At 40.6% G+C, this 144,179-nt stretch overlaps 2 protein-coding genes, 1 long non-coding RNA gene and 1 pseudogene across 7 annotated transcripts in view; 1 reads left to right on the forward strand and 3 right to left on the reverse strand.

Annotated features, from left to right (window-relative positions):
* Positions 1-10,052: 10,052 nt before the first annotated feature.
* Dse (dermatan sulfate epimerase) lies at positions 10,053-66,946 on the reverse strand. 4 transcript variants are annotated; one of them, NM_172508.3, is made up of 6 exons: positions 65,744-65,899; positions 42,356-42,824; positions 21,400-21,653; positions 18,633-18,872; positions 14,573-14,780; positions 10,053-12,638 (listed from the first exon to the last, which is right to left on the reverse strand). In NM_172508.3, exons 2-6 carry the CDS (start codon positions 42,769-42,771, stop codon positions 10,880-10,882), a joined length of 2,877 nt encoding a protein of 958 aa, NP_766096.1. In that variant the 5' UTR covers positions 42,772-42,824; positions 65,744-65,899; the 3' UTR covers positions 10,053-10,879. The 4 variants fall into 4 exon arrangements, with proteins under 4 accessions (NP_766096.1, XP_006512715.1, XP_006512714.1 ...); XM_006512652.3 differs by having other exon boundaries at positions 10,054-12,638; positions 42,360-42,824; positions 65,744-65,827; XM_006512651.4 differs by lacking the exon at positions 65,744-65,899 and adding an exon at positions 66,864-66,946 and having other exon boundaries at positions 10,156-12,638.
* On the reverse strand, positions 72,273-72,925 carry Gm18346 (predicted gene, 18346; annotated as a pseudogene).
* Gm26564 overlaps positions 88,878-144,179 on the reverse strand; it is a 67,211-nt gene continuing 11,909 nt past the window's right edge. Inside the window, exons 2-5 of one of the 2 annotated variants that reach the window (XR_871568.2) lie at positions 92,071-92,237; positions 89,983-90,067; positions 89,571-89,738; positions 88,878-89,055 (exon numbers count right to left, since the gene is read on the reverse strand). This is a non-coding gene — a long non-coding RNA (predicted gene, 26564). The remainder of the gene's footprint in view (positions 89,056-89,570; positions 89,739-89,982; positions 90,068-92,070; positions 92,238-144,179) is intronic. The other variant, XR_380238.3, reaches the window with a different exon arrangement.
* Positions 140,854-143,549, forward strand: Tspyl1 (testis-specific protein, Y-encoded-like 1). The gene has a single exon (NM_009433.3). The coding sequence runs from the start codon at positions 140,945-140,947 to the stop codon at positions 142,082-142,084; it is 1,140 nt and encodes a 379-aa protein (NP_033459.1). The 5' UTR covers positions 140,854-140,944; the 3' UTR covers positions 142,085-143,549.

The raw sequence follows: 144,179 nt of genomic DNA on the forward strand, positions 1-144,179 counted from the left end.
AATGACGTGAATTTATTCTTCGGTCAGGAAGATATATTCCTTAGAGAGTGTGGTATGGTGTTTAAATAGAAAGGCAAAAGAAAAGACCTTCTGGAAGCTCCTAAATCGGAACCAAGTGTGGTGAACGACAGAGACTGAAAGGTGGTAGAGATACTGCAAAATGTTCCCTCTTCACAAAAACTTATTTCTTATATCCTATTATTCTTATTCCTTTGGAAAAAAATGAAGGCGCCCAAGGTGTTTCAAATTTTTATTAAGAAAATGATCCCTGTCCTCCTGGTTTGCACCGGTTTCCTTTGGGTCCAAACTCGGAAGCCAGTCTCACAGCCTCCAGAGGAGGCTCCACTCCCAGGTGCTCTACCACAACCAGGACCCCAGGAGCTTGGTCACACCAGGATCTCAGGGTCTCAGAGGCAGTTTGACTCCCAGGAACTCTGACATACCCAGAATCTCTGGATCACAAGATTCTGGAATCACAGGATCACAGAGACAGCTGGGCTTTGAGGAGTTCTGACTCAACCAGGATTACAGGAAGGACAGGCTCCAGTCAGATATCGTAAAGGCAGGGGGGCACGAGAGATAACCAGGTGGCTGGAGCTAAGCATAAGAAGCAACAGAAGCCAAGGTTACTTGGTATCATCAGAACCTAATTCTCCCACCATAGCAAGTCTTGGAGACACCATCACACCAGAAAAGCAAGACTTGGATCTAAAGTCAGGTCTCATGAGGATGACAGAGGACTTTAAGAAGGACATAAATAACTCCCTTAAAGAAATACAAGAGAACACATGTAAACAGCTAGAAGCCCTTAAAGAGGAAACACAAAAATCCCTTAAAGAATTACAGGAAAAGACAATCAAACAGGCAAAGGAAATGAACAAAATCATCCAAGATCTAAAAATGGAAATAGAAACAATAAAGAAATCATGTAGGGAGTTAACCCTGGAGTTAGAAACCCTAGGAAAGAAATCAGTAGCCATAGATACCTGCATCACAAACATAATACAAGAGATAGAAGAGAGAATCTCAGGGGCAGAAGATACCTTAGAAAACATTGACACAGCAGTCAAAGAAAATGCAAAATGCAAAAAGCTCCTAACCCAAAACATCCAGGAAATCCAGAACACAATGAGAAGACCAAACTTAAGGATAATAGGTATAGAAGAGAATGAAGATTCTCAACTTAAAGGGAGAGTAAATATCTTCAACAAAACTATAGAGGGAAACTTCCCTAATGTAAAGAAGATCCTGGGCAGATGACATACAGACCCAAGGAGAGCACAAATGCCAGCCCAGACTACTATACCTAGCAAAACTCTGAATTACCATCGACGGAGAAACCAACATATTCCACAACAAAATCAAATTTACACAATATCTTTCCTCAAATCCAGCCCTACAAAGGATAATAAACAGAAAACACCAACACAAGGAGGGAAACTACACCCTAGAAAAAGCAAGAAAGTAATCTTTCAACAAACCCAAAAGAAGATAGACATATAAACATAATTCCACCTCTAACAACAAAAATAATAGGGAGTAACAATGACTTTTCCTTAATATCTCTTAACATCAAAAGACTCAATTCCCCAATAAAAAGACACAGACTAACAGACTGGATACGTAAACAGGACCCAGCATTTTCCTGCTTACAGGAAACACACCTCAGTGACAAAGACAGACACTACCTCAATCCAGCAAAGAAAAGAAAAGAAAGAAAAGTAAAGAAGAGAAAAGAAAAGAAAAGAAAGAGAGAAAGAAAGAAAGAAAGAAAGAAAGAAAGAAAGAAAGAAAGAAAGAAAGAAAGGAAGGAAGGAAGGAAGAAAAGAAAGAAAGCAAGCAAACAAGTAAACAAGCCAACAACCCAGGACCAGATAGGTTTAGTGGAGATTTCTACAGACCTTTAAAGAAGATCAAATAACAATTCTCTTCAAACTATTCCACCAAATAGAAATAGAAGGTACACTACCCAGTTCATTCTATGAAGCCACAATTACGCTTATACCTAAACCACATAGAGACCAAACAAAGAAAGAGAACTTGAGACCAATCTCCCTTATGAACATTGATGTGAAAACACTCAATAAAAATCTTGCCAACCTCAGGTTATTGTTGCTTCCACAGTCTGGGCCAATTGGCAGAGTCTCGTGGTTTCTTCTGGACCAAGCTGCCATTGCTGATTCCTCAATGGTGTTTTCAAGTGAATTGAGCTACCAGTGTTGATTAATGTGAACTGAACTGCAGATTTCCTTACAACATAGATTGGAATCGTCACCAAAGAACTATTTCTAAACAAGTCCACATTTGCCTTTGCCTTACAACCTTTCGTTCCACAACCTCTGGTGGATGGTGGGCTAGAAAGGAGGTTAAAGTATTTAAGAACCTTTATTAAAATAGGTTTTGAAAAAAATCTTGCCAACCTAATTCATGAACACATCAAAAGATTCATTCATTATGATCATTCATTACAATCAAGTAGGTTTCATCCCAGGGATGCAGGGATTGTTCAATATAGGGAAATCCATCAATGTAATCAACTATATAAACAAACAAAGAAAAAAATCCAGTAGATATTGAAAATTTGACAAAACTCAGCATCCCTTTGCATTAAAAGTCTTGGAAAGATCAGGAATTCAAGTCCCATACCTAAACATAGTAAAAGCAATATACAGCAAAACAGTACAGCAAACTGAATGGAGAGAAACTTGAAGCAATCTCACTAAAATCAGGGACCAGACAAGGCTGCCTACTGTCTTTATCTATTCAACATAGTACTTGAAGTCCTAGCCAGGGCAATTATACAACAAAAGGAGATCAAAGAGATACAAATTGGAAAGGAAGAAGTCAAAATATCACTATTTGCAGATGATATGATACTATAATTAAGGGACCTCAAAAATTCCACCAGAGCATTTCTAAACCTGATAAACAACTTAAGCATAGTGGCTGAATATAAAATAGACTCAAACAAATCAGTAGTCTTCCTCCACTCAAAGGATAAACAGGCTGAGAAAGAAATTAGGGAAACAGTACCCTTCACAATAGTCACAAGCAATATAAAATATCTTGGTGTGACTCTAACTAAGCAAGTTAAAGATTTGTATGACAAGAACTTCAAATTTCTGAAGGAAGAAATCGAAGTAAATATAAAAAGATGGACACATCTCACATGCTCATGAATTGGCAGGATTAATATAGTAATTGCCGAAAGCAATGTGCTGATTCAATGAAATCTCCATCAAAATTTCAACTCAATTCTTCATAGAGTTAGAAAGAGCAATTTGCAAGTTCATTTGAGATAACAAAAATCCCAGGATAGCAAAAACTATTCTCAACAATAAAATAACTTCTGGTGGAATAACCATTCCTGATCTCAAGCTGTATTACAGAGCAATTGTGATAAAAAACTGCATGGTATTGGTACAGAAACAGGCAGGAAGATCCATGGAATAGAATTGAAAACCCAGAAATGAACCCATACACATATGGTCACTTGATCTTTGACAAGGGAGCTAAAACCATTCAGTGGAAAAAAAAAAGACAGCATTTTCAACCAATGGTGCTGGCTCAACAGGCAGTTAGCATGTAGAATAATGCAAACTGATCCATTCTTATGTCCTTGTACAAAGCTCAAGTCTAAGTAGACCAAGGAATTTCACATAAAACTAGAGACACTGAAACTTATAGAGGAAAAAGTGGGGAAGAGCCTCGAGCACATGAGCACAGGGGAAAATTTATTGAACAGAACAGCAATGACTTATGCTGTAAGATGGAGAATTGACAAATGGGACCTCATAAAATTGCAAAGCTTCTGTAAGGCAAAGGACACTGTCAATAAGACAAAACAGCAACCAAGAGATTGGGGGAAGATATTTATAATCCTAAATCCGGTAGGGGGCTAATATCCAATACATATAAAGAACTCAAGAAGTTGGACTCCAGAAAACCAAATAACCCCATTTTAAAAAATTGGGTACAGTGCTAAACAAAGAATTCTCAACTGAGGAATACCGAATGGCTGAGAAGCACCTGAAAAAATGTTCAACATCTTTAATCATCTGAGAAATGCAAATCAAAACAACCTTGAGATTCCACCTCACACCAGTCAGAATGGCTAACATAAACAACTCATGTGACAGCAGATGCTGGCAAGGATGTGGAGAAAGAGGAACACTCCTCCATTGCTGGTGGGACTGCAAGCTGGTTCAACCACTCTAGAAATCAGGTTGGCGGTTCCTCAGAAAACTGGACATAGTCCTACTGGAAGATCCAGCAATACCACTCCTGGGCATATACCCAGAAGATGCTCCAACTTGTAAAAGGACATATGCTCCACTATGTTCATAGCAGCCTTATTTATAATATCCAGAAACTGGAAAGAACCCAGATGTCCTTCAACAGAGGAATGGATACAGAAAATGTGCTACATTTAACAATGGAGTACTACTCAGCTATTAAAAACAACGAATTTATGAAATTCTTAGGCAAATGGATGTATCTGGAGGATATCATTCTGAGTGAGGTAACCCAGTCACAAAAGAACACACATGATATGCACTCACTGAAAAGTGGATATTAGCCCAGAAGCTCAGAATACCCAAGATACAATTTGCAAAACACATGAAACTCAAGAAGACAGAAGACCAAAGTGTTAATACTTCGTTCCTTCTTAGAATGGGGAACAAAATACCCATGGAAGGAGTTACAGAGACAAAGTTCAGAGCAGAGCCTGAAGGCATAACCATCCAGAAACTGCCTTGCCTGTGGATCCATCCCACAAACAACCACCAAACCCAGACACTATTGCAGATGCCAACAAGAGCTTGCTGACAGGAGACTGATATAGCTGTCTCCTGAGTGGCTCTGCCAGTGTCTGACTAATACAGAAGTGGATGCTCACAATCATCCATTAGACGGAGCACAGGGTCCCAAAATAAGGATCTAGAGAAAGTACCCAAGGAGCTGAAGGGGTTTGTAGGCCCCTAGGAGGAACAATAATATGAACTAACCAGTAACTGTAGAGCTCCCTGGGACTAAACCACCAAGCAAAGAAAACACATGGAGAGACTCATGGCTCTAGCTGCATATGTAGCAGAAGATGGCCCAGTCAGTCATCAATGGGACGAGAGGCCCTTGGTCTTGTTAAGATTCTATGCCCCAGTATAGGGGAATGCCTGGGCCAGGAAGCAGGAGTGGGTGGGTTGGGGAGAGGGAGGAGTGGGGAGTGGATGGGCATTTTCAGAGGCAAAACTAGGAAAGTAGATAACATTTGAAATGTAAATAAAGAAAATATCTAATAAAAAATGTTAAAAAAAAAAAAGTCCTCATGGTATGTGGCATCAGGATCTCAGATTTCTCAGTGACTGTGGGTCAAATTGACAGATACAGTTTATAATTTGTTTATAATTTGTTTACTCGATAGAATCATATTAAATTCAGCAAAATTCAGACTAAGATGTCAGACCATATTAAAGCCACTCCAAGTTTTCAAAACAGGAGGTTGTGTGAAATCATCCTCCATATATAATTTTCATACCATAAAAATTCTATGCTCTCTCAGTTATGGGCCTATATCAGTTATGCTGAGACATCAAAAAGGTGAGGAGCCCTTGCTACCAAGTAAAGTCCAAATTTAGATTTAAAGATTAATCTGACATCTTCTCTCTTACCTGGTGTTGTAGAATGCTAACCTCTGAGCACAACAGCTATCATCTGCAATACAACAGCTGTGGCTACTACCAAGAGACTCCTGGCTTAAACCTCATTTTACGTACACTTCCAATTCTTTGGGCCTATATCTCACTCAGCCCTATATCTCACAATCCAAATCATCCATTATTCTATGAGGGTGTGTCTCTTCTTCCCATCCTCCCTTTATCCATTCTGCACCAGTCACCTTAAGTCTGTAACTATAGCCATGCTAATTTTGCTTTATAATTTTGAATATGTGTATTTAACTTAAAAATGACTGTGAGTCTGTGTATGAGTATGCATGTATGCTGTGGCACACTTATGGTAGAGAACATTTTAGAGTCAGTTTTCTCCTTCCATCATTATGCAGGTTCCAGGAACAGAACTCAGTCTCTAGTCTTGTATAGTAAGCACCTTTACCCACTAAGCCCTCTTGCTGTCCCACTAAGCCCTCTTGCTGTCACAATAAGCCCTCTTGCTGTCCTTGAATTGACTTTTAAAGTTACAATGTTCATTCATTTAAACTTTATTAAAACTTGGAGAAATCTCAGATTCCTTTTTTTGTGTGGCTTACAAACTAATAGGAATTTCTCACCTCTAAGCCCTGCACATGTTCAAGGCCTACCTGGGTTACAGGATGTGTTCAAAGCCAGCCACTTAGTAAAATTCTGTATATAAAAGCTCTAGGGATCTATCTCAGAGGTGCAAGGTATGTCTACCATGCACTAGGCCCTAGTTTCAAGCCCTACTACTGAAAAAATGTTTTCTTTGAATGCCAGAAATTCATAATGTAAAAATTTCTTTAAAAAGTCTTATTGTCTGGTGTACAAAATACTGTGTTAAAAAGATTCTCTCTAGAAGTCTTGAACTGTTACACTTAAAAGCTATGACTTAACTCTTTGTGAAAGAATAAGTCCCACTTAGGAGGGAGAAAAAAGCAATCACAAGGGGGGAGAGAGGGAGGGAGAGACCTGGGTGGAAAAGGGGAAAGGGAGGGGAAGAGGGGAACATGATCTGGTATTAGGTGGGAGAAAAAGACTGAAGCCCTGAGAACCAGCAGAAAGAATGGGAACAGGCAACCTCAGGAGGTAGGACGTTGGGGGTGATCCTTGGAGGTGAGAGGCTCTTAGGACTCAAAGGGGGGGACCTTAGATGAAATGCCCTACAGTGCAGAGAGGGAATTGTAACGCCTACTTCCAGTAGGGCATCAAATGAGTGAAGGGGTTGCCATCCCACAGTTAAAACTCTGACCTATAATTGTTCCTGTCTGAAAGAACTGCAGGGACGAAAAAAGAGAACCTAAGGAAAAGGAGGTCCAGTGACAGGCCCAAAGTGGGATACAGCTCATGGGGGAGGCCCCAAGACCTGACACTGTTACTAAGGCTATGGAGTGTTCACAAAAAAGGGCCTATCATGACTGCCCTCCAAAAGACCCAACAAGCAGCTCAAAGAGTCAGATGCAGATATTTACACCCAACCAATGGACAGAAGCAGCTGTGGTTGAATTAGGGAAAAGCTGGAAGAAGATGAGGAGGAGGGAAACCCTGTAGGAGGGCCAGCCGTCTCAATTCACCTGGACCCCTGAGATCTCTCAAACACCGAACCACCAACCAGGCAGCAGACAGCAGCTGATATGAGGTCCCCAACACATATACAACAGAGGACTGCTGGGTTTGGGTTCAGTCAGGGAAGATGCACCTAACCCTCAAGAGAATAAAGGTCCCAGGGAGTGGAGAGGTCTGGTGGGGTGGATGGTGGTGGGGTGCAGGCATCCTCCTGGAGTCAGGGGGTGGGGAGAAGAAATGGGATGGGGAACAGTCAGAGGGTGGACCAGGAGGAGGATAAAATCTGGAATGTAAAAGAAAAAAAGATTAAATAAAAATTTAAAAAAAGAATCAATAAGTCTAGGTAATACATTTTAATAATTAAATCTGATCTAGAATGAATTCTATAAGCCACGTGTATGTTGTGTGTGTCATGTGTGTGGTGTGTGTGACACATGCTCATACAAATGAATTCAGAGGCCAACAACTGACATCAGGTGTCTTGTTCTATTGCCTTCCACTTCAGTTTTGATACACCGTCTTTTCATTGAACCTGGAGCTCACCCTTTTGTCTAGACTAGGTCTGGCTGGCAAACTCCAGCAATTCACCCATCCCTACCTCCTCTGTGCATTTATTGTTTGTTTTCTCCATTATTTATTCACTTTACATACCAATTGCAGTACCTCCTTTTCTCCCATCCCCCCTTCACTTAGCCCCTCCCCCATCCCCTTCTCCTCTGATAACAACTTGCCATGGCATATCAAGTCCCTCTCAGGTACCAACTTGCCATGGCATATCAAGTCCCTGAAGGACTTGGTACATTCTCTCCCACTGAGGCCAGAAAAGGTGGCCCAGTAAGGGGATCAGAATCCACAGGCAGGCAACAGAGTCAGGGACAGCCCCTGCTCTAGATTAGAGACTCACATGAAGACCAAGCTGTATTATCTGCTGCATATGTGTGAGGGCTGCTAGTTTTTAAGAGCACTAGAGATTCAAACTCATGTCTTTATGTTCACACACACTTTACCCACCAGGCTATCTCTATAGCCCACCTTTCTGACTTCTAAAAATTTATTTTTCCTATGAGATATTCTCTCTTTACATATTCCTGGCTGTGCTGGAACTTACTATATATATAGTTGGCCTTGAACTCACAAAGATCCACCTGTCTCTACCCCCCAAGCATTGTTATTAAAGGTGTTCAACACTAGAGCTAGTGACTTAAACAATTTCAAGAATTATATCCAAAGAATGTTTTCATAGCATCACTATGAAGGCTTAAAAAACTAATCAGCCGAAAATCCAAACTATGTTGCTTTCACCACACAGCCTCTAACTGTCTGTGCTAACGAGGCTCATATTTCCTTAGAGGCTGGGACTCAAAAGTCCTGCTTAGTACTGAACAACAGCTCATAGATTAGCCACAAACTTGAAACATTCCTTTCACTGTGCGCTGCACTGAGACAGAGTCCATATTGACTGCTCAGTTTCAAGGGAGACTTGCTTGGTTTAATTAAAGATACAAAGAGTTCCTTAGTTTGTCCTAAGTATACCCCATCCTTGATAAAAAACATATCTCATTAAGAAAAAATCTGATGTATTTTAGCATGATCTTTTACTTGGTTGCTTAAAATCATCCAAGAAATTTCTTTAAAAAACAAAACAAAGAATTCCACTATTCACTAGAAGTGGGAAACCCTTAACATATTTTTTTTAAAATTACTTCAAAAAAGGAGGTCATGTTCTGGTTAAAGAGGATCATGCAATGATGATTAATGCATTATCTAGCCTGAACCTAATTGGTTGCTAATTTAAAAGGAAAGCTAGATTTGGCTCACACTTGGACTTTCCATCTTTGCTATAAACCATGCTCATGTTTTGGAGTTGAGGTCAGGTTTTCTTCCTTTGTAACCTCAAAGAGCAAACTTCCCCCAACTCCTTAAAAAAAATATCCCTTCCACACAATTCATCTTTCTGAATGAGAAAGAAGAGAAGAGATGGCTGTTGAATGAGGTTAAGTAAACGGAGAAGCTGTCACATAAAGCAAGTTTAAATCTCAGTAAGAGCAACCGTGCAGGACAAACGGAAGCATTATTCTTTGGAAAACATCATTATTTAAACAGTGTGTAATGAAATCCTCCCTGGAGACAGCCCCTGTGAGGGACAAGCTACTTGCTCAGAAGTCAGCTTCTAGGCTTCGAGCATAAGAACGGTAGCTCTGCCCAAAGTCAGACGTAAGTTTTCCTTGTGCAAAATATTCAAATTAGAACCATGAGATGGTACTCACAGGGCTTTCTCAGGGTTTGAATCTTTGATGCCTACTGCTGTTTCTCCGAACATAAAGGCCTAGGCAGAGGCAAGACTGCTACTATGCTTAGCTCCATAAATCAGTGAGCGTGCCCTTATTCCAAAAATGTATGCTCAATCCATTTCCATTTTCAAGGGAGAAATTTATCAGCCTCAACTACACTCTATGTAAGATGATTTATGCTTTCAGTCCAAGTATAACATTTTCTTCTGCGCAAGCAGAAACTGTGGGCTGCATTTCCAGCATTCTCTGCTGCTGTTAGCCCCTGAGGACATGATTGCACCTAATTACAGAAATCTTTTACTTAGGCTAACCAGACTTTGGTTTCTGTGTTAACTGAAATATGCTTAGACGAGAAAAATACAAAGAGTGAAATTATGTTTTTCAAAAAATCAAGTAAGTTTAGTGAATGCATAGTAAAATGAAGTTCTCTCTTAGAAGATTCTGGAAAATAGAAATGCACTTTGAATATAATGGAACACAGAAGAAGCACACCAGAGCAGGAGAGATCATAATTATGATTGGTTTATTTAGCAAAATAAACTTGAAGAAACTTTTCTAATTAAAAACATCAGAATCACACCAAAACTTTAGTTCCATGTTCTTTGGTATTGAGTTTCAAGATATAAAATAGTTTATTTCAAAAACTTTACCCTTTGGGTCTATAAACATTTTACATAAAAGAGGAAGAGAATATGAAATTACCTGTTATTGTATTATTTATCGAAAAGCCACAAATACCATTCCTGCACTGACAAACAGCATCAAACAGATGTTCATTCTTACATGTTTTCCATTTTAAAAAATTTCAGTTCCTTTATGATCTTCTGCTATCATTTTATCACGTAATTTCATGAAGTTTCCAGGTCTTATAATCACAGTTCCCATTATTTATATTTTAACAGCCTGTATTGCTTGGAATTATGTGCCTCCATATGTTCCATAATACAGAATCTGGAAGCTTCTAACAGAATTAAATTAATGATAATAAAGTCCAATTCATTTTTTTTCTTTATAGTAACAGAAAGCTGATGTAAAAAAAAAAAAAAAAGAAAGAAAAAGCCAGGTATTTTTGACTCTTCTAATAGATACTGGTCAGCCAGCAAAGCCAAACATTTCCAGAAACACAAGGGGGCAGCCAAAGCCATTCTTACACCCTAGGTACATCCTTTGTGTGTCTAGCTCAGGGCTTTCCATACCCCCACTTTTTGTGTGTGAAAACAACTTCTCTTAAATTTGCTCAAGTAAATCTGGACGAGACATTATAACCAATTAGGAAATACATGCATACATTTCCTGACCTCTCGTGATCCTGAGAGGCTCATGGCCTTGGCGTTAGCACTGAGACTGGGAACAGGAGGAATACAACCACAGTAAGACACAGCTATCTATTAGGAGGACCGCATAAAGACACCTTTGGCCATGGAGGCTCTGAGCCCTCTGGAAATAAGTCAGTTGCATTGCCAGCATGACAAAGAAGATGGCAATGTTGAGGATCAAGAAGAGTCTGGTGTAGGAGGCTGACAGTGAAGGTGCTCTGTTGTGACTTGTCACCATCCGCACCTGTCCAAAGCCACCTTTCACGGAACCCTCGTTTTTATGCTTCTCATATGTGACATCAGCAAAATCCAAAAGGTCTTTCATTTCTTCATCTTCGTCTATGGGCTGTTCTCTCTGAGCTAAAACCTGAGCTTTCTGTCGAATCTTCTTCTCATTAACTTCAATCTGTGCGAAAATATCAGGAACCGCATCCACAAACTTGTAATGCTTACCCGCCTTTCGGCTTTTCTTCGACTTGCCTCGCTGCTGCCGCTGTTGCTGGGATATAGCAAAAATTCTGTCAATGGCTTCCTCTGTCTGTCTCTTATCTGAAAACCTCAGTAGGCGCTCGGCAGTCTTTCTAAAGCTAGCTGTGTTCTGGACTCGAGATAGGATCTGCTTCTCAAGCAGCTGGAACACGGGCTTAAAATGCTGCAGATTCTGCTCCACGATAGCAGCATAATCTTTCACTTCAGGGACAGCGGTGCTTTTGATGGCTGAACTCTGGTCAAACAGAATTTTCTGATGATCTGCAATGACCTGTGCGAAAGCAGAATGCCCTGTGTTCTCACCTGTCCACAGGTAAGTTGCATAGGCGTGTTCACTGGTAGCTATGAACACATCCAGCCGCTGAGGGTCTCCATGGATGCTGAAGCTCTGGACATCCACAGATGGCCCTATGAAGAGGTAAGCTGCCCTGGTGATAGGGCTTCGAAGATGCATGGTGACATTCACATAATTTGTCCCGTTGTAGGGATAACCCCGAGGATACATCACTGAGGCAAAGTTTGCTTTTTCACTATAACCGGTATCATCCATCCAGTACATTTTATAGAGACCGTCTCGCTGCCGGATGAGAGCCCCATGGACCCCATCTACTACTGTCTCCTCAAAAGGGACATCCACATTGTGGAAGAAACTTGCTGCTGTCTCCAGCGGGCTCTCCTCTCCCAGGTGGATCTGGTCTACAAGAAGGAGAAGCTGTGGGTGGAGGAGGATGAGATTCCGTTGAATGTGCTTCAGGTTGAGCATGGGGTTATATGCTCCTACGCCTTCTCCTCGGATAAAAACAACCCCATCCTTTTCATCTGCTGCAATCACTCTCCCCTGACAGCTGGCTGCCAGGTCATGCTTATACTTTGACCATTTTGATGAACAGTCTTCTGTGACCTGACCCTCCCAGGGAGAAAAGCAACTCTTAGACACAGCTGGAGAAAACATTAGAACGTTGTTAAAGTAGGTGTACTTTGGCCCATACAGGGCCTCAGTAATGAACGGCACACCATTGGGGGCGAAAGTGAAAGAGTTTTGGTCAGGGTGCTCATGTCCTGCATTAAAATTTCTCCACCCTTTGATCCAGTCTTTATATTTGTTTCTATGAACAATGTCATATATTGCACGCCCTCCAAGTTTTCCTGACTTGAAGGAAAGGAATGACCTGTTGATTTCTGCAGGTAGTGCACTTCCATAAGTCACAACACCCCAGTCCTCAAAATAATGCAATGTTGGGGTACCAAAATCTGGAGGTGGAACTGGTTTCAAGCTGGCATCATACCTGAAGGGAATAAATTTTTACAAATTAAATGGTTTCCTGATGAAAGTAAAAAGAACTCACTAGAGCTATGGTGCCACATGGTAATATAGTTGCAATACACAATCTACAGATGCTACCCAGGGCAGGGCAGAATATCTGGGGCATGTCACAAAACACTCTCAGATCAGCATACACCAGGCCGAGCACTGGAAACTTCATGGAAACACCCTGTGTAACCCGTGTTACTGGGCTGAAAATGAAAACAATTTCTGCCACTAACTTCTACTTGGATATTCTTTACTAGGCAACTTCAGAGTTGCCATCCAGATTGCTGGGGCTCTTAGATTTAAACATTTCATCACAATTCTAGTCAACAGGTTCCTACTCTAGAGAAGCCCGTATTAGGCTCTGGATCTGAACACCCAGCTGGACTTGCACCAAAGAGCTGTTCTCCAGGAGCTGAGGATCCGTCTGAAATTTGTTCCTATGTTAGACATTTCCCCTCTAAAACTATTAAAACATGGTAGAACTTCACCGAGGAGACACACTGTACTGTGAATAGCATGCCAAAAAAATATAAATGGGTCAAACTGTAAGAAATAAACATTGGCACATTTAAAACTGTGGCCTGCTAAGCCCAGAACCAAAGGTTTTGCTTTGTTTTAACTTGTGGTCAGAAATGGCTTATTTTTATTTATGCTCAATGTTCATTAATAGAACTTGATATTTAACACAAAATGCTACGGCAATGAAGAACACAGATGACTATTTTTGATAAGCTAGGACAACTGCCTTGAAAAGGTCTCATGACGAGGAAGAGGACTTTTTCCTAGTGAGCCAATTACCCAGAGTTCAATTGGTCTTACTGGTGTTTGGTTTTCTCCACTTACAGAGTCTCATTGTCAGAAATCAGAAATCTTCTTTGTACTGAAGACTAGTATAGTAGTTGTTTAATTAATGTAATATAACAAATATTCATAAAACTAAATGACCATCTTCTCAGCTTTCGATAGGTTTGAAAATTCTCACAAAAGCACATTTTAAACTTCAGATGTAGCATTAATCTAACTCCTACAGCTAGCTCTCTAGAACTCTCTTACTTGCTTATTTATGCATAAATGAAATGCATTTATGTAATCACTTGCATTCCCTCTGAAAGAAGCAAAGGAATACTTACATATAATGCCTTAAATTCTTCAGTGAAAGGAGTTTTACAATGCTGGTTAAAGGATAGACAGTTACTCTATAATATTTTCCTCCTTATTTAAACTCCAGGGAGAATGCGTGTGGAAATAAAAGTCAAGAAATTTCTGAAAATGCTAATTTGGGGGTTGAATACGATGTGAATTCAATCTTTTCAAAACTCAACAATTAACAGTCATTTGACTTTAATTTACTTCATGCCAACATACTTGGCAATACTTAAAAAAAAATGGGACCCAAGTTTGTTTTAGGCTTAAAAGATTACAACAAAAAGAATTACATGGTCTTTTTATTATCAAAGTGAACCTGTCAGATACTGTGAACACATTGAACAGCTGTGAAACTTGGGAAAAGCTATGCCTTTAGAGGATTATAATGCTCCATTTACCAAGACAAAATAAAATATTTTACTACTTTTTTGGGGGAGGGGGGTAATCATCAGATTAATCCAGCCAAAACTGTGAGTCTCTTCTTTAAACAATGTAAGAAATGAATGATATAAAATCAAAACAAAGCAGGTTCATTTATGAAATAGTCCAAGCTTAGAATATCTCTAGTATAAGAAATGCAGATGGTAATTAGATCATCAACACTGTTTCTAACGGAGGCTTAGACATTCTTAAGAATTGAATTAAAAGTGTATCTACTTAGGTGCTATGGAGAAAGGTTTTTGTTTGTTTTGTAGAAGAGCACAGTGGGTAGTATAAACCTGGATACCAATTCATTGGAAAGCCAGCTCAACAATGTCATACCAGAGAAATTCGGTGTGTAGCGTGCACCAGCGCTGCCCTTTCGATGGTGTCCCTGGACCTTCCACTACACGGTTCCTTCTGATTTGGTCAGCCAGCCAGTTTCCACTCCCGTTACGCATGACAAATTTATCCAGGAACACTAATTGACTTTCTGGGCCATAAAACCAGTTGTAATTTGAATCTGCAATGGCTACAGTTCTCTGAAACCCTGTGGGCGGAAAAAGTTTGAAAGATTGAATTTAAAACTGTATATTACTAGAATAGTCCAAACAATGATCACCACGTCTATTTTAAAATTACAATAAATAGTTTATCTTAGATAAAAGTAAACAAATCTGTGACATTCGTGGCCTGTGCCATACCAGATTTACTATAATCGCCTTGAAAGCTGGTATCTGTTGTTGGTAACAGTTGTGGCACACACTGGCTCCCTTCCTCACTCTCAATGCCCATGCTATGAATGATTAAGCTTGTATCTAGGACAGACACCATCAGATGTAGTCCTGAAGCTGTAATGAGCACTAGGATTTTCTGCATCTCAACTCGACTTCTAGGCCAAGCTAAGAATGTAGGGTGCTCAGGCCCACAACACCAAGAGGAAGCTTAACTCTCAGGTGCTCTAACATGCCCAGGATTACAGGTGAGGAGGCCACAACATCTTCCCCAACACCTGGAGTAACTGGCATCCCCAGGATCCAGGATCCCCCCCCCCTGCCCCCCATCCAGCCAGTGGCACGGGTTCCTTCTGGTCTGAACCTGCACTTTGAGCTGCTCTGCTCCTACAAGACCTAGAGAGAGCCCAGCTCCCAACTGCTCTGAACTGCCCAGGATCACAAGATCACAGAGGAAGCTCCACTCCCAAGAGATTAGACAAACCCAGGAGCACTGGAGCTCTGACACACTAAAGATCACAGCTGAGGCCACAACATCTTTCTCAACACCCACCGGAACTGGGACCCCCTCAGGAACCAGGGAAACACAAATCCCCACCCAGCCAGAGGCACAGGTTCCTTCCAGCTTGTACCTGTGCCCAGAGCAAACCCAGGGCTCTGACTCCCCACCCACTTCTGCAACACCCAGAGAGAGCTCGACTCCCAGGACCTCTGACACAACAGGATCTCAGGAGCTTGGTCACACCAGGATTTCAGGGCCCCAGAGGCAGCTTGATGCCCCGAAGCTCTGACACACCCAGAATCTCAGGATCCCAGGATCCCAAAATCACACGATCAGAGAGACAACTGAACTCTGAGTTCTGACACAACCAGGAGCACAAGTGGGACAGGTTCCAGTCAGAGAACAGTGAGGGCAAGTAGCACTAGAGATAACCAGATGGTGAAAGGCAAGCACAAGAATATAAGCAACAGAAACCAAGGTTACTTGGCATCATCAGAACCCAGTTCTCCCACTACAGCAAACCCTAGATAGCCATATTCCACCAGAAAAGCAAGTCACTAAACCCAGACACTATTGCAGATGCCAAGAAGTGCTTGCTGACAGGAGCCCGATATAGCTATCTCCCTGAGAGGCTCTGCCAGAGCCTGACAAATACAGAGATGGATGCTGGAAGCCAATCACTGGACTGAACATGGGGTCCCAATAGAGGAGTTAGAGAAAGGACTGAAGGAGTTGAAGGGGTCTGCAACCCCATAGGAGGAACAACAATATCAACTAACCAGACTCCCCAGAGCTCCCAGGGACTAAACTACCAACCAAGAGTACACATGAAGGAACCCATGGCTCCAGCCACATAGGTAGCAGAGGTTGGCCTTTGTTAGGCATCAATGGGAGGAGAGGTCCTTGGTCCTGTGAAGGCTCAATGCCCCAGTGTAGGGGAATGCCAGGGCAGGGAGGTGGGAGTGGGTGGGTGGGTGGAGGAGCACCCTCATAGAAGCAGAGGAAGAAGGGGATGGGATAGGAGGTTTCTGGAGGGCAAACTGGGAAAGGGGATAGCATTTGAAGTGTAAATAAAGAAAATATCCAATTTTTAAAAAGAAGAATGTAGGGTGCTTCAGTTTGGCTTCCAATAGAGTAAAACTGAATTTGCTTATCAGGGTGAAGACAAAAACTGAATTCCCAGGAAAGCCTCTGTTAATACATACTGCCAGAATACATACTTCCTTTAGGAAGTAAAAAAAGGCAAGAATCAGAGTCAGGTATCATTACTGGAGTTAGGGAAGAAAACCATCTTAGATGTCAGGTCACTTTCCCTTTGTTTTAGATGGGATCTCTTGCTGCTAACCACTGTGGATTCCAGGCTACATAGCCTACAACTTTCATTTCCCTAGACAAGTGTTGAAATAACAGATCCTGATACTGAGTCTGGCTTTGTATAGGTTCCAGAAATTCAATTCAAACCCAGGTTCCTGTACCTGCATGACAAGCATTGTACCTGTGCCAATTCTTGGCTGCTGCATTAATTTATGGATAACTAATCTAATAAGGGGAGAGCCTGTCTAGTCTACATACATATATACAGAGCACAAAGATTTAAATATTGTATTCTTTGTTTTATTCTAGAATCACTGTCTTTAGTTTTATTTCTTGTTGCTGAAGAAAAGGAATATAATGGAGAAAAGGCTTATGAGGATCACAATTTCTGGTTACAACCTATTATTGTGGAAAAGTCAAGGCAGCAAGAACTCAAAGCAGCATGTCACATTGCATTCGTAGTCAGAAGCAGAGAGCAGTGAATTGATGCATGTATACTAATGGTCAGCTACATTTCTCCATTCATGTAGTCCAGAAGCCCTTTCCTAGGGAATGGTGTCACTCACAGTGAGCAGATGATTTAATCATGACAATTACCACAGACATGTTCACACATCATCCTAATCTAGATAATCCTTCTTTGAGACTCAATGTTGTATCAAGCTGATAAAACTGTTATGGATTAAATATGAAATGTTCACCATAGGCTCATATGTTTGAACACCCAGTCCATAGCTGGTATCAGTGTTTGGAGAAGTTATGGAAGTTTTAGGAGTCTTGCTGGAAGAAGTATGATACTGGGGGACAGGCTTTGAGACTTTATAGCCTGGCCAAGCTTTCTGCTCTCTCTTTCTCTGGTTCCTATATATAGACATGATGTGTTCAGCCAACTTCCCCCTCCTGTTGTCAAGTCATCCTATCCTGTTGCCATGTCTTTTCTGTCATGATGGATTGATCCCTCTGGAATTATTATAAGCTAAAATACCTTCTTCTTTTCTAAGTAGCTTTTTGTCAGTGTATTTTATCAGAACAGAAAAGAAACTAGGATATCAGAATTATAAAAAATTGTATTTCCCAAGGGAAGAAAATTTACCCTGATGAAAATTTACTTCCTAAATTTTCTGATCTTAGTCTTGCTTTAGAAAGGAGAATTATAAAGATGTCTTAGAAATGAGTAAGTTAGCAAATCATATAAATAATTATACACATTTTTAGATATACAACGAGATAGGAGATTATCACTAAAGTTTCATAGCATTTTGTTTTGTTCTCTATATTCTGTAACATATATTACAATATTTAATTATATATAGTGGTATTTTGTGGTTATATTACTTTTTTCTTTCTAGGATTAAACCAGGGTCTTATGTTTAGCGAGCATTCTACCACTGGCTTACTAAAACACTCAAAGAAAACACTAAGCTTCAAATGCTATATATATTTTTTTCTACTATTTATTTCAAATCTTTACAGTTTGAATGAAAAAGCTTAAAACCCAAATCTACAATAGTCTTAAGCACAGATCTCAGAAAAAGAAGGGAAGTGCAATCATTAATGCCTATATCTTGTTTAGCTTCATGAAAACAAGTTTATGGCTATCAAGTTTAAATACATAATGGAAGTGCTATGGCAGGAGAGAAATGACACTTGATCCATTATATTCCAAATAAAATACTGAAACTGCAAAGCTTCATTTGTGCTCCCAAAATTTTAATGTCTTAAAATTTTCTTGGATGAAAAAGAAACTTGCATCTCAGTAGACAAGCCTCCCCACCCTATCCCCAAGCTCATTTCTTTGTCAACTCTAGCTCATATTCATAGTCAGAAATGATGTTTTCCTTTTTCACTATACCTGGCAAGATGGTCCTATACATAAAGGCAAAGTGTTGCTTAAGCCATGGATGGCCAAAGTGGTTGATGTCAAAGTGCCTCTGAACAAGAAACATGTACTGGAACAGGGATCTAGTGGTATAGCTGCCGTATGCAACTCCTTCATAGAGAGAGCCATCTGTCACCTCTCGCAGCAAGACCAGAGACTTCTCCATGATGCTTAGAACTTGCTTGGTCCATAAATAGGCCTCCTGAAGGTACCCTGAAAGATGAAAATAATGACTAAAGGCTAAAACAGAACATGACTAAAAATATGTGTACATGTTTTACACAAAACTCTACAGTGAACCTGAACAGAGTATATGATTACAAATCACACATTTTTTTAATGCTCTTGTCAACATGATAAATAACACCCTTTCCTACTTTGTCCATGATGTGTAGGTTAAGAAGTTTTAAAACATTTACTATTACATTATTAAATACTATTTGATATGTATATTAAATATTTACTATTAGATATTAAGATTAATAAATATTAAGTATTTACTATGAAATATTAAGTATTACTAGCAAGTAGGCCATTTACTAGTTAAATAAACCCTTCAGTGAGAACCAAGTAATTATTCAATTTTTAATAAACTAAAGTCTCTCTCTCTCTCTCTTTCACACACACACACACACACACACACACACACACACACACACACACACACACACACACTGCATTACAACTTGCATGGAAATTTGGTATATGCTTTCCTAAAAGTTCTTAAATATGGTTTTTGGGTTTTTGTTTTCTGGTTTTTGTGTTTTGGTTTGATTGATTGATTGATTGATTGATTGATTGATTGGAAGGTCATCACTTTTCCAAACTTCTGACATAATAACCCACAAAAATACTTTCCTTAGCCTGTCCCATCACAGGAGACAACTCTGATTTTTCTGTGCTTTCAGATTTCACAGAATGATGAGGTAGAAATTTAATAGTGACATGAATCAGCTAGGAAATCTAAGTTTGTCAAGGGCGAGCCTTGTGACTGTGAGTAGGTTTTCCTTCACAGGATCACATTGTTTAATTTTTCCACTGAAGATTATGTTCACAAAATCCTTAGATAGAGAAATGTGAGCTTTCCAGAACTCTCCCACTTAAGTAACAGTAACCCCTCTTGTTACAGTCTATACAGCACTGAACAGATTTAATCCTTTCAACAAGCTGTTTTACCCCTTATTGTTCCCACACTACAGAAAAGTTGGCTTATTCCAGGCCTTGAGTCCATGACTCAAAATGAGCAGAATTCTAATCTGAACCTAAGGTTTGAAGCCTTGCTTGTTTTGGTGGCTCATTTTAGACACTCACAGTAACAGGAAAAGGATGAGCTTTCTGCCTTCTAATATGGTGGAGACTGTTACTTACCTTATAAGCATGTGTGCCCTGCCTCTGCTGATCACATTACCACAGGACTGCTAGGCAATGGGCTAGCTTGCCAGGTCAGCAGTGACTCCAGGTCCCAGCATACACCATGTCCCTCAGGCCCGAAGGATCATCCTGCCCTCATACTTTGCTGTACAGAGGTAGCCAGTGCTATCTGGTTCTTGCTACGACACAGCTCCAGCCTTTCCAGCAGTTCTCCTTACCTACAGTCACTTTTCTTCCTGTGTTTTCCATTTCCAGCCAGAGTGATGTGGCTGGCATCTACAGCCTGGCTATCACTCCACTGATACCACACTACCTGGCTTTCTCTCTATGTTCTTTCACTAGCTATCACTCCAATGTCTACCAACACACTCTGCAGTCTGGAAAACCATCAGTATAATATTCAAGCTGTCAATTGAAGCTTTTCTTTTGAGACTTGATTACAAGTGATGGCTGGCAGACACAACAGGGAGAAAGCTAGATATGGCAAGGTCTTGCTGGATAATCAATAAAGTGTTAATTCTTTCACATTTTCTCCTTCTTTCTCTCCTTTCTTCCTTTTGGGACTGAGCACAGGGGCTTGCACATGCTAGAAAGACCTTACCACGAACCTACATTCCCAGCCATATAAAATGCTTACAGGCAATATAAGGCTTCAGTTATTCTCCATGTTCCAATGATATATTTAGTATTCTAATATTTAATATCTAATATTCCAAGGATATATTTAATATTCCAATGATATATTTAATATTCTAATACTAGGAAGACTCTACTACTAACCCACATTCCCAGCAAAATAAAATGCTTATGGAAAAAATAAGGCTTCAGTGACATACTAATAAAAAGTAACGACGCAAACAACAAAAACTGCTTCCAACTCTGACCTGTGTTCTGAAGGTTTGTGTGTGTGTGTGTGTGTGTGTGTGTGTGTGTGTGTTTGAGTGGAGGCAGTTGTATTTGGTTCACCCACCTGCATGCTAGGAATATACACTTTCAAATTTAAAACCTACTAAGCTTTTAAAAACTTCCATTTTTTTTTTTTTAGGTTGACAGTCTTCCACTGTCAGAATTCTCCCGAAAAATTAGTGCTTATCACTGATCCTGTGCTGCAGGGTTTTGGTCTGGGACAGTTATTAGCCAGATTTAGGAAAACTGCAGGCTAATAGAACTAGCTGGCATTTTAAAAGTTACATGTCCTTAGTTACCTCAAAGATGCCCTGAATGCAATTTCATCTGTAGACTTAATTTGGACTCAAGTATTAACATGTACCTAAGGACAGTGAGAAACAATGCTTGTGTTTCTCCCATGGCAGCTATGACTGACAGTGGCTTGGGCAATGCTCTGACTGTGTTAGGATAACATACACACCTTGGTTCATCAGAATGAGACTTCCAGTGAGTAAGGCCATGCAGTTGGTGGGCTGGTGGTTGTGCAAGTACTGGAACCCCCATCCTCTTCTATAGGAAGTTTCATACATATAGCCCGAGGCATTGGCAATCACTTCCAGGAATGTCTCCTGCTGTGTCTTGCTCAGGTAGTTGTATAAGAAGTCATATGCAGTGGCGAAACCCACCAGGGAGTGGGCAAGTGGAACTTCATCCCAAGGCGCATCTTTCACCAACCTGCAACAAAAAAATAACCCAGAACTGAGTGCAGGCCTCACACCTTTCACCACTCTTTACAAAGCATGCAAATGAATACGGAATCCAAGAGGTCTAAGCACACATAATAGACATTAGGCTCCAGCACCAAGTTGGCCTCATGTGAGGACTATAGAGTTAACAGTGCTCTCTCTCAGGCTTCTGGTTACATTAAGACTCCTAAGACTTATATTTTACTTTATATTTTCCCTCCCTTCCTTCCTTCCTTCCTTCCTTCCTTCCTTCCTTCCTTCCTTCCTTCCTTCCTTCCTTCCTTATTGGTTTTTCAAGACAGGGTTTTTCTGTAGTCCTGGCTGTTCTGGAACTCCCTGTAGATCAGCCTGGCCTAGAACTCAGAGATCTACCTGTCTCTGCCTCCTGAGTACTGGGATTAAAGGTGTGCATCACAATGACCTGGCTAGATTTTCCATTCTCTATGAGAGGTATAAGAAACTATTCAGATGCATAAGGAATAGAGCATGTAATGGCAAGGCAACTTGGTGCTCACCCTTCTTTTTTAAGGCTGTTCTTAAGGCTGCCTTGAGAAAACAACTCAACAAGCATATTGGATATCAGTTCCAATATGGGTGTCAGCTGGTCGGCATGAAGGTGTGGTAGTCTACAACACCATAGTCTAGACAGAAGTACAAGGTCAACCATGAAAAGAAGAGAGACTCAAACATTGATGAGACTGACTGGGCAATGAGAAGTGCTCTTGATGAGGCCTTACCTGCTCACCCTATCAGAATTTTAATGCTCCTCCAAAATGAAGTTCTATCCCCGTTGCTTTTCTGATTACAGTGTGTGAGTGTGTGTGTGTGTGTGTGCACACATGTGCGTTGGATCCCCAACCACATCTCTGTGTGGTACAGATGACTCTCAGTAAATAGGAACTGATGAATTTCGATGATGATGATGTGGTTACAAAGCCAGGAATTTGGCAGGATCTTTGCATGTATAATAATCTCACCATTCCAGTTAGCTGTCCTGGTACTACAACCTGGTACTAAAAAGACAAAGATTGATGAATTTCTTATTCATTTGGTCACATTAAAAAATGTTGCCTTGCTGGGAAGTGGTGGCTCATACCTTTAATCCCAACACTCAGAAGGCAGAAGCAGGCAGATCTCTGTGAGTTTAAGGCCAGCCTGGTCCACACAGTTCCAGGATATCCAGGCCTATACAAAGAAACCCTTTTTTGAAAAGCCATATATATATATATGTATATATATATATATAGATAGAGAGAGAGAGAGAGAGAGAGAGAGAAAGAATATGCCAATCTGCAGCTTGTCAGCATTGCACTGCTTGTAAACATTCCCTGATTCTAGAAACAAAACACAAGACTCTGCTATTGTCAGAGATTGGCAACAGGTTTTTTTACTGTCCCATAGTGACTGGTGAGCTGCCCAGATCCTTGTCATTGCACCATGTTATGATATATCTATAAATAATAGCAATGTGTACACCTAGCCACAATGGCCCCGATATCAGTATCTTCCTATCACCTGTCACACCTGTGTAAGCAATTATTTTATTGTTACAAATATTACACAAGATAAAATTCCTGACTTTTGTAAAATATTACAACAACAATTTCTTTTAAATTGTCTAGGTCCTGGACATTTAGTTTGCTCCTTTCGAGCAGTTTCTGACTCAACAAAACACGGCAATAGATAAAGAATTTATCTATTAATCTTTTTCAAAGCTATCCTGCAATAGCTGCATGTCTAGAAGTTTACCTATATCAATAGTTCTCAACCTGTAGGACAAGACCCCCCTCAACAGGGGTCACATAGAAGATATCCTGCATATCAGATATTTATATTATGATTCATAACAGTAGCGAAATTACAGCTATGGAGTTGCAAAAAAATAATTTTATGGTTGCAGGTCACCACAGCATGAGGAACTGCATTAAAGGGCTGCAGCATTAGCAAGGTGGAAAGTCAGTGATGTAAATCTTTCTCCTATACAATCTTGTCTGACCTCAGCTACTTTTATGGTCACAAAAACTAAAAGACGTTTGCTCTTGTTGGGGGGGAGTAACCATGAGTGGGGTAGTGAGCCAGATATAAAGTGAATAAGTAAAATAAATAAATTAATTTAAAAAAATTTTTTTTTAAAGAAAGTTTGCTCTTAGCCCATGGATGAAGCAGGGAAAAGCTCTAACTCAAAGTGGCCAGAGCAGTGGTTTGAATTTATTGAGAAGTCTAACTGGGGAATCATTAAGAAAATAATGATTTTCTTTCACTTTAGAATATATTTATATGTATATACATTAACTGATCTTCTGGGCTGAGTCAAAGCCTATTATCTGAATACAGGTGTTCAGGTGGAGTTGATTGCCTCTTCCCGCAAAGCACATATGTTACAATTTCCAGCTTTGCCCTCTTTATACTACAGGGAAAATTAAAGACCTTTTGAAGGAATGCAGACTCCTTCTAGATTTCAAAGTTTTCCCCTATCAATAAATGCCATTACAGGGATCGGGACACTTTAGTAGCCTGCTACAAAAAGCAGCCAGTTGGTGCTGGGTGCAAGCACATAACACTCTCCTGATGAAATTGGAGGAACACAGAAGATTCACTTTCATATTGTATAGCTAACCAAGTCAGTCTGAAAACAAAGGACAACAAACACTCAAAATAATGACAACATGATACTGTACTCACGGAAAAAAAAACGCCTGTGTAAGGGTAACATAGCAAACAGAATTGGGTATAAAAGAGAATTAAAAGCTCATTGCCATAGTCTGTGGATTTCATACTGCCACTAAATTTTATGGAAGCTTTTTTTTTTTAAGTATAGAAACAAGGAAGAATATCCATAAATATGTGAGCAAATTACTGAAATACTTTTCAAATACTTCACACATCTGTAAAGGCATCATATTTTTCCTTTAAAAAAAAAAGAAAAAGAAAGCATACATATAAGATTTAAGAATATAAAAACCAGGCTGGGCAATGGTGGCGCATGCCTTTAATCCCAGCACTTGGGAGGCAGAGGCAGGCAGATTTCTGAGTTCGAGGCCACCCTGGTCTACAGAGTGAGTTCCAGGACAGCCAGGGCTATACAGAGAAACCCTGTCTCCAAAACCCAAAACAACAAAAACAAAACAAAACAAAACAAAACAAAACAAAACAAAACAAAAAACAGAAACAAAATAAAAAACAGACACCACTAAATAGGTGTGGTGTTACAGGCCTTTAATCCCAGCATTCAGGGGCAAAGGCAAGAGAATCTCTCGGAGTTCAAGGTCATCCTGCTCTATACACTGAGATTCAGACCAGCCCAGGGGGACATTGTGAAACCTTGTCTCAGAAAAAACCAAACCAACCAACCAACCAACCAACCAAGAAAACAAACAAACAAAAAAAAGAACTCACAGAACCCATTTTAAAAAGCTAGGCATGAGGGTCTCTGAATTCCAGCAAACCAGCCCCCACTACTACAAAACACACACACACACACACACACACACACACACACACACACACACACACAGAGAGAGAGAGAGAGAGAGAGAGAGAGAGAGAGAGAGAATATAAAACAAGCACCCTCCTTTATAAATTACTTTTGCTTTACATTTTTCCTAAAAGTCTTTATTACTATCACAGGAGCTCAGTGGCAGGCAGCTTTCCTGGCATGTGTGAGAAATAAAGAAAGAATATCTTTAAAAACTCTGCAAGAAGATCTACATGACTGGCCAAATGTCTGGTTTGTAATTAATGGCTAAGTGTATGATGAAAAATTAAGTAATATTTCTTTTAAACACTGTTATCAACCTTAGAAGAAAAAAATTGTAGAAAACTGAAATATAGAACATCAAATAGTCCTGTTGTCAATATTAAAACATCGACAATATTAAAATATGTCCAGCTTTATTAAAATATGCAAGCACAATGACACATTAAAATTATAATACATCCATAAAATATGAGCTATACTGCAATTAAAATGGGTTAAGAATTGTTTTAATGATGACATACCTATGTAAGATTGTGAGAGAAGATGTATTTATTATCTTTGGAGTTTCTGTAAGCACCATACACAGAGAGAACGGCAAAGATGGTTTCTCCCTCAGAGCCTACAGAAGGAAGCTGTCATGTCATACACCCTGTGCTCATACTTCTGGCCTCTTCTGTTGCTCTCAGCAGTTTATCTACACTGAGGTACTTAGTTACAGCAGCAATGACACATCACTTAAAGAGTACATTGTTACAGCTCCTGAGAGCCTGCTCTATTTTTTCTTCCTGTTGCTGTGTAACATTTGCTTATTTGCACTTGCTTTAACATGTGACCCACTAACATGGAAAAAGAAAACACATAGAACAACCCGAGGCAATAATTTGATTACAGCAAAAAATGTAATCAAATTGATAAATCTTTTCCTTCTTATAAAAATACTATATTGGTTATATTTTTGTTGTGATAAAAATATCCAACAAAAAGCAACTTAGGGTAGAAAGGGTTTATTTGACACAGTTCTAGGTTGTAGCCCATCACCGTGGGGAAGTCAAGGCAAGATCTTGAAGCACTTAGCTATATTACCTGCAAAGTCAAGAGCAAAGAGAAATAAATCCGCTCATACTACTTTGTATTTAGCTTCCTTTCCACACTTACAGAGTCCAGGACCCAAACCTAGGGAATGGTGCCACCCACAAGGGATGGGTTTTCTTAGCTCAATTAAAGCAATCAAGATAACTGCAAAGAGAAACCCACGGATCAATTCAATCTCTTATCAAGACTCCTTTCCCAGGTGGTTCTAGACTGTGCAATACTAACCACCACACATACTAGAGCCAAAGTGAAGTATCCCTTACAGGACAAGGATGCAGGCAGTAGAATCTTACCTCCTCAGGAATAGCATACTTATGTGATAGTCCTTCTTTAGAAGGCTTTATTGAAAACTTTCTTTTACAATATGATTTTTAATGGTTTTCCTAAAGTGGTATACAAAACTTCATAAAATCTAGGCAACTTTTAAAAACAGTGAATGGACTGTGGCTGATTTTATTCTGAGCACCAATAGAAAATAATATGCTTAAAATGTATTGGAAACCTGAACTGTGCTTATTAGTCACAGATTTGTACTGCTTCTTAGTATAAAAAAAAAAAAAGATACTTTTCAGCATATTTTGGGAAGAAGCACTCTAAACACTAGAATTACAGAATGAGGAGACCGCTCAGAGAGTGGTGCAGCCCCTTACTGGAGAAGGATAGTAAAGCCAGACTCTCTGAAAAGGAATTGACTGTTTATCAAAATATTAAGCACAGTTTTCAAACTACAGATTGTTAAATGAGCATTTAAATTATGACCAGCATATTTTAATGGAACCTAATAAAATAAAATGGAGTAAAATGGAAAACAGTAAGATTAAAAAACATACTTATCTTAATTACTTTTCTTTTCTTTTTTTTTTTTTTAAAGATTTATTTATTTATTATATGTAAGTACACTGTAGCTGTCTTCAGACACTCCAGAAGAGGGCGTCAGATCTCATCACGGATGACTGTGAGCCACCATGTGGTTGCTGGGATCTGAACTCCGGACCTTCGGAAGAGCAGTCGGGTGCTCTTACCCACTGAGCCATCTCACCAGCCCCTTAATTACTTTTCTACTGTTGTGAAGAGACCCCATGACCAAAGTAACTTATAAAAGAAAGCACTTAATTGGGACTTGCTTACAGTTCCAAAGGGTGAGTCTATGACTATCATGGAAGAAACATGACAAAATGCAATCAGACAATCAGGCATGGCACTGAAACAGTAGCTGAGAACTCACATCCTGATTTGCATGCAGGAGGCAGAGAGAGACTGGGCTTTTAAACCTCAAAGCCCTTTCTCACTGACATACCCTCTCCAACAAGGCCACACCCCCTAATCCTTCATAAAATAGTTCCACAAGGTGTGGACCAATTATTCAGACATATGAGCCCTATGGGGCCATTCTCACCCAACCCATAACATTCCACACCCTGTCCTCGATACACTTGTAGCCATATCATAATGCAAATACATACAATCTAACTTCAAAAATGTCTATAGCCAAATATATGAGCCTATGGGAGCATTCTCATGCATGCCACCACAATTATTTACATTTAAGGGCCATTTTCTATACACACATACACACATATATTTCATGAAAGATTACATAGATGTTGTGTTATGATGAAAATTTTGCTTTTTACTGTAAGTCATATTTCAGAAAGTCTGAAGGTCGCTGTCTTAAAGGAAAAATTGATATCCTGTAAGTAGCTATGTCCTTCAGGCACTGAGTTCCCTACTAGAACCTGCCCCTTGGAAGATGCTGAAGTTGAAGCTGCCCTGACTCTCCAGCAGAGTGTCTGAAGCAAATTGAGGGCCCACCATGAGATCACTAGAAAGGAGCCCAAGAAACCAGAGAAGTTCAGAATGTCCAAAGCAGAGAAGATAAGGTGCTGAGAGGTGATCCCAGTCAACTTAAGAAGGAAAGATACAATTTATCACTTGTGCCAATATCAAATAAAGAGGACATCCCCTGTTTCCAAACAATTTTGTTTATTTGTCTGTTTGTTTTCTTAGAAGCCCTTTCCATTCAAAATAGATACTGAAATGATGTTTGCCCCATCACCTTATTCCAATAATGTTTATTTTAAGTCCTGGGACATAATTTCAAAAAGTATATCTATCAATCTGTCTGTCTGTCTGTCTGTCTGTCTATCTATCTATCTATCTACCTACCTACCTATCTATCAACCATCACTGAAAATATCATAGGAAAAGGACTAGCAAGAATTTTCCCTTGTGAATCATAAAAAAGTATTTTTGGATTATGCTATTTCATATTGACAAAACAAACTTAAAGTGATAGGAAATTATGAATCAAATTTGTAAACTATCTTCAAAACAGATTTAAAAACATTTCCCAAGTTTTAAATCTAAAGATACCTAATATTTAGATCTAGTAGCACTGAGAATAAAAATTAACCTCCTTGTTAAATGAAATCACATTCTCTCTTCTTTTCTGACCATGTGGCATGCCATCAAACTGGGTTCTCCACATCAATCGTCAACCAAGGTAAATCCTTCATAAACATCACATAGTTTTTAAAGATTTAACCAGTACAAGGCTCTGGGTCAGTCTATAGCAATGAAACAAAACAAAACAACAACAACCACAACCACAACCACAACCACAAAATACTTTAACAGGACTGGAGTTAATATATGATATGCTCTTAGCTATACGTGTTGGTTTTATATATTCTCCTCTCTCCCTTTCTCTGGATTTTTTCTTGTACATTCACAGCTGGGGAATCCTGAATTTACTAACATATGCTCACCACAATACTCCAAGCTCAAATCTCTGCCTACAGCTCATCAAGAATCCATCTGATTTCCCTGATTCCATGCTCCCTGTAGGTGGAGACGGCATGATGTCTTCTTTTCCTTCAGCTACAGAAAAGGATCTGAGGGTGCCCATGTGGCTTCACTGCCTGACCTTTCTTCTCATTCTTCCAGCTGTGACTTACTACAAAACCACCCTAATTAAATCTGACCTTTGAACTTTCCTTCTAAACATTGTTTCATCATCTACAGAAAGCATGCATATTGCATTTAAAGGTATATTTCCTCATTTCATAATTTCTTCTGGTGAGAACTGTATGTATGCATGCATGCATGTATGTATGTATGTATGTATGTATGTATGTATGCAGGAACATCCCCCCAACACACACAAATAATTGGAATATACACATTAGCAAATATGAAGTAGTGAAAGCAAAGCCTGAGAACTGTGACTGGGGCGATGTCTCTAGGGTGTGCAGGCACATTAAAGCTCACCATATTCAACAGTGTTAAGTATTGTAAGCTCAGTGGTGTGGTCTATCCTAACTCCAGGCCCAGATACAGCTGTCAATTCTCAGTTGAAATTATCATCTCTTTCCTACAACAGGCTCTAAGCTGGATGAACTTACAAAGGCCTCATCCTGGCTTGCCTCTGTCACCTGCTCCTATAAGTGAGCAGAGACCCTAAAAACACAAATTGCTACATGAGAAAACACTAGCTATTTTTATTTCAGAATGCAAGATAGCCCATACATCTGTGAGATCAGAACTGAATCAATGAAGCTGCAGCGCCTAGTGGAGGTACTCACTGAACCTCCATGGGTTTATAACCAGCAACATTTAGATTGTGAGAAGATATGCAGGACAGTCCAAGTTCTTCCACAAAGTGGAAAGAAAAGAAAGGGGCACAGAACAAACTGCAGGGGGAGACTTAGTTTAAAATGAGCAAAGATTGGGTGAGTGTAGCTCAGGGGTAGAAGGCTTCTCTGCATAACCTAAGGTTATGTACGCCTCCAGCGTGTACCCCCAACACATACACCTCAGAGAAGGAACAGACTAAAGCCGGATGTGGTGGCACACACCTACAATGCTGGTGCTTAGTGGCTAAGGCAGAAGAATCACTTCAGAAGTTCAAGATGTAACCAGAAAACAGTGAGACACCTCATGCCCCCAAACAAAGCAAAGACTCTGTATAATGTCTAGACTCTTGTTGAATTGGGTGGAAGCATGATAAGATATGACTGCCCCCCACCCTCTGTGTGTGTGTGTGAGTGTGTCTGTCTGTCTCTGATAGACTAGTTGTGATTGGGATTCCCAGTTTTTGACTTATAGCCACCATAAACATTGCTAACTTGATGATCTTTACTTTACAGTGAAAAGGTCACATGCACACATATCCGACCATGTTGCTGCTCCGTTAAACCCTTCATTGGCCTCAAAGAGCTCTTGAGAAAAAACTCCAAGACTCAAAACCTCACAGCTAGCCTCTCCTTTCTATAGTACATTTTCAGTTCCTTAAAGGCACTCTGCTTTCTTGCACTGTCAGCCAGCTGTGCGTCAGCTACTTTTGCCTGGGACAGTCCAACATGGCTCTCCTTCCACCTCTTGGATGAGTCACGATTTTGTTCTTGTTCCAGCTAGAAAGTCTTCCCCCATGCTTCAGGCCCCAGCCAAACACCTCTTGGGTCTTCCCATTGTGCTTTAAGTTGGCTGACGATATTGTCATCTCCATTAATATTGTTCATTAGTTTTTAATCTTCTATGAAAAGCAAACCACCCTAGGCATAACAGATGGATAACTCGTGCTTACATTTCTTGATGTCTGATACTTAGCAAACTGCTTTAAACTGAGTATATCGATGATTAACTTACATGACATAATTAAATGTCTTACTACAAATGAAATTGTCTGTGTTGAAAAAAAAAAGGAAACATAAAAGGAAACCCACAGTCTCTGGGGCCCTCCACACACAGCCATAGTGCCTGGGCCTTCCACATTGATCCACATTCCTTAGGGCTCTCCACATAGACCCAGGGGCTTTCCACACAGACCCATACTCTCTATGTAATTCCAGCATGAACATCTTTCACTGGCTGGTCAGCCTTCACCCACGGCAACTGTTTACTCTCCTTCAGACTGCTGGATAGGGGTCCCAAACTCTTCCAAGTTTTTATTCTCTGGTACATGTCACCTTTTTTTTTTTAAATACCCCCTGCATGAATATTTCAACTTGGTTGTTCACTGCAATTGGGAAGAACAAACTTATAACAACAATGTCTCACTAACTCAACAAATCCTCTGAAGTACAACATGAGACAAACGTATTTACCTCCAACTTAGGACTAGGAACTGATCTAAAGGAGCCAAATAATATGTTTAGAGTCCCAGTTTGGACTCAATATTAAATAACAAGCAATGTGGCTCTGGAGTCCTAGTCATTTCCTGCAATGGTGTACAACTGCCCACTATCTAACACCACTAAGCACTCTCTGCATAGATGGGAGGAAGTGGTTTTAAAGTGAACACACTAAAGCTTTTCAGTGGGAACACAGTATAAGATGATAAGAAACTAAGGCTCAGGGGTTCTGGAAAGAGAGAATATGGGCTGGGAAAAGAGCACTACAAAGAAAAGAAACCTGAGACCCTGGGAAGAAACAGAGATCCACAAATCCTGACTATCTTACCGCCCCTGTGCAGTACGGTGTCTCTGTTATTACAGGCTGACAGACTAGGCCAAAGGTTGGTGACATGCGGATCTTCAGAGTGAAAGTGACACCAAATGGGTATGAGCAGCTATGGTGTACAAGGCACCAAATTACATTCACAGCTGGAGGAAGACTCAGGATTTCTGCTCCAGGCAAACCAATTCATTCACAGTAAAATCATTTCTGCTTTCAGGGTTACTTAGTGGTGTCTGTAGCAGGTATACTCTATTAGGTTCTCAGGGCCCTCAGTAAGGGTATAGGCCAATGATGGAGAACGACACACAAACCAAAATTACACTTCAGGTGAGACATCCTATGGAGCGTCTGAAAGGCACTGTCAGGGTAGAGGTTTCTGGACTGGGCATACACTCATGGTCAAATAACCAAGTGTGTACTCTAGTTCCTAGCACAACCCAATATGTTGAATTAAAAAGAACCAGCCATGATAACTGCAGTAGACTAGATACAGGGCTGGAGCCGTATCATGGAGGAAGCAGTTAACTCCAGTCATGGAATCTGATAGACTTGGAAGGAAAGCTATTGGGAGTCTGGTTCCTGGGACCAGACAACGTATTATTGCTAAGTCCAGGGCAGACTGGAAGATGACAGCTCAAGCAGTGCCAGGGGAGATAACAATGTCAAACAATTCAAGTCATAAAATGCTTAAAAGACAAAAGATGACAGAAAAGCTGCTCATTCTGAATGGGCATGTTTTTGTGGTGAATGTGACAACAGGATCTTTTTTGTTTGTTTGTTTTTTAACCTTTCTAAAAAGACTTCCTAAAGTGTTTCCCTTCGTTCAATAACCACAAAACCAGCCTCAACAAGCTATACTCAGGTGAGTCAAGAAAGAAGTGGGGGAAGAAACAAGCGTGGGCCAAATGGTGACGTGCCGAGTGGGAGAGCATGAATTTGGGAGCAGAGAGAGCTGTAGTGAGGAGCCCCTAAAAACAATAAACACCAAGACATTCACCAATGATTGAACTCTCTGTCAGCCTTCCATAATATCCTAAAATACCTGACAGAATCACCTGAAGGAAAAAGTTAGCTCATAGTTTTAGTTTAAAGCCGGTCACTGGTCCCATGGTTTTGACCTGTGGTGAGGGAGAACACTGTGTTAGAAACTATATGGTAGAGTATAACTTTCATGCCATGTCATCTGGAAAGCAGTGAGGAAGGAGCTGGGGTTCCAGGATAGTCTTTCATGGCCTGTCCTATAAGATTTCCTCAAACTCTAGTTAGGCCCTACCTCCTAATGTTCCCACCACTCCTAGTAGTGCTACAAGTTGGGTGCCTCCACCATGTAAACCTTAGTGGTTAGTTCAGATCTAAAATACCCATGAGCCCTTGGAATATCTGGGGAAGGGGTTTTGGTAGCCATCTATCTATATGGTGATACACTCAAGTGAGACAGATCAAAAAAACAGAAGCAACAGATAATGTTGTAAGAAAGAGACATGTGAGACAGTGAGGTATCCTCTTTCTCCCAGCAGCCAGCTCTCCCGCCTATATTCCCTGTCTGAAACAGGGACAGTCTGTAACTAGCTACCCAGGCCCACTCTTCACAAGCCCTCTCATCCGTCTACCTGTAAACTGCAGTGGGCCTCAGAATCACTTGTTAGATGTCTTGGGCCTATTACACAAGTTGGGAGTCAGCAATAGGGAGGAGCTAGCATCTGTCTTCTGAACGATGGTCCAAATGCTAAAAGAATCATATTTTGTTACATCCTTTCCCCACCCTTGGAATCGTAACTGTGGCATTCATTTCCCTCCTTAATTGAAAGTATAGCCACGAACAAGTGTCCCTTTCCTGATTCACTCATGCCAGGCCATCATTACATAGAAAAGTTTTCTACATCACAGGCTTATATAAGAGACTGCATGTTTTTCTGCATGTCTGAAGTCAGCATATTGGAAGGACAAGGAAAAAAATGGGGAGACAGCCTGTTAAGTATAATTAATATGTGTTCCTTTAATTGATGAAGCCTTACAACTTGAAAAGTTTGAGGCCATTTTGAAGCTACCTATGACAAAATGGACTATTTGGCTTGCCAAATTATTAACCAAAATACCAAAATAACCAATGAACAGACCTGTACCCTTACCAACAGATTCAATAAACACATCGGAACCATCAGCAAGAAATTCCATAAGTACACGTGTACCATTGTCAACACAGCCAATGAGCGCATTTGTATCCATCACAGACAATAAGCACATCTATATCATCATCAATAGAGCCTATAAGCACATCTGTATCATTATCAAGTGATCTGATAAGCTCACTTGTATCAGCAGCAGCCTCAGCAGCTATTACAAATATTCATTTTGCATTACTAAGACTGCACGGAGAAGAAGGCCAAAACGCAAGTGACGTCAGAACAGGGTTCTTATTTCATCCAATACACAAACCCAGTGTTTAAAAACTGATTATAAAATACCACAGAAAATTAAAGATCTTCGTGAAGTATCATTATAGACAGATTCAGTACCTGCCAATTAACATCTTCCCTTGAGATGGAAAAATAAGGAATGCATAGAATCCAAACATGCTTGCCAAGTTTTTGTTAGAAAACATTTAAAGATACACTTTTAATGTTTATATGCAAAGAGTAGGCAGAACTTTATATCCAGGTTGCCTATGCTGTAAACACAAAGTGAGACACTCTACTACAAAAAGGAGGCTGCTTCTGGCCTGAAGCAATTCAGAAAGCCCACATTGCATTTAAACAGGGAACAAAGGGCGCTGAAGCATACAAGTACAAACATATCCTACAAAGAAAATTCACTTCGCATTTCTTTCCAAGTGAGTATGATTATAGCAATCCTCAAATATCTTTTTTTTTCATCAAATATCCTAAACATATGTAGAAAGCAGCCTTACTGAAACATCTTTATCTCCCCTCCTGTCGACCCCCCACCCCCAGCATTTGAAAAAGATGGAAGACAGTTTAGAGTTCAAGGTAGCTTCGTAGCAGCTTATGAGTGCCTTGCTCACAGATCCATGTGTAATGATGCTGAGTGGCAGCAACCTGCTCTTTAAGTGGCAGTCAAGAAGGAGCTTTCCAATCGATGGTCAGGGTCCTACTGCTTGAGATTCTGTTCATATTAAAGAGATTGTCCAGAGTTAAGGCTCAGAGCCATCTATTTTCAAGGATCTAAATCTACACAAAACGAGGAACCTGTCACAGAATGTAAGGTTCAAGAAAGAAAGAGTGCCTGAAAGGGGGAGGGTATAAAAGAAGGAACCACAAATGAGAAAGAGCTAGAGCTGGAGGCTGGGTTTCTGACAGCCCAGCATTTGTTTCCGGGACCAGCACACTTTAATTGATTCCAGGTGTCTGCTGAACAGACCCCTCTGCCTTTCTCACTGGAAGGTCACCAGAGGAAAACCTCATCTTTTCACTCACAGTGCCGTGTGGCTCCGAGTGTTGGGGTCCAGCAACTTCCTCCTGCTTTTGATTATCAACATTAGCTTACAGTTTAGAAAAGCAAAAGGCTGGAAAAGCAGCTACAAGAAACAGCCTTTGGAGGCCGGAAGGCAAGGCTGAGACAGGCCTCGCAGTTCATCGAGCAACAAAACCACCGAATGGTCCATTTCAGTGTGATGGAGATTTTTCTTTTTTATAAACCCCTTTCTCTTGCTGTTTTATATTATTTTACAAACACACCCTAGGATTTCAGAAGCTTGCAATCCATATGTAAGAATTTAATAATCTGTTGCAGAGGAAAAAAAATTAGATCTCTGTCCAAAAGTTCAACTTATATTTTTCCCTCACTAGTTCTCTGGATTCCCTGTAGTCAACTAGCTCCGACACAAGAGAGAAGTCATTTGTTTCCTCTGTGACTTATTTTCTGTCTCATGATACAGCAGAAACATAAGGAAAGGGAGAAAGAGTGACCCACTACAGATACTTCTCAGAAACACAACTCCAGAGCAGCAGAGTAGCTAAAAGGAATACTCTGCACCCAAGACTTGACAATCTTGTTATCTTTGCCTCTTTCTGTATAACAAAAAGAATGAAGTTTTAGTACAACTGTGTGCCAACTCTATAATCCTAAGAGCTTTTTGAGCATCACCTTATTCCATCCTTGGGACCTCATGGAGGAAAGATTCGTCTACATTTTACAGATATAAAAAACCATGTTGATAGCAGCTATGAAATCTGCCAGAGGACACGGGGCTAATTACAACAGAATCAGGACACAAGGACACAAACAAGACACTCATCTACCCCAAAGACCCCTTTGTTGGGTATGTTTCCGATGGGTTCACAAATTAAGAGGAAAGCCCCCCAAATCCACTACTGGGCAATGCACACTTGGTACCTCCCAGCTATCAACTCCAGCTTGAGCAAATCCCTTCCATCACAATCTTAAATCTCTTCACAATGTTTTCATCTCCATGTCTGATTAAATGAGGCATGGTAAGCTTATACTTTTCTGCCCTGTAAGCAGTGGTCTCCAATAACTGAGTGAGCCTTTTGTTTTATTTTCATTAAGTTCTAGATCATCAAATAAATACATACACTGAGTAGATCAAGCTTACAGCAATCCATCTAATATGATGGACAAGCATGCTGCCATTTCATCATTTTCCTAACATAAGAAAAAGTCTACTAAAGAATTCACCCCACCTAGGGGAAAACATGGCTGGCCAAATCATGAATCTATCTCCTCCACCTTTATTCCTTCATCTCTGCAGGTTTAGTGAAATGTGCTAAGGAAAGGCTCCGTTAAGGGAATCTATGCATGAGCCAAACAACCTACTCCCTGTTCTCCTTCCAGTGTCGTGTGAAAGCATCAACATCCTTCATCACCCACACTGAAGGATGTTTATGAGAGTACTGAGTCTCTGTGAAAATCTAGAAGGTTCTTTGTGATCTTTGGGCCAAGAATAATTGTTCTTTTATAGAGTAACTGACCTGATTTTTTATTCTCATGGACACTGTAAACTTCAAAACTGAGGAAGCCTATCATTTTGTTGCTAAATAAATAAAACAAAGCAATCTCAGGGTCCACATGTGATCCACTCGTGGTCATGTTGTGTGATACATTTTAGTGAATCTCACTATTCTTCTCCCAAGCCATTTCCCAACTCTTTCTCAGTTACTTTCTCTTCTCTTCTCTTCTCTTCTCTTCTCTTCTCTTCTCTTCTCTTCTCTTCTCTTCTCTTCTCTTCTCCTTTCTTTCTTTCTTAGATAGATTTATTTATTTGTTTGTTTGTTTATTTATTTAATGTATGTGAGTACTTTGTTGCTGTCTTCAGACACACCAGAAGAGGGCAACAGATCCCATTACAGATGGTTGGGAGCCACCATGTGGTTGCTGGGAATTGAACTCAGGACCTTTGGAAGAGCAGTCAGTGCTCTTAACCACTGAGCTATCTCTCCAGCCTTCTCAGCAACTTCCTATTTAAATTTTGTATTATGTGTCTTAAAATTTGGTGATGGTTTGCAGAGGTAAAGGCACAGTACAGGTAAGCACAGGTAAGAAAATAAAAAGGTGTGCACATTATTAAATTTTTAAGAAAAAAAAAAAAACCAGAATAATATGTGCTGACTCCAAAATATCATTGAATTGACCTTTATGGGATTCTGTTTAAAATCTCTATGAAACGCTTTTCTTAGACATACTTTCCTGGCTTGAATTTTAAACTCTTGCTGAAAAAAAATATTATTCTGTTTATGTACAGAAACTGCTATGACTTTTTAAAAAGGATTTTGGTTATTTGTGTGTATGCATGTATGTATTCATGCCACAGCACACATGTGGAAGTCAAAGGATAACTCGTGAGAATCTGTTCTCTCCTTTAGCCGGGTGGGTCTCAGGGACTGAACCCAGGCCATCAGGCTTGGTGGAAGTACACGGACATTTGAGCCATCTCAAAAGTGGGGGTCGTTAACAAAAACACGACAGGAGAGACTGTGGAAAAGATGTGGGTGGCTCCCCACATGGAGGTGGAGTATACAAAGAAGCCTCGTCTTTCTGTGGTGTTTAGAGACCTATACAATTATAGTTATACATATTTCTCAGCCACCCTACCGTTGACAATCTTTCTGATTTCCATTCTACTCCATAGTGAATTTGGTATAAACAGTAGAGCTAAATAACATTTTCAATTTAACATTTATTTCACAGTGGCTGAATTCTTTTCTCTTTTTCCTTTTCTTTCTTTCTTCCTTTCTTTCTCTTCTTTTCCTTTTTCTTTCTCTTTTCTTTCTTTCCTTCTTTCTTTTCTCTCTTTCTTTTCCTTTTCACTGTTCCTCGTTCATTCGTTCTTTCTTTCCTTTTCTTTTCCTTTTCTTTCTTTCTTCCTTTCTTTCATTCTTTCTCCCCCCTCCCTTTTTCTTCCTTCCTTTCCCTTTCCCTTTCCCTTTCCCTTTCCCTTTCCCTTTCCCCTTTCCTTTCCTTTCCTTTCCTTTCCTTTCCTTTCCTTTCCTTTCCTTTTCTTTCAAAAACAGGGTTTCTATGTGTAGCTCTGGCTGTCCTAGAACTCGATCTGTAGAGCAGGTTAGCTTCAGTCTCAGATATCCACCTGCCTATGATTTCCTAGTGCTAGGACTAAAGGCATGGGCCACGATGCCTGACATGGCTGAAATTCTTAAGTGAATCTATGTATGCGAACCATGAAATCTCTTTATTTACTAACAAACATCCAATGAAATTCAGTACCTGTAATGGTTAATATTGTCATTTGAGTCTGTTGGGAGGGATTGTCTTGATTACCTACCCCAAAAGTAGTGGTGGCACCATTCTGGTCTTAGAATGCATAAAAAAGAAAAAGCTCATTGACCATGGGCAACCATCATTTTGGATACATCATGACCAATCCACATCATGATGAAACACATCCTAAAAGAGAGTCAAAACAAACCCTCCTTTCCAGTCGCTGCTTGTTGGGTATTTTTCCACAGCAAGAAGAAAAGAAATCCAGCTTTAACATCAAACAAAAAAGCGTCATTATTACTTTCTCCCAATCCTTCTTCACAACCTCACCATTAGATTCCTGTACACATAAAGAGGGGTCCTGGAGGACAAACAGTGCAAGTTTTCAAGGAATATTGTCATCAGCAAGCTTTCTGAGTCATACAACTGGTCTAGCTCTGAGAACAATCTGAAAAAACAAAAGCAATAAATATCTCTGAACATCCCTGAATACCTATTTCCTTTTGAAAAAAAAATCTATAAATAACAATTATAAACCAATTAGGGCCAATGTCCGAGGCAAAAATAGCAGAGGCAATAAATAATGACCACCACTTTCTTTGAGGTCTTAGTTTATGACAAGAACGTTCAGAGTAGAGTACTATGCGCTGGCTAGCTCACTACTGAGTGACTCTGTGATGAGACACACTACTGCTGTACACCAGGGATGCTAAGCTCAAACTGAGAAATTCATCTGAAGTGATACAGCTGACATCGGGGGCTGGATTCAGGGCACAGGCAGAATAACTCCCGAGTTGGTTCCTTTCCACCGCTGTTCAAGTAAGTCATAAATACAAATTCTAACTGCGTGCTCCTCATGTTCAGCTCTGAACAGGAGTACCCACTATAGGAAGATTCTTCATCCCAAGTATAGGGCATTTCCTAAATCTTGACTCCACATCACAAGCACAGTATACCACATACAGTAGATGCTCAAAATGTTAGTCATTTTCAAAAAGAGTAGAAATGTTTGAGAAAATGGCAAATATATTTCACAAATGAAGCCATTGTAGGGAGATTTAACTCTATAATATTGATTATTGATTATGAATACAACCAGTTTTTTTTTCTAAGATGGATATGGGCATACTATACCCAAAGACAATGACACTCCTCTCAGTATACTTTTGAATATAATGAAGAACTAGATTAAACTGAGCAATTTAAGCAAAGGTACCTGGAATATAAAAACATTTAGCAATATACATATATATATATATATATATATATATATATATATATATATATATTTAGTTTTTTCGAGACAGGGTTTCTCTGTGTACCTTAGCTGTCCTCATTTAACAATATTTTAAGTTCTATAAAATGATGATGTTCAATCTGAGGCCTAGATGAATGTTTGAGAAGGCCTAGGTTTGAATGTGGCTGTTTATAAGTAGTTAGTATGTCTATAAGAGCATTCAAAAGCACGACAGAAAAGATTCAACTATCTAAAACAAAAACATGGCTATCAAGACCCAAACTCAATTTCTAACCCCAGTTTAGACTGATCATGAGAAAGCACTCCTACTACGTTTAGTTGAGTCTAAGTGACAGGTTGGCTTTGGCCATCGGATAACAGTACAGTTAGTTAAGACAATCTCTTCTTACCCTAAGCGATTAGTAAATCCATACTTACAGAGACTATGTGAATGTTAACATTTTTACTTGAAATTATTTATTTTCCTTCTTTTATTAGAGAAGGTATTTAATCCTAGTGACAATGTTCACTCATTAAATATATATGCCCAGATGTGTATATTAAATTACTGGTCTTGTATAATATTCCTAACAGTCTTATATTTGTGCTTTAAAAACTCCATTACAAAGAAATTTTTAATCTCTGTCTTTTGTGGGATGAAGCTGGCTTTTTACAGTGACTGTTTCTCTGGGATATTTCATAAGCATCATCATCTATCAAAGTCCACTTACCTATGTAAAACAAAAAAGCTACAAAAGAGTAAGCACAAACAAAGGGCATTTTTTTTTCTTACCTAGTATATATTATGCTACAGTAATATTTGGTAATGCCATCTTGCTGCTTAAATATCAGGCATGTTTTCATACATAGTTTACTTTCTTTCTTGGCATCAGAACTACAATGTGATCTTATAAATGTGAGTCCAAGTCAGAAAATATGACACACATGGCCAAGTGTGTCATGTTTGCAACAAGCCACATGAAAGGCTCTTTTCAGAATATTACATTATTTAACAACCATTTTACAAATTAATCTCTGATAATGCTTTAATGTCAGTTCTTCCATAATCTTGCCCATTAAGAGATGCCAGACAGTTATCATAGGGCTGCAAATTGCTACTCTTTGCCTTCGTGACACTAAGATGCATTTCATGTAAGATATGTTCACCACAGATTCACTACAGATATCCCTAGGCATTTAAAACCAGTCCTCTTCAGACCTATGACAAGTGGCAACTTGTACAGTTTTAAGACTATGTTTCATATACTTTGTAAGCTTTTTAAGCAACCGACCTGTCAATGTGCATTAAGCTGGAATTTAGGAACAAAAAATATGTATAGAAGTCTATATTTAGTCCATTCAACCTTATCTTTTTAAAAGCAGATAGAAACATGAATGATAAATAAGTTCAAGCTAAACCAAAGGAGACAGGAAGTATGTTCTTGAATTACCTTCTCCTGAAAGTAAACTATGACATAATCAGAATTCTTCACAAAATTTCACTGTAGCACTAGCTTTCCCACAGGGTTGAGCACTCTGCTGCTTAGAATCTTCTTTGTAAATTGCCAGTGAATCCAATCATAATGACTTTCATCATCTTATTATCACAAAATGCACATAAACGTTAACTGGCTGAAATACCTTCTAGGCTAAAACATTTTAGTCAATTTGGCAGAAGGCTGTCAATCAAAAACCTCAGACCAAAAAATAAGAACCAGTCATGTATCAGGTAATGGCCTTCTGCTCGAAGGAAGAACCCAGCAGGATCACAACCAAGTTGAAAAGTCTTACTGCCTAATGATGCTGTAACTACTCTAATATCAGTACAATGTTCTCTCTCTCTGCTCACATGTTCATTGAGGTGTTGGTGGAAAGAAGCTTACTGTACTGCCAATTATATAAAAGCTAGCATATAGAACTGTCTATAGGGCATAACGTCTGATAAGCACTGTTATAGATTTATATTTATGCAACTCACTTCATTTTAGAGTGTATTCCTTCCACTTAAACAAAACGAACTACGGACATGCATACTGTGTTATGCAGGCAGCAGCCTCCTTTATGCACTGTTTAACACATCTCCTGCTTGATTTCATCTCACATTGTTTGTTTATCCTGTTCCTAAGAGCAATAGGCTATGCCCTGTATAAACGACAGCTAGTTTTGTGTACATATAGTCCACCACAGTCATACAAGGACAAACATCACTTACTGATGCATTCATCAGAGTGTGCCTCCATCATCATGTGATCCACAACTGTAAATGTATGTTAAACAAGGAAGAAACTCTCACCTAATAACATGATACTGGTTGCTCAATTCTTCAGTGTTCAGTGACCCTCCCCCCACCCCCTTTGGTGAAGCTGTCTCTCAACATGATCCTTCTAAGCTTAACTTATTACTTATTTTAAACTGTTAGGCATTCATGTTTGTTTGTTTTCTTTCCTCCTTTCTCTTTTTCTTTCTTTTTTTTTGAGACAGGAGCTCATGTATCAAAAGCCTAGCTTCACACATATTATGCAGCTAAAGATGACCTTGAACTTGCCACCCTCCTATCTCTATCTCTTGTGCTGGATTAAGAGCAGGTACCAGCACACCTGGTTTATCTGGTGGTGGGAACCAGGCTTCCTGAATCTTGAGCAATCATTCTATCAACTGAGCCAGGTCTCTAGCCCTTGAATCATTTCTTGAAGTGGCAAGATTAATACAGGAAGAAGGAAAGACAAAAATCTACCAACTAGGCTGCGCTGCCATCCTCTCCATGTAGTCTTTGGCCATGTCTCGAGCTTCAGTGTTCTCAGGATACAGCACACAGAACATTGCCAAGGCACCCAGGTTGTTTCCATAGATCTCATTCCAGCGGGCACTGTACTCCTTGGGATCCCAAGGAGGGAGGTACTCCAAGGGGTTAGTCAACATGGTATGCACAGCCTCTGTAAGCCGAGCTGCAATGTGCTCATGGGAGCTGGCAGCCCTCAGCTGGAGCTCTGCCACATCTTTCCTGGAGAAGTACAACATTGGGTGGCTGTCATAGTTGGCATTAGTGAAGGGAATCATGACTTCTGGGTTCTCGTCAGTGATGAAGGCTGACACACAGCAGAGCAAACATATGAAAAACACACTGGGTGCCCCCCGTGTATGAGTCCTCATCGTGGCACCGGATCTCCAAGTCTCCAAGGCAGCCAAATCATCTTCGAATGATCCTGTAAGAAACAAAGAGTCAGTCATGCCTGGTAGAAGCACACAGTAGACAGGGATCTCACTTCCTATACGGACTAAACATTTAAGCATGTGAATCTCTTAATATGTAACTAAAAGTTGAAGTAGGGAGGAACTTACTAGAACCCATCAGGACTGATTTTATAGACCTAAAAATGCACTCTACCAAATAGGATTCATCATGAAAACACAACTTTGGACTTAAGGAGAAGTGAAAAAATATCTTTCTCATAAATTATCATGCAGAAAATTTGAGATTTTTATAGTATCTTAGACATGAATACATAAACCACAATCACTAAAAGCTGATGATAAACTCTCCTGGAAACCAGAGAACTGGGAACCGCTATGAAAAATGGAGAAAATTCTATTTCTTAGTCCAACCTATTTCACCACCATGACATCTTTCTTCCTTACATTTTACACTATGACCCAGGCACTGGAATCAGCACATCTGTGTGGACCTATGTTGATACAACAATGTGAGTAAGGTTAACTGTCCTCCTTTGTGGGAGCAGAAGGTAGACCGGAGAAGCCAGAAGAATCTGCCAAAGGCTTCCTGGGCTGACGTCAGGTCTCCATAAAGGCCAAAGTCAGGGATCTGCGACTAGGAAACTGTCATGCCTTCATCCAGAAAAGAAAATCCCAGTACTGAAAGACTGGATGACTAGTGAATATGTTTCCCCTCACTTCTGGAAACCACTGTATGCCTTTTCATTTTGTATATAGGGCTTTGGTATCAATCGGTAAATTAGAAATATAAAGCAGGCTTAAATATTATCTTATCTAGTTGTTTTTCTTTATAGTTCTCCCCCCCCCCATGACATATTTGTTCACTAGTTAAAAGAACTACCTTCAAATGGTAGCAAATATACACACTCACACACACAAACCCTCAGCATTGTCTATGTCCCACATCTGGGATAAAGCAGGCATAATTCCCCCCCAGAGAAAAGTCAGGGAATTCCTAAAATTCTTATGAGGGGAAAGGTTATAGAAAGCAGACCAGAAAAAAAAGTTTTATGTAAATAACGAAGAGTGGTTTTAGTTCTTAAAGGGAAAGGTCAATGGTGAACCCAAGCAGCTTTTCCAAGGAAAAATGGCTTCCTCCCAGACAGATGAGAGAAAAACAAAAATTCAACACCAAATTCAATCCATATTCTCAAGTTGCTCCATCTCCCAAGGAGCAGAGTGTGGAATCACTTGTGCCTATTATTTATTTTTTTTTCTTAGATGGACTTAGACTGTAAATACATATGAAGAAATGTAATGGCAATGGTTTGTTGGCACATTTTATGTTCAAGAACAGAATTTCTGATGAATAAAAAATGTTTAACACAATCATGTTAAATCAAATAAATAAAAGAGAAATAACTCTTGGATTCTGTCAGTACTGTGTCTAGCACCCAGAGCTTCGAGGCTAGATCCTTCAAGGTCAGAGACCCAGCCAAAAGAAATAGACCTCAGTGGTTACACAGAGAAGGGTGTGTTCTCTGGCAAGGCAGAAGCAGCGGGTGTGAAAGAAGCTCAGTTCCCCCCAGAGGATTCTATTTACTTGTCCCAAGAGAATGGTACTGCGAGCATTTCTGTTAAAAGCCTGTATGTGTAGGAACCTTCAAAAGTCTAAGAGAGGATGCTGTCATGGTGCAATTAGCACAGTGGGGATTCAGGCTCCCTGGGTGAGGAAAGGTTCAAAGTTATTTTTAATTGGTTCTACGTGCACACAACTTCAGTTCTCTCAAAGGCTGGGTCTTTAAAGTTGTGGTAAAGCAGCCATGGGTGACCCAGGCTACTGGGGAGAGGTAAGAAGATTATGCAGAGATCAGGAGTTTTTCTAGACTATTGTACAAGTATTCTCTAAAAAGACAAAGCCCAGGTATTTTATTTGCTGTTCCTTTTCCTCTACATACCCCACCCTCCTACCCAGTCAGTCACTGAGACTGTAGATGCTGAGTCCTGAGAGTCTGTGGGGTGGTCATACCCTACTTGACCAAATGCACCCTATGATCCCAGTCTCTTCTGCTACACTGCCTCCAGTTACTCAGGGGTTGTCTGCATACACTTCAACAAAAAAAGGAGGTTCCAGAAACAAAACTCAGTCAACACTCTGGATACCAACTCCTTCTGCCAACTGTTTTGGAAAGTTCCTCAGTTACTGAGGGCACATAAGAACAGAAAGATGGACATTTACCACACTTTAAAACTGGTTGGGGGGTGGGGGTGGGGTGGGGATTTAGCTCAGTGGTAGAGCGCTTGCCTAGCAAGCGCAAGGCCCTGGGTTTGGTCCTCAGCTCTGGAAAAAAATGGTTGGGAAAAAGAAAAAAAAAAAAAAAACGCTCAGGCCAGTACAGAACCCACAAACATTCTGCAGGCCACTCATCAGCAGAGATGGCCTAAGGAGCATTTGCCAGCCACAACATGTTGCCTTCCTAATGTCTCACTCAATGTGCTGGGTTCCCATCACCCTCCCAGCTAGCCAGACCTTTACCTACCCACAGTTTCTCCTGGGCCCGGCACAAAGGAACACGAACACGAACACGCTAGCTGAGTTCAGCTGTCTATATTTTGTCTCCCTGGAGCCGGGAGAATTTTCTGCACACGTGGAGCTCTGCACTGAATCTGGTGCCGGAATGCTCACAGACACTACTCAGAGCTAAATTCCAGCTTGGGAGTTGGTAAAGTCTCACCACTAAAATGAGCAAGAAACGAATCCTGTTCTTCCTGATTATGAAGCCAACACAAGTTTAAAACTTTCCAGAAAAAGAAAATGTCTCTGCCAGGAAAGTAATAGGAGAAAACACCCAGAAGGTCTAGAAACTTCAGTAACCTAAATGTGATGTTGTAAAATGAAATGAAACTGAAATCTACCTTAAACCCGCTCTAACCTACAGACAGCTGCTTCCCATTTATCAGTTGTAAATGTCTAACAAATTCTACCTCACAGAATCCCATTTCCAGTCTTTAGATTTTTTCCATCAGCTTGTCCACCCCGTGTGCACACTTTAAAACTAAAAAGAAAGGAGCATTTTTCAAGATAATTTTAAGTAGGCATGCTGTAGACCAATTTCATGTACTTATTTCAATACACATTAGGAAAGACTGTAACTACTTCAGCCTACCTGGGATATATATTCAAGTCTCAAAGTTAAACACACATACACACACAATAGGAATAGAAAAGATGTTGATTGTGGTTTCTGATAAATGATCAGTTTAGGCTAGAGACACTGAGAATGCTCAGTAAGACGAAGTCTACGAAAGGCTAAAGGGTTTAGTAACTCCTCTCTCCCTTCCTCTCCCCTTTTCTCTCTCTCTCTATCTTCCTCCTTCTCTACCCCACCCATTTTCCAAAGCACCAAGCCTTGGAGAAACAAGTCTGAACTTTGAGACATCCACAGATGATCTTGCAAGTTCACTGCTGGAGAAAAGAACAGAGCTCTGCCACTCACTGGAATCTCTGGTCTAGTTCAAGAACATGGTATTTTAATTTGGCAAAATTACTAGCCTCAATTAGCAGCTCACTTTTATCTTTTTTTTTTTTTTTTTTTTTTTTTTTTTTTTGAGACAGGATTTCTCTGTATAGCCCTGGCTGTCCTGGAACTCACTCTGTAGACCAGGCTGGCCTTGAACTCAGAAATCCACCTGCCTCTGCCTCCCAAGTACTGGAATTAAAGGCGTGCGCCACCACCGCCTGACTAGCAACTCACTCTTTTAGTACACAGCTTACCAAGAATTCAATGCCCAGGGTGTTTCTGAAGAAACCTATGAGCCTTGTTTTTGCTGATTTTTGTTCCTCTTCTCTGTGGAGCATACTAACTTGCAGGATTTAGCTTTCTTTTGCATTCCTTTATTATCACACCACATAGCCCTAAACCATTTCCACCATTTTACTTCATTGGCAGATACAGTGCAGTAACTTAAGAATCACTGTTGCTACAAGATAGTTCAGATAGCGCTGTGAGGCCAGGCACCAGCTGCAACCCAAGTTCAGTTTTAGTCTCCAGCCAAGCCAGTTATAATTATCTTAAATAGATCTTCACAATGCCACACAGCCCAAAATCATTCTGCTTAATTCTGGTTCCAATAATTCACTACAGCTGTTAGGACCGCTAATACAGAAACTGTGGCTCTGGGATCTAAGTGCCTTTCACGTATCTAGTCTTTAACATTACAATAACAATGTGGCAAAGAAGTATTGTTTACATGGAAACTGAATACATTTCAGAAGCAGAACTAGAACTCAAATCCTAAAGGAAGGTTTGTGTCTTATTTCTTTAACCAAACAGATTTTTCAAAAGCATTCAAAATTGGAAGTTTCACTTTTGCTAGCTTTCCATAAAGCACAGAAAAGTCTTGAAGAGGAGCACTAAGCCAGTGCACAACCCGGGTCTATGTACAGAATGAAGCACACGATACCACAAAAGCCTTTTAACTCCTCATGCTTTCGGGAATGCACAGCATAGCAGACGGATGGAAACAATGGCCCCAAAGAAAGTAAAACGTGTCCCAAATGAAGATGGATTAGAAACACTCTCAAGTGCCAAATCTTAGGAACACAACGTGATGATTAACTGTGTGGAGCATGGACTCAGGTAGACACCGGTTTAAACGCCAGCTGTGCTCTCTGCTGGTTTCAAGACTCTCACTCTCAAACCCTCCATTTTCTCCTTTCCAAGATGGTCCCCATTTCATGGGGTGATTAAATGCAAGAGATCTACTTAACCTTGATACCTTGCCCGGGAGAGCTCGGTAAGTATTTATTTTTACTAAGAGAAGAAAAGTTTCACTCATTTAAGACTATATTAACATCTCATCAGAGAACAGAGAAACTGCATCTTCATAATTCACTGGCAAAAACTGAGAATCATAGTTGTTAACTGGCATGGGCAAAGTCATCAGGCTTGCTCGACACTTAACTAAAATGGTGCCCAATGTACCAGAGCCCAACGGGTATCATTTATGGTTGGCACATGTCTCATGGGCAAGAAAAAGCATTTGACTCTTGAAATGTTTCAAACACTTTTGCCTCCCAGAAAAGAATAACATAATCTAATATAATAACATAATATAACCAGAGTTTGCTTGCTTCCCAAGACAAGGAAATCTTGGTGTATATGAGGTAAATGTTTTTTATTCTTTCAAAAGACAGGTTCAGTAATTCAACAGGCTGGGAAATACAGTATGGCTGGGAATTATTTTCTAGTAATACACTTTTATTATGGAAGGAATATATGAATACTGTGGTGACATTTGCTCTCACTGCCAACAGCCAATGACAACACTCGGTGAAGGATGGAGTCCTAAGTCACAGTTTTGGGAAATGAGATATTACCTAATGTCTTATTAAGCCCCACATATGTATTTAAGTAAATGAGTATGCTGACTTTCTAGACTCTATATGGCAGATTGGGAAATGTTTCTTGCGTCAAAGAAAATGGACTGGACGTGAAATGACAAGATAACCCTCCAGGCAATTAAAGAAGTAAACAGAACAAAACCAGCAAGAAGGCCTGGGGTTTGGGCTACCTTGAGCAGTCAAGATCTCTATCTTTAATGTACCTGTAAGGAGGCTACACCTCTACCATCTCTCACAGACACCTTCCTGATCATTGTGGGTAGTTTTTAAAATTGAAATGAGCAATGTACACTCCCTCACAGCACGCTCTGTCCAAGGCAGCTGCTCTGCTCTGGTTTGCCCAAACAAATGGGCGGGCCAAGGAACTAGTTCATGACTGGAACAGTTCACAGCATCCCACCGTGGTCTGTCCATTTCTACAGGAGGCAGAAGTTGGCCAGTCCCCTGGCAGAAGGGCTTGTTACAGCCTCATTCCTAGAAACTGTGAACACCGAGGAAGGAGCTTAGTGTTCACTCACTTTATATCTATTCCAAGTTCCCTCTCTTGGTGCTTCTTAATAAGAATCTAGGCCAACATTGAGGGGCCTAACACATGCCAAGCAGGAAGCCCATTCTCCTAACCCTTGAAGAATCCTCTTTCCACATTCCTGGGGGATATCTTGTTGTCATCTCCTGTGCACTCTTGTGTATTCCTTTACACTGAATTTAACTAAAGAAATGCACATATGTACTTTTAGAGATCTCTCTCTCCTCTTTTTTAGCTTCAGTTTTAGTAAATGAATGATCAAAATAATTTCTGAAAAACAAATCCTCAACATCAAATAAAACCTTAAATTTCCGTAGTGAAATAAATCTACCCTTACTGTGAACTATGTCAAATCCTAAGAAAACATGGTTTGGGTGCTATATAATCATCCCTGCAATTATACTCCCCAGTGTGTGAAGTCAGATAGAACAACTTCAAACCTGCAAGCCCTTGGTCAAACTGAAAGCTTCTTTCACTGAGCAGACTATTCCTTATCTAAGAGTAAAATAAAATACACCGTCCCCCAAAAGCCATTCTCACCCAAAAATCCACAATACGAGATGACAACGTGTGGAACCCTCTAGAATTGTCACATGTTACTGAAGGAGTAATTATAACCCTGTGCCCACACAGCAAAACCACACAGAAGGTAATGATGGTGTGTGACACTGTTTTAAGAGCAGCCTTTTGCAATCAAAAAGCATTCCTATCCCTGCCTCCTGATTGGTTCTCATGGAGGCACCACACGGTTTCATAATATAACTTGAAGTTCATTTCTATCAACTTAGTTATGTGACACTAGGAATTCTTCTAAATTATGTTTATAGATTTTTCAAATGTAAATTAGAAGTTCCTGCACCCATTTGCCCAGAGACCAAATGACTAGGTGATTCTATAGCCACAAAGCTGTATACAAGATGTAATTGTTGAAGGCAGATTGGTATATATGACTGTAAAGCTAAGAACCATTAAGATCCAGGCGTGGGAGCTGGGAAGATAATTCAGTGAGTTAAAAGTGTTCTGTTCTGTTCTGTTCTGTTCTGTTCTGTTCTGTTCTGCACACATGAAGTAAGTTTGAATCTGCAGTACTCCTGGTGCTGTGTGCCTGTAGCCCCAGCACTTACAGAATGGATACTTTGAGATCCAAATCAAAAATGGTGAGCTCCTGGCTCAGTGAGAAACTATCTCAACAAGCAAGCAAGCAAACAAACAAACAAATTGAACGAACGATTGAATAAATAAGATGGAGAAAGAAATATCCCCAAAGGAAACGCTACATATGCACATACAGATGAGCACACTCATATGACCATCAAGAGCAGCAACAGTGGAGTACAGGCATCGGGAGCCTAGAGGACGAAGCGTGTGCTACAAAGGGCATGGCTGGAGAAGTGACCCAAGCCCTTAGAGGAGCCCAGAAGATCATGAGTTGGATCCCAGACACTGGATAGTTGGAGTTTAATTTTTGCTTTTGATTGTGACTCTGCCCTGATATTTTCCCTCTTGAAGGAAGAAACTATTTTAGTGGAGCCCACGGGTAAGAGACTTTTAATTGTAAAAAGACTTTGGATTTTAAAAGAGATGGATATTTTAAAGAGATTGAAAATTTAAGAATATATAAAGACTGTGTGACTTTTAAAGTTATTTAGCTCTTGCACATACATACATGCATAGCCATTAATTAACTAATAATTACTAATTAAATAAAAGTAAAGACTCAGCCTTTGAAAGTGTGGTTACCACTTATAATGTAGAAAGCAAGCAAAATCTATATCATTGTGTAATGGCAAAGAGATCAAGGCTAAGGTAGGAGAACACAGCCAGGCACGACACTGCTGGGGAAGAACTTTACTTACAAAAAGGATGAAAGTGAAATTGTAAGGACCATACAATTTTGAGGCAAGTCAAGAAATACCAGAGTAGCCAGGCAGTGGGGCAGTGATGGCGCACACCTTTAATCCCAGCACTTGGGAGGCTGAGGCAGGCGGATCTCTGAGTTCCAGGCCAGCCTGGTCTACAGAGTGACTTCCAGGACAGTCAGGGCTACACAGAGAAACCCTGTCTCAAAAAAAAAAAAAAACTACCAGAGTAAATTCTAGTTTAGTTAGCATCTAACATGACCTTCTGACTGGTGTATTTTACAATTTTAACTGACTTTCTTAGTGATTTTGCAACAGAAGATCCAAAAGTATTTTTATAATTTTAGTTATAATATTACATACAAAGTTAATTGAAAATGTTATCATAAAATTTATGCTTATATCCTGAATCTTTAAAAAGTAACAACTGACGGATATTACATATTTCAACACACAGTTTCCCAGAACTGAAATATCAACTCCCTTTTCATGATGGGAACAGCAATCAGTTCATTCTGCTATGTACCAAGCAGCTACTAAATTCAGAACTATATGCTAGACACTGAGCGCACTAGTGAACAAGAAAAGTCTACCTATTTAAGAGTTAATCTTCTCTCTTGCCTAAATTTTGAATAACCATAGAAAAGCACTCCTGGGTGTATTTGAAACAACAATGTTTCAAAAAGGTTTAAAGATGTCCATAGCCTCTTCCATGGGTCCTACACTGAATAAAGGTGGGAAAAGAAGAAAGAGAGCTGAACACACTATCCATTGCTTTCTGCTACCCAAATGTGTACACAGTGTGACGAGCTGGCTCACTCCCAGCATGGAAACCAGAGCCGATCGATGGCCACCATGTCTTCCCTCTCACAATACACTGACTTCCTTCAGACCATGAGCACAAATAAACCCTTCTTTCCTTAAAAAGTCTTTGTGGGGCTCTTTGTCACAGCAATTAGAAAACTAATTAATACACCCTTGCCCAAAGAACTATAGAACAAAAAGCACAGAAATCAGAATTTCTAGGGGATTGTTATCTGCAGTACTTTCATGACTGCCCGGCAGACAAGACAAATTAGGCATTCTCCCTTAATCCAAAGCAACTTATTTAATCCATTTTTCCTAGCCAGAGAAGAAAAATTACAATCTAATTTTTCAAAGTGCTGCAAACAGCAACCGAAGATTTTATAGAAGAGTTCAAAGGACCAGCCAGCTCTGGCTTTGTGGGCCATAACTGCATCCACGTACACTATGGAACGAAAATAAAGGAAGAAAAGACAATCGTGAAGCCAGGGGTTAAATTTTAATTTTATGGTTTCAAATGCTAGTTTAATTAAGCCTCAGTAGAAACATCCTCCCTCGCACAGGTCAGAAGAGGCTGCGAGAGGCCTCATAAGGCCAGCATGGTTTGTTTCAGAAAAACCATCTAGACCTACTCCACTTAATATGCACTAAAAATGCTATCTTGATCCTCAACTGATCGGCAAATTAAATAAACTAATATCTGTAAAACGTCTATTCTATGGTAGTGTTTTAACATAAGCATGTTCTAAGCTATCTCAGAACACAAGAGTGGCTAGGGGCCCAAACTGGCTTCTGGGTTTAAATCCTAACATCACCACACCCTTTGCTATGCTCCTGTTTAAATAACAGCTTCTTACTCATAAGATTTCTGCGTAGCTTTAATTGGCTAACATATTTGAAACAGTAAAAGGATGTGGAGAAGCTGGCCATGGCAGTGGGACACACCTTTAATCCCAGCACTTGGACTAGAGAGGGAGGCAGTTCCCAGTTGAGTTAGAGGCCAGCCTGATCTAAAACGGGAGTTCAGGACAGCCAGGAATATACAGAGAAACATGGTCTCGGAGAACAAAACAACAACAACAACAACCAGAAAAGCATGTGCAGGATTCAGAAAGTGCTCAGTGAATCCTGTCAGCCACTATTATCAGTCTCCAGGAGAATATCCCAGTCAGCTGACCTGGAGGAAGTGCACCATGGCGCCAGGAGGAAGTGAGTACTCACGAAACTCTAAAAACTTATTTCCCAAAATAGGTACAGTGCACTGTTTATTAAAAATCATCAATTTCTTTAAAGATCTAAAAACCAAATATGGTGACAAATATAAAATATTTGTCAGTTAGTTCTTCCTGGTCAGCTGCACCTTGATAACATTGGGGCTACATATTAATTAAATATATCCAAGGAAAAGGGGGCTTATAGAAAAAGATTGATGAAATATATGTGCCTACACAGAACACGACCCCAAACAAGGAAACAGCAGACCTAGTCACAAATAGAGGCAGAAGGATCTCTGTGAGTTCCAGGCAGCCTGGTCTACATAATGCCAGCAAGGGCTGTAGACAGAGAACCTGTCTCAGAAAAAGTGTGCGTGCGCGAGTCCGTGTGTGTGTGTGTGTGTGTGTGTGTGTGTGTGTGTGTGTGTGTGAAACAGGTTCTCTAGAGATATGACATTTAATGGATATGCATTTTCCACTTCCTGTCAATGAGAACATACATTAAGTAAAATTAAGCTTATCTTCCATTCAAAACAAACTCTACCTCACTTTTTTCAGGCTAGCTCTCAGAAAGCACTCGCCATTCATTTCTTTCCTGGGCCTTCTACATCAAGTCTTACATCCAACTTTGTTCTGCTTTGGCGAGACAGATTCTTTTCTAGAACAAACCATCAACTTCCAGAGTAGATTCCCGTCGCTTGACCTCTTTCCTGAAGCCAGCCAATGCCACACATATTTTACAAGTTAGTTCTCTCTTCTTCTAGAGCAGAATTTCCAAAATTCTATGGATGAGTCATAACAGATTTTCCTAGTAAATGTTGTGAAACAAATTTAACATTACGTAAGCTCTGGTTCACTCACTTATGAATTTTGCTACATATGTCTTGAAATTGGGGTATGTATGGCTATATATCTTCTGGGATCTGCCAATTTATCCTCTAACTAAAAATAATAATAAAAAAAAAATGGCCTATTAGGCTGTTCAGGAAAGAGTTAAATCCCCAGGCCCTAACTGCTCAAACCTCATACAATCTGGAAGGAAGCCAGACTTCAGGCCTGACCTGTGAGCAGCCCATGGGAGGCAGCTCTGTGATCCCTGATTACTCTCTCCGATAAAGTTTATTTTTGTAGAAGTTTAGTGGTCAGATGATACTAGTTTGATCTGATATCTGTGCTGCAAGGGTGGATGGGGTAAGGGATGAAGTCTGAGTAGCTGAGTTCAGCATAGTTGCATTCACAGCTGACTCTACCCCTTTCCAGCCAGCAGCACTGAACGATGTCCTACAGTTGTGGGGGAACACCTGGAAGCTTGTCCCTGGCTTCTCAGGGAATTTGCTTTGTATGCCTTTTCCCTCTGCTCAATTACATTAAACAATTATGATTATAAAAAATTTTCACTTTTTTTTTCTAATGAGTCACTGAGTTGAATGGTGCTATAGAGACCTCCAAATTCACATCATGTTCTTTTTGATGTCTTTGGTAGAATAGAGTTATGAGTAGCTTTGCGATGTATGATATTCCATGTGTGATACTTTTGTTACTAGAAAGTCTGTAAAGCTTATTAATTATTGATTTATCGTGGGAACAGCACATACTACAGTGTGAATGTGGAAGCCAGAGGATAACCTAAGGGAGTTGGTTCTCTCCTTCCAGCACGTGGGTCCCGAATGCACCTTCATCCTCTCAGCCATCCCAGCCAAGCCTCCATTTCTTTTTCAGCCCTCAAATAGTCAACAATAGTTGTCAATAATAAATTTGCCTCTTCTGCTGCCTTTCTCTATTCCTGAATATTTTTTACATGGACTTGATCTTCATTTTCAGTTTTGTTTCCCAGATTTCAGTTCTATGGATCTCAAAAATCCCTAGGCTCTTTGCACACACCCTCCTGTGAATCATCCTAATCAAACTTCAAATACCATAGACTAGATCTGTGAAACAAAGGTACATATCCACACAATTAACCCAAAGACAACATACTAACTTCTCAGGCTTGCCCTGCCTCACCCACCTCTAGCTGCGATTCCAACCAACCCTGCTGGGAATTCAGGCCAAAGTCCCTTTCTCTCATTTCATACCTTCTTTTTTGTAACTAAACTGTCAGCAAATTCTGTTGGTTTTCTTCAAGTCCACCCACATCTACCACTGCTATGATAACTCAGCCCGTACCATGCTTTACATCCAATAGCTTTAAAAAGTCACTTAGGCTTAATTCTCCCCTCTCACGTAAGACTTAGAGTGATCCTGGTCAGTAGCAATGCAGAAATAAGCACTGCACTGTTTGAAGACCTCCCAGGGCATCTTCACAGGTTATTAAAGTATTATGGTTGTGATGGGAGAAATACATTAGAGTCAGTAAGGAGGCCAGCAGGGCTGGAACTGGGTGAGAGAATGCTTAACATTTAGGAAAGAGATTTACTAAATGGATAAATTTAATTGCTGTATCAAAATATAAGCCTTGAAATACTCAGAGGTAGATATTTATATAACTCCACAACTATTTAAATAGAACTCTAGAGAAAGGAGCAATAAGAAAATCTTTGATTATCACAACAAACCATTTGCATGTAAAACATACCACAATGCTGGAATTTCCAGAACTACTCAAGGTGGTCACTAGAGTTTCCTAGAGCTACGGTCATACACAATCTTCCCAATCGTCCCATTTAGTCCACGCCAGGCTTTCTGTAGCTGACTTACCCTCAAGGATTTCCACACCTTCAATAATGAGCCTGGTGTGCCTATGATCAAGTTCACTTCCATAATGCACCTTGTCTCCCAACATCCTAAACATGGCTTTCATGAGTCTCCTTGGGTCTCTAAAAACCACGGAGACACCTGGCCCATTACATCGGTTTAATACACCCTATTGCCTTTCAATGCACTCTCTGCTGAATGATTTTGGCATAATTGCTCTTATTTACATTATTCTATTTTGAAATTTAAAGTCAGTCCCTTTAACCCTATTTCCAGTGATAATTACCACGATGTAATGGTTTGGTATAGAGGCATTATTAGTGTTACTATTTTTAAAGCTTAATACAAGAAGGGCTACCTTTTCCATCTAGAGAATTCATCCTCTATACCATTTCCATTACTTTGTCCTTAGTTTGTGTTAAGAAAGTTATTGTGATTATTTATAGCCATGTTTCTATCAGGAAACAAGTTCTGAGGCCACAGAGGAATGTAGAAGAAGAGGGTGGATGAATAACCTGGGTGTCCAGGACAAAAAAAAGTGTTCCCACAGACATTCCAACTCAGTTCCCTGTCTATAAGGCAGTGATAGACAGGTCCATGCCACAGGGCTGAGATGTGTAGTAACGAGAACAAGGTTCCCAGTCCAGACTTTGAGATAGAAACCTCATCAGCCTCGAATAGGAAGATGTCACTGGGCATGCTACACTAAAAAGAAAGGCACAGGATCCTTTCAGGAAACGGGGAGCATACCTAAACCCCAAGGAGCTCTGTGGCATGGCTGTCTATGGCTGTGTAGAGAATGGGACAGGTCCAGGCAAGCAGGGGACAGACTAGCACTCTGCTAAGGAAGGGAGGAAACCAAGGAAGTGGTTTCTGAAGTGAGCTTTAAAAGGCGTTAGGTAAGAATGCACACAGATTTAACTGTCTCTGGTAAACATTTATGATTAACTTTGGACATATTGAGTATTGTATTGTCTGTAACTATCTCTCCTTCTCACATTGTCCTCTGTGGATCCCAGTGGAAGGTGAGGTAAATCTCACCTCCTGTGGGATAGGCTGGTGAGAGTCAAGGGTTCAGTCATCTCTCTCTCCTATAGTGTCAAGCACAAGCCTTTCAAAAGTATGTGTGGCAAAGCTAAAAAAAAAAAAAAAAAAAAAAAAAGGAAAAATGGCTCAAAGGCCTCACTGCACAAATTTGAGGACCTGAATTTGTGTCACATAAACAGCCAGGCATGTAGCATGCATCTACATTGCTAGTCTTCCTATGGCAAGATGGGAATTGGAGACAGGAGAATCCCAAGCATCTACAGTAGCAAACAGCAAAAAAAAAAAAGTATGAGGGAAGGACCTACATGTGAAGCTGTACTCTAGCCTCCATACGCAAGCTATGGAGCATGCATGTATGTACACACACACACGGGAAACAATGAAAAGCATTATGAAGGGAGGGACAAAGAGGACATGGCATACAAGGAGATAATAAGTAGTAACTCAGCCATTCCATTTCTGGTCCCTCCCGATCCTAGACCTTTGCTCCTTGGCTCATGCACTTGCAGTGCTGGTCTACCCATTCCCTTTATTGCACAAAGCCCTTGTGGGCCCACTTCCTCATCCTTCCCCAGCTGCTATCTGTCTTGCCTGTCATCTTCTCAAGTCCCTTCCTTCCTGTAGTCGTGGTGTTGTTCAGTTCAGAATTTAGCTGATCTCATTAAGTTTCAGAGTCATTATCTGTCAAGCATATTTTAAATTCCTCAAGGCCAAAGTCCACATTATATCCGTTTTGCATGCTTCCTCTGTTCCTGCCACCCAGACAACTTCTCAAAAACAAAAGTACCTGGTAAACACTTGCCAGACACTAAGACCTTCCAATGTTCCTATCATGCAGGTCTAGTGTGCCTTCATGTCATTCTCCAAGTTCAAAAGTGCACTGGACAAAGTTAGACATCAAAGTGGTTTTTTTTTCCCAAATAACACAGATCCACCACTTCTAAAACTTGCCGTCACTGAACCAACGCTGTGTGGCTTCACCAATTAGGGGGAAAAAAAGAATTGAAGATGCACAAAGAAGGATCTATGTTATAACCTCCTTCCAGTGCTGCTGGTCCAGCTGCACTCCAGGCACAGGGCTTATCATTCCAGGGCAATTCAGTAACTTAAATACTCACTGCCATACACACTCTCCCCAACAAAGAGAGGTTGGAAGAGGCCCAATAATGTCAGACTTTACATGCTGAAGCGAAATTTTACTTTTATATCTCTCACTCAGCTACTTTTCATTAAAGCCTATAGAATAATTCTAGGCAGATCACATTAAATCCACAAGCTTCCATGATGAAAAGCCTTAGGATTTAAATATAACACATGGATCAGATTGCAGCCCCCAATAATAATTTCCTTAGGTGGGAGAGGCAGATCTTGAAATTTCAAACGAGAGTATAAGAAAGAATAACTGGACGGTTGAATAAAATCAACGGGTCAGTCCTTCATGGCTCTGGAGTCTCCTGGGAACAAGCTGTAAGTGCTGGAAAATGTAAGGTAATCAGAGAAAGATAAAACGAAATAAAAGAAGAGAGACCAAAAGAAGGCACTCTGAACTAAGATAACTGGAGGTCGCCTTCAGTGACTCCAAGAACCAGTTTTCCTTGAAAAGGGAAACTGTGGCAAACACAGGCCCTAACACTAAGTGGAAGTACTTATGAAAACTCTCTAAGACACTGACCTTCTTTAGCTCATCAAACTGGCTCATCTCAGCTGACTGCATATTTTCCATTTCTTGTAGGAAAAAAAATGCACAAAAATCTGCACTTTCCATATAATTACATTTTAACTAAAGTACCACCTGGTAGCCATGGAATCAGTATTTTTGAAATTATCTTTTTAAACAACATGAAACAAAGTTCACAAGGTTTCTTAACACTAGTATTACTGGATTTTTGTTTGAATTTATCCATCAGCATTCCTATAAGAATCTTTCTATGGGGGCTGCAGAGATGGCTTAGAGATTAAGAACACTGGCTGCTTTTCCAGAGGCCCTAGCATCAATTCCCAGGACCACATGGCACTCACCACCATCTGTAACTTCAGTTCTAGGGGATCTAGAGCCATCTTCTGGCCATAAAAGGGCCTTCCTACGTGACATTTCCTGAGGCTCTTTCTGGCATTGGCAACCACCCTATTGTGACCACAAGAATGGTGAAAGCACGTCTATAAAGCCACTGAGAACCCTTCCCTCACTGCTGCCAATCTGACTCTACCACAGAAATGGGGCAGATAAACCTAGCAGGGTGGCATGTGCCTATAATCCTAGCACTTGAGAGCTTCGGCAAAGGGTCAGAAGTTCAAGGTCATTCTCTACTACACTGCAAGTCCCAAGCCATCTTGGGCTACATGAGATCTTACCTATTAAAACATAACAACCATCAAAGATGAAACAAAACAAAAACCCCCACATAGAAATGGAGTAGAAAAAAGTATAAGGTGCACATGAAAGTTTAATGGAACAGTGAGCTTGGTGCTGACTTTTAAAAACAACTGGGATGTAGTGGGGGAAGAATATAAGAAATGTGGTAAAAGAGCTGGGTATAATATGGTAACAATGGATAAGTTAGACAATGTGACTGTGGCAGTAACTATGTGCCTACCAAGTCAGTGTTTGTTCATAAAATGTTACTTTAAGTCTTTTAAATATGAAGAAAAAAATGGCCTCCTTGAAGAAAAAAGTAAAGCATACAGTGTCTGCCTGAATGAAGGTTCTAGAAACTTTATATAATCAGGATTACTTTAACTGGCCAATTACCACTAGATCTAGTAAAAATGCTAAGGAAAAATCTGTAGCAGCAACTTTCATTTAAAATAATAAAACGGACTATTTTTTATATTCATCTAAATAAATCATTCTTATTTTCCTGAATTTTCATGTTTTCAGATGAACAGAAGTCACACCCAGATGACTACACTTCATATTTTTTCAGGATGAAAACCTTCCCAAAGAACTCAAAACCCTACAGAAATCATACTAAGGGATAAAAACATCAGGAAACTCTTGCTGTGGTCAGCAGAAACCTTATGTCAGCAGATAGCCTCATGTCTGTTTCCCTTTCTTTTTCCTAGGTGAAAATTTAAAAAAAATAGCTATTCAGTTTTCCTACTTTTTCTTCCCCGCCTGGTTTATCCCATCCCTTGGAAGGAGTAGAACCACAGCAAGTAGTTCCAAAAGCCAGCTGGCCCCTGTCTCATTGTCCCTGGGGCTGGAGAAAGGAGCCTGATTTACAATTCCTGGAATGATGTCACTAAGCTGCTAGAAGAAAGGGTCTTCCAAGAATTTGTGGAATTCTAGAAATCTACTGCTGGACAGATACAGTCAAACAATGAAAACACCAGAGCTTCAAAAACCTTTTACAGTCAGCATTGTAGGAGGGCCAGCACCTACACAGGCTCCTGGTTTCACTCAGGTTCTATGTATTGGACTGAACCTTGGCCCAGAATATTTTTGACCTACATCAGTGACTTAGGCTCTTCGGCTTCTTTCTTGTCACTGGCAAGCTCTGGATACAAGTTGCTTTAGAAACGCAGTATCCCTTTGCATACTCCACTCTAGAAGGTAACTATGTAAATAGCTTCTACTCAGTTATTCCACAAAGGACCAATCTATATTGTATTAAAAACATAATCTAAAAATTGCTGTGTTTTCCACAAGATTTATACAACCAGAACACAGGCGTTGTCAGCAAACACTCTTGTCTTCTAGCAGTCATCTGACAGCAACAGGACATCACCTGCTGCTTCATCAGGGAAATATTATAGCCATGCAAACAGTGAGCACACTTTCTTCACAAGTTATTTTTAGGATTTATGAAATGCTAGTTCCATTTTCCTAGAGAGTATCTTCCATACATGCTGTATGTCTATTACATGTCTATTACTTAGTAGCCTTTGCTACTACTGTTCTTGCACATGAAGAAAAAAAATGTAAGCACCTGATTTGATCAACAAATGCAACTTTACAACCCTATGGCATGACTTGAAAATATCTCAAGCAGAGAGATTCAAATGATAGATGTTTAAATTGACCAGGGCACATTCAATATTTTTTGTGTGTTTGTTTAGTTTTCAACATGGTTTCTCTATGTTGCCTTGGCTGTCTTGGAAGATGCTCTGTAGACCAGGCTGGCCTCTAACTTTAAATACAGATCAACCTGCCTCTGCCTACCATGTGCTGGGATTAAAGGCATGTGCCAACACTGCCTCGCTCAACTTTTTTTTAAAAGTCTTTTATCTTTTATATTTAGTTTTTATTTTTGAGAGTGGATGTGCTATGTAGTCCTGGCTGACTTTGTGCTTTCTATACACCCGGGCCTGGAACTCAAAATAATCCTCCTGCATCAGCATCCACACCATGCCACAAGTTTTCAATTTTTGCTAAAATAATGTGACTGCTAGTTAAGTAAAATACTGAGTATTTTAATCTATTGAGTATATTCCACGATGACTGAAAAGGGCAGTCACTATTAATTCTACAAATAAGCTCCAAAAGGTTTTGTTTTGGCATGCAGACATAGACATTCAGTGACAAACTCTTTTTGACCCTGTCTGGGACAAAAATCGATAGATGCAGATCTCCCACAGCTGATATGTCATATGTGTAATTAAAACTAACGAGGGGCTGGGAAGAGAGCTCAGTCAGTAAACTGTCCACATAAACATTAGGAGCTGAGTTGAGATTTCCCAGCACCCATAGAACAGCTGGTAACATATATTTTGGTCACATTTTTATAGCAAGATTTTCACTCACCTAATAATAACTTGACTTTCAAATATGCTCAATTATAAGATGCCAAAGCAAATCGTGCTTCACATCAGAATTAAATGTTACTGACCACAGAAATTCTGCTCTTTTAAAAACAGTTTAACATTTCTACTAAGATCATGTTTCTTGATAATTCCAAGTAAACTGAAACACACAGAAGGAAACCCCAGGATAATCTTAACACACATTAAAATTTCATGTTATTCTTGAGTTAAGAACTTTACAAATGACTCCATTTAAGAAATAAACAGATGGCTTCACCATCTTTTCTTCTCTTTCCAAGCTAAAACCATCCTCTTTCTTCTCTGACCCTAACAGGAAATGAGAATCAGTCTCCTCTGGCAGGTTTACACTTCTATGGGCATCTGAAAAAGAATCCAGGAGTTCAGCCCTCAACAGGCTGCAGCCTGATGTATAAGGCAGTTGATATTGCATCAAGGCTGGTTAAAGCCCAAAGCTAGTTCACAAGAACTAAGCAAGCAGCTGGGGCTCTGCAGGCATCAGAAAAGGCCTTGCAATGAGACCCTTACCAAGCAGAGATGGAGTGAGGGGCTGGGAGAGAAGGGGTTGAGAACAAAAGGGAATCTGTAAATAGTGCAGAAGTCTAAGAAACATGAGCATTCTGACAGTTCATGGGCAGTAACTACAAGATATAATAAAGCAGATCTACAAAAAAATAAAATGTGAGCCTTTAGTAATTTGAATGTGGAGTTACAGAGGACACAGTAGCATTATGAGTGCAATTTATGTTTGTCTCATTCAATTTAAAGTATATCACAGACTGCCTATAAATTGACTGTGTCCCTTACCTTCAGCATTGCCACTCTACTAAAATAAAGACAAGACATGAACCCACCTCACTGTCCATCTCCTCTAGGCTAGTATGAGATAGGATGCTTTGAACAAAACGGAAGAGTACTATGTTGCCATGCTAATTAAGGTCCAAGTCTATCTACCATTGTTCTTTGTCCAGATAGCCTTCTAGACTTGATGCAAAATGGCAGAGTATCTTTAGGTATATCACAGACTGCCTATAAGGCTTCTCCTTCTCTGACATTGTTTGGGGAGCTTAAAAGCCCCACACACTTCTACTTGAAGAACATCATGTAGCCTTAGTTTGACTATAGATTCGACTAACTTCCTTTCTCTGGACAAGAACCCATTCAAGTAGCACCTAAAATCTGAAATGCTTCCTCATGCTACTGAGGCATCTTGGAACCTTAAGCCTTTAGCCAATGACCTTTGGCCATCTTAGATGCCCACTTCTCCCTCATGGACCCCCCCATCCCCAAAATATATAAACCTTGAATCACCCCAAGTAAAGTTGATCTGTCTCCCTGTATCTGGTCTGCCTGACTAAATGCTTATGAGTTTGTAGATGACATTTTAGTAAAAGTAATGACCCACTTGTATCACATTGCTCAATACTTTCTGGTTTGCTTCTATTTCTGAAATATTTCACCATCAGCTAATCAAATCTCCCTTCTACATAATATTGAGCTTTGAAATATCAACAAACATCAAGAAACAGCCCTTGGCTACATTTATTTATCATACACATAGAAATATCTTCTTCTAAAACCAAGTCTAATGTTTAAAAGACAGTATCCATTTAGAATGGGACAGTAGGTGGCAGGCAGTGGTAGCACACACCTTTAATCCCAGCACTTGGGAGACAGAGGGAGGTGGATTTCTGAGTTCGAGGTCAGCATGGTCTAGAGTGAGTTCCAGGACAGCCAGGGCTACACAGAGAAACCCTGTCTTGAAAAAAACAAAACAAAATTAAAAACTTTTTAAAAAGAATGGGAAAGTAGTGAAAGATTTTGGAACCATCCATTTCTATTTCTTGCTACTAGCAAACAGCTGCATGCAGCGTCTCAGGTATCTGGGGCTCTGCCCTCTACTTCCCGCTCTGACACTCATTCATCATGTGGAGTTTATGGGAAGATCATTTCCCTTGTGAGTACACTGGGTTTAGACACCAGCTTCATTCCCATGTCCGTCCCTGACTGCAGGTATACAGATCTGGGTTGTCTAGTTTCAAACATCTGCTAGTAGTTTAGTGACCTCCAGAGAGTTTTAGTCTACAAATCACGATAGGAAGAGATAATGTAATTCCAATATGAGAAAAACTCAAGGCACTAAATATAGTAATAGGAAAGGTCCTGTCCTGTGTCAGATACTCTTTCAATAGGGTTTGTTGATCACAGAAACTCCTCAGGTGCCTTTCCCTCTTTTAGGATGGCAAACTCCCAGCCCCTTTCTGGGATACAGTGAAGCATTCACTGACACAGTTCCCACCGTCACAGAGGCCTGCCACAACACAGCCTAGGACAATAGAAGGGAAATGCACGTTAAAATGTTTACTATACGTAGAACTAAAACATCCTAGTGGCTGAAAAAAAAAATATTTAAGCTAGACTGTAATTAGTCCTTGGCAGATTTCTTTGACTGTTTTGAAAACAAAGATTCTCAATGAATCCACATATCCAAATTATTTCCCCTTTTACTCCACTAGTTAGAATAATAATGTTGAGAATTATGTTTCTCTAATGCAACACGGAGGAACCAAGCAAGAAGAAATAAAGAGCAAAATAATCTATCACAAGTAATATAAAGAAATGAAAAAACAAAACAAAACTTTGTTTCATCCCAGAATGCATTTGTCTAAAAATTGTCTCAGAGACTGAAATAATTTTCTATACTAAGACAGTACTAAGGTTCTGTGAAGGATGGCCCTAGGTCCCGCCACAACAGCACTGCAACCTCCTGCCCCCAGACACACACACCACTTATCTCATTGAAATGGACCACTTCAGCTGATTTGTGAACTACTGCTAAGTACTAGTGCAGACACATGCACAAGAACTACTCACTAAGATGTGACTGATTTAACTGGGAGAATCCACCGACTTCTTATCATGGTCTTTTTCTGGGCTAAAACCCCACCATGCAGATTGTATCCTGCTGTCAATTTCCCTCCTTGTCAAGGAACTTTAAAAAAAAGTCTCTTTTACTGAATGATTTCACTGTCTCTTTTTAATCTGGATATTAAAATGTACTTTGTAGACCAGTGTTTTCGTATAATTATTGAAACTAAGACTGATATCATGTTCTGATAATGACTAAAGGACTCTGCCGACATTCAAGTCCTCCATATTGCTTAGTCTCATATTCCTCTTTCTACAGCCAAAGACACTCCAAGAAAGCAGGGGCTGTATCTCGTGTACCCACTCCCTGTCCTAGTAACCCACACTCATGCTTTTGGTTAAGCCCTCAAGGAGTGTCACTATAGTAAACACATGTTAAATCCAAAATTTTCTCCCTTTTCAGTAGAATAGAATTTACTACCCCCCCCCCAAAAAGACCACATTTGTACAGGATTAAAGGAAAATAGTAATGTGTGAACAAATAATAGGGTAATCCTGTTTTATTTTTCCCATGCACGTTACATTTTGTAGTTCTCTCTAGTAGTATAGTCCAAAATCTTCTACAAAATTTTGGTTTCATAAGGGGTAGAGATGGCTCAGTGGTCAAGAACTGGTACTGCTCTTGTCCAGGACCAGAGTTCATTTCCCAGCACCCACATTAGGATGCTCAGAGTGTAGCTACCATACTAACACATCTAATGTTCTTCTGACCTCTGCAGGCACCTGTCTATAGTCCTGTGCATATACTCCCAGACAGACACATAATTTTGAAGTGACACTAATGAATCTTTTTTTTAACTTCACTAGTACTATCATTTATTAAGAAGATGTAAAAGCTGAAAAGACAATTAGTAAAAGTGAAAATTCTGTAATGTGAAAGAATATGAAAATATTTCTAGAAGATTCTACCTTCCTTAAGATATTGTTGATTAAGCAGCAATAAACACCAAATGTTTTCAAGAATCCACTAGAAAATCTCTAGAAACCAACGTGTCAGTTCCTGACCTAAAGAATTCCAGGTGAAAGAGGCCGGCCTCTTGCATTGGAAGCAAAGGATTAGGTTATGAATGCCAGCTGGCCTAAACGGAGGCTGTTGCCTCAAAGGAGAGATGAGAAAGTTCTCAGTTCACAAAGTTAGCTCAGATCCAGCCTCGACAGATTCTGAGCCCATGTGGCATCGCTTACAGTGCTCCCCAGCCCGAGTCAAGCCCGCCTGCCGGGCCCCCGATTGGCCCAGGCGGCCTCGGGTTGAGGTTGCCCAATCACTCTGGGGTGTTGGAGTGCAGGGGCGCTGGAATCCTGTGGCTGGGGGTGACTCAGAAGCAGCTTTCTGGGCGTTGGCGGTCCGGAGGTCGCACAGGCACAACCAGCATGGGAGCACACGACCACTACCATCCCTAGATAACTGGTGTAGCATAGGAAGGGAACGCAAGGGTGTGCTATCTCCAAACCTCTGGAAACTCGGGAGCACGTCCAGTCCCCGCCATTCGCTCCTGATCTCGGTGCTGCTGTCTGAGCTGGGTACCCGGGTAGGAGATCACGGAGCCAGCAGAGCTGGCCCGAGATGCTCAGTCCACAGGGAAATCGACGCGCAGCGGGGGACGTGGCTCAAGCTGGTCCGTAGGGACCGGTCCAGTGTAGACCCATGGAGCCACAGGAGGGTAGCTTCCTGGAGCGTGGCCCAGAGCAGCGCCCAACCCAGCCCATCACTCACCGCTCCGTCCTCCCGGGCGTCCTCTCTCTGCGTCCCCGTGGGGCGCCGGGACTCCGGACCCCTGGAGTCGGGCCCTCAGCTTGCGCGCCGAGCCATCCGAGCTCAGGGCGCTGCGCCCGGGGTGCGCCGCTGCAGCCTCTAGCCGCCGTGCGGACTGGGCGGAGACCGTCGGCGGAGAGAGGGGGGTGGGCCGCGGCAGGGCTCTGCCTGGGGCGGAGGAAGCCGCAACGTCAGCAGAGCCCGGGAGGCGAGGATGGGGAGGGGGAGAGCGGGACCCCCGCCCAGCCCAATCCGGACCTCCGCACGGGCTCTCCTCCGGCGCCCCAGATCACGGCTCCACGCGAGGCTCTGCCTTCCGGTCGCTGCGGCCCGGACCCCACAAGACACCACAGGACCCCACAGAACCCCAAGCACCCTGCCCTGCCCTGCCCCGCCCCGCCCCGCCGCTTTGGTTCCTACAGCTCTGATTTCTCCTGACCCAAGAGCTTCAAGTTCCACTCTGGAATCTCACCCAAAGGAAAGATAATTTCTGGAGGCCGGGGGAGGAGGGGCCGATTCGTTTTTTAAAGCGCTGGAAGAGGAAAGCCGAGAATTTAAAGAATCCCACTACCAAAGCTAGCGGCCAACCCCCTCTCCAGGCTCCAAAATAGTTACACTCCCGACGCCTCCCTCCCTTCCCCCCTTTCCTGAATCAGTTTTACTCTCAAAGAGAAAGGGGAAAATCCACCTAATCCGAAGCAGTTGTCGCCTAGAATGGAGTTGCAAAATACAGGGAATCCTACCGCAAGGAACCCTGTAAGCTGAACTGATTTTAATCAGCAAAGATAAAGGATTGGGGGAAGATCCTTTAGAGTTTGCAGTTCACAAAGGAAACTTTATCTTATTTCGTGTGTGTGTGTGTGTGTGTGTGTGTGTGTGTGTGTGTGTGTGTGTGTGTGTGTTTGTGTGTGTACGCGCGCGCGTGAGAGAGATATGCACCCAACTTTTGTTTATTCTTTCAATGAAATGTAGCCATCCAATACAAACTCTAACCGGTCCAGGGTTGGATCTCCTTCCTCAGAGTTAAAGAGAATTAACCTACTAGATTCTATGAAAAGGCAGCTTTTCGAGAGACACTTACCCGTTCGTAAGAATGGGCGGTTTTACTCAACCCTGTTTGCTAACAATTGCTCGGAGTTCTGACAGACTATGGAGACCCAAGGGCGCTTCCAGGCAACCACACTATTAGGAAAAGTTACAGATTTTGCAATCAAAAGTGGCTCCTCACCACGGATTAAAAAAAAAAAAAAGAAAAAAAAGAAAAGAAATACTACTGTTAGGCTTTTAAATGCTAACTCAGATAAATCACTAATTTGCGTTAACTTCCTGATATTTGGACAGGCCTGTGGTGAGAAAGTTCTAACCAGAGTAGTACTGTGAAGCAGTATTCAAATCCTTACTTTTCAGTTTACTGAAAGCTAAGCCACCTTCAGAGGCTGTGTCTCATCTATAGCATATAATTACTATAATACTCCATGCAACAAAAGATACAAATGGCTAATATTTATTAAAAGTTTACTGTATGCCAGGCCCTGTGTTGAGGTATTTATTTTAGTAGAATGAATTGTATCAGTGCCTAGCTGTAGTGTATAATTCTGAGTTAATTTCCACTTGTCTTCTCAAATCAGAAAATGACTTGAGAGAAAGCAAGATGTTTACCTACTGAACTTCCCAATGAGTAGTCTTGTAGTCATGGCCTCTCCCAGCTAATATCTTAGAATCATAAAAGAGTGTTCATACAGTCTTTGGAATGGAACCCTACACCTGACTGATGAATCAGGTGGTTGATCATAATGTGCAGACAAGACTGAAGGTCTTTTTTTTAAAGGTAGTAGTACCCACATTTACCTATTGATTGATGTCACTGCTCTGGAAATCTAGCTATAGCTGACACTGACTTGCAAAGATCCCCATGATATGATACCTCTCAACAGATTTACACATCTGCTTTCTGGACTCTATAGGCCTTTTTTTTTTTAAAGATTTATGTGTATTTTTAATTACATGCACATGGCTATCTTTCCACAGAGACCAGAAGGGGGACATTAAATCACATAGAATTAGATGGAGAGTGGTTGTGAGCTGCCCAACCAACATTGGTGCTAGGAGCCAAACTTGGGCCTTATCCAAAAGTGGTATGCCTTTTTGGCCACACTCTCCAGCCCCAACATGCCTATTCTTGACTCTGCAGGAGAATGCTTCAGTTTGTCTGAGTACATATCCATCTCTATTATCTTTTTCCTTGCCCAGTGTCCTTCTTAAAATCCCTAGAACTGCATCCAAAGTTTCATTTAAAAGTCACAGTGGAAAGCTGTGTACCTGCTTTGTTCAGAAGTATATCCTTGGAGCATTTTCTGTTGTTTGTTGTTTCCATAGCAAATGTTTATCAGAGGCCTTCTTCAACCTACATTCACTACAATTTGTGTCCAACACTCCATCTTATTCTATTGAGTTCTGTTGTGTTAAATTTGGCTTAGTCTTTAAGCTTGTTGCATGTTCTGTATTACTAACATAATGGTTAATTCCACCACCCAATTGAACGGAAGATCTGTGTCCTTCATCATCATGTAAGTTGCTAATCTTCTGCTTCCAGCTGACACTGAATTTGGATGCTCTTGCTGAGGATTTTTTTTGGGGGGGGGGTCCTGCCCCCTCCTGTCCCACTCCTTCCCAAAGCAGAAGGTTTAAAATTTATTTATTTTATGTATGTGAGTACAATGTCACTCGCTTAAGACACACCAGAAGAGAAGATCAGATCTCATTCTAGATGGTTGTGAGCCACCATGTGGTTGCCTGGAATTGAACTCAGGACCTCTGGAAGAGCAGTCAGTGCTCTTAACTGCTGAGCCATCTCTCCAGCCCCTTGCTGGGGATTTTTGTCAGGGAGGACCCACATTATCTGTGCATGTTTACTTCTCTTGTCAAAAGACACCAAGCATGGGACATTGGCATGGCTTCCTGATAGTTAGAAAAGGACCCTCCCAGTTGAGAGAGTCTCAGAAAGTAATCCAGTCCTCTCCCATGCAGCTTCAAATTCATCATATAGTTCCTCCATCAGAAGTCCACTCTGCTGATGTAGCAACATTGACAAAAAAGGAAGTGACTACTTAGTGAATTCTTGTTAATTCTACTAAATTGTTTCTTCCTTTTTTTAAGTGACCAGATGTGACTTTGGTAACAGATGTATTCATCTTTCACTACTTCTGTGAGGTTTCTGGTCTTGGGTTTAGAAACAAGCTTTTATTTACTTATTTTTGTTAATTTCACCTATACATGTCCATCTTTAGCCTTTCTGCATTCACTGCCCTTTTTGCTGGCTCAAACTAAATGTCCTTAGCATAAACTACTTGCTGAAGTGTAAATGCTTCCACAAGCCTTAGAGAAATAGGTAAGATTCTTACAAGCTCTTTATTGCTCTCTGTTTGCAGTTAACTCAGGTCAGTGTGTGTGTGTGTGTGTGTGTGTGTGTGTGTGTTTAATCCATTCACTGTAGACAAGATACGAAAAGAGAATAGTTCTTCTCTTGATATCCATTTATATCAAGCAAAGGCACTCCTTTCTTGCTAGTGTTTGAACAAAATAATTTAAGATATATTCTTTCATTGTCCTTGTTTTATTCTTGTCTCTAGATGAATACATGCCTAACAAATATCTCACGAGCTACAGGTCCATGATTTCTACTCTTATCTTGAGTTTAATTCACTCAACTAAATTTAAACCTGCTTCTAGGGTTTCACTGACCAATCTGGGTCAGAGACTTTGCTTCAATTCTTGCAACAGGTCTCCTCCTCGGGTCAAAATTACTCCATTTGTAATTGTAAATTGTGTTATCATAATAAACCTGTGTGTTACCTCATCCTTGGGTCATTTGCAAGACAGCATCACTTTTGACTGTTGGAGCCATACTCACCTGTATGTCTATGAGTTTACCCTCTCTATTTCTAAGCATCTGGTCCCAGCCAGACAATCCTCCCTGTCCCCCTGACCCCCACCCCACACACACATACTATGGCTTTTCTAGCCTTTTTCACTTGGGCCTGACTTTGCCACTCCTGATCTGTTGTTCTCCTATCAGCCTGCTCTGAGGCTGCTAATTCATCCCACTCAAATTTTCCTGAGCTTTGTGTTCATTGTGACAAAACTGAGACAGCCACTTACATCCACAATCATATCACTTCCACTCCATGCTGAGTCAACGTGATACTTTGATGTACAGTTCTTCTCCCACTACACATTTCACCAGGGTTCTGCTAAATGCTTAAAGGTGTCAGGCAAGTCCATGAGTGTCTTACTTTGTCCTCACAAGCACAGGTGTCAACATTATGCCATCAAACTGGTGAATTATAGCAGTAAGAAAAGAGTAACCATGTATCTGTAAGAGCCCTACAGTGCTAGGGGCTGTTGGACCAGAAACAAAAACAAGAAAGCAAAGAAACAGAGATTCAGAAAATGGAAGTGAACTTTCTGAAAATATAAAAAGCTCAAAACAACAATTGTTACTGTTTAGGCAATTCCACTGGCCCACTCTCAGCAACCTAACAATTGCTTATGTCACCACCTGCCAATGCCAGATGCTCGAATTGCTCTATCCCTTTCTCAGGTCCTCCCTCCTCTCCCGTCTTCCAATAAACCTCTTACACCAGATCTGCTGAATGGCGTAATTTCTCAGGAGTACACCTTGGCATTGGCCCACCAAAGATACACCCACCCACCCATTCACCCATGCCACATTATATTTCATAACACCAGTATTTCACTTTGCTGATTTCAAATCCAGCCTCTACCCGTTAAGCCACTTGGCACCTAACAACTTCTAATGTGCATAAAACCCTGTCTGCAAGTTAGTGTTCAATTCAGGGGAAAGTGGTTCTCCAATCACTCGCAATTAACTCTTCCAATGGATGATTTTCTATCACCTGTGGTTTATTCTAAGCCACTGAACATGTTCCAACCTACAGTTACAAAACTCATCATTGATATTTGCTGAGAAAAGGAGTAAAACTAGCTGTATCATTTTCCTTGGACTTATTGGTACCAAAAGAACTAAAAATATTTCATCTTTTTTCTTGAACATGGTTCTTGGGAACTATAAAGAGTTATGGACACCAGTAAGGAATTTAGAGAATGAATGTTCATTGAAGCCAAGTTTTCTGTTAGCAATTATTTATAAGGCCACTTAGAAGTTATTGAGTATCCATTTTAACATCTACCGACTTCCGCAATGAAGTGCACTTAAGGAAGCTTTACATTCAGAAGGCTCTCAGGACTGGTACACACTTGGCTGCTGGCTGCCCAAAGTCCATGCACTGTTAGGGACTATTTACAAAAAAACAGTCCAACTTCTGTCTTCATTACCTGATTCGATCACCTACTAAATTTACTATCAGGCTTGTTTGAATTATCGTTTTGTTTCCATTCCATAGTCAGGGAATGAAATGTACTACTGCCTCTGCCTCCCGGGTGCCGCGATTAATGGTTTGCACCACCACTGCGTTTACTAAATAAGTACTAGAATGCTGAATGTGCAAGGCGAGAAGAGACTTATTTATTAGTAATTAATGTGCCTCCAAGACAAAGTGACAAGACATCTGAACCTGCTCTTCGGGCTGCAAGTTCAATTGTAATATCCCAGGTGAACTGTACTTTATATCTCTTTGTGATCTGAACTTGTTGCATTATTGAATTATAAACACCTTCATGCTGGAGACTATTTTCTTTATTCTGTGCCATTTCCCATATTTCCTAGCATGATGCCTGTTTATTAAGTTAGAATTTGTCAGTGCAATTAATCTAAGTCTCTTTACCTTAACATCAGGCAGACTTTTTGGAACTGGGCAAAAAGCAGCTACATTTGTTACCAAAATAGCACAAGAATGATCTCTAGGCCATGTACAAAAGTTCTTCTCTTCTGAAACCTCTTGGAAAGAGACACACAGAGTTCAAATCACTCTCAGCTCTAGTGTCTTCCATATTCCTACTAGGATAACCCATTAAGCCCCACTTACATCATTCCATTGCTTTCCAAATTCAAAGCCACAAAATCCAAATTCTTCTGAACAAAAAGATGGTCAGGCGTATCACAGCAATACCCCAGTCCCTGGTACCAAGTTCTGTCTTCATTTGGATTTTATTGCTGTGAAAAGACACCATGACCAAAGCATATCCCTCTCCCTCTCCCTCCTTTGTCTTATTTTGTTTTCTTGTATATATATTTTAAAAAGCCAATATAAATCAGAGAGAAGAGAATACAAGATACGCCCACCACATTGTAAAGAAGTTGAAGGGCAAGAGGGTTAGGTGGTTTGATGTTTAAGGCTTAAACTAGTCTCTGTTTAAAAAAAAACAACAACAGCAACAAAACCTGGGGAGTCTCCACCGTCCCAGGAGAAGACAGAGACTGCCATTTCGACTACCATTTCGATGAGATTGTCTCCAGAAGATTCTGTCCAGAAGCAGGGAAAGGCAGTCACTGTTTTTACTACAGAGAACCTTTTTCCTTGTGTAGATAAAAGTGCTGCAGGGCTTGGAAGGCAGAGACTCATTTATGTAGCATCAAAATCAGCCATTTCCAACAGCAGCTCATGGACAGTGCCTTCTGGGGGCAAAGGCTCCTGGGGTACAGGTATTTCTCGAGGCCAGACATTGTCTGGAGGCAATCCAAAGAAATCTAAGATTTTGCCCAACTGGTCAGCTTCAGAGTTTCCACAGAAGAAAGGCTTCTGATGAAACATCTCTGCAAAGATATAGTCAACACTCCACATGCCCGCAGGTGTTGCATATATAGACTGAAAAGAAACTTCAGGAGCCTAGTACCAGAATGTAACAACCACAGGTATGAGGGCCATCTGGCAGCTGTGGATTCTGGTTAGGTCAAAGTCAGACAGCTTGACTGTCCCATTACTTGTCACTAGAATGTTCGCTGACTTCAGGTCTCAGTGAGCAATGCAATTTGCCTGAAGAAAATCTAGGCTGCTTAGAACCTGACACATCAGTTCTTTGATGGTTTCAACTGGCAAACCCGGTGGGGCCCGCTTTGTCCAGGTTTGTCCTTAGATCCTGGTCTTCATGCTCAAACACTAGAGTGATCTTGATGTCTGGATCAGTTAGGGAGATAGCACAGACATCAGTCAGTCAGATACTATTGACCAAGCCAGCTCAGTCAGTCAACAGGTTCTCCAGGGCAGCAGAGAAGATTAAAAAGAAAAAAGACAATTAGACAACACTGTAGCATGACCCAGCCAGTTCTGAGGCTGAGGCAGGTTTATTTTTTTTTCCAAATCTTCTTTTATATCATTTTAATTACATGTAAGTAATAAATCAGTTCTAGGTGAAGGAACAAGCAAGACAGTAAGTACAAATAGTCAAGGAACAAGCAAAGCAATAAACAAAGCCCTGTTTCTAAGGCTTATCAGGATGAAGAAGATATCTGAGCCTACTTCTGGGTCCTAGGCCAAATTCCCATCCTTGCCTGAAGCCTACTTCTTTGTTCTAGCCTAAAATTAGATTCTTCTGCTGACCCCAAGTAGTGGGAGTGGTTTGATCTTTTTGAAGGACGAAGGAGAAAGAGGAAAAGGAACATTGCTCTTTGGTTGCCAGAGCAAAGGGTGTGACAGTAAACAGGAGGGAATGAGTGAATTTCCTAAGTTCACGCTGTTCAATTAGGTAGAATTATTTTTGAGCCTTGCTTTGGAAAGGCATTCCTTGTGGAGTCAAAAGTAGTAACTAATGTGAGGTGGTGAGAAGAGAGGCATCTGTTGAAGCACTTGAATATGGCTGTTTGGTGAAGAACCTCAAAACTCTAGCTAACTGTACAATCAGAATCTGTCGAGCATAGACTGCAGAGGGGCTATCATCAATGAGTCTTTCATGCCCAGGATTGTGGGAAGCCTGAACACTCTGTGTGGTTACTACAGCCAACTCTGGGCTTCATGGAAGGGAGAAGCTGGGTCAGGGTAACAATCCAATGCTAAAGAATTCAGTGACATTCTTGTTCTACAATCAACTCAGATGTCTTGAATTAAGTCATTTCACCCACATGTAATTTGCAATTATTTTATCGCTATGTTAAATATTGCTTCAAACAAAAGCAGACACCTTTAAGTTTTCTGCCATACTGTTAGTTAATCTAGCATGTCCAAAATGCTATTTCAACATGTTTTTTGAAAACTAAACTAGCTGTATATTCAAGCGTTTGACAGTCACAAGTCACTAGTGGATGCTGGCTAGTGGCTGACATATTGGATTGGGCAGAGCCAGACAGATTTATATTCTCCGCAGTATGAGAACAGGAGTGACATTTGTCTTTGATCCTTAGAACAACTGTTCCAAAGACTAACTAATCATCAAAACCACTATAGAAACTTTAAAATGAGATTGTGAGCCCTCATTTCTTGTGTCTTAGTTATGTCCTAGAAAAAAAAAAATCTCCCTAAGAAAACAGATGTCCAGCCTGCCCATGCCCTGGAGATGTTGCACTCAGAAGGCAGGCAAATTTCTGTGAACTTAAAGATAGCCTGGTCTACGTAGTGAGTTCTTAGCTAGAGCTATATAGAGAGACCCTGTCTCAAACAAACAAACAAACAAACAACAAAAACAAACCAAACAAACAAACAAAAAAACTCTTTGCTGAGATGTCCACATGTTCAGGTCACTGGAGGTAGGAAGGGAAGAAGGAGTGTGGGTGAGTTCTGTGGTTGGTAACTTTTCCTTTCCAGGCTTCTGTGGTTAGCAACCTTTCCTCTTTAGGGCTCCACAGATAGTTAGCAGGAGACAGTTCTGCCTGTGTGACGGGAACTTTTGCTGCTGTGTCCATGATGTCATAGACTACCAGTCACTGAAGACAAACTTTTTCAAGTTAACCTAAACTTTTTTCAAATTAACTGTTTTGTTTTGTTTTGTTTTGTTTGTTTTTTGAGACAGGGTTTCTCTATGTAGCCTAGCTATCCTGGAACTCCAGTATGTAGACCAGGCTGGCCTTGAACTCAGAGATCTGCCTTCCTCTGCTTCCTAAGTGTTGGAATAAAAGGCATGTGCCACCGGCACCCAGCTCAACTTAACAGAGTAACAGCTAACACAAAAGAAATTGAATTTCTCCTTACCGATTCATCTACCTTGTGACCCGAGGAGCTGCAGCTGGTGTTATGCACCTATTTTTGAACCTGTTTAATGATTGCATGTAGGTTGGCTACCCTCTTTTTTCCTACAGCTGATTCTCGCACACATCATTTTTAGTTTAATTGCCAACTCAGATTATGGGTTATCTAGGTGAGGAGTCTCAAATACATTTATTTTATGGACATGAAGACATGTGTATATTATGTGTATTAAGAATCTCCTTTCTAGACTATAATAATCATTTAGACTTTTAACACAAAGGATAGGAGGAGCGTATAAGAAAAAAGGTAAGCTGAATTGAGTTGTTTTAATGAGTTCTCTCCAAAATGATTCCAAAGGAAATGAGTCTCAAATGCAGTGAAGGGGATCTGTGGCCTAAATGGATCAGAAGACTAAAAGGGTCAGCTAAGTAGGAATGAATGACCTAAGTCTACACTCAAGCAATTCTTGGAGTTCTCAGGTTAGAAAACTGTAGGCATTCTATGAGGGTATGGGCAAGTACCTATTCTCACAAAATGTGGGTAGAAAATATACTTTAGTAATCTAGTGAGAAAGCAAATATGTAGCAAACCTGTGAAATTGCATGTAGCAATTCTACTCCCTGGAATATGTGTACAAGAAAACAATAGTTTTAAACTATGTTGTACCAGCCATTTAAGTTCCCACACAGCCTCAATTGCTACAGATATGATCTTATCAAAAGAGAACAGTTACAAAACAAACCTCATATACCCAGGTTCCTTCATGTCACAATGGCGAGTGTCCATTGGTGGGAGCCTGCTTGAGTTACTTTTCTATTTCTGTGCTAAGCCACCATGACCAAGGCAATTTATAGAATAAAGAGTTTATTTGAGCTCAAGGTTTCAAAGGATGAGTCCGTGACCATCATGGCAGACAGTATAGCAGCAGGCTGGCAGGTAAGACACTGCAGCAGTTGCTCAAAGCTTATATCCTGATCCACAGCCACCAGGCAGAGAGAGAAAGTTAATTGGGAATGGCATGGACCTTTGAAACCCTCAAATCACCCCAAGTCCCCCCGCCCCCCACCCCCCATGACACATCTCCTTCAACAAGGCCACATCTAATCTTTTCCAAACAGTTCCACCAACTGGGAACCAAGCATTCACATATATGAGTCTATGGGGCCATTCTTATTCAAACCACCATAGAAACACTTAGGTTTATGTTCAAAATCTTTGTGTAGCATATTATAGCTCTGGGCAAGGTATTTGGCCTCTTTTGTTTTAGCTTTCTGAAGATCCCATCTTTTGGGATTATGTGGATGAGAGACACAGAAGGTAAGATACCAGGCACAATGCCAGTAGACTAAATGCCCAACTGTAGCTGTTAGAATTAGAATGAAGTTTATTTAAATACCTTAACGAGAGACATTTATAAAATTTTCTGAAAGTCAAGTGTATGCTCATGAAGCTGTTTATTCCAGGGAATTCTCTGTGACACAAGCAGATTTATTTGGAAGACTACAAAGGAAAATATCCCTGAATTTTCCAACCACTGTTACCTAACACTCCACCACCACCCTTAGTAGTCTTCTCATTTCTCCAGAGAAAAGGCAGAACAGAAACTTCCTTCTGAACCACAATTAGAGATCAACATCAGTTCATTTGAGAAAAAAGAGTCCCATCATTATTTATATACAAAGACCTCCATATATATACAGGACTACATACACATTTACATACAAAGCACAAGGACACACACGTACAGATGTATTGAAATATACATAGGTAAGAACTTTAATGTTAGCATCTACATAACACAAATGAATGATGTAATGGAGAAACAAAATGATAACCTTAAGACTCTGCCTTCCTGTTATGTTTAACTTTGATTCCTAATATTCTTGTCAGACAAACATATTTCATACTGTGTAGAATTCATATTCTCTCTCTCTCTCTCTCTCTCACACACACACACACACACACAGACACACACACACAGAGACACACACACACACACACACACACACACACACAGACACACACACACAAACTTGGGAGGAGAATCAAAGTTAGGGGACATGAATGATGTGTACGCGTGATGTGGGCTAGCAAGCTGAGTCAGTTTGGTGAAGCCAGTTTTTGTCTGTCCACCACGCATCCAGACTTCCCTAAGGGTAATCATTTCTCTGCCAGGCATATTATTGGAGTGACTGGAGTCCCAGGCCTGACTAATATTTTCTTCTTGGCCCTTTTACTTCTTTAGCACAAACATCTGAGGTTTGGGTGGTTTTGAAAGAGCTTCTCAAAGCATCTTAAGCATTTCTGTTCTTTTAAAAAAAATATTTCTCAATTTCTTGATGTTCACTACCAAGCTCAGGGCTACTGCCCTCTGCCTTATTTATCATTAAAGGTGAATTTTGAATCACTGTTTAAGCTTTGATAACTTCATGCAGAGTATGGAAATTGGGGCCAATAACCCATACAGATTGAGAAACACATTGAGAGATTCTTCAGAATTTTTATCGTTGCAAACAGCCTTGGGTTTGAGTGACACCTGTGTTAAGGAGATCATTTCAGATGAACTGGCCCTTCATAGCAGGACAAATTAAAGCATGACAGGTTGTACTACATGTAGATAGATCATAGCTGACTAGCAGGAAGTATTATTTTGTAAGACCCCACATATTATGGGTCCTGACAACATGGATGTATAAACAAATAAAATCAGGAAATGTTTTATTTCCAGGTATAGGTATACCACTGTAATCTCAGGACTCAGAATACTGAGGCAGAGGAAATTGCAGGTCAAAGGAAGCCTAAGATATATAGTTTGAGCCTTGTCTCAGGAAGATGTGAGGGAGGGAAAGAGAATAAGAGAGGAGGGGAGGGGAGGAGAGGGAGAAAGAGAGAAAGAGGAAGAGAGGATAGGGATAGAGATGTGGACAGGACACAGAGGCTGTGATGGTTTGAATAAAAATGGCCCCCATAGGCCCATAGTGACATTATTAGGAGGTGTTCCCTTATAGGAGTAGGTATAGCCTTCTTGGAAGAATTGTGTCACTGTGGGTGGGCTTTGAGGTCTCAAATGATCAAGCCATGCGCAATGTGGCATTTACTTCTTGCCATCTGTGCATAATGTAGAACTATATCAATTCCTTCTCCCATACTATGTCTGCCTAGATGCTGCCATGCTTCCCGCCACGGTGACAATAAACTAAACCTCTGAACCTGTAAGCCAACTCCAGTTAAATGTTTCTCTGTTTTAGTTAGCATTTCTACAGCCACAACAAAATCACCATGACTAAAAACCAACTTAGGAAGAAAAGGGTTTATTTGGCTTATACTTCCAGATCATAGCCTATCACTATAGGAAATCAGGACAGGAACTCAAGCAGGGATGGAACCTGGGGAGGTAGGAGCTGAAGCAGAGGCCATGGAAAAATGCTATTTACTGGCTTGTTTCACGTGACTTGCTCAACCTGCTTTCTTATAGAACCTGGGACCATCACTCTAGGGATAGGACTACCCACAATGGGCTGGGCCCACCCCTGTTGATAACTAATTGAGATAATGTCTTACAACCAGATCTCATAGAGGCATTTCCTCAACTGAGCCCCTTTCTCTTTGACTCTAGCTTGTGTCAAGTTGACACACAAAACCAGCCGGCACATTTTCTTTTTTTTTTTTTTTTTTTTTTTGGTTTTTCGAGACAGGGTTTCTCTGTCTAGCTCTGGCTGTCCTGGAACTCACTTTGTAGACCAGGCTGGCCTCGAACTCAGAAATCCTCCTGCCTCTGCCTCCCAGGTGCTGGGATTAAAGGCGTGCGCCACCACGCCCGGCGCACATTTTCTTTATAAGAGTCTTTGTGGGGCTGGTGAGATGGCTTAGCAGGTAATGACTGCTCTTCCAAAGGTCCTGAGTTCAAATCCCAGCAACCACATGGTGACTCACAACCATCCGTAATGAGATCTGACAACCTCTTCTGGTGTGTCTAAAGACAACAATAGTGTACTTACATATAATAATAAATAAATCTTAAAAAAAAAGTTGTTGTGATCATGGTGTCTCTTCACAGCAATAAAACCCTATGAAGGGAAAAGAGACAGAAAGGGGGAGGGGAGAGGAGAGAGGGAAGGGACCAGAGAGAGAGTAGTATTGAGCATGGAGATTTTATCTTTTTAAATGTGATCTATAGAGATTGAAATGAACCTTAAAGGCCAATAGAAACTTGGAAAAATGAGATTATATGTATTGATAAATATCCGATGATGGGACTTAATATTTCCATAACTCCAGACTGCCAGTGTGAGCAGGAAACCTAGAAAAGTGTGAGGTAATGCAATGATGACTCCCAGGTTCAAGCAGCATTGAGATTAACATTCCACAAGTCCTCACCATTCACAGCGGATGAAAAAGCATTGTGGTTACAAAATCAAGTTCCTAAATGCACACAAAACTGAGTGTCCAAACTGCTTTGTAAGGACTTTGGGCTTATTAAGAATAATCTAAGCCAGGTGGTAGTGTCACATGTCTTTAATCCCAATACTTAGGAGACAGAAGCAGGTGGATCTCTGTGGTTCGAGGACATAGTGAGTTCTAGGACAGACAGACAGCTACATAGTGAGACCCTGTCTCAAAAACAAACAAATTTAAATTTAACATCATTTTGACAACTCCATGTATTTCTACAATATAGTGTTTATATTACAACTCACTAGCTCCACTTACCAGCCTCCTACTCCTGATGACTCTCCTTTCTTCCTGAATAACTCTCTTTCTACTTTCATACCTGTTTCATACTGTATTTAATTAGCGTTTCTTGTATAAGCATGGATGGGGTCATTCTACTGGAATATGAGGCTACACCACTCTAGACAATGGAACACCTTCCCCTGGCAACCATTAGCTTCTGAAAGCTCCTGGAGAAAGGGTTTGGCTCCATAACCTCTCACTCCAGACCCATGATGGAATGTTAAAGAACCCACATTTGATGGGTCTTATGTAGTTATCCATAACTGCTAGAGTGTTCAAATTCAGAAACTAGTATTTCATAACACACACACACACACACACACACACACACACACACACACACACACACCATCCACTGGCTCTTAAATTCTCTCCAGTGCCTTTTCTACAAGGTTCCCTGGGCTTTGGGAGTGTGTTATAGATGCCCCATTTAGGACTGGGCACTCAATAGTCATTTATTCTCCCTCCACTTTCCACAAGGTGAGAGTCTCTGAATTAGTCATCACTGGTGGAGAAAGAGGCTCTCTGAACAGGGCTGAGAGCAGTGGTAGTCTACCAATATGAGTTACTTAGAAGGCAGTTTACCTATCTGTCCATTTAGCAAAACACGAGTAGATTTCTGCCCCTGGCTGACAGGCCTTTCTCTCTCTTGCATGTTTTCCTCCCTTGTTAAGCACTACTAAATATTTCAGAAAGCATGTTACCATTCTATGAGGCAAAAATAATGAAGTTTTTAATTAATTAGAAATTAACATAATGCAGCACAAAGCCATTGTGATATATTTAGAGGCTAAAACACATGACAGTCAGTTACAAAAGTAGCCCTTAAGGATTTAAATTTGGGGCTGGCGAGGTGGCTCAGTGGGTAAGAGCACCCGACTGCTCTTCCAAAGGTCCAGAGTTCAAATCCCAGCAACCACATGGTGGCTCACAACCATCTGTAACAAGAACTGACTCCCTCTTCTGGTGTGTCTGAAGACAGCTACAGTGTACTTACATATAATAAATAAATCTTAAAAAAAAAAAAGACTCTAGTACTTTAAAAAAAAAAAAGAATTTAAATGTGGCTGAAGAAATGGCTCAGATGTTAACAGCACTGGCTGAGCTCTTCTAAGGGTTCTGAGCTCAATTCCCAGCAACCACATGGTGGCTCACAACCATTTGTAATAGGATCTGAAGCCATCTTCTGGTGTGTCCGAAGAGAGTGACAGTATACTTACATACATAAAATGAATAACTAAATCTTCTTAAAAAGGAATTAAAATGCAAGTTTGCTGGATCGTTACCATGTTTCTTAAGTAAAGAATGAGAGTTTGACGATCTGAGGATGGCACAGCAGGCTCATTTTCACTTCCATCACACTGCAAACACTGCTCTCAGGTACAGTAAGGGTTAATTTACTGCTGCCAGAATAGCTGGGTGTGGGCCAGCATCATCATCTTGACTTCCTGAAGGGCTCTGGGCTTCAGAGGGAGGGAAACATTTCACATTCCTGCTATAGGAAGTTCTCAGTGGTGCTGACCATGTGGAAGGAAAGAGGGACTAAAAAAACAAGCCCAAGTGTCCTACTAACCACTATGTAGACACAGTATTGACTTAAACCCATGAAGGCAGCTGTTTATGGATGGGCATGAGTCTGCACATTCTACAGAAAATAGCACAATTTAGAACAGAGACTGGAATGTTTTCTAAAGCAGGATTCAGCTTCCCACCACCACCAAAAACAAACAAACAAACAAACAAACAAAACAAAACAACAATCCAGATGATATGCCAGGAAAATCTTTATATAATTAATCTATGTTCGTCATGTCTAAAGTCATGGGAAACACTTAAGAGCTATTTTTAATAGTTTTATGAGGTGAGTTTCACCTTGTGCTTCTGGGTGCCCAGGAAATCACTCTGTCAACCAAGGTGGCTTGTTGTGTTGTTCTGCCTCCTGAGTGGCTCAAGCCACCATGACATACTTTTTGTTTGTTTTTGGAAGGAAAGTTGTAGTGTTTACATTAACAACCATATGTATGTAAAGCATAGCTTATTCGGAGAATAATTAATGAAGGTCTGAGATGTGGAGTCTTATCCTCTGCTGTTTAAGGAACTGTACTGAATGTCAGCCAGCTTTTGACTCCTAGGTTCTTGGTTCATTACGTGAGTAGACTCTATATCAGTGAGTCTTTGCATTATGTTTTCCTTAAGATTTATTTATTTATTTTATGTATATGAGTACACTATAGCTGACTTCAGACACACCAAAAGAGGTTGTCAGATCCCATTACAGGTGGTTGTGAGCCTCAATATGGCTGCTGGAAATTGAACTCAGGACCTCTGGAAGAGCAGTCAGTACTCTTAACTGCTGAGCCATCTCTCCAACCCAGGTCTTTGAATTATTAATTCCCACTCATTGCCTTTTTTTTTTTTTTTGAGAATAATTTGGTAGAATTTCATGATCTTGCAAAGTTAAAATTTGATTTTCATGTTGATTTATACAGAGTTTGCTCAAGTCAGCATTTATAATATAAAAAGAATGACTTTTCTCATGGTGCTTGTTCGGATTTTGTCTAGGCTCCACCCCACAATTACCGGGCAACAGCCAAGCTTGCCTGACTCACTATAAAAGGAGCTTCTTGCCCCCTTTCTTTCTCCTTTCCTCTCTCTCTCTGTCTCTCTCTGTCTCTCCCCCCTCTCTCTCTTTTTTGCTATTCCTCTGTCCTCTTCCTCCTGCTGCACCTCTCTTTCCATTCCCCTCCCTGCTCTCTCCACGTGCTCATGGCCGACCTCTACTCCTCTACTCTCTCTCTCTCTCTCTCTGCTTTTCTCTGTCTCCACTATCCTCTCAACTCCCCTCCCCATGACCTGAATAAACTCTATTCTATACAATACCATCGTGTGGCTGGTCCCTCAGTGATAAGGGATACCTTGGCATGGGCCTGCAGAGGCACCCTTCCCCCACTCCTGACTGCACATCCACAAACACATTCCTCCTCTACAGCAGTGCTTATTCATAAGGAGCTTACATGCAAAGACATATGCAGGTCCCCCAGAAAATGCAGACCATATTGCAATGGCCTTTACATAGTTCTTCACCACATCTTATTTTTAAATGCCTTTAATCCCAGCACTTGGGAGGCAGAGACAGGTGGATTTCTGAGTTTGATGCCAGCCTCGTCTACAAAGTGAGTTCCAGGACAGCCAGGGCTATACAGAGAAACCCTGTCTCGAAAAAAAAAAAAAAAAAAAAAAGGCAAAAAACAGACAAACAAGCAAAAACAAAAAACAAAAAACAAAAAAACAACAAAAGAATATTAGTGCCTCATCAGTTTCTAATTGTCTTACTATTCTATATTCTTAAAACAGAAATCACTTTATAAAAATTGAAAATTAATTTTCAATCTGAGTTAATTACTCTTTCTTTAAATTGAAAATATATTTCTACCCCCAGCCAAACAATATATTCTGGTTTTGGTTTCCTCTCCCCCTCTCTCCCTCTCCCCCTCTCCCCTACCTCCTCCCAGATTCTAGCTGTCTCCCACCCACCCAAATCCACATCCTTGTTCTCTCTCATTAGACAACAAACAGGCATCTAAAAGGAAAAAAAAAGCAAAAAACAAGACAAAAAACAAAAACAAGAAAAAAAGGAAAGAGGAGGTAATAATAAAATAAAAATGAACAAATAGGACAAAACAAACAAATGACAAAACAAACAAATGAAAAAAGAAAGTAAAAAAAAAAAGCAAAAGAAACATATATAGACATAAAAACACACTGACACATACAGAAAACTCCTAAAAGCACAAAAATCAAAAACCAAAATATAAAAATAAAAGCCCTGTAGGGTAAGAAAAACAAAGGAAGAAAAACAAAAGCCTAGATAAAACAGTATGAGACAACAAAGCAAAACCTCCAAAACTACAATTGAATTCAGCTAGTTACTCTCTTAAAGCTATAGGTTAGATCCCTAAACTCTAGAAAAGGAAGAATGTATTACCTCTCCCCCTCCCCAGCTGTGCTAGGATCTAATACACAGGCAAGCACTGGAAGGAGAGCTACATCTTAGCCCTATTTAGGGGTCAAGTGCTTGCTGCACAAGTGTGAGAATTGAGTTCTGACCCCAGTGTTGTGTCTATAAAAGCACAAAGAGTGGGGAATGTGTTCTAGGAGGGGTATGGGAAGGGGTGCCTCGGTAGGCTCATGCTGAGAAGGGAGTTGAGAGGGTAGAAAAAGGAAGAGAGAGAGAGAGAGCAAGAAAGCAAGTAGAGGAGTAGAGGCTGGCCATGGGAATGGGGAGAAAGGGGGAAGATAAGCAGAGAAAGAGCAAGAGTGCAAAAGAGGAGCAAGAGAGCAAAGAGGGAGGCAAGCAGCCCCTTTTATAGTGGGTCAGGCCTACCTGTTGCCAGGTAACTGTGGGGCGGAGCTTAGACAGAATGCTAACACCCAGCACCCATGGAAAAGATGTATGGTCACTGTCTTAGTCAGGGTTTCTATTCCTGCACAAACATCATGACCAAGAAGCAAGTTGAAGAGGAAAGGGTTTATTCAGCTTACACTTCCATACTGCTGTTCATCACCAAGGAAGCCAGGACTGGAACTCAAGCAGGTCAGGAAGCAGGAGCTGATGCAGAGGCCATGGAGAGATGTTACTTACTGTCTTGCTTCCCCTGGCTTGTTCAGTTTGCTTTGTTATAGAACCCAAGACCACCAGCCCAGGGATGGCATCACCCACAATGGGCCCTCCCACCCTTGATCACTAGTTGAGAAAATGCTTTAGAGCTGAATCTCATGGAGACATTTCCTCAAGGGAAGCTCCTTTCTCTGTGATAACTTCAGCCTTTGTCAAGTTGGCACACAAAACCAGCCAGTACAATTGACCCCTTGTCAACTTGACACACAAAAACATCACTATTAAGCCTCAACCCTTACTTTCTTATTCGTCCCCAAGATCTTAATAATTTTAAGAGTCCCAGTCTTTACAAATTCTTACATACTAAAGTGGATGGTTTGGGGAGCAGGGGGAGGGCAGGGTATAGGGGATTTTTGGAGCAGAAACTAGGAAAGGGGATAGCATTTGAAATGTAAATGAAGAAAACATCTAATAAAAAAAAAGAAAAAATTTCAACCCCTTTAAAATATCCAACCTCTTTTAAAATCCAAAATCTTTTTATAGTTTAAAATCTCCTAACTGTGGGCTCCACTAAGATACTTTCTTCCTTCAAGAGGGAAAAATAGCAGGGCACAGTCACAATCTAAAGCAAAATCAAACTCTAATCATCCAATGTCTGGGATCCACTCATGATCTTCTGGGCTCTTCTAAGGGCTTGGATCACTTCTCCAGCCCTGCCCTTTGTAGCACACACCTGCCTTCTATGCTCCAGCTGCCTGTACTCTACAGCTACTGCTGTTCTTGGTGGTCATTTTATGGTACTGACATCTCCAAAACACTGCTGTCTTCTGCTGCAACTAGGCTTCACCTATAGCCTCTTATAGGCTCTCTTCATGGTGCCAAGCCTCAACTCCTTTGCATAACCCCTTCAGTTCTGGGCCATCAATTGCAACTAAAGCTGTGCCTTCACCAATGGCCTTCTATGGCCTCTCACAGTGCCGAGTCTCAGCTTCTCTGCATGACCCCTTCATGTCTTCAAAACCAGTAAGACTTGGGCAACTCTTACACATTACCAAGTCCAGCTGCAACACAAGGTACAGCCTTGGCTATCTCTGGTACAGCCTCTTTGTGCTCTCAGAAAATATATCCCAGAAGATTTTACCTCAGTAATGCTGGTCTCTTCTTCATCACCACTAATTTCTTAGTTCCAGCTAACCAGCATCAATAGTCCCAGTAATGCAAAGGTTTCACTTTAGTATTTCTGGTATCTTGTTAATCACAGCTGATTCTTCAGCCCCAGCTAACCAAAGCCACAGAATCTTCAAAATCAAAATAGCAACATCCCTGATAAGAGTCTTCAGTCTCCCCTCTGAAATTTTATAAGCCAGGCCTCCATCATTTGCACTGTTCTCAACATTATCTCCCAAGTTCCTGAAGAACACCCCCACAGAGCTCTTAACATCCCAATGGCTCTTCTAGCTCAAAGTCCAAAGTCCTTCCACATTTCTACCCCCAAACATGGTCAGGTTGTCACAGGATTACCCCACTATGCTGGTACCAATTTCTGTATTGGTCTGGGTTCTCCAGAGTCACAGAATTTATGGGTAGCCTCTATATAGTAAGGGAATTTGTTGTTGATTTACAGTCTGTTGTCCAACTTTCCAACAAAGGTCAGCAGCAGCTATGAATGGAAGTCCAAGGATCTAGCAGTTGCTCAGTCCCACAAGGCAAGCAGGCAAAGAAGAGAGGTCTTCCTTCTCCCAATGTCCTTATGTAGGTCTCCAGAATAAGGTGTGGCCCAGATTAAACTTGTATACTAACATGTCTGGATCTGGGACTTGCTTTGTCCCAGGTGATTTTGAATTCAGGGATCTCCTTGCCTTAGTGTTCTGGTATTAAAAGCATGTAATACCTTGCCTGGGCCTAAGCTTTTCATAGCCACCATGCCTCAAGATCAGGATCACAGGTGAGCCTTCCAATTCTGGATGGTAATTCATTCCAGGTATAGTCAAGTTGACAACCAGGAACATCCACCACGGTCAACAGTGCCTATAACATCAGTGCTGGGAAGTATGGGGTGGAGACAGGCAGGTGCTAGGGGCTCACAGGCCAACCAGTCTAGTTGATATGGTGAGCCCCAGGTTCAATAACACCCCTGCCCCCCCCCCCAAAATAAGTGAAAGACTTGTAGTGAAAGATAGAGCTTAACCTCTGGCTTCCACATTCCCACACATAGGCAACTGTACCCTCTAATATGAGTGCATGCATGTATTTACATTATGTCTTACACACACACACAAATCTTTATATGATGCATAAAATCATGAAACATATTTAGTGTACAATTCATTCTGTGCTGCAGATGGACTTCAGTCAGGTCCTCCATCTGCAGGAAAACTCAGGGTTCAGGTTACAGGTGAGTAAGGAGTCGGCGCGGATGACAAACAGACACAAACCCAGAGAGAGTGTGTATATGAATGAAAATTTTCCAAGCAAGCACCAGACTTTTAATACAGAAGAAAAACAAGAAAGCTAGACGAATACATTCGCCAAGGTACATTGACACAAAACAAAGAAAATGCATACATAAAAAGCCAGGGGGAGCCAGGCAGTGTTTACAACTGAGAATAGGAACAACCCTTAATTAAGATCAGCTAAAGGCAGGAGCCAGGTGAGTGGTCTCAAGCAATGCTAGTCTATTGTTAAACCCACCACCAGAGGTCCTTTAGTAAATACCTGATTATGCTATTCCTCTGGGCCTAGTGCTGAACACGTGTAGCCCAGGAACAGCAAATCAGTGCTCACTGGCCACCCAGTCTAGCCAATCAGTCATGTCGTGTTCAGTGAGAGACCCTTCCTCCTAAGCATAGTGCTGATCATTCTACTGGTAAAATAATAATGGAAAAATATTTCATAACTTTGTATGGCTGAATTTATAGGAAAAGATTTCTTTCCCACTGTATTTACCACTTTACTTCACAAGCACAAATATCAGTTGTGAAAGACATCTAAAGACTTTTTTTCACTCTAACTGAACCACCCCCCGACCCCCAAGGTATAGAAAAGAAAGACACAGACAAAAAGAAAGAAAAGAAAGAAAGAAAAGGAAGGAAGGGGAAGAAAGAAAGACATAGACAGAAAGACATAGAAAAAAAGAAAAGTCAAGGATTTTTATGTGGGTGGATACATGTCCCCTAACAACTTGTAAATGTTCTAAGAATTAACATTATGTAAGGTTTTGGAAGCCTAGAGTGGCCACATCAGCTCCAGGGGAGGAAAAGTTCAGGACATGTGGCCACTGGAATATGGTGAGCAGATGAACAGGCCTGGGGTGGGGGCAGCTGCTACCCTGGACTGCTCCAGCCTGTGAAAGACTAGAAGAGAAGCTGATGTATCTACTGAACAGGAGAGTGCTACTCAAATGAATATGGATGAGCAGGGCTTCTCATGAACGTGCAGGAGGAAGCAGGAGCACAGATGTACTCGGTTTAGGTGTTTGAACCCCTGGAAGAGCTTCGCAGTTCCTGGGCAGGGAAGTCTGGACAAGCCCTCGGAGTTCCAGAGACCCCTGCCAACAGGAATCTGGAGAATTCTGACAAACTCACAGGTGGTTTCTTTGTGTTGTATAAACGTGTTATTGCCTGTACAGAGCTTTGCTAGAGAATGGAAAGCACTCTCTAGCATTATACTGTATCTACCATAGCTTTGTTAATGGAATAAGCAATGTGGATTTTGCAAATTAGGGGACAAGAATTCTGCAGCTGGTTGGGTGTGGGTCAAATCGTGTAGCCTAACCTTCCTCTCTGAGTGTGGGTGCTCAGTCTGGGAACTGTCATTAATTTTGAGTACATAAGGCTCAAGTTAATGAAGGAAGGATGCACAGTAACTAATGATAGAGAGAGAAAACATGAACTGATCAGAACAGGAAAGAGAGATGAGAAAACAAAAAACTCTAGTTACAGCAAAGAATTTAACAAGTTTCTCTCTTGTGGGGCAAGTGAGGACAGGGCGGGAACCTGGAGCAAGAGTGGAGAAGTGTCCAAGCTCCGAAAATCTCACCTTGAGACGTGCAGGAGTAAGGATTGCTCTCTCATTGTTCTGGGCCTGCATGCACGGGCACATAGCCTTGTGACACACACAACCCCCTCCATCACCACTGAGGTAGTCACATAGCCTAGTGGCCAAATTACAGCTTTAACTTCTTCTCTCCCTATAAGGACATATGCAGCAAACACCTGGAATTCCTCTCTATGTAAATGAAGCATTCTCACCACCTTCATATCAACCAGTAATGTACCCTTATCCTGAGGCCCCACCACCACCACCACCTATTCCCCAAGGTTTATATAGCCCTTTTTAACCTCAGAATGAAGAGAGCTGTTTCACTGAAAACCTCTTGGAGAAGGCTATTTCTCCATTGCACTCAAGCTGGCCAAGTTCCTGCAAAGCCACCCTGCAGGGACAAGCTCTGTTTCTGTACGTGTGCTATACTGCTTTGACATTCCTAGGGCAGAAGCAGAGCCGGCTGGCATTCTGACTATTGTCATTTTCTGTGTCAAGAATCAAAGTAACTGAAATTTATGTCTGAGGCTGCCAGCAGCTACATGAACTGAGTTCCTGAGAGGGATGCTGGGAGCGATGACGAGAGAAGAAAGAGACCGAGACAAGATACAGATCAAGGGCCAAAGTTTACTTTTTGAGTCTGAACTTAAATAGGGGAAAGCCCATCCCCCACTACACCAGGCTCTAGTCGCATTGTCATCACTCTGTCCAGGCTGTTGGTTAGTCAGGATCTCCTCAGGAAGACAGGTTCAGCCTCTCAGCAGGTTGTGGAGTCTTGGAGAAAACTGCAGAACAATAGACCTTATCTAAATTGGAAGACTCCACCCTAGGTGTGCTAGCTGGCAAAGGCAGAGCAGGTCTGAGCCAGCCTGCTCAAGGTTGGGGGAGGGTACATATGTCCTATTTCAAAAGATACAATGTATTTAATTATACCAAATTTCATATTGCTTTCCCCTTCCCCAGACCTGCGAAGAGCATTATTACATGCAAAAAATGAAAAGCCTGGGTAAATCAGAGCAAATCCTTAATTTATCCTTAATGTCCTTAAAGCCATCCAAAAAAAATCTCATGGAGCATTTTTCATAAGTATATAAAATCATTTTATTTACTATATCTAAAAGCAATTTTCACCACAAGTTTTCCATATCATTAGCATTTAGTTTATTTGAAGACTCTGTACTTACCAGTAAGTACAGATTTTACATTTATATCTCTGCACTCATCAGCTAAGGCACCAAACAAATATTACTATCTGGGCCGCAGTGTTTTCATCCGCAGAATAGAGACATGTTGTACTCACAGTTCATAGGGATGTGGCATTTAAAAAGATGTAAACACAGTTCTTGTCTGAGAGTCACAGAGTTCTGCCGCCCTCAGTCTCACTGTTTTCATGCTCTGTGTGCTTGATCATGAAGGATGATCTCACCGATACTGCTAACTTAATAGCAATTACTGCTTAATACGACTGCTGAAAATAGGATATGCCAAGATTAGTATTTTCGTAAGAAAGAACATGAACTTAATCTAAAATAAGTCAGACATTTGAACACAGTGTACTTATATAGACTTAATTTGATTTATTTCTTTAAAATGTCAGAAAAGCATACACATATCTCAGGTAGTAATGTAATAACACTAGTATTAAAACAATGCTTATTTGTTGCACAACTTTTAGAAATTATGACTATTATATTTAGATAACTAAGACTTACTAAAATGAACTCCATCCTATTGTTTAATGGTGGTGGTTTGCATAGCATTTTCTCATTCCACTATAGACTCTGAGTCAGCAGAAGCCTGTTCAAGAGACATGTTTTCTGGTAACATAAACACACACACACACACACACACACACACACATTATAATATAAAATACATATTATATAATTTATATATACAAAAAATTATAAAAATATAACATATAATTATAAAGTATAATATATTACAAGATATACATTATATTATTATATATTATGTATAAGATATATATCCATATACTTGAACTTTCTAAAACAGAGTTTTATTTTACAGTATAATTAAATATAAACATAACACAATTCTTCCCATATCCTAAAGCATTGATGTTTGATTATATGTACACAGTAAACACACTAAAATGTGAAGTGCAAATCCAAAAGTGACACTTGTAACTAATGATTTTTAAAGTTTACAGGGGGTGTTCATTTAGACTGGCCCTGTACTTAGTCCCAGCAGACCAGAATAAATAAAGCCAAATAACCGCCCATGCTAAGTTGCTGAAGGATCACATTGGGAATTTAAGGAAGCAAGTAGATCCTTAAACAGATGGGGTTTACCCAAAACCAGATTCATAGCAACCAACCAGAAAGAGTCTTCCTACTGGTATAGAGTAATGAGGTCCCCAGTGCTATGACCTTCATGACTTCAGGGAGCCTAATCCTAGCCTATTTGTTTCTTTTAAAATATAATTATAATGATTCATTGCTCCCACCTTACAAAAACCAAGCATTTAGTCATGACCACTGAACAACATTCCATGTTAAAGAATGAGGTAGTACTCCTGTCTGGACTCACAAAAATACTGATTAAACTAAACTTGGTCAAAATAATGACTTCTGACAGTGCAAGCAAGCAGAAGCAAAGAATGCAATCACTTTCCCTAAGAGGGACATCTTCTTGTGATACCTGGGCAGTGTGTGCATGAAGGGAGCAAAGGGAATGACCTCAGAGAGAAAAATGAAGACCAATTCTAGGGGTGCAGGAATGGTTGATTTTCTCTGCCAACTAATTAAATGGCAGGAAGGAAGTGTTACTAGAAATGTTGGGGTCTCCCAGGAGAGCCATTGTATGATACCTCAAACTCTGAGGTCCCTCATTAGGGTTCTTGGTCCCATTAATACAAGATTTCAAGAACAGACATAAACTGAAGCATGAGGGCAATTTATTAGAATTTAAAAGGAAAACCCCAAGACCGGCAAGCTAGAAATCTCACAGCTGCCTGGAAGGGAGAGGGAGGAAGGGGAAGGGAAGGGACAAAAGCTCAGAGGAAAAGAGAATGCTACAGGAATGTCATCCCCCAGTGGCTTGAAGCCACTAAACAGAGAGGGGCTTTAGAGAAAGAATAAGGACCCCGAACTCTAGCTAAACAATTTAAAGGCATACCTGCATTCTGTTCAGCTCCCAAAAGAAAAAGACAGAGGAGAGGGAAACATAACAGTAACAACTCTAAAGGGTGGGTAGACAGAGCCAAACTCCAAGTTGGCTCTGAGGGGCTGCACTGGGAGGTGAGAGTTCCAGGACGGCAAAGTACCCGCCTTCTAGGTGCTGCATGAATGAAAAGGGGGGTCGGAGGTAGAATACAAAAGGAAGATATGTGAAGAACCAGCTGGTCTCCATCTTAGGCTAAAAAGCCACCTTATGGTAACAACAAACTAGGTTCATTCCTGTTCATGATTAAACCTCTGTTTCTTAAGCATTGGGCTATGCCTCACCTGTAACCCTAACTATAAGTGGTTCTCTTCTGCCTGTTCTAGGAAGGGCAATGGTGTCAAAAAGTTAATAACTGTTTGCAACACTACCTTTGTTTCAAAAGGGTTGTTATGGCTACCATCTTATGACCACCTGTTGCTGAGGCCTTGCAATCCTGTCTTTGGTTTAGGCGGTCATTATGACTAACTTGGTATGTTTACGTTCTGCTCCTATAACCATATCTATTTTGCCCAACAAATCTCCTTGTCTTAGGGTTCCCATTGCTGTGAAGAGATACCATGCCTGACCAAGGCAGCTCTTATAAGGACAGCATTTAATCGGGGCTGGCTTACAGGTTCAGAGGTTCAGTCCATTATCATCATAGCCTGAAGCATGGCAGCATCCAGGCAGACTTGGGGCTGGAAGAGTTGAAAGTTCTGCATCTTGATTCAAAGGCAACCAGGAGAGACTGGCATCCTCAGGCAGCTAGGAGGGAGCTCTCTTCCGAAAAGGGTGGAACCTGAGCACAGGAGGAGACCTTCAAAGCCCACCCTCAGATGGTACACTTCTTACAACAAAGCCACACCTCCTAACAGTACCACTTCCTATAGACAATTTCCACACCCCCATTGGGAAAACCCCTATTCCTGAGCTATAAAAACTTTGTCTTCCACACATGCAGACCTTGCAAACCCCACCTTATGGGGAGGCAGCCTGTGTACATGAATAAAACAGCTTTAATGGGTTGTTTAATTAATTTGGCCCTGATGATTTGTATTTCTCCTCCCATCTTTGGGATTAACATATAACTACTTCTAGTGTGGTGGAGGAGAAGTTTATTTTAGATATGAGGGAGAGCATAGCCAGAAGCAGGGCCATCCCAGAGGCCAGAGTGAACATGAGCCTGGCTATGGCAGAAGAAGGGAGACAGGAAAGGGGAGATCAGGAGACCAAGAGGCAAAGAGGTCAAAAGGTGAAAGGGTTAAAAGGGGTAAAGGAACCAGCATAGCAAAACTGGCTGAATTGCATAGGGAAGAGCCACTGGGGGAAGGGCTGCCCAGCCCCTCAGCTGGAATGTTCATGGTAGTGGGTGGGGTACTGCTGGCAAGGAGCACCCTGGACCACAAAGGGACTGAGGGATTCTGGAAGAACCTGGTAGCCAGGGTTTGCTTTGATATGATAAATAGGCACCTGAGCCATTTGTTCCTGGTGCCTTAGTCAGGTCTCTGACATTACCATCGTGGATTAACCCTAAGTGAAGAGACAAGGGCCTGTCTCCACCTAGAGGTAGCTAGCATTCTTAACAAATTGCCTTTAATTTACTGGAAAGTAGCAGTGAGAGATTTGTGTGTGTGTGTGTGTGTGTGTGTGTGTGTGTGTGTGTGTGTGTGAAACAGGGTTTCTTTGAATAGCTCTAGCTGTCCTGGAACTCCCTCTGTAGACCAGAGTGGCCTTGAACTCATAGAGATGCACAGATCTCTGCCTCCCTGGTTCTGGGATTAAAGACGTTCTTTTCATCTGTTGATGAGACCACCTGCTACCTCCATGTAAAGGGAAGGTTGAAAAGCCTAGCTGTACATCCAGCAGACAACCATGTGGTAGGATGAGACTATGACATCACTAAGATTGCCCTCAACAGTATTAGAATCTACTAGTGGTGGCAAATGTGCAAACAGATTACAACAATGATTACTAAATAAAAGAAGACACATTAATTTAAGGCAGCTGCAATACATTGTAAAGGGGAAGGAAGTATCTATAAATTGCGTGATCTTACTTAAGAAGCAAAGAATAAAGTAATGTAGTCACAGTGATATGTGCAAATTTATAGAACGATATGTTTATAAACTAAAATAGCATGCATCTCTAAGAATACTTGTCTGGTTTCTGTGGGAGAGGATGCTCTTAGCCCTGATTCAACTTAATGTGCCAGGGCCCGTGGGGGCAGGGAAGAGAGGGGTGGAAAGAAAAGGGGGAAGAGGGCTGCAATCAGGATGTGAAGTGAATAAATAAATATATTAATGAAAGAAGAGAATACTTTTATAAATTGAATGAGAAAAGATACAGGGTTGAGTACAAAAAGAACATAGCTTAATTGGTTTTCTGCTTTAGTAGACACTGGAATTATTAAAGATTTTTAACATTCCAGAACCTCTCTCTCCTCATTTGTGAACTAGAAATTGTGTATATCATTAATCCAGATGCAACAGTTGCCAAAGGAAACAAACAAACAAACAAACAAAATGGTGATAACTAAAGGAAATCTCTGCAAAGCAAGGGGAAGCAAGAAGCAGCCTGCAAAGGTCTCCACGGCAACCCAAAACAGCCACTTTCTGACGTTTCCCCACTTCAAGCAGAAAGAGACCTGCAGACAGAATGGTGAATTTCTATCAACTTTTGGCAGGCATAGAGTTCTATTCCCTCCCCCTGAGTCCACCCCTCTACTCGGTTTGACAGCTCTCCCCTGATTGGTTTTGCCTTTCACTTTATTTGCAGTAACCACACTCATTGCGCAGCACCACCATTTCCTCTGTGTAGTTTCAGAGTTTCCTTGGCTACTGAGCCAGGGCTGCTGCAGAGACAAGAGAGGCAGCAGAGGAAGAAGACTTCAACCCCAGCAGCTCCCTGCTGCTGCTCTCCTTGGAGAAGCCTAAAGAGTCAGCACTCAGATGCCAGCTGGCTTGCTGATTAGAGGAGGAAGCCCAGTTGCCTTCAAGATTCACTAAGGACAGGCATGACTGAGGCTCCCTCCACCTGAGCTGGCTGGAGCAGCCTCCAGGACTCACAGGTTGCTGTAAACTGAAGAACATGTTCCTGATTCCTCCAAGACTTCCACCTTGGTTGAGCTGAAAGGAATCCGAGCCTATGGCTGCTTTTAGCCTCTGAGACCTACCACATCTGAGACTATTAGTTCAAGACCCATCAGCTTGTGCCCTGGTCATGACTCCATCCTTTGAGATCTACTGGTCACAGGAGATCTACTATGCAAGCAGCTGTTCTTGTTACCACCCCAAAGTGCTCAAATAGCTTTTGTGCTGTATCCCTTCTCAGAGCAGAATGCTACTCCAAGATGTGGCAGCTCTCTGGCATCCTACTGTTATTAAGAGTTCAAACTTGTTTATTTGTGGGCAATGCATTTAAAGTTTCATCCAGAGGAAAGGGAGGCAACCTGTCAGGGTTTCTACTCCTGCACAAAACATCATGACCAAGAAACAAATTGGGGAGGAAAAGGTTTATTCAGCTTATACTTCCACATTGCTGTTGATCACCAAAAGAAGTCAGAACTGGAACTCAAGCAGGTCAGGAAGCAGGAGCTGATGCAGAGGCCATGGAGGGATGTTACTTACTGACTTGCTTCCCCTGGCTTGCTCAACTTGCTTTGTTATAGAACCCAAGACCACCAGCCCAGGGATGGCATCACCCACAATGGGCCCTCCCACCCTTGATCACTAATTGAGAAAATGCTTCACAGCTGGATTTCATTGAGGCATTTCCTCAAGGGAGGCTCCTTTCTCTGTGACATCTCCATCTTTTGCCAAGTTGACACAAAACCATCCAGTATATTTCCTGAGTTGGCACTTGTAGTCTGAATTCTCCCCTGTCTGAACTCTTCCATTCTTGGAGGAGGATTAGAAACTGGTCGGCGTCTCCACCAGCCACCTGACCTGGATTGAGAAACTCCAAAGCACGTTCCAAAGTCAAATTTAGACCAGAAAAGTCATAGCTGTTGGGACTGGTCTGCAGCTGGTCCGACCAACTACTGTTTGTATACTTGCAAAAACATTAAATCTAAATAGCTTGCTCAGCAAATGAATGGGATGCATTGAAATCTCAACCTTTGCAGGCAAGAAGTGGCCAACATAAAGGCCAGTGGTCTGAATGTCTAATTGTCTGCCGCACAACCAATACTTAAAATGTTAAATTAACCAAGCTGTCAGGTGTTGTCTATCAGATTCATCTAACCCTTTACCAACCATCTCCGACTTCTTGAAACGTGTTGACAAGTCTTTTCAGAGGGAAAATACTTCTACAACCAGCTGGATACAGAACATGCTTCTCATGGGTTCAGAAAACCTCAACGAATTGATTTCTACACTATTGTAATAAACAGGTTTCTCGGTGGCAAAAATGTATTGATTGTTTAATAAAGTTTCTCCTCATTACGATGATTTAAAATACACAATCCAAGCTGGAGAGATGGCTCAATGGTTAAGAGCACTGACTGAAGGTCCTGTGTTCAAGTCCGGACAACCACATGGTGGCTTACAACCATCCATAATGAGATCTGACACCCTCTTCTGGGGTGTCTGAAGACAGCTACAGTGTACTTACATATAATAATAATAATAAAAATCTTTAAAAATAAATAAATAAAATTCACAATCCAAAGCTGCAATTATATTCTTGTAATATTAAACTGTAGTTTAATTTGCATTTCCCTGATTATAGAAACAAAACAAGCACTTTCCTCATTTCTTTTTCAGTGAGTTGAGATAGCACTAGTACACATTGCATGCTTGTGACATTCGTGTGTGTGTGTGTGTGTGTGTGTGTGTGTGTGTGTGCCTCCTTATGTCTCTTGTTTCTTGCCTATTTCTCACTGGGCTGTTTTGCATATTAATTAATTTGTGCACTAGATACAGTACCTATGTTATATAGTCTTTTATATGATAGCTTAATTTATTTTGTTAATTTAAATTATTTTGATAAATAGAAGTTCTGAATTTTAACAACTGTGACTGCTAGTCATTGGCTTGGTTGCGTTCAGCTTAGTGTGGATATAATGTCTCTAAATCCATCTTCTTATGAATTTTTGGTTGCTTTGATCTTTTTCTCTATTCTCACACAAACACTACGGTATCTTCATGATTAAAGACACAGTGATTGACATCTAACATAGCACATTCTTTTTACTGTTCTCTTCCTATTAAAGGGTGTTGGGCCACGGGCTGTCTCTGCTACCCCTTGTGGGACTCCTGGGCCGAGGAGCCCGCTGGACTGGTGGGGAAATAATGGAGGTGGAAGACCGGAGTCTTGCCAGAGTTCCGGTGCTCTGGGCAGTCAGACTTGGGAGACTGTAACAGAACCACCATGCTGCCCCAGGATGAGCATCGGGCCATGGGGTGGGTGGGGAACACGCAGTCTCTGCTCCGACTCGGGCACCACAGACCGCTGTTTACTGCAGAAGGGCCGGCTTTGGGGTCTCTGGGCCACATGGCCTCCAAATACGACTGGTTCTAGCTCTTGGGCATTGCAGGATGTCACTGGACCCTGTGGGAGAGCTGAGAACAGGTGGAGGCTCCAAGGGTGGCTCGGTCTGCCTCCGGGATGAAGGGGGAAGGGGCCAGGGGGAGAAAGGGCACTGGGTGGTTTCCACACAGGCGAGAGTCCTTGGTCTGGCTTGTTGGCTGGAAATGATGGGAGGCCTTTTCTCAGGAGGTTACACAGGGCTCTTTAGGGGAAGGCCTATTCCATTATTTAAGCATAGCGGCAGGTCTTGGTAAGTAGAGAGGGTCCATGGTTTTAGAGCTTTAATGTAAAAAGGCAGAGAGAAAGAGAGAAGGTAGGAAAAGAGAGGCTGGCCATGGCCACGAAGAGAGAGGGAGGAAAGGAAGGGAAGAAGGAGAGCTAGAGATAAGAATAAGAGAGGTAAGAGCTAAGATAGAGAGGAGAAGCCAAGCAGCCCCTTTTATAGTGGGCTGGGCTATCTTGCAGTTGCAGGGTAACTGTGAGGGTGGAGTCTAGCCAGAACGCCAGGAACTTGGGACATTGTCTGTGTGACTGATAGTCACAGGATTATGAAATTGGGGCTCTGTGGCATCAGGTGCCTATGTCTGGGAATGTGGCTCGGCTCACTGTTCAGTCCCTTGAAGAGTTTTCCACTGGGTCTCTGGAGTAAGCTTCGCTCAACCAAAACATAGGCTGCCTTTCAGGGTCCCACAAAAGGTCATATTGTTTATATCTGATTTACTAGCTTTAATTTACACATTTGCAACACTTTATAAGTACATCCTTTATCTCCTCTCCTCTCTTCACACATATATCCACATAAACACACATACACACACATACACACAAACACACATGTATATAAGACAACTGCATTTGGACTTGATTTGAATTGTATTAATTCTTAAAGCTTACTTTCAGAAAAATAACATTATTAAATTTTCAATTCTTTCAATGTACAAACATAATACAGACTTTCATTTATTTGTGCTTTAAATATTTCTCCAACTGTTTTCTGTTTCTTTCACAGCTTGAATGCATATATTCCTCAGTTTTCAGTCTTTTTTCGTCTACTGACTTTTTTCATTTTATTTTGTATCATCATAGAAATGAAGTTTTAAAATTCCATAGATAGTGGCTGAAGAGATGGCTTAGTGGTTCAGAGTGCTTGCCGTTCTTCCAGAAGACCCAAGCTCAGTTCTCAGCAGCTACTTCAGGTGACTCACAACAGCCTGCAATTCCAGTTCTGGGTCATCTGATAACCATCCTGTCAAGGGCTTCTTCATACATGTGTCATACATTCATACGGGAATGCACACAAAGAAAATATAAGAAAAAAATCCACACATAGACATTAGAATCAAGTGAGTTAATAAGCAAGGTTATTGGAAATAGTCGTACTAAATCAATTCAAACGCCTCTGCATAGAACTGATATTTTCTATATGCATTGCCATATCTGGTTTATATTTGTCTCTTCTCTTCTCTTCTCTTCTCTTCTCTTCTCTTCTCTTCTCTTCTCTTCTCTTCTCTTTCTTCTCTTGTCTTTCTTTCCTTCCTTCCTTCCTTCCTTCCTTCCTTCCTTCCTTCCTTCCTCCCTTCCTCCCCCCTTCCTTCCTTCCTCCCTGCCTCCCTCTCTCTCTCTTTCTTTCTTTCTTTCTTTCTTTCTTTCTTTCTTTCTTTCTTTCTTTCTTTCTTTCTTTCTTCCTTCCTTCCTTCCTTCCTTCCTTCCTTCCTCTCTCTCTCTCTCTCTCTCTCTTTGTTTCTTTCTTTTCTTCCTTACTACTCTAAGATATCAAAATAAGATACCCTAGAAGTATGTCTATAATGTTTCTCTTATTTCTTTCTTTTTTTTTTTTTTTTTTTTTTTGGTTTTTCGAGACAGGGTTTCTCTGTGTAGTCCTGGCTGTCCTGGAACTCACTTTGTAGACCAGGCTGGCCTCGAACTCAGAAATCCGCCTGCCTCTGCCTCCCGAGTGCTGGGATTAAAGGCGTGCACCATGACGCCCGGCTGTTTCTCTTATTTCTGATCACAAAAACCTTTCATTTTTCCTATTGCCTGATGTTGGTGTTTTGTACCTATCTTATATTAGATTAAAGAAGACGAATCAGCCAGTGAGAACACTTGCTACCCAGCCTGATGACCTAAATTTCATCCCTGGAACACATATAATAAAAAGAGAAAATTCACTTCTGCAAATTGTCCTCTGAGCTCCCCATAAAACCATTAAATGTGCTAAATAATTAAATGCAAAAATTAAAACGATGCTATGTTATATTTTTTGTCAAAATATAATATTTTAATCATAATGGAACATTCTGAACCAATTGCTTTTCTGTATTTAGTAACATAATAAGATGATTTTTTTTTGTCCTCCCCCTTCCCTTTCTGCTTCTTGCTCTGGGGCCCCTCTGGCTCTGGCCCAATGGTTGTGTGCCACCATGTGGTTGTTGTGATTTGAACTCATGACTTCTGGAAGGCCAATTGATGCTCTTAACCACTGAGCCATCTCACCAGCCCCAATGTTTTTTCTTATTGTGTTAATGTGATAAGCAAATCAGCTTGCTTGTGGCATGCTATCATTTATGTGTATTGTTTGTCTTGACATTTGCTCATGATTTAAGCTGCCCAATGTGGTTTCCACATACTTTACTGTTTATGTTTTGATATCCATGTTAGGCTGGCTATAAATAAGTTAGGGTGGAAATTTTTCTAAGTTATTCTGTTTCTAAAAAGGTATAAGATAAGGACATTTACAAAAACGGATAATGGTAAAAGAGTATAAAACTAGATCAATGCTTTGATCCAGTGTCCAACATATGGTAATGTTTTCACCAAAGGCAGGACTTATGGGTCCAGGAGTCAAGGGGTGAAAAGGGAGATTATTTCACTCACTGTCATTCTTAGTGGACCACTAGTAAAAATTTTTGCTTCCTGTTCCCAGGACCTTAAGTTCTGCTGGTCTAGAAGTTTTGGTTCCAGAAGAGCCAGTGATCCTGCCAGGAGATACAATAAACATTTCACTGAACTGGAGATTCAGAGCCCCCTTCTCAGAAATTCAGACTTCTCCCCACCCCCACTTCTGTTGACTGTTAGCCAACTGGCTAAGGAAGGAATAACAATGATAGCAAGGTAATTGATTCAGACTAACAATGGGAAATTGAATTTCTTCTTCATAGTGGAGGTATGCAAGATTATATCTGGAATACAGGAGATCTTTGTTGGTGATCTCCTGTATTCTACGGTATTTTAAGATTAAAGTCAATTGGAAAGTAAACCTAATCCAGGCAGGATGGCAAGGACACAGACTCTTCAGGCATGAAGGTATGGGCCACTTCTTAAAAAAATAACTAAGGTCAGCTGTGATGCTTGCTGAGGGTGAAGAAATAGAATGGGTAGTAGAGGGTGGTAGTCATAAATATCAGCTAAGGCCACATGACCAGCTGTAGAAACAAGGATTATAATAATGTGTTTGTGTTCTTTTCTTGACTTCTTTATTATCAATTGAGATAATATCAGTGTTTATCACATTTAAGTTTTGAGATACTAAAATGCCCCTCAAAGTACACTGCCACCTATTCTAAATTATATAATGTGTTTGTGGTTACACATGGAATATTTACATCATATTAGGTGTAATTATCACCTGGTTAAAGTTTTCATTTGGAAATTAGGCATGCCATAAGAAGATATGATTATGTGTGACCTTAACAGCACATAGGTTTGTGATGGCTGTTTTTAGTTGTCAACTTGACTACTTCTGGCACTAACTAAATATACACTTCTCCAGGAAGATCTGTGAGAGATTTTTTGTTGTTGTTGTTGTTGTTGTTGTTGTTCATTGGATCATCTGAGGTAAGAAGACCCATCTCAAATCTAGATCACTTGAGGCGGAAAGACCACCTTAAATCCAAATCTTTGGAAGTGGGAAGGTCCAGCCTGTATCTGGGCCACGCCTTCTGCTGGCAGCCTATATAAAGGAAGGCAAGAAGGAAGCTTTTACTTTTTGCCTGCCTGCCCTCACTCTGGTTGGCAAGTTCATTCCTTCACTGGTATTAGAACCTACTTCTTTGGGATTCTAGTATATACTAAAGGTCATCTGAGACATTGAGCCTCTCTGACTAAAGAAAAATTGGATGTTTGAACTTTCTGTTGGTAGTCATTGTTGAACTAACTCTGTGTGTGTGTGTATGTGTGTGTGTACAGTCTATCAGTTGTGTTTCTCTGGAGAACCCTGACAGATAAAGCTCAGAATGCCTGCATTTATGGAAAACAGGTAGGCTTTGATTAGCTGAATATGAGTATGCAAATACAGTGAAAACATGGGACCAATCAGAAACAGATATTAAACACTGTGAAGAAGGGAAAGAACCACAAGCCTACCAAAACTTGCTAAAAAATCAAAATTACGTCCACGGGTCTCTGTCTCTACAGCGATAAGTATAGCCACTTAACTTGTTGAAGAGCCCCATCTTTCTGTTCAGCAGGGCACTTGGTTTTTATTTAGGTAGGAGTTTTCTGTTCATTTTTGGGGCTTCTTTGCCCTCTAGGTTTGAGCCTATTGGCTGTCAGAAAGCTGTTTGGGGAAAGAAGTGACAACCTACCTTTAATTTAATTATGGAAATTTTTTGATTTACATTTTTATAGCCTTTGAAAAGGGGAGAAAAATACTTCGACCTTAGTAACACTGTGAACAATAATCTTGTTAGGTTTCTGGCTTTATTAGGTTCTCCAGATTAGTTGGTGGATCTGTCCAGTTCAATCTTATATTCTCCTTGGTTAGCTGAATGGTGAACATAGTATCTCCATTCATAAACGAGTAAAGAATTTTTATTTGACTTAATTTCAAGAGATAGAAAACCTTTAAAATAAGCTTATCGAGCCGTATGCATGTGTGGTGGTGCATGCCTTTGGAGGCAGAGGTAGATAGATGTCTGTGAGTTCCAGCGAGCCTGGCCTACAAATAGAGTTCAGAGCTACACACACACAAACACAAAAACAAAACACAGAGCTGTCTTGAAAAACAAACACAAAAACAAAACAAGTAAAGAAACAAACAGAAACTTTTCTGCAGAGTCACAGCACTCCCAGTTAACAACAAAGACCACAAATTGTCATAGTGTCCAGAGCTTTGTGTCTTTAGGGTCCACTCTAGCTGCTTTTAAGCATTTCTGCTGTTGAAAATTTTTATTGAAATAGTTTTATTCAATTTTATCACAAATTTCTCTTGTGTCTGGTAAAATTCTCTAGAGCTTTTGAACTGCCACGAATCATCTGAGTTCATTCCAGTTTCATTTCATATTTTCAATCCTTGTTCATCTAGATAGTCCTGTTTTTAAATCTAAACTCAGGATAGACAATTCTGGTATTGCGATAGTCAGAATTAAATGACTTGTTTATTCTTGAAATAAACAAGTGTATCTGGGAGCAAGCTTTCTTTCCATATAGAACATAATATTTATTATAGAAGAGCACTAACTTCTAAAAACTGGTAGTACCCATACTGACTATACTTGCCAACTTTGAGTACTGGCCTCAGTTGTTTAGCACATATATTTACAAGAGTTTTGCTTTTGCTTCTTTTCCAACGTGGAGTAGCACCATTGAGGCTACAGAATGGTTGGTATGTAGTGATATAAAAACCCAGACTGACAAACTAACTTTAATATTATATACTTTTGAGGGTGGGGGAGGCGGGGTGCCAGGGGTCAAACCCAGGCCTTTTTCATGCATGAGAAGTGCTCTGTCACTGAATTATACCCACGGGGACTTTTCAGTTTTTTCATACAAAGCTCTGCTCTGGCTTTGCCTGTTCCAGGGGTAGATGACTCTCACCATCCCCTCCTTGGCAGGTTATTTGCTGGGTGCAAGAGGAATTAAGCAAACTCCACTTCCTGCCAAGCAGTAGGCCCAGTTATCTTTTGAAACTAATAAAGTTCAAGTCATTTTAAGAATGATAAGTGGCTTGTTGATTTGTTTCTAGAAGCATTCATAAAACAGACAAATTACAGTCCTTGCTGTTTTCCCAAGGCTTACTTGGATATATACAAGAAGCCTGTTTTGGGGAGGGGGTTGTTTTGGTTTTTTGTGCATGTGGTTGGGGACAGTGGGGTGCTGTCTAAGAGACCGGGTTGGATGGTCAGCCAACAGGCTAAGTTTTAAGATCTTGGCTAGTTTCGCAGACCTCAGCATCAGCACTAGAAGTGCATCCAGAAGTCAGAACATCAGCTTGCTCACTGTGTGTACATCCTCTTCAATCTAGAAAGGAAATGTCTGAGAAACTTAATTAAGGCTGAAGTGACTCATAACATTGCAGCACACATTAAATTTCTGTCTAATCATTTTTTAAAGAGAAAAATAATCAATGGCTAATTATTTCAAAGTTCCAGCATTCTTATATAAGCTGTAGCAAGAAAATTTACTAGGGAAATTATCTCATATCCCTCTAAGATCAGACTTTCCACTAGCTGAAATGACTGTACTCTGCATTTTTTTAGGGCCATTGACAAACCTTGTTGAAAGAGATTATGCCTTACTTAATAACCATAGAATAAATAGCAGAAATGGCCATTTGCTGCTTCCTGTTTGGTTTTTGGTTTTGTTGATGGAGTGATGTTCCCTCCTGCGCCACCAATTGAGGATGTTTGTATTCTTGACCCTCTGTAGGGAAGCAGGAAAGACTCTGAACTCTAAAGACTTGCTGTGCTTTGATGTGCTCTAGCTTCCATGGCAAGAGTTCAATGTCCGGAGGAACAGATCTGAAATTACACCAAACGCAGCGAAAACGGGAGTGGAAGCACAGATATTTAGCACTTGTTGTGTGCAAGCTTGTTTGATATATAAGAACAAACCCTGTACTCACATTCAAGACAGCCTCAACTTGCTCTTAAAACAAGAGAATTAAGTATGTTGCAACAGATTTTCGGAAACTAAATGGGAGGACCAAGGAGGTGGGCGGCGCTAATGTGCACATTGATAAGAAGCAGTGCATTTTGGAGTCAAGTTATTCTGAGAACACTTTGAAGTCCGGTAGTCCAGAGCATCCCCAGAATCCAGGGTTGCCTCTTCTAGCATGCCACTTACTGAGTCCTGACAATGCACCATTTTGTAAACCCACCTTTTCTTAAAGGTAGAATGATTGTTTAGGGCTAAAGTTAGGGTCTTGCAGGTCACAGCTGGGGGCTCTGAAGTTTAATCTGATGGTGTCTTTAGCTTAACCTCCCTTTCCCTTATGGGTCACATGGTGAGAGCAAAGAGAGAAGAATCCATAAAAAATGTCTTAAATTTTCTACGAGGACATAATCTGGTTAAACCTTGGCTTGCTGTTGTTTGTGCCTCAAGGACCAACAGCTTACTCTTTGTGATGTGCAATTTACTAAGTGATGGTGATAAACCAGACTACACTGGTGAAGGACAAAGCTTCAGGAGGAAGGTGAAGGATGAAGGACAGCTGCAGGGACCTGTCCACAACGTTTCTGTTCCTTGTTTGTCTGTTTCCCTCGTGTTTACTACATGCACCATAAACTTCAATCACAGTTTTCTTTATGGACCCCACCAATCTTTCTTATGGTTGAAAGGCCTATGCAGGAGGTCACTTATATATAGATGACTTCTAGGGTGAGCTTTGTGAACATCGTGAGAGTCTAACTGTACAACTAACCATCTTTTTGAATAGTCTACTTAGGTCTGTTTTAGTTTGGATTCTTCCTTCTTTGGCTTCTTCCTCTCTCTCTCTCTCTCTCTCTCTCTCTCTCTCTCTCTCTCTCTCACACACACACACACACACACACACACACACACACACACTTTCCTCATTTAGACTCTGACACATTTTACTTTCCTTTCCATTAAGTTTTCACCTAAATTCATGCTCTAAAACTTAGTCCTGTTTCAGGGACTGCCTAATAGACTTGTGTTTGACAAATGAAGAGAGAACGTTACAGTTTCTTGGCCAAATGAAAGAGGCACAGAGTCTGATTAAAGTGAGTCAGGACTTGGCTGCCTCAGCATTCACCCTGAGGACATAGGGTGCTAGGACACTAAATGACAGCCCAGGCAGGACACTATAACACTCTTGGTACAAGCAGCCTGTAAGACATTTCGTGTGTGTGTGTGTGTGTGTGTGTGTGTGTGTGTCTCAAAGGAGAAACTATGTGGTGGAAACACTTATGTCATATTTTCTTCTCTCTTTTCCACAACCTCTACTCCTCAGGCTTCCTGCCTTCCTCTTCTCAAATCTCTAGGGTGAGCCCTGTCTCCTAATTACCACAGTGATAGTCCCAGAAAATGACTTAAATGTTTGCCTTAAATGATAAAAAATATATAAAAATGGACTGTATATTTATGAAGTAGAGCTATGAAATAGAGAGTTGTTGTCCTTAAGTAGAAGACAATTCCACAACACAAAATCAGAGTGTGATGAAGAGAAGTGTGCAAGAGACCATCTTTACACATCCTAGTTGCTATGCAAAGTATTAAGTTTTGTGTAGAAAAACAAACAAAAACCCAAAAAAACAAAAAAACCAAACAAACAAAACAGCAGATTAAAAGTACAAGGATAGAAAGAGCATTGCTTTGTGTAGTTGCTCTAATCTAAAAGAGAGAGGGGCTATGTCTTTCATGGAAGTGTGCCCATGAGTGAAAGAGATGAGATCTTTCAGATCACTGCTTGAAGAAGCGATAACTGATCATGCAAGGCACAACTTGTGGTGGGCATTATTTGAAATCATCCAGAACACACCCCACATTAGCAGTAAAACAATATTGGAAAGTGAGGCCTTGAAAATCTCAAAGCTCAGGCAACTTGAAGACTTACACAGACTTGTTCTTTGTAGAAAACTCACCTCTTTACAGGGAGGACTCTGGCGTCTGGGGGGACTCCTCTGATGCTACCAAACATAACCCTGGGCTAGTGGACACCTGGTCTTAGTCTCTCCCCTGGGCAGGTTTCTTCCTTTAAATTCTACTTCTAAAATCACACACAGCCTTATAACGGGTGGTGTGCGTCTCTATTTGCTCTCCAACTGTCATGCGAAGGAGTCAGAACTACTCTTCGTTAGTGCCCTGAAGTACAAATATAAAAAGGGATCAGCTGGTAGGAGGCAGCGTGTACATCCATATACAACCAACGGAGGAGCCTGCACTACACACAATTTTGGCAAAATGAATGGACAGCAAGGGACCGCTAGAAGAGTAACTTAACATCTATGAGGCAAAGAGAAGGGTAAGGCTATCAGTGAAATGGGACAAAGGGTTGAGTCTCAGCTTGTTTGCTTCAGACTTGTTGAATATGAATGAGAGGGGACAATGGGTGGTAGGGCCCACATGGTGTTGGCCTGCTACTGGCCTTTGCCTAAGCCAGGTTCTCTTTGTGTTTTATACACATCATTGCTCACACGCAACCCTCAGGACCTCATACAGGCCAGACTTATGTAACCTCTTTCCACCCTGCTCTTCAAAGGCAGCTATGTTTACCCTGACTTTAGGGTAACAGCTCAGAAAACTCACAGATTCAATTTGAAAAGCTATAAAAGGGGGGTGGCATGCAGTGAGGGTTTCACGTGAGGCTATTTGACCTTGCTGTAACTGGTCTAAACTGCCAGCTTTCATTCACTGTTACAACAGAAAAGGGAAAATAAGCAAAATGTCTTTGTCGCTAGATCCTGCAATTTGTTGCATATGTCTTGGCTTCAAGCCCAAAATTAAAGAAAAATCTGTCTACTCGCCAATGGCAGGATGACAACATAATATATTAAAGTCACATCAAAGTGGTCACAGAGTTAGCAGGAAAGGGAGCCAGCAGACAGCTCTGAGACTTTGGTTTCCTGTATAGGTGGGAAGAAACTCCTTGAGGTCCTGGGAAGACAAACAGGTGGGTTCTTGAAGCTGCTGAGTTGCTTCTCATAAGTAGGAAAGCCTTTTCTCTTTTGCTTCATGATTTGCTTCTGAGGATTATTAATTAGCTATAGCTTTGCTGCGTGGGGCAGGGAAACAACAAGGGACCCAGAAAGGAGGAATAAGTCAGACAAACCAACCACTAAAAATAGCTACTCATTTAAAATGCCCCTGTAAGTACAATTGGGGCATTAGACTGGGATGTGAGAAACAGAAAGACCAAAAACCCAGTAACAATGAAAAAGACATTATAAAAACATGCACCCAGGACAGACAGGATGGTGTGCATCTTCCCTCATAGGAGTCCCACACAAAATTAACTACAACTCAGAACCAACTTACATCTCTCTTGAACTATGAGTTATATCAACTGATACGCTGTGCTTTTATGTTTTAAAATAAGTTTCCCATTATTTTTAAGTAGACTTAAATTATCTTCAGAATCTCTTAGTTTGTTGGTGCTGTTCACTACACATGAAATGCTGTGGAATTCTATTATGTTAGAACCAAAATGAATGAAATACATTATAGTAACACGAAGTTTTGGAAACGTGATAAAAATAAGTACATTTTGGGCTGGAGAGATGGCTCAGCCGTTAAAGGCTAGGCTCACAACCAAAAATAAGTACATTTTGTAAAACTTGCAGAAGTCAGTTCTTTCCTTCTGTTATGTGGGTCCTGGGGATTGAACTCCGGTGGTCACGATTAGCCGCAATCACCTTACCTACTGAGCCATCTCACTTGCCACTTGTTTCTTTTTTTTTTAATTTCATTTTTAAAATTTATTTATTTATTTATTTTGTGAGTACGTATTGTGTGAATGCACGTTACACAGTACATGTGTGCAGGTCTGAGCATATCCTGTGGAAGTTGGTTCTCTTTATCTACAATGGATAGAGACTGAATTCAGATCAGGCTTGGTGGCAGGAGCCTTTACCTGCTGAGCTATATATATATATATAAAACTCCCCATCTTTTTTTTTTTTTGGAGCGCTCTCTCCCTGGCCTGAAACACACCAAGTAAGCCAGGCTGGACAGTGGACCCCAGGCTTCTGTCTGTTGCCACCTTTCCAGGAGTTTTCAGGTGTGTACACTATTATTTTACTTATGCATACAGATGCTTTGCCTGAATGTATATTTGTGCACCATGTTTGATGCCTGTGGAGGCCAAAATAATGCACCAGATCTCCAGGAGCCAGAGTTATAGATGATTTTGAGTTACCATATAAGTGTGGGAAATCAAGCTTGGATCCTCCAGAAGAGAAGCCAGTTATCATACCACTCATCAGTTTCTCCAGACCCATGTCTGGAATTTTTGTTTTAAAAATATGAATTCTAAAGATTGGACTCATTCCTCATGTTTGTACAAGCGTTACTCCCATTATCTATACAGCTTGGACAAGAACATTTAAAAACAAGTCTATGCATAATTAAAGCATACAATAATAGCACTATAATTTCTTGGCTACATTTCTAGTGAAGAAATACTCATTACCAAGTGTGGCATAGCCGAGTTTTGTGGTAGGTCTAATTTTAGCTTTTTGAGGAAGCTCCACATTGATTGATGTTCATAGTGGCAGCACTGCTTTGTCCTTCTCCCACCACTGAAGAATTGTTCCTCTTTACGTTCACAGCCACATCCCCCCCCCCACCCCCCAACTTAGTCATCTGACTCAAGTAAGATGAAGTATCATAGTAGCTACAATTTGAATTTCCCTATTGGCTCAGGATGTTGAGCAATTTTTTAAAAATGCTTCTTGGACATTTGTGTTTTATCTTTTGAGATTTCTCTCTTAACTTCCATATCTATTTTTTAAAAATTGAGTTGTTTGTTTTCTTGATGTTTAGTTTTTTTTTTAATTCTGTGTATATTTTAGATACTAACCCGCTGTTACATGTAGAGCTGGTAAAGAATTTTTTTTTTTCATTTTGTAGGCTGTATCTTCACTCAAGTAATGGTGTCCTTTGCTGTACAAAAGCTTTTTAGTTTCTGGAAGTTCCACTTATTAGTTGATCTTAATGCCTGTGCTATCAGGGTCCTATTCAGAAAGCCCTCCTGAGACAATGAATCCAAGTGTGTACTCACTACTTTCTTCTCTAACAGATTCCGGGTATCAAATGTTATGCTGAGGTTCTTGATTCAGGGAAGGTAGAGGAGGGAATATGGTGATGGATAAATAAAACTAAAGTCCTATGGGAATCTACTATTGTAGAAGTTTCTAAACACACACACACACACACACAAACACAAATAGTTAAAATGTATTTACCCTACAATTGGGCAACCAATGTCCCACTAGACAGCCCAGGCTAATGAATAAAAATCTTTGTGCTAGGTATGGGTTATCTCCTCTGGAGTCTTTTGTCAGTGAGGTCCCCTTACCCTCCAAATATTACAGGCTATTGTCAGTGCTCTTGGTTACCTGCCAGAACTTGATAATAATACCCTCTTGCTGAAGATACCACATATTTGAACCATAGAATAGGGAGAAATCAAGCTTGCCCTGATCTGGAAGCTTAATCTCTACTGGCTAGCTTCCATAGTGCTGGAAGGAACTCTGCATGGTACTAGAGGAGAAAAATAATCATCACTCTTGTAGCATTCCAACTGTGAATCCTACAAGCTGCAATAATGGCTTGTCTGGCAACAATAGCCACTGGTGCAATAATGGCATGAGCATCATCATGGAAGTAACCATTTTTGGGTTGACCTACACTATATGAATACCTATTGTAGAAATTGCCTAATTCACAGCATACACACACACACCACATACATGCACAAAGTGGACCATCATTATTGGACCATGGACCTGTGGTTAGATAGGTTATAGGCCACAGAAGAGAACATACTACTACTATACAGCTAAATTGACATAGTATTAAAAACAACCAATGACTTGTTGCTATACCCACAGATTAATGCACCCTTCAACATTCATAAGAGAAATTTCTATTTTCAGTAGATGGTGATTAACTGAGAACCATGACTGTTCACCATTCAGAGATTAAGAGACTGCAGAATGCTCAGCCCTAAATGAAATGTAGATAGCATGTTTTGTCCTCCTAACACTTGGGAATCATTGCTGAAGAGACTATGAAAAAAAGGTAAGAGCCAGAGGTAGTGAATGGAAGCACTATTTTCTGGACACAGCTTGGTAGTTGTAGGTATGAACTCAGCAGTTGTGACAGCATGCACAAGACCTTTGGAAGCTCAAGTTAGATAAAATCCCAACCTGGAGAGAAGTCAGTTTTCTTTAAGAATATAATCCCTGGTGGGCCAACCACCCTTCCATGGAAAGCCACACATGCAAGAATATATGGGCAGTACACCTTGAACTTGATGGGTTAAAAATAAAATTCTAAAAAGATATAAAGTTGGATCAGAGGAGAAAGGAAGTAGATGTGAAAGGAAGTGAGAGAGATGTTAAAGTAATTAAAACACATTGTCTGAAATTCTCAAAGAACCAGTTAAAAATGAGATCGAGTATCTTCATTACATGCATTGCTTTTATTGGATTCTTTATTTTTCTAGATAATTGAGTATGAATTTTACTGCCTAATTAGAAAAAAAAAAGAGGCATCTAAATCAGTTATCCACACAATGGTACAATGACCTAATATGATTGGCTATATCCCTTCAGGAACAGAATCCCCGACTGTATCAATGACATGTTTTTACTAGCAAGTGGGGAAAGAATGTACTGTGTTTAAAAGCTGGCTGACACTTGACAAGTGATTTTCACTTTACAAGAGGAATGGAAAGAAAAATCTCTACTGACTTTTTAGAAAACACTAAGATATGGAGAGTGCAAGCAAGTAGTAAAACTATGAATCTGATATTCGAATTTCAGTAAGGTACTAGACTCCTATGAAACATTCTCTTAAGCACTACTGTGTTTTTCCTGGATGACTACCTTTCCTCAAGGATCCTTCCCTTCCTGCAGGAAAGGACTCTCAACAGACAGAAAGCAGAAAGTGCCTCTCTCTCTCAGCCCTCCAAAGCATACTGCACGAAGGCCAATTTTTAGAAGTTAGCTTTCCATAACTTCTTCCTGTAGTCTTTCTTCTTTTGCTTCATCTCTCTTTTCTTTTTCTTTCTTTTTTAATTAGGTATTTTCTTCATTTACATTTCAAGTCCCCCATACCCTCCCCCCCCCACTCCCCTACCCACCTTCTCCCACTTCTTGGCCCTAGCGTTCCCCTGTACTGAGGTATATAAAGTTTGCACAACCAATGGGCTTCTCTTTCCACTGATGGCCGAATAGGCCATCTACTGATACATATGCAGCTAGAGACATGAGCTCTGGAGGGTTCTGGTTAGTTCATATTGTTGTTCCACCTATAGGGTTGCAGATCCCTTTAGCTCCTTAGGTACTTTCTCTAGCTCCTCCATTGGGGGCCCTATGATCCATTCAATAGCTGACTGTGAGCAACCACTTCTGTGTTTGCTAGGCCCCGGCATAGTCTCACCAGAGACAGCTATATCAGGGTCCTTTCAGCAAAATCTTGCTAGTGTATGCAATGGTGTCAGCATTTGGAGGCTGATTATGGGATGGATACCCCACCTCACACCAGTCAGAATGGCTAAGATCAAAAATTCAGGTGACAGCAGATGCTGGCATGGATGTGGAGAAAGAGGAACACTCCTCCATTGTTGGTGGGATTGCAGGCTTGTACAACCACTCTGGAAATCAGTCTGTCGGTTCCTCAGAAAATTGGACGTAGTACTACCGGAGGATCCCGCAATACCTCTCCTGGGCATATATCCAGAAGACGTTCCAACTAGTAAAAAAAACTCATCTCTCTTTTCTTATTAAAATAAGTAACGGATTGTGTTTTCAAAGAAGCTACTATCCCTGAAATCTGCATCTCAATCACTGACTTTCATTTAAACCTTTTGTTAAATGAGAAACAGGCGGGGTGTGGTGATGCATGCCTTTAATCCCAGCACTTGGGAGGCAGAGGCAGGCGGATTTCTGAGTTCGAGGCCAACCTGGTCTACAAAGTGAGTTCCAGGATAGCCAGGGCTATACAGAGAAACCCTGTCTCAAAATACCAAATAAATAAATAAATAAATAAATAAATAAATAAATAAATAAATAAATGAGAAACGGAAGACTTGTTCTTAAGTTAAAAAATGTTCTTAAGTGAAAAATTAGCAAAGCAATGTTTTAGAAGGCCAATAAGAGACCTAAAAATCATGTTGAATTTATGTAATTGTTGCCAAAAGTAAATGTTATTGAATAAGGCAGGGAATTAGTGTGTTTGTTTGCTATTTGTTGGTTTTTGAGCATGGTGGAAAGGAAAGGGTGTGTCCCAAATTTCTATTCCTTTAGGAAGATCATAGGCATCTCTAAATACGTGGATATAAGCCATTAGAATATAGTTCTAGTTACCAGCTACATATAGCAGAGCTGCCTTAAAGCCCCAGCTGCTGACCTCTGAAATCTCTAGAGCATGTCAACAGGTTGTGCAGAGACATTAAAGCAGGTTTGCTCCTATGAGCCAATGGGTTCTTCTGACCAGAGACTGGCTTCTGGACTACTCAGTAACTTTACCAAACTCATAGAGACAAGCAGCATCTTCAAACACTTCACCACTCTTCTTTTTTTTTTAAAGATTTATTTATTTATTATATATAAGTACACTGTAGCTGTCTTCAGACATACCAGAAGAGGGCATCAGATCTCACTACAGATGGTTGTGAGCCACCATGTGGTTGCTGGAATTTTGAACTCAGGACCTTCGGAAGAGCAATCAGTGCTCTTAACCACTGAGCCATCTCTCCAGCCCCCTTCACCACTCTTCCTTATTGCTGTCATTGTCTTCTTAGGCTATCACAGCAGTGGTGCCACTTCTTTTTGGGTGCATAGTTATATTCTTTGCAGACAGGACATATTATCTAGGTAACAGAGAATTCAGACAGAGGCTCAAAGCTACAATAATGGTTGTGATGATTTGAATATGTTTGACCTACTAGGAGGTACTTGTTGGAATAGGTGTAGCCTTATTGGAGGAAGTACTTCATTGTGGGGGTGGGCCACAATGAATTTAAGATTCTATGCTCAAGTTCTGCTCAGGGCAGAAGAGAACCTCCTCCTGGCTACTTGCCTAGGATACAGTCCCTTCTTGCCTGCCTGGAGAAGACAGTCTTCTGCCTTTGGATCAAGATGTAGAACTCTTAGTTCTTCCAGCACTATGTCTCTCTGGACACTGCCATACTTTTTGCCATGATGATAATGAACTGAACCTCTGAAACTGTAAGCTAGCCCCTGTTTAAATTTCTTTTTTTAAAATAAGAGTTGCCTTTGTCATGGTATCTCTTCACAACATTAAAACCCTAAACAATACAATGATCAAACCACTGATTTTAAGTCATGTATATAGCTTGTTGTCATTTTGCAGTGAGGTTTCTAGATAAGAGACCAGCCATTTCTATTTACTGGTTTTGTTTTGTTTTGTTTTTTAAGATTTATTTTTTTCATATATGTGGTTACATTGTTGCTGTCTTCAGACACGGCAGAAGACAGCATTGGATAATCGTTACAGATGGTTGTGAGCCACCATGTGGTTGCTGGGAATTGAACTCAGGACCTCTGGAAGAGCAGTCAGTACTCTTAACTCCTGAGCTGTCTCTCCAGACCACTATTTTCTCTTTGGGATCAGCTGACTACATCTTTGTAAAAAGATCTATGGACCCATCTATAAACATAAGTCAGAACAAACCATGTTTCGTTTTCTGGTTTCCCTCTGGCTTTCAAGCATAACCTGAGCTTTTTTCAGAGTAAATTTCAAAGAGTTACAAAGTGAAGTGAGTTATTGAGCTAGATAAGCTTTACATATAAATTTCTACCTATAAATTCTGCACTTTGCATGTAAATTCAGTTCAGTTGGGAGTTTTAGGACACAATGTAGGGACTTTGGATTCACAAAATATAAGAGAGCAGCAGACACCTTCATATTTTTAAAGCACCACCTACAATCCTTCATCAAAGCAACCATAGACCATGGCTTGGAAAGGCAGCAGTATGAGATGATGCTTTAGATCTTGCCAGGCAGTGGTGGCACACACCTTTAATCCCAGTACTCGAGGCAGAGGTGGGAGGATATCCTAGAGTTCAAGATCATCCTGGTCTACAGAAAGAGTTACAGGACAGCTAGGACTACACAGAAAAAAATGTCTCAAAAAAACAAAAAGCAAACAAACAAATAAACTGGGGTCTGGAAAACAATAACCTCTAGCCAGTTCCCAGCTGTATTCCTTCACAAGCATCTGTTCATTGATCTCGGCTTCATCTGTTCAATGTCAACATCCCATCTAGCTGCTTAGTACCAGGTGCTTTCCTAGAGGTACTGAAAGACTCCGAGAGGAGCCCCTCGCTCAGGCCTCAGGACAATAGCGGACACCCAAGAACTCATGATAGACCGAGCTTGTTGCAAACCACATGAGGCTTTATTTGGGGAAAGCCAGAGCTCTGGGGACAACTCATATCCCACGCAGGGGCAGAGGAGTCGACCTCGAGGGGAAAGAGGTCCCAGTTTTTATAGGCCCTCAGGGGGGAAAGGAGAAGGGAGAGAGTAGGGGATTTCCAGATCTAAACAATGCCTATTCTCAAGAAATGGGTATGGGAGGGGTACAAGGAAAGAGTCTCATGAAGGTGCAGCAATGGGCACACACCTGGTCAGAACATTGGCAGACACACAGGTTCAACGAGTGGCCAGAGCATTGTGCACCTCTATTTTTCTAAATCAGTGAAGCTAGTTCTGCTAACACTGACATCTATCTTGCCAATTTCAGGGCTTCTGTGACCTTTTACATTCTGCCAGGATCTTTCATTCCCCACTTCTTCTAGTTACTAGTTCTAATCTTAGAACTAAACTGCAACCTCCTTTTCAAAGTTCTGCAGAGACTGGTATTGTCTTAATACTAACAGTTGGACGGCACCAATCCTCTCTCTAACAAAGGTCATTAGTTTATTAAGAATTAGTGGGCCACACATCAGCAGTAAGAGCAAAATTATTAGAGGGTCTATCAAAGTAGAAATGAGGGTGGTCAACCAAGGGGATTTATTCTTCAGGAACTCTCTTTATGTAAGAGGCATGAATCTAAGCAGAGGTGGGGGAGTTTTTGAACCCCTGGGGTAACCATGTCCACGTCAATTGTCCCGATTGTCCAGTGTGAGGATCTCTCCACTCAATATGGGCTGGCTGGAGGGATGTAACTTCAGGCAAAAGAAAGCATCTTTTAAATCAAGTACTGTGTACCATTTTCGCTCCGGAGGGAGTGAGCTGAGGAGGTTATAGAGATTAGGAACAGTTGGGTGAATGAATATCTTGGACCCTCTTATTGACCTCTCTCAGGTCTTGGACTGGTCGGTAGTCACTCGTGCCAGGTTTCTTTACCGGCAGTAAAGGAGTATTCCAGGGTGACTGGCAAGGTACCAAAATACCTAATTGTAATAGTCTCTGAATATGTGGCCTGATTCCATCTCTTGCTTCATGGCTCATTGGGTATTGTCGAACTCCTATAGGGGTTGCATCTGTCTTCAGTCCCACAACCACAGGGGGAACTCCGACAGCCATTCCCATGCCTCCAGTCTCTGCCCATGCTCTAGGGAAAGCAGTAAATCTGATCTGGGCCTTTAATTTAGTCAGAAGATCTCTTCCTAGAAGCGGTGTGGGACATTCAGGAATGACCAAGAAGGAATGACTCACTGGCCTTTCCCCAGATCTACAGTGCATGCAGTGGTCCAGGGGTATTGTTTCTGACCAGTGGCTCCAATCACTATGGTTCTTTTATTTTTTAGTTTTCTCAGTGGATGTTTCAACACAGAATGTTCTGCCCCCGTGTCAATTAAAAAGTCCATGGGAGTCTCTTTCACCATCAGGGTTACCCTAGGCTCGGGGAGGGGGTCCAAGCCCCATCTCCCCTATTCATCATCTTTCAGAGTCAGGACCTTAGGGGGCCTTCCCTTTTTCTTTGGGCATTCTCGTGCCCAATGTCCTTTTTCCATGCAATAGGCACATTGGTCCTTCTCTAAAATCTTCTGGACAGATATTCTTCCTTCAGGTCTGGGTTCCTTGTTGCCCAAGTACCCTGTCTGTCTATTCTCTGGCCTGTTCCTTCCTTCACGTTCTCCTACTACTGCGGCCAAAATCCTGCTTAAATTCCTCTCCTGTCTTCTTTCCCTCTTATTCTCCCTCTGTTTCTCTCTTGTGATATGACCCTCAGAGGTCGGGTTAAAAGGAGTATAGTATTTATAAGCTTCTATCAATCTTTCTAGAAAAACAGACGGGGGCTCTGTAAGGTCCTGCATCACTTCCCTTACCTTAGCTAAATTGGTGGGGCATCTCATCACTCCCTTTAGACTAGAGCCCGGCCGGTAAACTGTCAACCTCTCCTTACCTTGGGCCGTGTTATAGTTCTAATCTGGCCAGTCCAGAGGGAACCCAGCGTTCCAATTGTACAGATCACCCGATGAGAAAGGCCAATATTGGAGGGTCTGCAGAGACTGCCTGTCTGTGGGCAGGTTGCCCACAGCTCACAAAGGAAAAGGCAGAAGTGGTGTCAGGAGCTTCATCTGCTGGGGGACTCTGGGCTTGTTGGCTCCGGGTCCCAGCTGCAGGTCCTCGGTCCTCAGACTGTGCCTTTAGCAATCTCAGAGCCGGGTGCAGGGACTGCTTCTTAGGGCAGAAAGCAAGGGCACTGTGCTGACCCACTCACGTGCATGGGGGGAGGGCTCTAAGTGGTACGGGGGAATCCATGGTTTGATTTATGGCAGTGAATTCTGAATGAGGTAAGGCTGTTGATCCGGGTGGGACCCAGGTCCACTCTGAAAAACAATGGCTTTAACTTCAAAGATAAGAGTAAACCAAAAGTCCCCTCCAGTGACCATTTTACATTAAAAGTCGGCCACTCGGAGGCGCAGAAAGTCTGCCAAGGTCCCTTCTTAATTTCTACTGAAAGATTATGGGCCCTTGATCTAACTTCAGTCCAGTGGTCTAAAGTCAAACTTAGGGGGTCGTTATAGTCTGCCCCATCGTTTACATCACGTAAAACACAAAACAAACACAGAAAACACACATACACACACTGACAAATACCTGAAAACAGACACAAAAAACAAATATACACTGACAAATGCCTGAAAACAGACACAAAAAACAAACACACACTGACAGATGTCTGTTTTCTATCAGACAAACAAAACCAACTCAGAAATGCAAATGGTCGAGGGAGTACACTCCCCCCCCCCAGACGGTCTCCTAGAGTCCTTCCCCTCGCTCAGGGCATCCCCCAGAGCGAGCAGCAGCCGGTGATTCCAGCACGTCCGCTGTTCACACTCAGTGCCTCATCCGGAGGCAAAGGTCTCTGTTTCTCACAAAACGTCGCGGCTGCAAATTTCAGCACAGAACCTAGCCGGCTTACAGAAATATTTTTAGACAAAAAATTTCACCTCCAAGTGGGTCTTCGGAGACGTGGGTGGTCACGCCAATCCCAGGACGAGCCCCCAAATGAAAGACTCTGAAAGGAGCCCCTCGCTCAGGCCTCAGGACAATAGCGGACACCCAAGAACTCATGGTAGACCAAGCTTATTGCAAACCACATGAGGCTTTATTTGGGGAAAGCCAGAGCTCTGGGGACAACTCATATCCCATGCAGGGGCAGAGGAGTCGACCTCGAGGGGAAAGAGGTCCCAGTTTTTATAGGCCCTCAGGGGGGAAAGGAGAAGGGAGAGAGTAGGGGATTTCCAGATCTAAACAATGCCTATTCTCAAGAAATGGGTATGGGAGGGGTACAAGGAAAGAGTCTCATGAAGGTGCAGCAATGGGCACACACCTGGTCAGAACATTGGTAGACACACAGGTTCAAGGAGTGGCCAGAGCATTGTGCACCTCTATTTTTCTAAATCAGTGAAGCTAGTTCTGCTAACACTGACGTCTATCTTGCCAATTTCAGGGCTTCTGTGACCTTTTACATTCTGTCAGGATCTTTCGGTACAACACTGAACAAAACTAATGGGGGTGCTTATCTTCAGGTAGTTAAATTCTACAACACAGAGACAGACAAAAATTTAAAATGCATAATAAATAAGAAAAGGTATATCATACGGTCATAGGCAGAGATAAGAGTATGAGGGACTTGACAGCATGAAGGGTGTTGGATGTGCCTCTTTTGTAGAAATGAGAAGATTCAACAAATTTTACATGTAGGCTGCTTGGAATGGTATTTAGCATTTAAAGCTTAGAGAACATTGTTACTTTCCCCACACTGTGTAGAGGAGGCTGCTGTAGCCACAAAAGTGGGAGAATCAGCTCCAATAACCCAGGAGTAAGAGGGGTATGTCACATACAGGACTTTCATTACATCTCCATTTATTCACAGAAGAATTTCCATGTGAGTCCAGAAGGCAGATGGCACAGTAATCCCATCCCTTATCTCTGGGACACACGTTCCTGTACCTGAATGTACCACACATCAGAAACAAAAACAAATATATTTTTTAAAAGATTTATTGCCTTCCAGTTGGCGCCAGCTCCGGGACCCCTTGAGCACAAACTCTGAGGACAATCCTACGGCCCGTAGAGGACTCTTAGGATCACTGGTGAGTGGAACACAACATCAGTTCCAATCCAATTGTGACAGGCCTGTGACAGCAGGAGTAAGGACACAGGAGCCCTGCCTGACTAACGGCTCAAGTTCCTCCTGATGATACTGGTAGACCTTGATTTCAAACACACCAGACAGTCCCTGGTCCTCAGAGGAGACACCACTTCCAGGCCGTGTAACACGCCCAGGATCTTAGGATTCCAGGATCCCAGGATAACAGGAAGTTGGTCACACCAGGATCTCAGGGTCTCACAAGAACCTTGACTGCAAAGAACTCTGACATACCCAGAATCTCAGGTTCACAGGAGCCCGGAATCACAGGAGCACATAGAAAGCTGGATTCTGAGGAGTCCTGAATCAACTAGGATTATAGGAAGGACAGGCTAGATCCAGATATATTGACGGCAGCCAAGCACTTGAGATAATCAGATGGAAAGAGGCAAGCGTAAGAACAGAAGCAACAGAAACCAAGGTTATTTGGCATCATCAGAACCAAACTCTCCCACTATAGCAAGTCCTGGATACACCATCACACCAGAAAAATAAGACATGAATCTAAAGTCACTTTGCATGATGATGATGGAGGAAAACACAGGTAAACAACTTGAAGCCCGTAAAGAGAAAACACAAAAATCCCTTAGAGAGTTATAGGAAAACACTACCAAACAGGTGAAAGAATTGAACAAAACCATCCAGGATCTAAAAATAGAAGTAGAAACAATAAAGAAATCACAAAGGGAGACAACTATGGAGATAGAAATCCTAGGAAAGAAATCAGGAACCATAGATGTGAGCATCAGTAACAGAATACAAGAGATGGAAGAGAGAATCTCAGGTGCAGAAGATTCCATAGAAAACATGGACACAACAATCAAAGAAAATGCAAAATGCAAAAAGATCCTAACTCAAAACATCCAGGAAATCCAGGACACAATGAGAAGACCAAACCGAAGGATAATAGGTATCGATGAGAATGAAGATTTTCAACTTAAAGGCCCAGTAAATATCTTCAACAAAATTATAAAAGAAAACTTCCCAAACATAAAGAAAGAGATGCCCATGAACATACAAGAAGCCTACAGAACTCCAAATAGACTGGACCAGAAAAAAAATTCCTTCCAATACATAATAATCAGAACAACAAATGCACTAAATAATGATAGAATATTAAAAGCAGTAAGGGAAAAAGGTCAAGTAACATATAAAGGCAGACCTATAATAATTACACCAGACTTCTCACCAGAAACTATGAAAGCCAGACGATACTGAACACAAATGCCCAGGCTACTATACCCAGCAAAACTCTCAATTACCATAGATGGAGAAACTAAAGTATTCCATGACAAAAACAAATTCGCACAATATCAATCCACTAATCCAGCCTTTCAAAGGATAATAAAGTAAAAATTCCAACACAAGGAGGGAACTGATGCCCTAGAAAAAATCAAGAAAGCAATCCTTCAGCAAACCTAAAAGAAGATAGCCGCAAGAACAGAATCCCAACTCTTACAACAAAAATAACAGGAAGCAACAATTACTTTTCCTTAATATCTCTTAATATCAATAAACTCAATTCTCCAATAAAAAGACATAGACTAACAGACTGGCTACATAAACAGAACCCAACATTTTGCTGCTTACAGGAAACCCACCTCAGGGACAAAGACAGACACTACCTCAGAGTAAAAGGCTGGAAAACAATTTTCCAAGCAAATGGTCCAAAGAAACAAGCTGGACTAGCCATTTTAATATCTAATAAAATCGACTTCCAACCCAAAGTTTTCAAAAAAGACAAGGAGGGGCACTTCATACTCATCAAAGATTCATCTTCTAAGATGAACTCTCAATTCTGAAAGCTATGCTCCAAATGCAAGGGCATCCACATCCATTAAAGAAACTTTAGTAAAGCTCAAAGCACACATTGCACCACACACAATAATAGTGGGAGACTTCAACACCCCATTCTCATCAATGATATTGGAAACAAAACTAAACAGAGACAAAGTGAAACTAACAGAAACAAATGGATTTAACTGATATCTATAGAACATTTTACTCTAAAACAAAAGGATATATCTTTTTCTCAGTACCTTATGGTATGTTCTCCAAAACTGACCATATAATCGGGCACAAAACCGGTCTCAACAGATACAAAAATATTGAAATTATCCCATGAATCCAATTAGATCACCACAGACTAAGGCTGGTCTTCAGTGACAACATAAATAATAGAAAGCCAACATTCATGTGGAAGCTCAACAACACTCTACTCAATGATAACTTGGGCAAGGAAGAAATAAAGAAAGAAATTAAAGACTTTTTTAGAGTTTAATGAAAATGAAGCCACAACATATTTAAACTTATGGGACACAATGAAATCAGTCCTAAGAGGAAAACTCATAGCTCTGAGTGTCTTCAAAAAGAATCTGGAGAGAGCATACACTAGCAGCTTGACAGAACATCTAAAAGTTCTAGAACAAAAGGAAGCAAATTCACTGAAGAGGAGTAGAAGGCAGGAAATAATCAAACTTAGGGCTGAAATCAACCTAGTGGAAACAAAAAGAACTATACAAAGAATCAACCAAACCAGGAGCTGCTTCTTTGAAAAAATCAAGAAGATAGATACACCCTTAGCCAGACTAACTAGAGGGCACAGGGACAGTATCCTAAATAACAAAATCAGAAATGAAAAAGGAGACATAACAACAGAACCTGAGGAAATCCAAGGCATCATCAAATCCAACTACAAAAGGCTATACTCAATAAAACTGGAAAACCCGGATGAAATGGGCAATTTTCTAGACAGATATCAGGTACCAAAGTTAAATCAGGACAGATTAATGATTTAACGGTCCCATATCCCCTAAAGAAATAGAAGCAGTTATTAATAGTCTCCCAACCAAAAAAAGCCCAGGATCAGACGGGTTTAGTGCAGAATTCTATCAGACCTTCAAAGAAGACCTAATTCCAATTCTCCTCAAACTATTCTACAAAATAGCAACAGAAGATATTCTACCCAATTCATTCTATGAAGCCACAATTACTCTGATACCTAAACCACACAAAGATCCAACAAAAAGAGAACTTCAGACCAATTTCCCTTATGAATATCGATGCAAGAATACTCAACAAAATTCTCACAAACCGAATCCAAGAACACATCAAAACAATCATTCATCATGATCGCTAGGCTTCATCCCAGGGATGCAGGGATGGTTTAATATACAGAAATCCATCAACGTAATCCACTATATAAACAAACTCAAACACAAAAACCACATGATCATCTCATTAGATGCTAAGAAAGCACTTGACAAAATCCAACAGCACTTCACGATAAAAGTCTTGGAAAGATCTGGAATTCAAGGCCCATACCTAAACATAATAAAAGCAATCTACAGCAAACCAGTAGCCAATATCAAACTAAATGGAGAGAAACTTGAAGCAATTTCACTAAAATCAGGGACTAGACAAGGCTGCCCACTTTCTCCCTACGTATTCAATATACTACCTGAAGTCCTAGCCAGAGCAATTCGACAACAAAAGGAGATCAAGGGGATACAAATATGAAAGGAAGAAGTCAAAATATCACTTTTTGCAGATGATATGATAGTACATATAAGTGACCCTAAGAATTCCATCAGAGAACTCCTAAACCTGATAAACAGCTTCAGTACAGTCACTGGATATAAAATTAACTCAAATAAATCAGTGGCCTTTCTCTACATAAAGGATAAACAGCCTGAGATAGAAATTAGGGAAACAACACCCTTCACAATAGTCACAAATAACATAAAATACCTTGGTGTGACTCTAACTTAGGAAATGAAAGATCTGTATGATAAGAACTTCAGGTCTCTTAAAAAACAAATTGAAGAAGATCTCAGAAGATGAAAAGATTTCCCATGCTCATGGATTGGTAGGATTAATATAATAAAAATGGCTATCCTGCCGAAAGCAATCTACAGATTCAATGCAATCCCCATCAAAATTCCAACTCAATTTTTCACAGAGTTAGAAAGGTCAATTTGCAAATTCATCTGGAATAGCAAAAAAACCAAGGATAGCAAAAACTATTCTCAACAATAAAAGAACCTCTCTTGGAATCACTATTCCTGAGCTCAAGCTGTACTACAGAGCAATTGTGATTAAAAAAAAAAAAAAAAAAAAAAAACCTGCATGGTACTGGTACAGCAACAGACAGGCAGGAGCCTGATATAGCTGTCTCCTTTGAGGCTATGCCAGTGTCTGGCAAATACAGAAGTGCGTGCTCACAGTTATCCATTGGACAGAGCACAAGGTCCACAGTGAAGGAGCCAGAGAAATCCCAGGGAGCTGAAGGGGCTGAAACCCCATAGGAGGAACATTAATGTGAACTAACCAGTACCCTCAGAGCTCCTTGGAACTATGCCACTAGTCAAAGAAAACACATGGTGGAACTTGTAGCTCTAGCTATATTTGTAGCAGAGGATGGCCGAGTCTGTCATCAATGACAGGAGAGTCCATTGGTCCTGTGAAGGCTATATGCCCCAGTATAGGGGAATGCCAGAAATAGGAATGGGAGTGGGTGGGTGGGGAGCAGGGGGAGGGGGGAGAGGATAGGGGATTTTTGGAGGGGAAACTAGGAAAGGGTATAACATTTGAAATGTAAATAAAGAAAATATCTAATAAAATTTTTAAAAAGATTTTATATATATATATATATATATATACATATATATATATATATATATAATAGAGGTCAATTTGCAAATTGTATATATATGTACACTGTAGCTATACAGATGGTTGTGAGCCATCATGTGGTTGCTGGGAACTGAACTCAGGACCTCTGCTTTCCCTGGTCCTGCTAGCTCCAGCCCAAAGATTTATTTATTATTATATGTAAGTACACTGTAGCTCTCTTTAGACATACCAGAAGAGGGCATCAGTTCTCAATATGGATGGTTTTGAGCCACCATGTGGTTGCTGGAATTTGAACTCAGGACCTTTGGAAGAGCAGTCAGGGCTCTTAACCACTGAGCCATCTCACCAACCCAGAAACAAATATTTTAAATAAATTTTTACTTAACATTCCTGAGGGAATAGATCAGATAAAGCAATACACAAACTGATCTTGCCTGTAGTTTCAGTGTACTTTGTAATCATTTTTATATAATAGCCTTCATATAATAACTGGTCTCTATTTATATAATAGTAGATAAGCAATGGCCTAGAAAGTATGAAATAATTCTGTAAGTTTTATACAGTTTGATACAATATATAATCACTATATATGGTGTCTTTTTTTAAAAAAGATTTATTTATTGTATAATAATAAATAATACACTATATACACTATAGCTGTCTTCAGACACTCCAGAAGAGGGAGTCAGATTTAGTTACGGATGGTTGTGAGCCACCATGTGGTTGCTGGGATTTGAACTTCGGACCTTCAGAAGAGCAGTCGGGTGCTCTTGCCCACTGAGCCATCTCACCAGCCCTGTATATGGTGTCTTAACTCTGTGTTCTTAGCTTTTTGGGAAGTCGAATGGGATGACCATCTGAGCCCAGAAGTTTGAGGACAGCCTGGGAAACACAGGAAGACACTGTCAGAAGTAGTTGTTACATGTTTGCACAATGGCCTGAAATGTATAGTGCTTGATTAGCCCAAGCAAGGCCCTAATAAGGGGACCACTCATATTTTTTTCCTTAAGCAAAATAACACTGTCTTATAAAAATGAAAAGCCAACCACACTTAGGTCAGAGATGGATTTTAAAGTCTTTTAAGAGTATGATGGTGGTCTAGTCAGCCATCATTGGGAAGGGAGGCCCCTTGGTCTTGCAAACTTTATATGCCTCAGTACAGGGGAACGCCAGGGCCAAGAAGTGGGAGTGGGTGGGTAGAGGGATAGGGCGGGGGGAGGGTACAGGGAACTTTTGGGATAGCATTTGAAATGTAAATAAAGAAAATATCTAATAAAAAAAAGAGTATGATGGATCTCATAAAACTTATCAAAAGTCAAGAGAGTAATAGCTGAAGACAGTTCAGCCAAAGTCCTAAAGATGTCCACATTATTCTTCTAGACCTTTATCAGAATGGCTAATTGTTTGTGTTATAAGCAACCATAAGGTTAAAACACATATAATCTGACCAAGTTCAAATTTGTTCCCATGACCTCCTAGTTTACAAATCCCCAATTAATTAAGAGGAAAATTTGAGGATTAGGAGTTAGGATTTAGCTCAGTGGGAGAATTCTTGGGCAAAGGGGCTTGGGGTGGGGGTGGAGTGAGAAAGACAAATAGGAAAGAAAACAGGAAAGAAAAATCAAAGCAATGCCAAGATTCTTAAACAAACAAACAAAACAAAACAAAACAGAGGACACCGCAAACAAGCAAGCTCGATGAGTTTTCTGTGATTCAGGAAATATTAGCATCATAATTAGGATGGTTCCTAGATCCCTTGTTACGTTATGGTAGATGCAATAACTGACTGTAATAACATGCATGATCATGAGCTAAAAGCAACAAATAAATCTTTGATTATGTATAAACCAGGAAATGATGTTTCCAGGAAAAGATAGCCCATCAAAGATAGATTTTTTTCCATGAAAAAATGTAAACAAAGGATCTATATCAGATCCTGTTTATGATTCTGTTTACGGGTGAGTTTCTCTATCTCATCTTGAAGGGATATTCAAAACATTTAGAGCTGCTAATATTTCTAATCAATAACATCATAACAAAGTTCAACTTAAATTTACCCAATTTTCTGTAAACCCAGTTAGAGTATACTATCATGGCCTATGTCTGTTTGTTTTCACTTCCCTGAAACTAGGTTGTAAAAGTCCTGGGTTGTGTATTAGGTTGTTATTGCTTCCCAGGTCTGTAGGATAGAAGTTATGAATCAAGGAGCTGGCAAGCCCATCCTTTCTAATGCCTCCAGGAATGATCCCTCAACTACTCCACATTCTGGGAAGGCAAGGCTTCCCTGACCTCAGGCAGTGTAACTCAGAAATCTGCCTCCATATTCACATGGTTCTTATAGAGACATAGATCATATAAATTATTATCTACTAGGGACTTCCCAAGTTTCAGTGTCATGTCATCTTAACTAGTTATATCTTTAACAACTCCACCTCCAAACACCTAAGGCACTAAATTTTAGTACTTCAAAAAATCTTTTTAAAAGAAAGATAGAAAAAAACTTGTGATTGAATCTAGAACCATCCACAATACCTGCTTGATTTACATTATTCTTCTTTGAAAAGAGGTTAGTACCTTGTAAAGTTTGTGTGTTTGTTTGTGTGTGTGTGTGTGTGTGTGTGTGTGTGTGTGTGTGTGTAGATGCCGGTATGTGTGCAGTTGTGTGTATGTGTGAAGGGTAAAAATTGACAGAATATCTTGTATTGCTCTTTACCTTATTATTTAAGACAAAATCTCTTACCAAACTTGGAACTTACCAACTAGTTACACTGGTTGACCAACTAAGATTTCTTTTTAGATAAAACACAAAGGTGCTTATATAGAGTTTTAGTTTTTAGTGTTATTAATAAATTAGGAATAATACCTTTTCTATAGGTGTTTAAAGTTTAGCTAGAGTGGGAATCTTGATCTCTGTTAATTTTACTCCAGCTTATCTTCTACTGAAAATAATTCTTACCCAACCCACATCCCTCCTTGCTTAATTAGGCCCAGTGTTTCTGCAGACATTTTACTGATGACAAGGCATACTGTGATGATACAATCATTTCTGAATGTGAAAGAACCTTGTTTGGAAACCCAGAAACATACTTTGATTCTCCTTCCTTATTTTCTGTATTCTAGCCACTGTTGTGTGCCCTACCCTTGTGGTGTTCCCATTCTTATACGTGATACAGAACTTAATCTATGTGACTATATGAGGATATAATTTAGATATAATCATATCAAATGATTATCATATTATAATCAATGAAAGTATGAAGCCAGGCAATAGATTGGGAAGTGAAGGGATGGAGAAGACACGTTAAAGGGTGTGTTGAGGAGACTGTGAACATGTGAGTTCTGAGGGAAGAACACTGCATGCAGAGGAGATGCTTGTACATAGGTCTGAGGCACCAACACAGATGGTCAGAGCACGTGCTGCCCTGCAACATCTTACTTTCAGTTTCTTGTGGAGACAGTGCAATATGATCTCTGCTGTTTTTATAGCTACATCTTATTCTGATATTCATGTTCGGTGTTATATTTACGAGTCTTCCACTGATAAGACATACAGGTTACTGCTAACCCTTTGTTGTTGCATGCAACAAGTAAAAGACAACGGAGACTCAGCACAGCCTGGTGAAGTCAAGCAATCAGAATCAGAAACAACTCATTTTCTTTTTTCCTTGAATCTTGACCACCTCTGTCTCATTGACTATTGAAACCCTAGAGACAAAGTAGAAAATAGCAAGGTCAAAGTGGTGTTTTGCAATAACCATAAATTCTAACTTAATGTTTCAGGGCCTAGACAAAATGAAATAAAAAGAAAGCAAACAAAACTATTTCACTTCACAGAAATTCCTAACAAATAGCTGAGAATTCACCAATGTCTTTTCCTAATACCTTTTAGTTGTGTTTGTTCTTGAAAAACAACTTGTATGCATATAGCAGTTCTTCAATTTTCAGTGGGAATCTGTATTTTCTTTCCCTCTGATTTCATATACATGACATTTACTATAGAGTAAAGGTTACATAGTCTTGCCTTTGGTAAAACATCCCCTGAGATATGGCACCAAAGCAAGAAGGGACATAGGTTAGGTAGAAAAGTATTTTCAATAAAAGATAAGCTGAAATAAAACTAACAAGCAGAGATCAAGATTTCCACTCAAATTAAACTATCCTTCCAATTTTACTGTTAGTTTATTAACATGTTGCTATACATTTGATTTAATGGTGTCAGCATGCATTGTTTTCTAGTTCATGTCCACATACAATGTACAGGTGAATGTATATTTTTTTTCAGAGTAAGTTTTTATTAACTAACATCGTCAGCATCTTTTCTAAGAAAGTCTTGAAGCATAGAAACCCACCCCTGAAGATACAGAACAGGCAGGTAAGAGAAAAAGTTATCTTTTCTTCGGTTCACTTTGTGTCAAGTGCTAGAACAAGACCATCATACACAAACATTCGTTAGAATCAGTGAATGACTGAGATGGTTACAGATTCTGCAACTGCATTTACTTAGCAAACTTGGATTGACAGTCCACTGGTCAGTCAGCATGTTGGGGAGAGGAGGACAAAGCGTGGAGATGATGACTTTAGCCCCCATTGTGTAGCAGAAACGATGGAGCCATTAGCAAAGCAATAGAAGACCTGTAACATTTTGCTTTGTGCTATGGATTAGTCTGAACAGCTGTCCACATCCAATGCCATAAACTGGGCAACTTAAAAATAGAATGTATTTTTTTTATAGTTCTGGGGAATTGGAAGCCCAATCAAGATGTCAGTAGTTTTGTTTCTACTGAATTTTCTTTCTTGCACATGGTCACTGTTAGGCTGAAGGTTTGGGGACAAAGACAAGATGATCTGGGTCAAGAGGTTCTCCACCCTTCTCTACTGGCTAGAAGCCCACAATTGCAAAAGCCCATGCAGAACACTGGACAAAGCCAGTTACTACTTCCAGATTTTAAAGTGACCATTGGACCTAAGACCTACCTACAGAACCCTAAACTCACCAAGTTAGGCTATAACCCCAAAACCTCATCACCACATCACAATACCCTTTAATAAGGCCCTAACCCAACCCAGCCTTGTGACTTCAGTGACCCTTCACTTCCTGTGAAGTCTGTGAACCTGCTTGAAAGCTGCCCCAATAAATCTGCCTTTTTACTACAAATTAGACTCAGTTTGATTTATTATGTCAGTGGAGAAACCATTCAGTCACCTTTTTACCATTTTCATATGTGGCAAAGAGAGTGCTAGTTTAGGGCATTAACTTCATCATGAGACCAGGACCTAATTAACCTAACTCTACTTCATTCCATAGATCTCACCCTTAAATATTGTCACAATGAAGATGATGATATCAGCATATGAATTTTGAGTGATAACAATACAATCAATCACAAGAGGAAAGAATTGAATGCTCACAATCATAGGGAATGTTACAGAAGAGGTGAGATGAGCTTGGTCTCAGAGTAAGCATGGGGGTGACTAGTGAAGAAATAAAGAGGACTTGGTATGTAGAACTTGGTATGTAGAGAGTACAACACAAAAACAATCACATAAGAAAAGATGACCATTGAAACTTATAAAAAGTAAAAAGTGTCAGAGTATAGAAACTCCCATGATGTTGATAACCTTAAAAATATTCTCTCTCTCTCTCTCTCTCTCTCTCTCTCTCTCTCTCTCTCTCTCTCTCTCTTGTTATAGAGCAAATGAACATTTAATTTGATATAATATGAAAGGAAACTTTTGTCCTTTGTGGTATCTTTGTATAGATGAACATCACTATTTTGACAGGCTTACATAACTTATAAAACAGATATTCCTGTATGGTTTATTTACAAATGATTACAGTGAAGGCCAAATTGTCAGGGTTTATGGAGATAGTCATCTAGGAAGCTAGACTGTGGGGAGGGTCAGGGTCACTCTAGACTCTACTTGTTACCCAGGACACTTTCATGTATTTTTATTGGAAGTAGATTTTCTTTACATACCACATATTCTGATTACTGTTCCCCTCCCCAGCTCCTCCCAGATATCCCCACCAACCCAAGTTATACCCTTTCTTTCTCCCTCTTATTAGAAAACTAACAGTTGTCTAAAAAGAAAAAAGAAAAAGAAAAAAGAGAAAGAAAAAAGAAAAGAAAACCAAACTTGAATAGAACAAAACAAGCAAAACCTAACTGAAACAACAAAAAACCAGCACAGAAACCATTTATAGACACAGACACACACATTTGCTCACAGAGAGCTCCCATAAAGACACAACATTGAAAAACAAAATATACTAGGAAGAGACCTGTAGGGTGAAAACAGAAAGAGAGAGAGAAATAGAGAGAGAGAAAGAGAGAGAGAGAGAGAGGAAGAAGAAGAAGAAGAAGAAGAAGAAGACGAAGAAGAAGAAGAAGAAGAAGAAGAAGAAGAAGAAGAAGAAGAAGAAGAAGAAGAAGAAGAAGAAGAAGAGAGAGAGAGAGAGAAGAAGAAGAAGAAAGAGAGAGAGAAGGAAGAAGAAGAAGAAAGAGAGAGAGAGAAGAAGAAGAAAGAGAGAGAGAGAAAGAGAGAGAGAGAGAGAGAGAGAGAGAGAGAGAGAGAGAGAGAGAGAGAGAGAAACAAAGGATTACCCAAACAAAATACCTCCAGACTCACCATTGAATTCATTTGTGTTGGCCACTGCTACTGGGTATGAGGCCTGCCTGTCCTTAAGTGGTTTGAATAGCCAGTGAGACTCCAGTGAAGACAAACAAGTTTTTCCTCTGCAAGTGGTTATCGATTAGAGATAACCTCTGGGTGAAGGATGGGGTTATGTGACGACACAGGAACACACCAAGTGTGAGATACCATGAGTGGGGTTTGTTCTCCCTACTTACTAGACAGTAAGTTACACAGTCTGGATTCATAGGAGAAAAGTCAAGGCTTCCAGAAAGGTCTAGTCATGTCCAAGGGGAGGACAAGACTTTCCAGGTGAATCGTCAGGCATATCTTTCACCTCTAAGAACAATGCTTGGGGAGATGAGACTGCCCAGCTCCACATTTCCCCATCTTCTCTGTTGCCCTACTATGCATCCACTCCAAAGCCTTTCATCTGAGTCTTCAGGAATTCACTACCACTCTGCTACCAAGAGTCCTCTGTCTCAGGACATTCCTTTATGCTTAATATCTGACTAGTATCCAATTAAAATCATATCTGGGATGATTTCACCTATAAGATTGTTGCCTATAAATCCTATCATTTAAAGCGGAGGGGAAAATGGCTGTGAAATTGAATGAGAACTGTAATCATATGTTATCGTACATAAATGACTTCACTCGCGCCCAGCAGAATTTATCTTGGCTTCCTTCCATACTCCAAGGCTTCTCTGCTGCCTGCTGGCACCACGAACACTGCTGGGATTCATTCTTGAGCAGAATGTTTTTCCTGGCTGAAATTTTATGCTAAAAGCAGTAAAGGAAACTTGTGTCCATTCATTTATTTTGGACTTAGATGCCCAGACTGGGAGGACGGAGGAGAACAATAGTCCTTTACACTTGTATCAGCAAGCTGGTTAAGGGCTAAAATACCCTCCACTTGGCTTCATTGTTTGAGCTAGAATAGTTAGGAAAATAATTACGCAAAGCAGATCTTCAGCAGGAGGGTCAGGTGACAGTGTCATGGGGCACATGAAGGCACTGACAAATATGATGCATGGTATTCCGGATTCTAAAAATTCTCAGCTGCTCATCATTGTTGGGTGCTATCAATAAAGGCAATAAAATTATATATTCAGAAGTTAAAGTAAATTGTACAGTTGACACAGCCTTTTTTCTTTAATTTTAACATTTATATGAATACCCAAATATGGTAGGAAATGAGTGTCACACTTCTAAGGATTATTTAATATTCCAAAAATAGTAACAGCCATGTAAACTGTGCAATTTGAAACACACTGTTCCAATATGACTCTCTTCTTCCTCCTATTGTGACTTTGGATAGCACAGTGCTACAGTACCTTCTAAAAATATATGCTTGATGCTTTGAGCTAAATACTAAGAGAAGAAAAGTCTCTTGTATAAGACCAGGAAGTCTGTCTTCTTTTGCCCTCTTCTATGACAGGTAACTTTTCCTAAATATTTGTACACTTTTGTCTGGAAAGTTTTATGCATAATTCCTAAATTAAAGATTACTTCAATGATAGTAAACTATTAGTGGATCATCATCAGTTCATTAAAATTTCACAACTTCATATCCATTTAATATTGTAAATTATCCTCAGTCAAAATACCAGTTTTAGAAAACAGGGTAATGTTTTAGACTAAATTGATTTTATTTTCCCAAGTTTAAATCACACTATAGCATCAGCCATTTTGATATACATTTTTTTTTAATTTGGGGAACTAAAGAGATGGCTTAGCAGTTAAGAGAATTTCTTGTAAAAAACCTGGGTTCAGTTCTCAGTACCTTTACGGTGGCTCACAATCATCTATATCTCTAGTTCTAGAGGATCTAATGCTTCTTCTAACGTAGGCCCTGGGCATGCATGTGACACACACACACACACACATATGCAGGCAGGTGAAACACTCCCACACATAAAAGAAAATACATTTTTAAAGCTTTGGAATTTTTTATTTTAGTGTTTTGGTGTGTGAATGTGGCATGCATGTGCCACGGTCTGCATGTGAAGCTCATGAAGACAGCTTTGGCCTTGGTTTTCTCCATCCACTTCCACAGAGATTTCAGGGACTCAACAAGTCACCAGGCTTGAGGGGCAACCCTCTAGGCTATCATACCACCTTTTACAATAGCAACTTTTAACAGTACACACTCCAAGATTATTTCGGCCCTCTAGCGTAAGAAACAAAAAGGTGCTATAGTTTTTTTGAAATTTTGGAGTTGTTATTATTGGGTGATGTTGAATGAACAAGTAATTCCCTGCTCACTTTATCACTACCCAAACCCTCTCTTCATCTCCATCACCACCTCTAGCTTCATGTTTATCTTGACCTGACTTGTATTTCTACCTGTATCTAACATGTATCTAATCACTCCATGCACATACATGTTTGGATTGTGCTTTCTACTAATGCTGCCTTGTGGGATGGTTTGAGATAAAAGAAGCTACCCATATTCTTTACTAATGTGGACACATACTGCTTGTAATGGCTGAGTCAGATCAGACACTTAATAGCACAGAGAGAAGCTCATCTGTAAGAATTGTAGTAGGCGAAGGTTTCTAGAAATAGCTCTGTAGACCACGAAGGCCTCGAACTCACAGAGATCCACTTGCCTCTGCCTCCCAAGTGCTGGGATTAAAAGCCATCATCCCTGGCTGATAGATTAGGGTTTCTGTTCATATCCTTCTCATAAAATTTCCAGTATGCATCAACAAGTACCTTTAAAACTTGAGCACAGCCAGGCAGTGGTTGCACATGCCTTTAATCCCAGCACTTGGGAGGCAGAGGCAGGCGAATCTCTGAGTTCAAGGCCAGCCTGGTCTACAGAGTGAGTTACTGGACAACCAGGGCTGCACAGAGAAACCCTGTCTCAAAACCAACCAACCAACCAACCAACCAACCAACCAACCAACCAACCAACCAACCAACCAACCAAAAAACTTGAGCACATGTGGATGACACTGTATTCGGGAGGCAGAGGCAGGGGGATTTCTGAGTTCAGGCCAGCTTGGTCTACACATTGAGTTCCCAGACATCTAGAGAAACCATGTTTTGAAAAAAACAAAACAAAACATTAGCAAACACGTGTAACTATACTTAGAACTCTGCTCATTTGCCAGTCCATTTCCATGTTTGGCAAGCATGGCATAAATTTCTTTTGCCTTTTTTATTCTTACTTTAGTCTCTATTAGAACCAATCAGAAGGGAAGGCTATGATACTGCTCCAGCTTGCTTTATAGTGTTAAAATTCCTGGGCCATAAGAATCAAGAACTTTCTGGTTATAATAGTCCTAAAGACTTAAGAAGTAAAATTCTATAAAAACCCAAAATCAAGATTTTTTTTTCTCTCAACCCTAGAAGCTTCTCAGGGTAAGGCCTGACTTACCTTTCCAGTTGAACATACCTTTGGGCACTTTATGATCACAATTTCTAAAGATATAATTATAGAGAATTGGCTCATTTTATTGTCAAAACCAGAAGACAGAGTAACTTCTCTGTTCCTAAATACTCAGACCTCTCTTTTCTCAAGAGTTTGAACAGTCACAATGACATTAAAGAGGACTAATTTCTCTGTCTCTCTTACAAAAGAAGTTTTGCCCCTGGTACGACAGTAGGCGTGCTCTTCCACTTACTATGGTTCTCTCTGTCTTCTACACTTATCATTTCCCATGGGCTGCCTACCTCATGAAAATTGATGCTATCCTGGGAAGAGTAACCCTCCAGAGAATCTTCCTCACATTCAATCAGTTTCCAAACTGTGAAGGGTAATTCAAATAACAAATAAGTTGAAACAAGACAAAAACAATATAAATATCATGACCGATATATAAGCAATGCCCAGGGCTCATAAAGAGAGAATATAGTTGGACCAGGTTTTTTATTTTAAGTTGGGGTTCAATGAATGGATAGAGGAAGAAAGGACTGTTTATTTTTCTCTGGACCATTAGGCAAATGCAGAGAAGTCAAAGGCTTTATGTGACAAATTTCATGAGACAAAAGTATTGTATGAATATTATAAATGTAAAAATTTATTAAATGTTCCACATATTTTGTTATCTGCAATTGCTATAGAAGCCAACACAAATTTAGTAACTTAGAACAGCACAAATGTATCATTATACAGTTGTGAGAACAGAAGTCCAAAAGGGTTTCATGGGACTAAACTGCAGGCATTAATCATCAGGGCTTCAGTCTTTCCAGGGCCTCTAGAGATCCAGCCATTCCTCTGATCTTTCCAGCTCCTGTAAGCTAATGGCATTCTTTGACTAATGGTGCCTTCCTCTCTCTTCAAAGGCAGCAATGGAAGGTTGAATTCTTCACCTATTGGGTCACTCTGATTGTGTACCTTAGTTCCATCTGCAACTTTAGTTCCCTGTGAAGGTGACATATTTACACCCTATGAGGAGTAGGTTATAGATATCTTTGGGAGTTGTAACAGGGACACTATTCCATTCTGTCAACTTTCCGTGGGATGTAATGACTACCTTCCAGATTAAGTTCTGCATGTGCTATGGGTCTGCTAAGGGCAGGGGCACCTTCTTTTAGGTTGTAGTTTGCAACACTTACACTCATCCAGGACTTGCTGAAAACTGCTGCTGGTTTTCAAATCTCCTGAGGGGAGAATGGGGGAAGAATTTGTTATTCAAGAATTTCTGATTTAAGGATGCTGAGGTGCGGTGCTGAGATTTGGACTCAGCCTCTGAGTTTAGCGCTTTCCTGACATAGTTTCATATCTGTTTACAAATATACCTACCACCTACTTTCTGTTCCAAGAGATCCTATCTCCTAAATCTTTACAAGTACTGTACAAAGGGCTTTTGGCTCCCTTTTGGTACTGTCATTAATATGCTTAAACCCCATGTAGGTTTACTCAAGCTATTTATACTATCCTATGACTATAGGAACATTTCTATGTTAAAAGGAATCTGTTGACACCAATAAAAATGTAGTCCATAGATTATTTTTAACACCTACATCTTCTATATAAAGTAGATCTTCTATATGCTAAATTTACATAACAAATAGAAATTTTATTGACTGTGGGAAAATTATTAGTTGGCTTATTTTAAAATATACTTTAGATAAAAGAAATACTATCAACTATATCCTCAAGGCAGTTTCTAGCTCATTTATTAAATCAACTAACACACTCCATAACATAGAGTTCTACTGGTATAAATTAAGATTTTTGACTGAATTTCAATTGTTTTAAATCACTATTCAAAATAATACTGATGTTTTAATCGGTTATTTAATTTTCTACTGTCATTTGTTATAATTATGTCCTCAAAGATACCCTGATTATTGCTGCTTAAGTTTTAAAAGAACATTTCACAGTTGTTATTCCATCTTTTAATGGTACAATCTTCCATATGGTGCTGTTTTATTTCCTGATTTGATTCTTGTAACTTCCATTTAACCCTCACCCCAAATACTTTAACACCCATAGGACTAACGAAGGCACATATAATCATTATATTTAACCCACTATCATTTATTATACACATATAACAGCACAGAGGAAGGTTATTAACTGTCATATTCCATTTTATGGAAGCATTGAACCTAAGGATCATCCTGTCTTTCCCTCTCAGGCTGGCTCAACTCCTGCCTGTGTTTTGTCAGCCTAGAACTTGTCTGACATCCTTTTCTTGTAATACTCTTATTTTTCTTATTAGAATTTTTCTCAGAATTATCTCCTCTATGAATCCTGACTCAGTTCTATTATCAATTGCAATCATAGAAACCCCTCCTTTGCCTACCCAGAGTCCTTTGCTCTAGATCTCTTGGTGCATTTTTCATCTGATGTTTTGATTATTTCTCTATCTTTTCCACAGTGCCATACATCCTCGGTGAACACAGACCATGTTCTGAGTCTCTGAATTCTCAATATTCTGTGTGCAGTAAAAATATCTTTTAAGTTTATTGTGTCTGAAAAGAACAAGTGGCAAGTGCCTCTAGTCTTGGGTATTACAGATGACAAATAACAATAGCATGTAACCGGCATTAAAGTTCTCACAGCTGTTTAAGTTAGCCTTCAGGATTATATTGGCTAGTTTTATGTCATGACACAAGGTAGAAGAATCATTGGAGAGAATGGGGCCTGAATTGAGGGGAAAAACAAACCAAACCAAACCAACCAAACAACCACTCCAGAAGATAGGGTAGTAGGGAAGCCTGTAAGTCATTTTCTTAATTGGTGATGGATGGGGAGGGCCCAGCCAATTGTGGGTGGTACTGTCCCTAGGCTGCTGTTCCTAGCTTCTATAAGCAAGCAGGCTTAGCAAGCCATGAAGATCAAACCAGTAAGCATCACCACTCCATGGCCTCTGAATCAACTCCTGCCTCCAGGCTCCTGCCCTGTTTGAGTTGCTGCCCTGACTTCCTTCAGTGATGGACTATGATGTGGAAGTGTAAGCTGAGCAAATCCTTTCCTCCCCAACTTGCTTTTGGTCATGGTGTTTTCCTCTCAGCAACAGAAACTCTTAACTCTGACAAGGGTAGAATCTATTCTTTCACTCAATGCAGACAACACTGCTTAGGAATCCTTTGGGTGCGATCATTCAAGATACAGATCCTGGAAAAAATGTCAATAAAAAAAGGCAGCAGTCACTTTTAGGTTTCCATATGTTGATAAAGATTTCAAGATGTCAGAAAAGCAAAATGGTATATGGCAGGAAGAATTCTGAAGTCAGGCAAACAGGACGATATCTATGCTTCACTACAGATTAGTTAATATAACTTTACAGAGGTATCTTGATCTTCACAATAAAGTGAATTTACTTCTATGTCATGGGCACATTTAGCACAACACATGTTATCTGGCAAAAGTTCAATGTTTATGAACTGTTCCACTGATAATTGAAGGACCGAATAGTCTCTTTCGAAATCAGCCTTTACATTTTCAAAATAGACATGCATAGAATGTTACAGTATAATCTTAGAGCCAAATATTTCACAAGGCAAAGTTTCGTCTGAAGGATGAAGAATTATGACAACTAGGACATTAAATTAAACATCAAAACATTAGCTTTTCACATTGAATTAATTTTTACTTGAAAAATGAGTGACCTTGATGAACTTTCCTTTAAGACAAGTGGGCTCATTGTATTTATTTATGTATTCATTCATTCATTCATTCATTCATCCATCCATTCATTTATTGTGGTTTTAATCATGAAGGTCTGGTTGTTCTATAAAGGGTCTTTGACTCTGAGTCTGTACTCATATATTTGAAAGCATTTTTGTAAGATTATAAACAAGGTCTGGGGTTTTAATGATTTGTGACTAACACAAATTCATGGGAAAAATCTTTAAAGGACTTTGACTACAGATCTATGCCCCACACTTAGAAAATACCCAGAAATATTTTGCCTTGTATGAAATTTCTGAGCATTATAAGTTTGAAATGTTTCAGATACAAAAGCCAGATTATGAAGTGGCTAAATTCAGGTATTATACTAGCTAAATTTCTATGGTTCATAATGACACTAAAACACCTATATAACATACAAATATCTTTTATATTATCTTACATTATTACTTTACAAAAATATTGTGGGCATTTGTCAATAGTAATGTATTTTTCTGACTTTTTAAATAATTTAATTTTCAAATTTTGCAAGTAAGACTTGTAGTACCTGCTGCATTTTATTTTGTTCTTTTCTCCAGAGGGTGATGGCTTAGTCAGTTTTGGTTTTATGGTGAAGGAGCAAAACATCTGGATCATCTATTTGATAAGGCAGTAAGTGCTTCTAATGTTACTATTTCTTCTCAATTTACTTATATATTACATGTATAATTATATATTAATATTATATTATATATAATTATATATTTATATTATATATAATATATACATATAATTATATTATACATATTTATATATTTATATTATACATTATTATATAATATATATTTATATTCTTTTATATTCTTTTAATAACGTGAGCTAAAGAATGGATTCTATTGCTTTTTTTCTGCATAAAGCATTTAAAAGTGGTGTCTCTGAGATCTCTTTGTAGGCCATTTTAGTTCCAGCATTCCTTCTATCTCCTACCATGATGCTGTGTCTAGAAAAATGTCCAACTGAACTGTCTCACAAGGGATGTTGTGTGGTCTTCAGTTTAGCAGTCATTTCTCATATATTACCATTCAGCACATTAAATGAGTGAATGTGACTGATATAGTAGCCACATGGACATGGAAATTCCATTAGACAAGTGTAGAGTGCACAGTGCAGTAGCTGGGCTACTGTGCAAACATGCTTCCTATGTCCCCAGGCTTCACCTCTTTCTCAAGCTGGTCAACTGTGGACAGCTTTTGGGACCGCTTGGCAGGAATCTGACATTGGGCCATGACAAGGAAGTAAGTTCAGGCTAGAATCTAATTTTAGGCTAGAACAAAGAAGTAGGCTTCAGGCAAGAATGGGAATTTGGCCTAGGACCCAGAAGTAGGCTCAGATATCTTCTTCATCCTGATAAGCCCTTAGAAACAGGACTTTGTTTATTGCTTTGCTTGTTCCTTGACTATTTGTACTTATTGTCTTGCTTGTTCCTTCACCTAGATCTGACTTATTACTTACATGTAATTAAAATGATATAAAAGCAGATTTGGAAAAAAATAAACCTGCCTCAGCCTCAGAACTGGCTGGGTCATGCTACAGTGTTGTCTAATTGTCTTTTTTCTTTTTAATCTTCTCTGCTGCCCTGGAGAACCTGTTGACTGATTGAGCTGGCTTGGTCAGTCAGTCCTTATCCAAAGCAGGAACCAAGTCAAGCTCATTTCCTCCATAACACATACATTCAATATCCTTATCTGAATGAATGCATTAATGCTCTACCTGAAATCATTAAGTTAGTGCACAAAAACTTAATTAAAATACATGTAAGCTTCAGCATAGAATGTAAATAATATTACTATGTTCTGCTAATTGAAAGCTTACAATGCTACCTACTTTATATATCATTTTATACTTTATACATCTTGTGTCATCTTCATATTAGAGTTCTAAAATATAAATGATAGTTTCCATTTTAAGTATTAACAATTATTTGAAATTGTGGGGCAGTGGTGGCACATGCCTTTAATCCCAGCACTCTGGAGGCGTAAGCACCAGATAGAGTTCCAGGACAGCCAAGGCTACACATAGAAACCGTCTTGAAAAACAAAGACAAAAATCAAAACAAATCAAATTAATTCATTGATTGGTTGTGTGTGTGTGTTTGTGTGCCATGGGGGATCCTTGTGGTGAACAAAGGAAAACTTGCAGGAGTCATTTTTTCTTTCTTCCCCATTGGTCCGGTCTTGGGGATTAAACTTATCTTTAGGCTACGCAGCAAGCACCTTTGCCTGCCTAGAGGGGTGACTTGTCCAGGTCAAACAAACCAAAGCTAGAACTTGAATCAAGTTGAAGACAAATGGGGACCTTGTCAGACTAAACAAAACCAAGTGGACACTTCTATATGATAGTTAGTGGAAAATAATAATAAAATGAATCATGTCTAAGATGCATCGTCTAACATTCATAGTTTAGTCTCAGTAAAAGACTGTGGCTCAATTTCATTTACAAGAATCCATTCTGTCATAGGTGTAGCATCATTTTCTAAAGGAGAAGTCGCTCCCTCTAGTGACAGTCGTTGGAAATAACACGCCTAGCAAGAATTTAACCGTGGAAATTCCTTTCTCTGTGTGGAAGAAACAGTGCAAGGGAGAGAGGAGGAGACATTATTTACCAGAACTTCACCAAAATTGGATTACAGTTTCAGAAGACCTGACATAGGCATCTGTGTCACTCTCCATCCGCAGTTACTTTTATGAGATGTGTAATTTTCTAACCACGCCATTCTTATTGGTGCGTTTACCACTGTGATAAATGCCACGTCATATAGTTCTTATAATAACCTAAGTCGGTGACCCCTTTGCTATACTAAAATCGCCACCACTACAGTAAGCTTTATAGTAAAATTGTTAAATTTTCTATTTATGTGTGTAGATGGGTTATATTGTCTATGAACTTTATCGAAAAACGTTAAATGGTGTTTTGGAAATATTTGTTATACAGAAGGTGACATTTTTCTGGTAAATTTGAATTTGAGGACCACGAATAACTACCTTCTTTTTCTCAAAACAGAAAGGAAATGAATGTGTTCTTAAATATTAATCTATTTATGGATGCGGAAAGGAGGTGGGAGAAAATATGTATCAACTTGATATAGACTATGCATTTATGCCTATGTCCTAAAGTGACGTCACATCCCGTTCAGAGAACCCGGGAATCAAATGTCCAGGGCTCAAATCATCGCTCTGTCATTTTCTATGTTATTCTGGTAAGAGACCCAGTCTCTCCTTGTCTCAATAAAATGGATATCTTAATACATCAGAGGATTGTTATGCAAACTATTCGATGCCACGGTGCAAGACACACCAGTAAAAACAATCATTAATGATGACCACAAAATCTTTTCCAAAAAGAATAATTCCCAAAGCAAACCCACAGATCTTTGTTCCCCAGTAACGTCAGAGCTTAGAATAGAACTGAGTTTTTATTATTATTTTGAGCCAACGTGTATGCAGCCCAGGTTAGCCTCCAAGTCAACGATCCTCCTCAGCACCAGAGCACTGAGGCGACAGACAAGGGCCATCACACCAAGCTAGACTTCATTATTTTTTTCAGTTCTGTGGTGGTGGTGGTGGTGGTGGTGGTGGTGGTGGTGGTGGTGGGGAACCGTGGCATTCACCTTGGTTAATACAAACATTTGGCTCCTAGCTTTGTCTAATACCAGGAGGTGTTTTTACCGTTCCACATAAGTGGAAAGGGGATGAACTTGTTTGCAGACACAGACACACACACGGCTGCAGCCCGGATGCGGGCGAAGGGTCCAGAAGCCAGGTCCAGAAGCCCCGCCACTGTCTTCAGTCTCCTAGGATGATTGACATCCCTTTACGGAAACAAACGTGACAACCGCTATCCGCTACATTTACAGAAGCCAAACAAATACGGAAGTCACGAGCTGAAGAACCAATCAGGTGCGCTGCAGGTTCTCGCGAGACTTGCGGGCTGTGGCTCTGGCGTCACTGCGCTGGAGAGAGCGAGGGGCGGAGCTGGGGTTGCGGGGGACCGTGAGGGTTGTTGTTTGTAGGCGGAGGTCTGCGCGACTAGACCCGACATGAGCAGCCCGGAGCGGGACGAGGGGACCCCTGTCCCCGACAGCCGCGGCCACTGCGATGCTGACACTGTCTCGGGGACCCCAGACCGGCGACCGCTGCTCGGCGAGGAGAAGGCGGTGACAGGTGAGGGCCGCGCAGGGATCGTGGGGAGCCCCGCGCCCCGAGATGTCGAGGGCCTTGTCCCCCAGATTCGGGTGGCCGCAGCTAGGCAGGGAGAGTCACCTCCTTCCGTTCGGGGCCCCGCGGCAGCGGTGTTCGTGACACCGAAATATGTGGAGAAGGCCCAAGAAACTCGGGGAGCGGAGTCCCAGGCCCGTGACGTGAAGACGGAACCGGGCACCGTCGCGGCTGCAGCGGAAAAGTCAGAAGTGGCCACGCCAGGGAGCGAGGAGGTGATGGAGGTGGAGCAGAAGCCCGCGGGCGAAGAAATGGAGATGCTGGAGGCGAGTGGAGGAGTGAGGGAGGCGCCGGAGGAGGCAGGGCCCTGGCACCTGGGCATAGATCTTCGCAGGAACCCGCTGGAGGCCATCCAGCTGGAACTGGACACTGTGAATGCTCAGGCCGACAGGGCCTTCCAACATCTGGAGCAGAAGTTTGGGCGAATGCGACGACACTACCTGGAACGGAGGAACTACATCATTCAGAATATCCCAGGCTTCTGGATGACTGCCTTCCGGAACCACCCTCAGTTGTCCGCCATGATTAGGGGTCGGGATGCAGAGATGTTAAGGTACGTAACCAGTCTGGAGGTGAAGGAACTGAGACACCCTAAGACTGGCTGCAAATTCAAGTTCTTTTTTCGAAGAAACCCCTACTTCAGAAACAAGCTGATTGTCAAGGAATATGAAGTGAGATCATCTGGTCGAGTGGTGTCTCTTTCCACTCCAATCATTTGGCGGAGAGGGCATGAGCCCCAGTCCTTCATTCGCAGAAACCAAGATCTCATTTGCAGCTTCTTCACCTGGTTCTCGGACCACAGCCTTCCAGAATCTGACAGAATCGCTGAGATTATCAAAGAGGATCTGTGGCCAAACCCACTGCAATACTACCTGTGTCGTGAAGGAATCCGTAGACCCCGACGTCGCCCAATAAGGGAGCCAGTGGAGATTCCCAGGCCTTTTGGCTTCCAGTCAGGTTAATCTTTGCATTTGAAAATGCGGCCGGAACTGGTCCCTTCTCACCTGTGCTTGAGCAAATGCAACGGGTATGCAGTGTTTTGATTTCTTTCCTCCTGACTTTTCTGCATCTTCTATCTGGATAGTCTCCACCTCGAGATTAAGACTGGACATGCTTCTGCTTTCCCATGGCCTTCATGCTGTTCTGAATTAGTATCTGCTGGTTCACGGCCCTGGCTTATACCCTTTCTAAGCTCAACAATGAAACTGTATGTTACACTGCCTTTACACTGTTTGGACCCTATTGTTTTCAGTCTTACCTGTTTACTGCCACCTAGATGTCTTGCTTTAACTGGGGGCCCTTCTATTTATCTGTTCATCATGTGGCAACGTGGACACAGAGTTTTTGGACAGTTGCTGAGCCTAAACATTGAAGGAGTGGGCCACTGTCTGTGTGATTTTTTTTTTTTTTTTTTTTGGCACCACTTTCTAGGTTATATCACACTCCATTGTGTTTGCCAGTGCTCCTCACCCTCACTCTCCCACCTTTCTCCTGCTATTTTAAAGAAAAGTAGTTCAGAAACATCTGTAAGGCCAGGAGTCATTTATACTTAGCATTTCCTGAGAAGATACTCTGTAAAAGAGGAAACAACTCTGCCTTGTCTCCTCTCTTACCCACTCCCCAGCCTGGTTAGCAAGCTCTAAAAAGCTTCCAGGGAGACAGCTAGATGGAAACAGCTGAGCCCTTCCTAATATATGGAAGAACTAAAGAAGTTTTGATGGGTACTCTAAGCAGAAAAAGTGAGCTGAAAAGGCTTAGAATCAAAATAAGTCAGATAAAAATTGGGCTGAGAATGAAGACAGGACACAGCTTACACATCTTGGTCAGTCAGTGGTGATGGGAAGAGAACTAATTTCTCAGGAAAAAATATTTTCTCTGAGTGTTGAATGTTGCCTAGATAGTGCTTCTTTAAAGAAGCAGTGCAAGTTTGAGTTATTTTCCTCTCTTTATATGTGATCTGATATAAGTGAAAGTATAATATTTTGCCCATCTTTTACCAATATTTAGTAAAATGCTACTTGTTTCAACTTACTGAAAAAATTTAAACACTTTTGTTTGCATTTATTTGAAACCATTTGGAATATTGTAAGACAACTCACTCTGTAGACCAGGCTGGTCTTGAACTCAGAAATCCGCCTGCCTTTGCCTCCCAAGTGCTGGGATCAAAGGCGTGCGCCACCACTGCCTGGCTAACAGTAGTCTTTATAATACTGAGACTGAATATTCGTAACAGTTTTCGATATTACTCCAAATTCTTAGAAACGGCTTGGATAATTGGTCTTAATCAAATGTGTCAAATTATTGTTTTCATGGAAAAGTAAATATGTGACTTGATTGTCTTGATATAGTTATAAAAGTACTTTGTCAGCACTGTATATTTGTTGCCATTTTTATGCATGATGGTAAATAAAAGCATGGCATCCTGTTAGATGGCTTTTTTTTTTTTTTAATCCCCAACCTGGCCGTAAACTTGCCTTAATGGGTTTGTATAATTGACAAGATTGTTGAATTATTCAATTCCTTAAACGTACACAATTGACATCCCAGAGGTACCAAGAGTAGTTGTTTCTCCTGCTTGAAGAGTAGTTGTTACTGTCATTGTTTTGTTGCTGTAGAAGGTTGACAGTTACAACTGCTTACTGAGATTGCAGATCTTCCCACACAACTTGTGCAGTATCACCATACCTTCACTTCTTCAGGTTCACAATTTCTGTCTCCACATATGATATTTTTCATGTGTTATTCAACTATACTTTTCATAAGCAGACACTTATAAAGTATTTACCATGTAATACTATTTTTATACCTTTTCAGTTGAAAATATTTTCTTAACTTTATCATTAACTTCCATTTGTCGAATAATTCAAAGCCTATTAGGGTAACTTCTCTGCCTTGTATTATTTATGTTTCCCAGTGTGAGATAACCTTTTTAGGGACCCCTGTTGCTGGAAAACACAATTGCTTATTGTGGTGAATTACACTAGTTTTTATTAAGGTGTTCTGCTAGGTCTTGAGAAGGAAAATGGATACATTCCATTCCTTTCAGTGATAAAAAAA

The sequence above is a fragment of the Mus musculus genome, chromosome 10 (genome assembly GCF_000001635.26).
Source record: "Mus musculus strain C57BL/6J chromosome 10, GRCm38.p6 C57BL/6J".
In the NCBI taxonomy this organism is placed as follows: Eukaryota; Metazoa; Chordata; class Mammalia; order Rodentia; family Muridae; genus Mus; species Mus musculus.

What these genes read in the sequence shown, in the direction of transcription:
- Dse (NM_172508.3), bottom strand. Translation starts at nt 42,771, where the DNA reads ATGAGGACTCATACACGGGGGGCACCCAGTGTGTTTTTCATATGTTTG. An exon ending in ATGGCAGCGCAGCCTAGTTG is followed by an intron (nt 21,654 to 42,355) that starts GTAGATTTTTGT and finishes TTTTTGTTGCAG; the next exon opens with GTTGGTGAAAGATGCGCCTT. An exon ending in CTACACACCGAATTTCTCTG is followed by an intron (nt 12,639 to 14,572) that starts GTATGACATTGT and finishes TATTCCCTTCAG; the next exon opens with GTATGATGCCAGCTTGAAAC.
- Tspyl1 (NM_009433.3), top strand. Translation starts at nt 140,945, where the DNA reads ATGAGCAGCCCGGAGCGGGACGAGGGGACCCCTGTCCCCGACAGCCGC.